Genomic DNA, 144,179 nt, shown 5'->3' with positions numbered 1-144,179 from the left:
GAGAAGGCGCAGAGACGCGACGACGTTTTGACACGGAGCCCCGAACGAACCCCGCAGTGAGTGGAAGGGTGGGCAAGGTGCAAGTCGGAGTGGCGCTCACGCGGGCACGGCCTTGACTGCGCCCAATCTTTGCGCGACTTTACGTAAACATATCTGGACTTATCTTTTTGGTTCTTTCCGTAAAGTAACGTAGAAGGGAAATAATAAAATAATAAAAATAAAACATTAAATAATTCTCACGACGTTTCGGCCACAACGCAAGCAGCCGTCCTCAGGTGAAGAACAGGTCTGTCAGAAAGACAGCGTCTGAATGAGCACCACCAAGCTTGGCAGCGTATATTTAAGCTGGGTTAGAGGGGGAAGGGCGCCTTGACAATGGAATTTGCATATCAATAGGAATTTAGCATATTCATTGAAAATGCAGATATATCCCATATAGGTCACTAATCCCATATCTGACGCTGTCTTTTCGACAGACCTGTTCTTCACATGAGGACGGCTGCTTGCTTGCGTTGTGGCCGAAACGTCGTGAGAATTATTTAATGTTTTATTTTAATTATTTTATTACTTCCCTTCTACGTGACTTTACCGAAATAACCAAGAAGATGAATCCCTGCAGTCACGAAAGCTTTAAATCGAAACATATCTGGATTTGTTAGAAAAAAAAACTCAGTGGACACGTACCGTGTCTAAAGGTTGTAGATTCGACAGCACTGTTTGTGCCCGTCTGTCGAATTTCTTTCGCACCGTACGTAGCCAACCGTACTAATCGGGGGCGCGGGGGACGGGCAATACACTAAACAGAAAAAAAAAACACTTCTATAGAAATTCGTTTTCAATCTCCTGTAGATTTAAAAGTGCATGGCTCCATTGGCTTCCTAATAGGCATCTCCGCCTCGTGCGGTTTCGCTTTGTGCGCACCCCCCCCCCCGCCCCCCCCCCCCCTTTTTTTTAATGGAATGCATCTGCCTCGTGAAAAGCGCGAGCGGGAGAAACCTGCATTTTGTACTCGCGGTCATTACGTGATCGCCGCCCTTGGACACTCAGATACGTCCCACCCATCTCGAGGGATTTGCCAGTTTTATAAAGGAAAAAAATAATATATATATGAGTCAAAAAATTTGACATTTGTGACAAAAGCCACGCGCGCAAAAGCTTCATCCGTGCGAATTCACGAGCGCGCGGCTGGACCCTCGCATTCATTTAAAGCCGCTTTTGCGATTCCGTGAGACTTATGAAGAAAGGGGGTCTTGCCCGGTGTCACAACATCCTTCACAATCCCATGGCATTTAGCGCGTGTTCTCTCGTGGCGCTTAATAGCGGGGGACGGGGGGGGGGGACCTCCTGTGACTGAACCAGCCGAAACGAGCGTGACGAGCTCGGGGAGTTGCGTGAACATTGAGCCCTGGCGTTGATTATGAGCCGCGGGAGGCCGCTATGCGATAGATATAAGGCGCGGTGGAGTATAATTTGTATGGCGTACTCTACCATTGTCTACTCTGCTGCCAGCCTTCACCAAGCCGTGCTGACCCAGCGTGGTGAAGTATGTCCAAACTCCACCACCCCGCCCCACACGGAGAAGATGGCTTGTTATAAGTGCACACAAGTGTGTTGATAACACTGATTAATTATACATAGCGTTCTCTCTGCTGCGAAGTAGGGCCAGTGCTCGGATCGTTGCCAATTGTAAGTTGTATATGTTTCGCGTTATATTGTTGTTCCGCTAACATCAACGGGTACACGTTGTAGCTACGGCAGATCTTTCGAAATTGCATAATGAAACATAACAGTGGGGGTGGGAGGGCGGTGAGATTTGTTGGTAGGTCCGTTTCCAAGATTGGTTTGAATAAAATGTCACGTTAAGTGTTCGTAGGACATGCTGCAATAATGCTACATGCCAAATCCCAACTTATTTTGACACGGACACTTTTTGTTGAAATAAAAACCACTCGCGTTGCATTACTTACTCTTGACTGAGATTCCATTAATGCAATGCAGACTGTGCCTCCTTAGTTCTGGGCGTTTAAATAACGAGTATTGGTGGGTTGGTGGTGGTGGGGGGGCGATTAGGGTTATATTTGGATGCGTAAATGGGAGCGTCATGGAAAATGTAATTCAGCAGTGTGTACCCAACGAAAAAAAAGAGGTTAATAGCTTGTAATGGTTGCATTGCGGAACGGGCTTTGCTGAAATGCATTCTTGTTCATTAGTGTGAATAGCTTTTAATTATTTCCCTTGGACACGCCGTGCTGACTGCCGTTTCTGTCGCGTTTAAGATTTTTTTTTAACAAAAATAAAAAAAAAGGTTTGCGTACGCGCAAAACAAAACTTAAAGGCGACGCAACAAATTCGACGCGGCCCAAGTAGTCTCGATGATATTCTTGGGTCTTTCAGTAAATAAAATAACAACAAAAAACTACGACGTTTCGATCGCAACACAAGCGGTCGTTTTTTTTCTCCGGATGACGATCGCTTGTGTTGCGGTCGAAACGTCGTAGTTTTTGTTATTTTCTTTCAACCTATCTACGTGACTTTACCGAAAGACCCAAGAATATGAATTCCTGCAGTCACGAAAGCTTTAAGAACAATCTTGAGTCTCGACGAGTCAGAGACTGCTGAGTCCGTGGGTTCAACTCCAACTTCTCTGCCATCCAATTGCGATGAGGCTGGGGGAGTGAGATTCTCTGAGTGCAGGGGATCAGGCAACCGGCGACTGCGAAGCCGTGGCATGTGACTCTTTAAAGAAAGCTTCACGACGTTACGTCCGCGTGTGTTCACGTGCATTGCGGCTCATGAAATATTGCGTTTTGTCCCAAATCTTCTTTGTTATTTTGATTTGCTGACTCCTCTATCTTAGTGCATGGAGCTTGGTCAGCAGGCTGAGACACAACACATCACTACCGTATGCATCGGATTGTAAGACCCCTCATTTCAACACAACGCAAACGTCACGGGGTGTGCGTCGTATGATCTGGCAGGCTGTCCATGAACAAGAAAACATCTTAAAGTGACTATGCGCAAACAGAAAAATTCAGGAAAAAACTGCAAAATCTTCAAAAAAAAGCACCGTGTACACCAACGCTGTGTGCAAAAATCCCAGTGGGATGCAAGTCAAACAACAACAACAACAACAGTCATAAGACAACTTATATTAAATCCATCATTCTTACTCCGTACTACAACAAACAAACATGGCCAAACCAAAAAACTTTTCGAAATCACCAAAATAAAGCCATAAGCAATGTAACAGTGTACATCTGCCAGTCACCTCAGTCAGCCAACCCATGGCACCTGCTGGGGTCTGTCCCGTGATCCTCCTGTCAGCAGCGAGCCTTCGACACTTCACGTGGCAGCCTCAAAGTGCACCTAGCCTGGCACAGGCGCCGCCGTGGTGACGTCACCGTCACTTCGTGGCGAATGGCGGACTATTGGTTATTATTGGAACGGAGATCGGTGTAACTTCTATTGACAGTCCAGAGCGTCTTTCGACATCTGTAGAATACGTTCTAACAACAATGTGGGTCTTCTTGGTTCTTTCGGTAAAGTCACGTAGAAGGGAAGTAATAAAATAATAAAAATAAAATATAATAAAATAAAATTATTTAATTTTGTGTTTTATTTTAAAATAAAATTATTTTATTATGTTTTATTTTTATTATTTTATTACTTCCCTTCTACGTGACTTTACCGAAAGAACCAAGAAGACCCACATTGTTGTTAGAACGTATTCTAAAATAAAATTATTTTATTATGTTTAATTTTTATTATTTTATTACTTCCCTTCTACGTGACTTTACCGAAAGAACCAAGAAGATGAATCCCTGCAGTCACGAAAGCTTTAAATCTAAACAATGTGGGTATTTATTTATTTATTTTACTAAATTCCAACTCTGAGAATTCGAGCCTATTGATTCGAATGCATCGTGCAGGCTCGGATTAAGGTTCTTGGAGGCCCGAATCACTTCTGTTTCGTGCGCCTTCAGTGATCACTTTCTACAAGTTGCTAGTGGTTTGTTGGTTATGATTGCTTCATGTTACTGCGATGCACAACAACGTTTCGTCTTCTCTCGCACTGCTCTCTGTTGAGAATGAGCATGTGCGAAAAACACCATTTGAAGATATTATTTAGCAAATTTTTGCAACGAACAAAAATCTCCAAACGTTCAACTCCGGTGTTAATTTATCTTCACCTTGTGAAAAAAATTGGCGTTCACATGACTCTTCCCATTCTTGTCTTTCGGTAAAGTCACATAGATAGGTTCAAAGATTTTACCAGAAGACCCAATAATATGAATTCCTGCAGTCACGAAAGCTTTAAGTCATGACTCTTCATCTTTGTATATAAACTGTGCCTATCCTTGCTATAGAAATATATTTATTCAGGAAAATATCTTTTAATTTTTTTCTCATCATACAAACAATACAAAACATGGTCCACATCTTTTTTTTTCGTAGGCCCTTTATTTTCCTGGACGCAGTGCCTATCGTAGCCTGTTAGACAATATCGCCTTGATTCTAGATTAGAAGTTTTCATGACTGCAAGGATTCATACTCTTTGGTTTTTTCGGTAAAGTCACGAAGATAAAAAATTAAAATAAATTAAATCACGACGTTTCAGTAATTTTGCTGTGACGGTTCCACCTTAAGACGGAAGATTGTGTTGCCTCCGAAACGTCGTGATTGAATTTATATAATTTTTTTACCTACGTGACTTTACCGAAAAAACTCATGAGTATAATATCGCCTTGGCATTGTGACAAACAGTATCGTAGCGCAGTGTGCGGGGATAGTGCTGCCCTCTGATGTGTAAATAAGTTTTTTTTAAGTACCACTTCAGTCCACTTTGGTTCTTTCGGTAAGTCACTTAGGTATAAAATAAAATAAACCAAAGAGTATGGATTACTGCAGTCACGAAAGCTTCAAATCAAGATTGCCACTTGAATATTGTTTTTTTCGGGAGAAGTCCCGTGAACAGAATATCTCGCACGTGCAGCAAATCGTCGTGCAAGCACAGAGTTGCACTCCTCGGCATAGAGGAGTTCGCAATCGATTCGTCACGTCACGATGCAGATAGCAGCAGCAGCAGAAGAAGAAGTTTTTGTTTTAGAACCATCCATCTTTTTCAAAGTCTCCAGATGCCGTCTTATTGTTCCCGTGTTTGTACACCACTTGTAGATGTAGTCGCCATTACAAGGCTCCTCGATTTAAAGCTTTCGTGACTGCAGGGATTCATCTTCTTGGTTCTTTCGGTAAAGTCACGTAGAAGGGAAATAGACGCTCCAAGCCTGGGGTGTGTCATTCAGACTGTCTTCTCGACAGACCTGTTCTTCACCTGAGGACGGCTGCTTGCGTTGTGGCCGAAACGTCGTGAGAATTATGTTATTATGTTTTATTTTTATTATTTTATTATTTCCATTCTACGTGACTTTACCGAAAGAACCAAGAAGAAGGCTCCTCTAGTTATCCAAATTGTCTTGTGAAGAGGAACAATTGAACGTAGCAAAGCGAAGTGATATATCACTGAACAATAAGAAAAAATATCACGTTAAAACTTTATAGTGGCTTGCCGTTCCCGTTCATTTTTATTGCCTTGTTAATCGTATGATCGTAAACTTTTCGATTCTTTTTTGTTATTCGCATCTTAACGGCAATTATCTTACATTGAACATTCCCTTTAAAGTAGTTTTGTTACCATATCATTGCTCCCATGTGTGTGTATATTTATTTCTTTTAATTAATTTTCTCTGTGATTATCATTTTCTTGTCATGTCAATTTTTTTCACATTACTTATATATTATTATTATTTTCTAAGTAAGTGGGGTTTTTTGTTTTGTTTTATCCGTGTAAGGGACTGGCTAATTGACGTGCAGCATTGTGGGACGCAATTGTAAAATGGAAAATGACGCAAAAAATTATTACCCGTTTCCCTCCCCACCATTATTTTCCTGTGCCGACCACTTCGGTGCGATTCCGTTTCCCCATGAAGGCGATGTCCGAAATTTCGCACGGTTGATGGCAACCTCTGGCGCAAGATCCCTGCCCCACGATTTGCAAATCGATAAAATTATCGCGGTGCCATAGCCCGTGGCGAGACGGCCACCGGCGCCGTTTGCTTGCCTGACGAGCGGGGCCACTGTGAGTCTCGGCCAGGCCGCGTGGAAGGGGACGCCGCTGGAACCCAACGGTTCTCCATCGGGGCCCCTGCCAGCACCACCAAGTTGCTGGGAGTTTGTCGGGCGGCCAACATGAACCACAGCTCCCGTTCGGCGCGGTTGGCGGCGTACGGTGTCGAAAGAGGTTGCACGCGTACATTACGACTGGATTTGTTGTTGTTGTTGTTAGGCTTTGTTTACCCAGGATAAAGCTTCACTCACCGAGGCTCAACGTTATTTTGCAGAGGAGGAGGGTTCTGCCAGTGTTCGCAGTATGGGGAGGCAAAGTTGCTGCTTTGCGTTATCCCAAATGAATAATTTGTGAGTAATTTTTCGCAGCGAAATATTTGACCAATATTAAGGTACATTTCAGAATCAGAATAAGAAAGGGTTTTAATCGCCATGAAAGTTCGCACAGACAAGGAATTTACTATGGCAGGAAGGTGCATACATTCAACATGTAGGAATCTTAAAACTTAAATAAGTGGTATACAGTCTAACTATACTAAACTTACAAAGTCTAACTAATACTAAGGGGCTAAAGAATCTAAAATTGATGGGGGGTGGGGAGGGGCGGGGTGGGAGAGCTATTTTTGCTATGGGAGAAAACTAGAGGAGCCAGAGGAAACCTATTCAGAACAGGGGGAGAACATACAAACATAGAATGGCGCCCAAGTCGGGAATCAAACCCAGGTCCTTACGCTGCACATCTCCTCACAGGCTGGAAGAAGTCTCGTCCCACCAGCCGTGCCTTGGCGAAAATTATATCTTGAGCGTTTAATTCGATTATCAGACAAGCGGCGGCTGCGCTAAGCGCACGCAAGCTCAGCAAAAAGTGTCGGCCCCCAACCAATTCGATGGGTGGTCCTGGGTGTATAAATGAGGTAGGAGTGAACCCAATATCAGCTCGAGTTCAAATCCCAACAAACGTAAAACGTGCATAACAGCGCTTTGTCGAACTTTCTCATCGCGATATTTTGTGTTTCTCGCTTTGCTCATCTCGCTTCATCCGTGTCCTTTATCTCCCATCTCTCTCTCGTGTCGCCAAAACCCTCGGACCTGAGTGCATCTCTCCTCTCTCATCACATTGCGTCGAGAACTCTCTGTCTTGTTGTCTACATTTCAACTCATCTCGCCGGGTCTCCATCCTCGTGCCTCCCATCTCCTCTGTCGTCTCGCTAGGAGTTCATGAATCAAAAGAAGCGGGGGGGGGAGGCTAAATTAATTTCTGTGAAGTCCCCCAAGGGTTAAACAAAACACCACCGCAATAGCAGACGATGGTTCCTCCAAGATCACTCCCCGCATGAAATGCCCTCTGATGCACTTGGCACACCACTGCCGAACACAATGAGCACCACACCATCCCCAATTATGAGGCTCTTGAGGATTCAAACGTTCACGATTCTGGCACGCAACGCGCGGTGATTTCATGGAAATAACGGAGTCATCACGGCGCGCCGATGGGCCATGAGTTGTTCTCTGGGTGGGGGGGGGGGGGGTGGAAGCCTCCCCCCCCCCCCCCCCACTGCTGGCCTCTCATTGGGGCCTCTGAGTGTTTGTGAGCCCTTGGGTGTCAGGGCCAGGCGGTCAGCACAAATGAAAACAGAATGTAAAAGTGCAGCCTTGGGTTTGAATTGCATTGAAGACTCGTAATAATGTTCAAGAAAAGAAGAAAAAACCCACGTGTCTACTTGCAAAGAAAAAATCACGGCAATTTTTGTTTTGTAGTTTTTCCTTTTTCTCAAATGACCAATTAACGCAGTGACAAATTCTCAGCCCGGAGCCGGCGGTGGAAATTCCGCAGTCCTATGGCAGGGCTTTGTCTAGAGAGGACAATCAATGTTGATTTCTCCACAAAGTGGTGCTCTATATAACGTATATAATTGTGAAGTATTTTTTTTTTTACCATTCACTTGAAAGGGTGTTCGTAATTCCCATCTTAATTGACATCGTTATGACACATGCAGCGCCTGTGTTTGAGATTTTAAAGGACTTATTGATAATCCAACTTTGAAGTCATGGTACTGTAATGCAGCCGCCCCAGCCCCTCTCTGTATGCCTGGTCATTCATCAGCAGTGAATAACTTTGGAGAAATAGAACAAGCCATCTGAGATGTAGCTCTGTGAGGTCTGCTTCCGTGTGCCTGTTGTCCAACGCGACAGGTCCGCACCGCCGTGCGAGAGATCCAAATTGTATTCTTCGTTTCGGGACGCGACGTCAATGGCTCGACAATCTGAATAACCTTGGGGGGGGGGGTGGCTGGCACGCTCCAAGACAAAATATACACAATTGTTAAATGTGACCAACCCGATAAAATCCCAACAACGGGCTCTGTAAGTAAGGATGAAGAATGCATACGATCTGTAGCAATGAGCAGTAACCGCCTCTACGGGGAGGGATTCCACATAACTTTGAGATCCTTCAACAAGCTCCGTGATAAGAAGGCTCAGCTAATCGAGTCTCTCACCTTTCTGAAGAGATGCCGCGACTCTAAGGTAATACATTATTTTGTCAAGGCGCTCTTCTTCCACCTCCAACTCAGCTTATATATAAGCTCCAAGCTTGGCAGTGTCTCATTCTTCACCTGAGGACGGCTGCTTGCGTTGTAGCCGAAACGTCGTGAGAATTATTTTATTATGTTTTATTTTTATTATTTTATTACTTCCCTTCTACGTGACTTTACCGAAAAAACCAAGAAGAAAAATGAGCAGTGTGTTTATTAACGGTGGGGAAGTGGGGGAGGGTTGGCTATGCACGTGGCCTGTAATCCAGCACTGTGGAGGCAACAAGAATTGGTGGATCACACAAGAGTTGTACATCTCCCTTCCCATGGAGGAGGTGGCATACCCTGACTCGCCAGGAGGATGCATTACAGTCTGTTTGGCATCGAGTGTTTCCCCCTCGCATGCATGGGTATTCACAAGATGCTCTGGCTTTCTCCCACAATACTCGTTCAATTGCATGCATGGGTATTCACAAGATGCTCTGGCTTTCTCCCACAATACTCGTTCAATTGGCCGATCAGACCTTAATATATAGAGGAGCGCAGAGCTTGGGCACTTGTTGGTGCCGGCTCAACCGTGCGGGCTGCCTCGCTGCTTGTCTGTGGATCTTCCCGCCTCCGAGTCGTTCGCTCTCCCGACGACAGTGAGCGGATACTTTTGCGTTGTTGTTGTTATTATTGCTGGAATGTTCCATGCGTTGGGAATGTGACGGGGCGTCACGGTGGCGAGATGTTCTTTACCTCACCTGGTATACAGGAGGTTCGATCCTGACCCTGTGTCTCTCTCCCCGTGGTCGCGTGGATTTTTCTGCGGGTCATCCGGGTTTTTCCCTCCACATTTAGAGTCAACGTCACGCGTTTAGGGTATTTGGCTGTCATAAATCTCCACGTGATAAGCCCACTTCGTTGAGTTATCCTTTGTGATGGCCACGTGTCTTACGAAAAAGAGCCACGTAGCTGAGTCGGGCCTTATCTGGTAGAAAAAAAAAGCGTCAACATATTTTTTTTTCTTAAATAAAACATTCGTCCGTGCAGCGGGGTGCACGTGGCGAACGAACAAAGGGGACCCCGCTTTGTGCGAAATTGTTCGTGCCTCCTCTTAGACTACCCCCGCGGCGCGCCCGTGGCGAAGTGATTCAGGAAAGTGGCACCGGTCCACCGTGCAACAGCCCAGCTCCGTGCCGCGTGCGAACCGATGGCGGGGGAGCGGCCCCCACCCCCACCGCCCCCCGATGTGGCCATTTCCCTGTGTCCGTGCCAGCGGGATGGTGCCCCCCACCATCCCCCCACCCTCCCCCCACCCTCCCCCCACCGCACTCCCAACTGGGCGGTAATTTTCTGCTCGGCTGGAGCTGGCCGTCGACACCGATTGTGCGACTGTCTAACGAGGATGGAGAGAGCTTTCGGGCTTCGTCGATTCCACTTGCTCGCTTGGCTTCTGAGGACCTTTTCGCTTGGCCCAGCCAGTTTGTATTTGTTGGCATTGCAGATGAGAAGCCCACACTTGCAATTGCCGTTGTCCTGCTCTCGTGGCTTTACGAATTTTACGAGGGAGCACTTGTTACATTGGCTTAGCCAATTCGTTTGGGGGGTTATTTTTTTTAACAACAATAGATAGATTTCGATTTAAAGCTTTCGTGACTGCAGGGATTCATCTTCTTGGTTCTGTCGGTAAAGTCACGTAGAATGGAAATAATAAAATAATAAAAATAAAACATAATAAAATAATAAAAATTAAACATAATAAAATAATAAAAATAAAACATTATAAAAAAGTTTTATTTTATTATGTTTTATTTTTATTATTTTATTATGTTTTATTTTATTATTTTATTATTTCCATTCTACGTGACTTTACCGAAAGAACCAAGAAGGACAATAGATAGTTAATCTATTTCACGCGTGCGTTGCGTGTTTGTTTAAGTCCGGGTTTCGTAGCCGTTGGAGTTGGAGCTCGTAAAATTGGGGTCACCGCTCGATGAATCATGGATCGTTAGCTTCCCAGGAGGGAGGTGGGGGACTGATGATAACAATGGATAGTTCCACTCGTCAGGGTCAATGATTTACCTTTGTCAAGCTCAAGATCATTTCATCGGGGACCATTGAATCGAGTCCATATCCCGGTACAATGCAATTCATTGTGCATTTACACAGCGTCCAAATGTCCACTGCATCTCAAGACAACTGTACAGCACAACGCTATGCGGATTAACGGATCCCCTATAAATGTGATCGTATCGCTCGCAAAAAATGTTGTTGAATAAAAATGGGTGTATTTGTATTGTACGGAGAAGCGTTCGGTCATAACCAGGGTGTGCAATAAGTATAACCCGTAAAAACAAAGTTTTTCACTATAAATCCTTTATATGAGTGGCGGCTAGAGTCCTCTCGTCCTCTGGCTTGAGATGGCTGCCACCTATGGGTCAGATGATTGTCTGCCAGTATTAAGCAATTGGTAATTAAATATTTAATTTGTTTTCCCTAAACAGTGTAAAATTTTGGAAAAAAATTTTCACGAACATTAATTGTCTCGCACAACGAGTCTGTGTGCAAAATGTCAGCTCGATTGGATCACGGGAAGTGGGTTAAAAAACGACCGAAAGATTTGCACGGTCCTAAGCAAGCAAGCAAGCAAGCGAACTTAATATAAAGGATTTAAAAATGGTATTCCTGGAGCCTAGACTTGAGCAGCAGCAGACAGCCATCAGCACAGATGGCTGGGCAAAGGGCGTTTGAGACCACGGGGGCAGCAGAGGACAATGCGCCATGGTGGCACGTTTCCCCACGTGCTTCGAATCTACATTTCATCGAATTCCTGCGCTTCGTCGACGTCAAGAATCTCCTCTTATGCGCGCACCGCCATCGTGTCCAGACACCGGCGTCGTCGTCTGTGTAACAGCGCACTTTTGGATCGAGATTGAAGCACTCGTTTTGTGAGAACTGCTTTCATGTGTTTCAGTGTTAGACGAGGACCTGTCGCTGACTTAGCGGTGGTGCGGGGACCACACTCTGAGAACCACTGCTCGAGGTGTTACGAACATGGGGTCGTCCTCGCAGCAGCAGCAGCCGCATTTTGGCTAAACCATCGAACAAAGACGGTCGCCGCATCGCGCGCTTTCCGATGCGCTTCTGCAGGCCGTCTGGAACGCTCTCCCTAACCGATATTCGTAAGCCACTGGGAGCCGTGCATTTTATCTAAATTTTTAAAACTCGTTTCTTGAGAACTGCTTTTTGTGTTGAGTTTCTTGTCCTTCCCACCGCACCTCCGATTAGCGCGTTTGGCTACGTACGGAGCGAAAGAAGTTCAACATACGTACATGCATACGAAGTCAACAACTGTTGGAATGCGAACAACCCCACCGTTGTAATGTTTCCAGAAGTTAAGATTGAGGGCAGTGGTTGCCAAGGAAGACGAGTAAATTCACACCATAAGCAAGATAGACGCAGGATACCCGAGGGACCATAAGACTTGTAACCCAATCCTGCAGACGGTCAGCAAACGGCGGCGTTGTGAATACACGCGGTTTTACGTTTTTAGCAACGGAGAGCTCTTGCCAATAACAGCGGGTAATCCAGAGGCATTTGCTTAACGGAGCTGTCCCTGCTGATTCGACCCAGAAGGCCGAAACCGGTCCGGAGTTCGCTTGCTAGACCAATTGCTGCTTGATCGTTTTGGCCTCGCAAGCCACTCAGCTGATTGCGCGAAGCGCACTTTCATTTATATTCGGAAAGACAGCGCGGAGTTTCTGCGTTCGAGGTATTCACTTGCACTTGAGAGGTAAGGCAGACAAGTCTCTGCGGCCAGAGCTGTAGACGTTTCTTCGAGAGGCAGTGAGAGGACCCGCGCAGCTCTGCCGTGCGAGGTTTTCTCCTCTTTTTTTCTTCTTGGTTCTTTCGGTAAAGTCACGTAGAAGGGAAATAATAAAATAATAAAAATTTAACATAATAAAATAATTCTCACGACGGTTCGGCCACAACGCAAGCATCCGTCCTCAAGTGAAGAACAGGTCTGTTGAAAAGACAGCGTCTGAAATTCAGACAGCGTCTGTCTTTCCGACAGACCTGTTTTTCACCTGAGGACGGCTGCTTGCGTTGTGGCCGAAACGTCGTGAGAATTATTTTATTATGTTCAATTTTTTTTATTTTATTATTTCCCTTCTACGTGACTTTACCGAAAGAACCAAGAAGATGAATCCTTGCAGTCACGAAAGCTTTAAATCGAAGTTTTCTCCTTTATTCGCGTTTGTCCGCCACGGCGCAGCGTGCTTTGCTGCTGCCTCAGTGTCCGCAAGGTAATGGGGCTAGCCTGATGAAACCACGCCAGCCTCCGCTGCGCGAAATGGTCACGATCATTGGCTGACTTACTCCGAGGTGACCTCACGTGCCACCTGGTAAGGTCACCTAGCCCCACTGACCTGGGAAGGCCCCACGTTCCATTGCGTCTCGTGAGACGCGTGCGGTGTACACCTGAGAGACACGTCGGAGGAACGATCGTTTAATACTGATAGGAACCTCCTGGTTCCACCAGCCTACAGGGGATTATTGTGTCCGTCCGTCCGTCGTGCATCCAAAAATGGGAGGGGTGGGGCTTGGTGGAGAGGGGAGGGTAGGGATGGCCTGGGTGGGGAGGGTAGGGCTGGGTGGGGGGTGGGAGGGGTGGGGCTGCGTGGGGAGGGGCTGGTCACCCCGTGGTGCCCTTATAAAACTCAACGTTTCACCTGCTCACGTCGGCTTGTGCCCGCCCTCACAGTCGGCCATATTTGCGGAATACACCACGCCGCCGTTGACCCTGGCCATTGACCGAGCAACCCAACGTTCCTACCAGCTTCCTCCGCAGGAATGTGTTTATCTCAACAATGCCCTGCGTTGTTAGAGGGTTATATGAATGCGGCTTTTGAATACGGTATTAATAGCAGATTATTAATGAAGGGTTATTAACAGATAAGTAGTATTCATAATCAAGGATGTTAGATCGCGTAATTATAAACGCGTCGTAACACTCCACCACCAGACACAGCCAATTAGTGAGGGATTTGTCACGTAAACAAAACGCCAATTAGTGACTACTTCAGCCCACCGGTGTGTTGGAAAGCAAATTGTAAATGTTGTAGATTTTGTAATTGGCTGTGTCGGGTGGTGGAGGGTTACAACACATTTATACTTACGCGATCTCAACCTTTATTATAAATTATATTTTTCTTCTTGGTTCTTTCGGTAAAGTCACGTAGAAGGAAAATAATACAATAAAAATAAAACATAATAAAATATTTTATTATTTAATTATATTATTATATTTTTTTCTTATTTTTATTTTTATATTATTATTTTCCTTCTACGTGACTTTACCGAAAGAACCAAGAAGATGAATCCCTGCAGTCACGAAAGCTTTAAATCGAAAATGAATTATATTGGTCGCGAAAGCCTATGTGTTAAACAGATACGTATTACTAGAAGTAGGGGAAAATGGGGGGGGGGGGGGGGGAGTGGTGGCACACTGGTTAGCGTATGACTCCTCGAACCCGGAGACCTCGCTTAGCTTCCCAGCCGCGGCTGACATCAGTGGCGAGTGACGCCTGAGCAAGTTCTGTGCTCCCGTTACACCGAGCCCGCATTCGTGACTGCGGTGACGTGTGGTCAAACAACTCCGCCGACTGACACGTGCTTCGATAGCACTCACCCTGGTGTGTAATCGATGTATTTATTTATAATTGTCTTCAATAGTGGGGTATGAGCAAAGGGTTGCACTGAGTGTCTGTTTCCAATCGCCTCCTGACCCCGCCGGCACCCACGCGGATTGCTAATGCTGCACTTCTCAACTGTCGACCGGCCCTGGGCTGTTCTGATGTCGGCAGAAAGGTCACGGATCCTTTGTTGTCACCCTCAATGAGCTCCCGCTGCTGCCTATAGGCTCATCGCCCCCCACCCTTACACCTCCCCACCCTCGTTTCGGTTCGGGTGAAGCTGCGCCAGGCTACGCCAAGATCTGTTCGTGCTGAATTTTTTTCCCGTACGTGGTTTTGGAACGGTATGGAAGTGGGATGTAAGCATGGGTGGAGTTTGCGTGGGGGGCACGGGGGGGGGGGCAACGCCTCCCCCCCTAAACTGGACGCCTGCTATGGTTTTACATCAAACCCGTTTCTTGCAGGGAGGGTCCTCGCCTATGACTATCAGGATATTCACCAGCACTGATTCAAGCGAGGCCGACTCTGCTGATGGGACAGAGATCGCAAAACCAGTCCAGAGTTAGGCTCGTGTTGAACCCAACGCTGCCAATAAGATGACCTCCTAGAATACTTTCATTGTGCGCGTCGAGGCAAATATGACAAGGGGAGGGGCGGGGTGGTTATTTATTTCTGATTTGTCAACCCAGTCCGGTTCGCTTCCCAGCGGTCCTGGAAACGACTGCCGCAAAAGACCCATGTCAACAGGTGAGGCCCACGGAGCTTTATAGATATTTTTTTCAAAAGCGAACTGGCCGCGAAATATAACTTATCACAAAGTGGCGCATCACGTGGAAATGTAAAGTTAAGTAGCCAAATACTGGGAATGCATGTTTCTAAATGTGGAGGGGGGGGGGATTGATTGCGTGAACTCCAAATATACAGCAGGCGTCAGGGTCGGGATCGAACCCACGACCTCCTGTATACCAGGCGAGGTGTTTAACATCTCCTAGCCACCGTGATGATGATGAGAGAGAGACACACACACACAAACTCCAAATATACAGCAGGCGTCAGTGTCAGGATCAAACCCACGACTTCCTGTATACCAGGTGAGGTAGTTAACATTTCCTAGCCACCGTGATGATGATGATGATGAGAGAGAGAGACACGCCAACTCCAAATATACAGCAGGCGTCAGGGTTGGGATCGAACCCACGACCTCCTGTATACCAGGCGAGGTGTTTAACATCTCCTAGCCACCGTGATGATGATGAGAGAGAGAGACACACACACGCCAACTCCAAATCTACAACAGCCGTCAGTGTCGGGATAGAACCCACGACCTCTTGTATACCAGGCGAGATGGTCATTATCTCTTATCCACCGTGGTGACCCCTGGCTGCCTCCACGCACCCAGCAGCTCTGAGCTGCGCGCCTCTCGTCCTGCCGGATGGGGGTGAAGGGGGGGGGGGGGGCGACCGCGTGGCTGCGGCGACTGTCGATGCGTCGGCAGGTGACGGCGCGCGCCGCTCGGTGGTGGGGAGCCGTTCGAGATCGATGGATCCGGCGCGCTCCCTCGCAGGAGGAGTCGATGGCGCGGCGCGGCGGTTTTGAGTTCGTACCAAACGCCCTGCGCCGGATTAAGCTGCGGGTTCTCAAGCGCGCTGTCCGTTTTAACAACAACAACAACAACAACAACCAAACAAACAGTAACAAAACAAAGGTCAACGGTTGCGGACAAATACGAGCGCACTGCATGCAGAGCCGCGTCTCGCGTTTGCCCACGCGCGGTCGCCATTAACGGGAGGCCGTGACCTGACGGGCGGGAGAGACGAGTGTTCGTCAAAGGGCTTGAGGCCGCCAAACCTCTTCGTCGTCACCTCGTCGGTCACGTCGTCACCGAAGGGGCAGGGCTGCCCCCAAAAGGGTGGGGGGGGGGAGATGGGAGAGAGAGATGGGGGGTGGGGTGGGGGGTGCAATTTGCCCCGGACCTCACACAATGTTGTTGTCGCAAATGAATAATGAGGACCTCGCCTGGCAATTTGGCACGGCATCCAGGAACCTCTGGGCAGCCCTGCAATGGGAGGGAGGGGGGGGAGGGGAGGGGCGCATTTAGGTGGCAGAAAGCAACGCAGCAGAATTGATACTCCGGCAATGGCTCGCTCACGTAAACCACTGCTTTCTTAATAGCTGATCAACAGTCGACGCCACTCGGTTGGAACTTGCTCCGTCATTTAAATCGGCCGTGCCGGATGATGTGCGGGGGGGTGGAGGGGGGGAGGGAAATGGTTTCGAACCGGCTAATTCGAGACCGCGAGTGGAGCGCGCTGACAATTACCACCGCCAGCGGTTTAGCGCGCGGCAGCGAAACAGATTTGACCGTTTTGCAACTCGAGCAGCTTGCGACGCAAACTAACGCAGGCGTCTCGCGCGTGACACCGGCGGCGCATTAGGAGGCTGCATTCGTCTGTTTTGACAGCAGCACGAGCTGGTTTGTGCCGTAACGCAAACGAACCCATCCCCCCATCCCACCCCCTCCAACGAGGAAGCCGCATTATTGAACTGACACTTTGAAGGGCCAATTACACACACGCACACAGGCCGCGCCGACTCGTTCTCGTGCAATTTCAGCCACGACAGCTTTTTCGGTAGTTTAAAACATAATAATAGTAGTAGTAATAAGGGGGCGATAATGGCGTTTTAAAAATGCACGTTAAACGTGCGAAATTGTTGTTTGCGAATCGCGGGACGCGTGGAGTTACGTAAATTGCCGTTTAAATTTCGATTTAAGCTTTCGTGGCAGCAGAGATTCATCTTCTTTCTAGATTTGAAGCTTTCGTGACTGCAAGGATTCATATTCTTGGTTCTTTCGGTAAAGTCACGTACACGTAGAAGGGAAGTAATAAAATAATAAAAATAAAACATAATAAAATTATTTTATTATGTTTTTATTTTATTTTATTACTTCCCTTCTACGTGACTTTACCGAAAGAACCAAGCAGATAAATTGCCGTTTGTTTACGCATCAAGTTACGAGTCCAGTGAGCGAGTCAGTCGGTCGACGTTTCCCCCCACCCCCCCCCTCTCCTCTCTCTTCTCTCATCCGTCAGTCGTCGCACGAAAATGATGAGACGGAGTGAACCCGCTACCACTCCCGGCCTTCATCCGGTCTTTTGTTTGGTCACGACGGTTGCTTCCTCGATGCCAGCGGTTCTCGAAGTGTCGTCCCCGGAACCACCAGCGAGGTCTGCGACGGTTCTCCAGTGACCGTCTTTGTCCGATGGTTGGCAGAGTTCGTAGCATCGATATCAGCGGTTCTGAAACCTTTTTTTTAGCCCACGGGCCACTCAGCCGGTGGGAACATTTCTGCGGAACCACACAGACCCCCCATCGCTGTGACAAAACGCATTCACTTCTCTGCCTTTATCTCTAAATACCAGCAATTCACAATGATTCATATTACGCAGTTGTAAGGTTAATTTTGTTTTAGAGGGGGGCATTTAGATGTTCAGGGTAAGTTTAATCGCGGTTGTTTACCTAGCTTCATTTTTTAAATGAAATCTCACCAGTAAAATATTGACGAATGTCCGAAACAAAATGGTCTAAAGGTTTCATATTCTTGGTTCTTTCGGTAAAGTCACGTAGAAGGGAAACAATAAAATAATTTAAAATAATTTATAAAATAATTTTAAATAATTAATTGTTTCCCTTGTACGCCACTTTACCGACATAATCAATATATGAATCCCTGCAGTCACGAAAGCTTTAAATAAAAATGTAGGTCTAAAGATGTTGGTTATGGTGCGGATCAACCCGCGCTTACATCACATCCCACAGACTACGTGGAGGACCGCAGATGACCACTGGTGGTGCGGGAACCACGACTTGAGAACCGCTGCTCTAGAAGCTACGAACTCCGGTCGTCCTTGCAGCGGCTATCGAACAAACGAGGTGGTCACTGCATCGCGCGCTTTCAGACGCGCTTCCGCGGTCGTTTAGAAAGCTCTTCCTTCCGATATTAGGAAGACACTGGCAAGCTATGCACTTTGATCTCATTTTGAGAACTTTTTCTTTAAAACTGATTTTTGTGTTTAATTTGCTGACCTTCCCCCGCACCTCCAATTATCACGGTGTGAAATAAATTCAACATACACCTCTCTTTTTGATTTAAAGCTTTCGTGACTGCAGGGATTCATATTCTTGGTTCTTTCGGTAAAGTCACGTAGAAGGGAAATAATAAAATAATATAATATAATATATATATTACTTTATTATTAAACAATATAAATATAAAATATATTATTGTATTATTTCCCTTCTACGTGACTTTACCGAAAGAACCAAGAATATACATCTCTCTCTCTCTAAATTCTTCTCTTTTTACACCATCAAATCTCTCTCGTGTGTAGACAGGACCCTACTTCTTACTACTTCCAACCACGTGGCATTGCAATGCCACTCATGATCATTTGTTGGTCTGCTTATTTTTACTTGCCCAAATCAAACGAGTCTCTGTCTCTCTCGTGCACCAAAGTCTCCCGCTGACCTATACCTTTTCAGCGTCTTATTTCTTGATTTGTTTTTTTCGTGGTCTCAATACTCCTACGGATGCTTCTCAGCCAGTTGGTATCTGCCCCCAGTCACTCACTCGAAGGGGGGGAAGCGTAAAGGTGCAGCCCTGCAATTGCTTGCTCACACAACTGCCACCGGAAGAGACTCCGCTAGAAGGAGCCTCTTGGTCAGGGGTAGGGAACCTTTTTCTGCCAAGGGCCATTTGGATATTTACAGCATCATTCGCGGGTCATACAAAATTATCAACTTAAAAATTAGCCTGTTATATGTGGTCACACGTTTAATTAACTCACCCCTAATGCGATGGCTGGAGCTGCTTCTCTTTGGCGAGGCGTGTGATGTTAGCTGGTGTTGATGATGTTGTTGCAACTCGCAACTGCTTTGCCAGGTTTGCTCCTAGATTTGTTGAATTTCGAGTCTCGCCTGCGGTTGCCTTGGCAGGGCCACACCAAATGATTTCGCGGGCCTCATACGGCCCGCGGGTCGGACGTTCCCCACCCCCTGCTCTAGGCGGTTATGTTCGGCCTACTCTTCCACGCTGGCCAAATGTCTCGGAAGAGGTGGGCATACCCACACTCTACTCCAACGCACGCGGCCTTCCGGTCAACTTGGCCGTGGCGAACCCCGTCATAGTGTACAGATGACCGGAGGAGGATTTAAGAAACTTGCACCATTCGCTCAGTGGTGAGAGCCACACGGGATTCAGAAGGGAGTCTCTTCCTATGCAGACCTGGTTGGTGTGTGTTTGGAGGGGTTGAGCGGGTGGGGGCTCCAAAGATCGCCCCGTATAGCCTTAACAGACTGTAGGGGCAAGTGCTGTTAGCGAGCACCTATGAAGGCCGGAACGGTGCACGAGGGGGTGGGTGGCCAGCACCACGCCCGACCGCCTTTGTCTCCCCAGTGGCGATGTTTACACACCGCACCAGGTACTCATTTGAGGCTGAGTCGACCTAGGGGGAGGCCCAGGACCGCTTCAGATAATCGTCACTGGTGTTGGCCGTGAGCGGGAATCGAACTCGGATCGCCGGGTTCATGGCGTAGCGTAGCGCAGCGTAGCGCTACCCGCAACACTGCACACCCACAAGCAGTCACAGCGGACGCTGGACTGAATTTCGATGCCGAGGGCCAGCCCAGCTACCTTCTTACACCCTCCCGGATCCACGCGGGCCTGCCCTCTGACCCCTCCCCCACCCCCCCCAAAAACAAAAAAATGTGCGCCCGGCAAAGAGGAGGATGCACCTGCCGTGAGTCCGGAGATCGATCGATCAATCGATCGTCGTTAGTAAGTCACGGTGCTGCCGTTTACCGCTCATCGCCCGCCCCGGCCGTCGTATTTCACCGCGCGGACACCGTTTTCGTTCCGTGTGCTTACGGGGGTGGCGGATTGGGGGGGTGGCTGGAGGGGGGTGGGGTGGGTGGGTTTCTTTGCTCGAGTGGCGCTGAGCGGAGTGTGTGTGGGGAGTAAGGCCGCAGGGATGGGGGAGTGGCAGGCCGGAGTGTGTGTGTGTGTGGGGGGGGGACGGTCTATGTGCTTTGGACTCTGGGATTTACGCTGACAGCTGGCGCACACACTCCGGAAATATGATTATTTTAGGGCCCCCTCTCCAGACGAACGATCGTGAACTCGTGCAGAGAGTGTCGGGGGTTATTGGCTAAAGCTGTGGCAAGAATGGTTTTGTTTATTTCGCTGTTTTGTCGTGCCGTAGAAATTTAGGGAGGGTACAGAGAGAGGGGGAGAGGAGAAGCTGGTGGAAAGGCTACGGTCTTATAAGCACAGCTTGTTGAAATCTGTGCAGAGACGCAAATGCCTCATCTTGCAATGATTATGTTTTTGTGGGTCATTGGAGTTTTGGTTGGGGGGGGTTATGAAGAAAACAAATCTGCGTTGTCGACCACTTCCAAGAAAATAATTTTTTAAATTATCAATTTACACAAAGAAAAAAAAACAAATTGAACATTCGTGAACCAACACTGCCCTGAACGGAAATATATATACGGTGCGTATACTGCAATAGGTGACATTTCGGGCAATGTCTCTCCATCATAGCACGCGTAAATTATCTCTGTCCCTGTACCAACGCGGTAGTCCAAAAAAAAACCCAACGCACTAAATAAATACATAATGTGGAGAAAGAATCCACATTTTGCCATTGGCACTGCCTGATAACGTTGTTTGGGGCAGTGGCTTGTATTCAGAGCAAGAGAGAGGGGCAGAGCGACTGACTGGCCCACCATCGACTGCCTTATCACACCCGGAGGTTCACACTTTACGGTGCAAGTACCTTGAATGGCTTTACTGGGAGCCCAATAATTTGTTATGGCTTCATTTGATTTTACAACCAATATGTAACACACCCCCCGTCGTTTTGATGCCCGTATTTTTATCCCCCCGCAGTCTTCCTCGCCAGTGAGATTCGTCATCTCGTCGTGAATGGCTCGCTGCGACAAAACAAAGCCCGTCTCAAATAGATGCTCGCTAACAACTCTTTATAAAAAAAAATACATAAGAGTCAAAGGGCTATCGTTGTTTTTGTAACAAACAAAAACACTCGCTTTGAGCATTTTTTTTATATCAAACAGAGCGGCAATGAACAAACGAGCATCAACACTGCCCAATCCTCGGGGTTATGTGAACCACAGAGATTTAGATTCGAGCCCCGATGAAGACAAGGAACCTCCCCCCCCCCCCGTGAATCTCACCAAGCCACGGCACTCGCGCCTGCGTTCAAGGCAGCCACCGATCGTGGCCCAAAGCCACTCGCGAGCCCACAACTGCAGACGTTCTGCCGAATGACAAAGACAAAGATCCCCCCCACCCCGTATAGCCTGGAACAGACGGTAGGGGCAAGTGCTGTTAGCGAGTAGCACCTATGAAGGCCGGGACGGCACACGAGGGGTTGGGTGGCCAACACCACGCCCGGCCGCCTTTGTCTCCCTCGTGGTGATGTTTACACATCGCACCAGGTACTCGTTTGAGGCTGAGTCGACCTAGGGGAGGCGCAGGACCGGTTCAGATATTCGCCACCTTCATTGGGTGGTCGTGAGCACACACACGCGAACGCGCGTGCACAACAAAGACAAATATTCCACCCCCCCCCCCCCGTGTAGCCTTAAGAGACTGTTGGGGCAAGTGCTGTTAGCGAGTAGCACCTACGAAGGCCGGCACGGCACACCGAGGAGGTGGGTGGCCAGCACCACGCCCGGCCGCCTTTGTCTCCCCAGCGGCGCAGTTGTTACACATCCCAGCAGGTACTCATTGTAGTTTGTTGTCCTTCCCCACACCTCCGATTAGGGCTGTTGGCTGCTACGGTGGACCTAGAGGAGACCCAGGGCCGATTCACACACACAGCAGGCTGACAGGCACACACGTGCACGCGTACGCTCCCTCTCACACGAACACGTAAGCCCTCTTAAATAGCCCTTCGCACCTTCCTCGAGCGAAATAGTTGCCCTGGATGTATTTACACAGCGCGGCGTGAATTGTTGGCACGACTGAGTCTGAAGCTGGTGTGTTGGGTTGGGTGGATAAGAGAAGCGGTTGATGGAGGGGGACCGCTGCTGCGTCGATGCGTGGGGGAAGGGAACCGGTGGGGGGGAGGGAGTGGTCACATGAGCCATCACCAGCTGCATAATTGATGCGCGATTTTCCCACTGCCTCTTTGTACCCTTTGTTTGTTTGAGCCTCGCCCCCCCCCCTCCCGGCTCAGCGGCATAAGCGGGGCTCAAACCGAAGGAACGAAGCGGCCACACGGACGGCAAAGTCGGCTCGCGAGGGCACGCGCGCCTTCTCGCGCAAGCTCCCCGCAAAGTTCGAGCAATTACCGAGTGCTCGAGTTCATTGCCTCCGGTCGCTCATTAAGGTTTCGGTTTTTTTTTTGCAGAGGGTATTTGGCTGGTGTACGTTGCCACGTGATAAGCCACTTCGTTGAGCCGTCATTTGTGGTCATGTCGCTTCTGAAAACAACAAGCTCAGTGGGCCTTACCTGGTAAAATAATAAAAAAAAGAGCTTTATTTTATCGTTATCGGTATTACCTTTTTTGTTCTCGCTGTTGTGAATTTTTTTTTCCGGATGTCCCAACCTGGCCTGGCCCTCCAACCCGAGCCGCTCTGCCCGTGGATTTAAACGCGACGCCAATCCAATCATTGGGGGGGGGGGGGGGTGGAGTGCACGAGTAAACAATGCCACCCATTGGAGCTGACGCTGGACTTTAGACCTGGCAGGGGGACAGAGCAGAGTCGAAGCCACGCGTAACGGCCAGCGGGCGATTCCTTCAGCGCCAGCGCTCGGGGACCCTGCCCGGCGAACGCGACGCTGGGACATCGGTTCACGCCACGTCAGCCTCTGGCAAGGGGGGTGGTGGTGGGAGAAACGAAGTTGTGGCGAGGTGCAGCCCGGGTGGGATGGTGGTGGAGGGTGGAAAACAAACGCCGCAAACATTTTAGCTCGCAAGTGACTCGGGCAAATTCGGAGGTGCCGCGGTTTCGGGACTGATGCGGCTGTTTGTGAGAAACGACGGGGCCTGGCTGCTGCCCGACGTGGCCACCCCCTCGCCTTGATCGCTTCGGACGCCCGTCGACTCTTCGTCGGAAGCGAGCTCGGTTTTGTTTTTTTTGTGCCACCGCGAAAACGCGGCGGAGCAGTGGGCACGTGGGATTTGTACCGTGCTGAGCCGGGAGAGAGCCCTTGTCGACTGGCAACTCACCATGTTCAACCTGAAGGCGTTCTGCCTGGACTACTGGCACTTCTTCTGCCCGCAGCCCAAGGGGGGCACGTACAAGAGGTATTCCCAGCGCGAATCTCTCCCTGCTCGACTCTGTGTGTGTATGTGTGTGGGGGGGGGGGGGGGGGAGAGACAAAGGCGGCCGGGCATCGTGCTGGTTACCCACCCCCCCCCCCCACCTTTGTGTGCTGTGCCGAAATTCACAGGTGCTCGCTAACAAGCACTTGCCCCAGCAGTTTGTTAAGGCTCTACGGGGGAACTTTATCTTTGTGCGTGTGAGTATGTGGGGAGTGGGCATGAGTTTGATTGCCGCTCACGGTCAACATCAGTGGCAGATATCAGAATCAGCACTGGGGAGACAAAGGCGGCCGGGCGTGGTTCTCCCGGTCACACCACCCTCTCGTGTGCCGCGTATGGTCAATATGTGCTACTCACTAACAGCGCAGCCCTTGCCCCAACAGCCTGAGTCGGCTACATGGGGGGGAGGGGGGGTCTTTGTCTTTTAGTGATTCTTGTTGTTGTATCTTACCAGGTAATGCCCACTGAGCGTCCTGGCCACAAATGATAGCTCAACGAAGTGGCTTATCACGTGGAAATGTAGAGCAGCTAAACACTCTAAATGCACGAGCACGGGGTGAGAGAACATCCTGACTGCAAATATACAGTAGGCGTTAGGGTCGAGATCGAACCCACGACCTCCTGTATAGCAGGCGTGGTAGTTAACATTTCGCCACCGCGACGCACCAACACGTGTATTAAGCACGGTGCATATCGGGATATCTGCTCTGTGGCCAGTTTGCATGCTTATTGATTTGGCTGTCAGCGGTATCTTCTGTGGAGAATCACCAAGGTCCCACTAGCTGCTGATACAAAGTGTCCCATTGCCGACCCCGCCAGCTGACCTCACCCTCGCTGTGGCTAGTAACGCCTCCCTCGCTCGTTAAATCAAGAGGCTGCTGTGCCCTCATTTGTTTTGTCAACGGGTGCTGAGACTCTGCGTGGCAGGTTTTGTGCGGTAGCTTTTTATTTTGTATGCATTTATAACGATAGTAACTGCGTTAATTCAGGTTTATAGTTCGACACCGGCAAAGCAACGCCATTGCCTCTAGATTATACACTGGTCAACACAATTTTTCTGGCATAAGGTATTCCAACGGTTTTAAAGGTAATTTTGGGGTGCTGATTCCAAATCTGGCATCAGTTCTTTGTCTATCACATCAGGTTTTTGAAATATCAAATATTGCATTTTCAATAAAAACTGCAGAATAAAAATATTAAATAAATGTGGATATCTACATACAATGATATTATAAACACACTATCCTAAAAATACAGCACCATATTTTAACACTAAAGCAGTCACTGACTCGCAACAACTTGCAATCATAAGTGACAGAGTTAATTTCGGGTAAAATCAATGAAAATGGGGTACGCCGATAGCATAAAAATGAGATGTGATAGAGCAAATCTGAGATCAGATTTGGAATCAGCACCCTGAAATTAGTCTAAAACAGCTATAAAAGTCCAGGCCAGAATTAATTTTTTATTTTTTGTTGACCAGTGTTACAGAAGTGTTCTTCGCTAATTTTCACAGGGGCGAGGTTAGGGGGGGGGGGGGGCACTTTCGCTGATAAGACATCACCAGTGTGAGCAGGGCCGCCGCACGTGTGAAACCATTAGGGGTTTGACAGCAGAACGATGATGATGATGGGGGAGGAGGTGGGGTGATTTCACTCTTTGTGTATTGTCGGGGGGGGGGGACGCACTAAAGACCACCCGTGGTCAGCAGTGGCCCGCGGGGCCTTGCATTGAAGAACACTGGTTTGGACGAATTCAAGCGCTTTAATGAATTTCTTGTGCAGTTTTAGGAAACACCGTGGTAGAGGATTGTAGGAGCGCTGGTAATTCTCCCACTCAGGCACATGGCCTCTCTGTAGAACGCCTAATAGACAGCTTCCTTATGATGATGATGATGGGGGATGTTTTGACATTCGTGTATTGTCGGAGGCCGTACGTTCAAGGGCCGCACTAAAGGCTGCCAGGGGCCGCTAGTGGCTGCATCACAAGGTGGCCGGGTGGCTCTGAGGTCAGAGTGTTCATTTGGCACTGCTGAGATTCGTGGGTTCGAATCCAGGCAGCCGCCTCTGATTAAGCCAGGCTCCCAAGTCTAGCAAGTTGATGGTCTCAGCCCGGTCGCTTATGACTCACACACAGACCCAAAGAGATACCCATAGATTAGATACCCATAGATACCCATAATAGATACCCATAAGATACCCATAGATTTTCACAAAGACTTCTAGACTCACATATACGGGGTTGTGATTCAACTGGGTTCTCTAGTGCAGTGAGTTGATGATCTCATCCTGGTCATTAATGACTAATAGAGACCCATAGACTCTCACAGGGACCCGTAGACTCTCACAGGGACCCGTAGACTCTCACAGGGACCCATATACTCTCACAGAGACCCGTACACTCACACAGAGACACATATACTTACATAGACTTACATGATTACCCGGGTTCTCTAGTCTAATGAGTGTATCGTCTCAGCCCGACCACCAATGACTGAACGACAACATCCTTCTCATTAAATTTGGTTCTGCACCTAATTAATTTCCATGTTCTGAGAATTAAAAATATTGTTTTTGATTGTCACGTGATAAACATGACTCTCCTGTGTGGCAGGGTGTGGAAGTGGTGCCCCCTCCTACGTAGACTAGAGGTCACTTGAGGTCAACTCTGAATTAGTTCTGTGAAATCCGCTTCTGTGGGCCATTATAAACTAAACTTTACTTTTTATTTTACCAGGTAAGGCGAACACTGAGCAAGCTATATAGTTATTTTGCAGAAGCGACCTGGCCACAAATTACATCTCAACGAAGTGGCTTGTCACGTGTCAATTTATAGCAGCCGAATACTCGAAACGCGCGAAGAAGTTGATTCTAAATGTGGAGGGGGGGGGGGGGGGAACCGGAGGACCAGGAGATAAATCCAAGCGACCACAGTGAGAACATTGAGAAAATGCAAACCCCAAATATACAGGCATCGTCAGGTGTTGGGATCGAACCCATGACCTCTTCTGTATCAGGACGAGGCAGTTAACATCTCGTCACCGTATTGCACCGTTCTGCGATGACGCCACATGAATATATTGTGCATGACAAGATAGCCAATAGCACAATTGGGATCAAATCGAGGGCAAATACGTGGATCCAGAATGCAATAAAAAGGCATTAATTAGATCGTGCTAAAAAAAACTGTTGGCTATTTTTGTTTAGTAAAATGTACGTTTTGTTTTTGCTGACAGATTTTCTGTCTTGAACAAGGTCCATCGGTTTCAACATCGACTGCTCATTTTGATCCAGATGTCCTCGTTAAATGACGCCTCTCATCGACACAACCATTCCACTCCCTTATTTCGTAATCTGTTTTCTTTTTGCGCGGGAGTTTTTGTGTGTGTGTGCGTATTTGTGTTGCCTTGTATGTGACAAAGCCCATAAGGGGGGCGGGGGGGGAGGAAATTGGCTTCTTGTAAACAACTACCAGGGCAAATTAAAACAATTATGTAAATTGGGGACACTTCCATTTTGCCGCGATGAAGTTTATATGTATGTCAATGATGCATCGGGTGTGACTGAAGCCGCAAACTGTTAATGAGGATATACCGAATTATCTGAGCTCGTTGTATCTGTCAGTGTCAGACTGACACAATTCCACTGCCCATGAATCGAACTCCGCGATGGTGAGACGTTATCTCCCTCGCCTTTTATGCGGGACGTTGTGAGTTCGGTCCTGACCCCGACGCCTGCTGTGTAGTTGGGGTTTGCGTGTTCTCCCCGTGGTCGCGTGGATTTTTCTCGGGGTCGTCAGGCATTTCCCTCCACGTTTCGAATCAACGTGCGTTTACATTGGCTGCTACTATACATTTCCCAAATGATATGTCACTTCGTTGATACGCCAATTCGTCGCTTCTGTAATAGAGCTGCATGGCTCAGTGAGCCTTAGCTGGTAAAATAAAATAAATCACACAAAGACAAAGACCTCCTCCCCCGTGTAGCCTACTCAGGCTGTTGCGGCAAGGGCTGTGCGATTAGTGGGTAGCACCTATGACGGCCGACGCGGCACACGAGAGGGTGGTGTGGCCGGAAAAACCACGCCGGCCCGCCTTTGTCTCCTCGGTGCTGATTCAGATATGTGCCACTGATGTTGGCCGTGAGCGGCAATCAATGCTCAGTCCCGCTGTCCGCGATGAGCATTCTCTAAATTCGATGTTGGTTGTGGAAGAGGGTTTAGGTACTGAGCGCCTCCTCGCCACACTATTATTTGTGTTGTTGTTGTTACCAGAAACGTGGCCGATGTCTTCATCACCGCTAACGGTGGGGGGGGGCGGAGGTAGGGGGGGTGGGGGGCATTTTGCCACGGTGGTGGCTGGCGGCGGTCGTTTTGCTTGTCTCGTTGAGGCGTCAATTTCGGACCCATTCGTCTCTGAAATTCGCTGAGCATTCAGTGACCTCCCCGTTGCCACGAACACAGGTTTTTTTTTATTGTATCCGCTACGGATTGGCAACGTGCGGCTGACCCACGGTGACATTTCATAAGCGCCGAGGTATTGCATAATCGTGTTTATGCTGATGCACGTGATTCAATTTCAACGCGTGCGTTCGCGCGACGTGTACGTTTGCGTTGATTGTACTCGCGCACGAACGTCTTTGTGTGTGTGTGCATGGGGTATACGGCGTATGAATGTGTCTTTGTGTGAATGAGCATGCACACACGCGCGTGTGGGTTTTGCGCCTTTGTGTGCATTAATGTGCTTGGCATTGCTTGCGTGCATGCGCGGAAAACTCCGCCACCCCGAGTTCAATTCCCACTGCAGACCCAACACCAGCGGCGAATACCTTGAACCTGTCACGGCTCTCGCCCTGAATGAGTACAACGGGGTGCGTCGCGTAAACGTCGACAAAACGGGAAGACAAAGGCGGACCCGGGGTGCGCTTCTGGCGACGCCGCCTGCTCGGTCTCAGCTACCGCTCAGCTGAACGGCACTTGCCTCCCACCCCCCCCCCCCCCCCATCATCCTACGTAGGCGCACACGTGTGATCTTTGTCTCGTGTGTACACGTGGTGGCTGCCCACGTGACCGCCGGGTCGCACCAGCGTGCGGCCGCGTGCTGCATCGTCAAGCGAGCGAGCTCGGCAGGAGAAGAAGAGGAGGAATGGTCTCTGCCCCATCTCTCGGTTGACGCCACGCGCCACCGTTTAACATGTTAATCGCGTGCCCCCCGCCGCCGCTCCCCCACCATCGTGGTCTATCACTCGAACCCGCGCGCGCACTCGCGCCCCCGGCAACTCCGCGGGCTCGGCTCGCGCAGCCCACGACCGAATTCGTGACCCCTCCCCCCCCCTCCCCGCTGTGGTAATTGCGTTCGTAGACAGAATTCCAAAAAGGCCTCGCGGCGGGGTTTTGTCGGCCGGCCGAGCGAGGGGGCGTGCGGCAGGGCTGAGCCCGCGAGTGCGCGCAGCGCCCAGCCCTTTTGTAGCGAGTGTTTGTTTGTTCTTATTCCAAACGCGCGCGCGCGCGAAAAAATAATAATGATAAAATAAAAATCACGGCAGAGAGCGGGCCACCCCTTTGTCCAGCGTTGCCACACGCGCCTGCGCCATCAAACTGCACGCGTAATGGCTTTGTAAAAAAATAAAAAAATAAAAGTGGTCTGCATTGTTCCCTGCGTGCTGTTGTGGGGGATAATATGTAATTTTTTTAGAGTGGAGTGGGGGGATGGGGGTGGTCAGGCCACCATAGGCTACGGGACCGCAATTCTTCTCGACGAGATTAACCGTGGGAATGAAATAGAAAGAAACAAATAATAACAAAATGAGCATAACCGGTGTTCCGTGTTCAATTTATATCCGAGCTGTAAAATGCTCGTCCGCCACCGTCGCCCATAAAGTGTTCGCGTAATTAGGGAATTTTTTTTTTGCAATTGTCTCAAATTGCTTTGCCATTCCCTGTCAGGTTTAGAATGTTGGATTTATTTGTAAGCGTGTGTTACCGTGAAATGTTTTTTTTCTTCTTCTCTTCAGCCGTTCCCTTCTTCCTGGCCTTAGTACAACATTTTACACGGACCCTATTAGTGGTTTGTAAATCACGCTGTCTGGACAGAAGAAAAAAACACATTAATATTTACTACGCTTACACACGTGGCGCCACGGTGGTTAGCGGCACTATGCCGACATGCAAATCCAGTGAGAGGTTTGATTCCGGATCATGGCTACCATCAGTCGTGAATGATATGCGAACCGGTTCTGGGCTTCCTCTAGGTTGGCTAAGCCTTAAATGAGCAGCTGGTATGGTGTCTCTCCAGTGCAGATGTTTGTACATCTGGAGAGACAAAGGCGGCCGGGCGTGATTCTGGTCACCCACCCGATTGTGTGCTGTTTTCACCTTAACCGGAGCTCGCGAACAGCACTTGCCCCAATATTCTGTGAAGGCTATATGGGGGATATTTGACTTTGTGTGTGTATCATTCTGTGCGTCTGTGCAGTCGTGCATGGTGCTAACCACACCAGCCTTTACCCAAATATTCTCTAAGGCCGTACGGGGAATATTTATCTTCGTATATGCACATGCTGAACATTTGCTTCGATTTTCACTGCGACAGACCATCATTTTGAGCCCCATGGAGTTCAAAGATGACTTCTGCCAATAGCGTCCGGGGGAGTCTAGCGGCACTGATTTAAAAGTCTGCACCTTGCTGATGAGAATCGATGAGGGTGGAGATGATAAATCGGTATTGCTCTGTTTAATCAAATGCCACTGGAAACCGTGAGCTGTAAGGAGGCTGGTCAGCTGTGAAGTCCGGAGGATTAAACGCTATTGACTTTTAGATATTTATCAACTCGTTCCTTGTTAATAAATCTCCTTCCAACAAAATGGCTCGGCTACACACCTTTGATGAGACATCATCGTTTTCAAGGTGAGCCGAGACGTGGAATGCGTTCTTAATTGCCCGTAGATATTATTTTCACGTGATCAGTATTCGTGGTGAACAAAATGATGAGATCCATTATTACGTAATGCCCTCTGTGAATCCACTTCTGGACGACGGTCCCATCCTCGTCACGCCGGTCATGGGAATTGACCATACTTTACCACCTTCTTGGTTCTTTCGGTAAAGTCACGTAGAAGGGAAATAATAAAATAATGAAATAAAACATAATAAAATAATTCTCACGACGTTTCGGCCACAACGCAAGCAGCCGTCCTCAGGTGAAGAACAGGTCTGTGTCTGAATGTCTTCTCGACAGACCTCTTCTTCACCTGAGGACGGCTGCTTGCGTTGTGGCCGAAGCGTCGTGAGAATAATTTTATTATGTTTTATTTTTATTATTTTATTATTTCCCTTCTACGTGACTTTACCGAAAGAACCAAGAAGATGAATCCCTGCAGTCACGAAAGCTTTAAATCGAAATATACTTTACCACGTTGATCAGTGCAGATTTGGTTAATGAAACGGGGGAGTGAGGTTGGGAGGATCCCAGGACCAATTCACATATCGCTTAGCACTGACATTAACCTTAATCGGGATTCGAACTCAGGACAACCGAGTTTCACGGCGCATCGTGTTAACCGCAGTGCCCACCGCGCCACCCTGCGCCCAGTATTACGTCGTATCTCATCGTCACACACTGTCCACTGCTGGATGGAAGGCCTCCCTCTGAGCCGTCGCCATCAACTCATAGTCTCACAATGTACCCGGTTACACGTGTCTCACGATGGCGAGATGTTAACTACCTCGCCAGGTATGCAGGACGTCGTGGGTTCGAACCCGACCCTGACACCTGCTGTATATTTGGAGTTTGCGTGTCTCTCACTATCATCATCATCATCACGGTGGCTAGGAGATGTTAACTACCTCCCCAGGTATGCAGGACGTCGTGGGTTCGAACCCGACCCTGACACCTGCTGTATATGTGGAGTTTGCGTGTCTCTCACTATCAACAGCATCACGATGGCGAGATGTTAACTACCTCGCCAGGTATGCAGGACGTCGTGGGTTCGAACCCGACCCTGACACTGTTGTATATGTGGAGTTTGCGTGTCTCTCACTATCAACAGCATCACGATGGCGAGATGTTAACTACCTCGCCAGGTATGCAGGACGTCGTGGGTTCGAACCGGAACCCGACCCTGACACTGCTGTATATTTTGAGCTTGCGTGTCTCTCACTATCATCAGCATCACGATGGCGAGATGTTAACTACCTCGCCAGGCATGCAGGACGTCGTGGGTTCGAACCCGACCCTGACACCTGCTGTATATTTTGAGTTTGCGTATCTCTCACTATCATCATCATCACGATGGCTAGGAGATGTTCACTACCTCGCCAGGTATGCAGGACGTCGTGGGTTCGAACCCGACTCTGACACCTGCTGTATCTTTGGAGTTTGCGGTGTCTCTCTTCCAGTGGTCGCGTGGATTTTTCTCAGGTGCCTCCGGTTTTTCCCTCCACATTTAGCAACGCGCCACTTAGACTGTTTGCCTGCAATACATTTCCACATTATAAGCCACTTCTTTGTGGCCGGGTCGCTTCCCAAAAAGAGCTAAACAGCTCAGTGGGACTAACCTGGTAAAACATTTTTCTTTTTAATACTTTTATAGATTAATACCTTTGCATAGCACGATTGTCTACGTACGGTGCGAAAGAAGTTCAACATACGCGTACCGTAACAATCCACGCAGCTGCAAGCACACGAGTTGATCTCAGTCGCAGCAGTGGACACGTAAACAACAACTGAATTGACATTCATACGACGGCGTCTAATTACAAACCCAATCGCATCTCCGGACCCAAAAAAAATGTCGTTCGATAGAAAAACCGTGAAAAAAAATGGTGCTCGTAAGTGTTGACTTGAAGAGCATTCCAGACGGCACGAGCGGCAGCCGAGAAATGGGGTGACCTCCCGTGGAACGAAGGTTGACTGGATGATGACGACGACGACGATGATGAGAGATGCTTAATTGTGACACCGTGATTGAGCATAGTATGAGCGGGGTTTAACGCGAGCCATTACGATTTCTCAGTCGCGCTAGTAGCTGCTTAATGCACTCGCGCGCACGCGTTCGCTCACTCTACGCGAACACACACGCGCGCGCTCGCTCCCATCTGTACCACCGGCCTATTTTTATGGGTCAAGTGGGGACATGCATAATGTACTCTTTAGACCCAGGGAGGGAGGGGGGGACACGGTCTGGAATTCTGCCGTAGAGAGCCGGCGCCGAGGCTTAAAGCCTCTCTCTCTCACTCTTCTGTTTTTCGTTGCTCGCCCCCGTCCATACTGCGCCTCCAGTGGCCGTAGCGAGGAACACGAGTCGCCTTGGCATTCACCACGACCTCAACAACGTTCATCGCCGCGTACTGTCGTCGCGTGAAGTCACGCCAACGCCCTCTGGAGTTCAAAAGAACTCGCAAATAAAACTCCTCGCGAAAAGACCCAAAGCAAGAGATACCCTGGGTTTGATCTTCCACGACGCTCACGGTCCACGTCCTGAACCGCATCAACTGTGCTTAGCGTGGAAGATGCGGATACCCGATGCACAAATGGTAAAAAATTCTAATCTCTCCATTGGTGTGCGACTGTGGTCATCCAGAACGGACAACGTCGTGTAACGTGTAATGACGCAAAGCCCCGATTCACAAACTACGGAAACGGAGGCATCACAGCAACAAGCACTGCTCCACTGCTCGTGACGAGGTTGTCTGGCTTGCCCACCTGGAATGTGAAATTGTCCTTGTTGCTCTGCATCGACATCAGCCGTATGATGAAGAAGAGGAAGAAGCAGAATCTATTTTTTACGCTATGATCCACCATCGAAAGCGGCTACTCGTAAACTAATGGCGAGGCCTCTGAGTAATTACCCAACGCCAGGTAGCGATTTCTCTTCGCAGAGCGTCCGCGCCGCCGCTCTTTGTTGCTTTGCCAGGTCCTGAACGTGACGCCAGCTCCTCCTGAGCCTCCGCTCCCACTGTGTGCCGTCCATCGTTAGTGCTGTCACGCACAAAGCTGCCCCCGTGTGGAGCAAGTGCCGTTAGCGAGTGGCACGCGATGGGGGTAAGTGGCCGAGACCGCACCCGGCCGCCTTTGTCTCCCGAGTGACGATGTTTACGCACCGTGCCAGGTGCTCGTTTGAAGGCTGAGTTGACCTCAGGGAAGGCCCAGAACCGGTTCAGATAAATATAATCGCCACCGATGTTGGCCGTGAACGGGAATCAAACCCGGGTCGCCAGGTTGTGTAGCGCAGCGCGCTAGCCGTTGTGCTACCACTTGTTTTTCAGTTGTTGTTTTTTTCAGTTTCATGTATTAGGTATAACCCTGTGAGCCATGCGGCTCTTGACTCGGGTGCAACCGCCGCAACAAAACAAAAACAAGAAACATCTTAAAGTGACTACACGCAACAGTGCTCGTTAGTTTGGGTGGCTGGCATCACGGTGCCGCAATGCATAACTCCACGAAAACGCCAGCCTACACACAAAGATCCCCCATATAGCCTTTAACAGACTGTCGGGGCAAGTGCAATTAGTGAGCACCGGCACGGCACACGAGGGGGTGGACGGGCATTACACCCGGCCACCTTTGTCTCCCCACTGCTGACACCCGATTCCCGCAGCACAGACGCATGTTGCATCTCACGTGAGCACCACGAGTCTCTCGCGAGTGTGAGAGTCTCGTGTTACGCGCGTGTGCGCGTCGCACACAAATAAAGACAAAGATCCCCCATATAATTCTAGATTTGAAGCTTTCGTGACTGCAAGGATTCATATTCTTAGGTTTTTTCGGTAAAGTCACGTAGGTAAAACATCAAAATTAATGAAAATAGAATAAAACAAAAATCACGACGTTTCGGAGGCAACACAAGTCTCCGTCACACGGTCCCACCTGATGACGGAGACTTGTGTTGCCTCCGAAACGTCGTGATTTTTGTTTTATTTTATTTTCATTAATTTTGATGTTTTACCTACGTGACTTTACCGAAAAAACCTAAGAATATCCCCCATATAGCCTCTAAAAGACTGTTGGACCACGTGCTGTTAGGGTGCAAACAAAAAAAAAGATCCCCCGTGTAGCCTGTAAGAGACTGTAGGGGTAAGTGCTGTTAGCGAGCACCTATGAAGGCCAGCACGACACACGAGGGGGTGGGTGGCCAACACCACGCCCGGCCGCCTTTGTCTCCCTCGTGGCGATGTGTATGCACCGCACCAGGTACTCATTTGAGGCTGAGCAAGAATGGGGTCGCGGGGTTCGTGGCGCAGCGCGCTAACCACTACACTACCGCTCCCAACAGGGAAAACACGCGCACAGACGCGCACACAAACAAAGACAAAGATCCCCCCGTATAGCACCCAATAGACCGGTGGGGCAGGTGCCGTTAGCGAGCACACAAGCACACGCACACACGCGCGCGCGGTTCATTTCGCAACAAACAAAACCCGCGCCACCGTCGCACGGCAGAGGTCGCAACCGGGTACCCGATACCCGTACCCTACCCGATACCCGGCTACCCGTACCCGGCTACGGGTACGGGTACCCGTTTGCGACCCTGGTGCGGCCGGGTACGGGTACGGGTAGGCCGTGAGTCACTGGTGAGTAACCGTGTGTCACTCACTTCCCAACGTCTTGTCTCTTCTCACAATTCAAGTTCCTAAAATCAACCCACCCGCGCCTGCAACATGGCTTCGTCCCAGAGGTCGCAATCAGGTACCCGATACCCGTACCATACCCGTACCCGGCCGGGTACCCGTTTGCGACCCTGGTGCGGCCGGGTACGGGTACGGGTAAGGAATCAAAACCCGTTTGCCACCTCTGCAGCACGGTAACTCGAGCCCCGAACCACGCTTCCACCCCCCACCCCCCACCCCCGGCACGGCGAGCGGTCGCACGCGTCGTGGATGCGGCTCTCGGGTTCACGACGCCGCTCGGGGAGTGTGGGTCATACGCAGTAGGCGGTCTTCTCGTGCCAGGCTTCTTCGCTCGTGCAATCGGCGTTTGTTGCCCCCCCCCCTCCTTCCTCCTCCATCCTTCTCCTCCCCCTTCCTTGCGATCGCGACGCTGCGAATCGATCTCGCGGCGTGCCAGTCGAAACGAAGGGCGCTGGCGGCTGCGTGTGTCTTCAAGCGGCGTTTCCCCGAACCCGCCGTCCGAACCTGTGCGTCAAATCGTCGCGACGCAGTTCGCCCTTTTGCGAACGGCGGCGTGGTGTGGTGTGTGGGGGGGGCTAAAGCGTCTGTAGCTCCCCCGCCGAGTCCGAGACGACGTTACCAGCACAGCGATGGAAGATCGGACCGATTCATTAGCGCCCGGCTCGGACTCAGTTGACCTCTCGCGAGTTCGAAGCCCTTCCGCCAACATTGGCAAGCAAGATGCGCGTCTCATACTCTGATGGTGCATTGTCTTTGAGTTGTGCGCCTTTTGGCGTCATCTGGTCCAACCCATGTGAGACTAGGCTCTAAGGAAAGCTGTCTCGGGTGTGGACCAATCAACTTCAAGGACAGTGCACATTATCAGAGTTATGTTCTTTTGTTTGTATTATGACTGCAGGTATTTCGGTCTATGCAAACATGACTCCTTGTAAAAAGGTGTCAGTTTTGTTGCCAGATAGAAGGGTAAAAAACCAATTATCAAGATGCGCGTCCTTAACTTGGTTAGAGGGCCCCAGGGTTGCCCGTTAACGGTCTCAAAGCCCAGGGATTAGTCACCCCCCCCCCCACGCTCTGGACTCGGTCAATTTCAGCGGCAGTGCATTGAGCCTCGCCTAAGACGGCCGCGCGGTTCTCTCATACCCGGGACACTAGACGGGGCTTTAAGTAACTGCCACGCATTTGCCGCGCGCAACAAAAAAAAAGTAATGCAAGAAGATTTATTAAGATGTATCCGTGAGCTCGCCGCGTCTTTTGGAGATGCTCGTTGTTACACACGGCTTCTCTCCAGCGGCGCGAACGCCACTGACAATTTTAGATTTTAGTTTTTATTATTTCTTATTCTTCTCACTCACTCACTCTCGGATTAAGACGGGATCGATCCCACTGGCCTATGGGATGGGATCGTTGTATAAATGTCACTAAAGTTCTGGGTCACGGTGGTGGTCCCTTGAGTGCCGACGATACTGCCCCTCCATCATCCCCCTCCCTGTTACAGCTCCTCGCAGCTAACGACACATTGAGATGCATCGGCATGCGCCGCAGCACGAACCAGACACTCGAAACCAACGGAGGGGGCATGAGAAACGCGGAGCGTGGTGTTTAACATTAATACCGTATTCGCTGGATTATAAAGATGCTCTGGGCAAATGAGACTCGCCGTAAACTTGTGGCCGGGCGTCTATAAGGTTGCACAAATCTGGTCACATGAATACAAAGATCTCTCGTTTCGCCTGAACAGACTGTAGGGGCAAGTGCTGTTAGCGAGTATCTATGAAGGCCGGCACGGTACACGAGGGGGTGGGGGGCCAGCACCACATCAGAGCGCCTTTGTCTCCGCGAGTGGCGATGTTGTTTACACACTGCACCAGGTACACATTCGAGGCTGAGTCGATCTAGGGGAGGCCCAGGACCGGTTCAGATAATCGTCACTGGTGTTGGCCGTGAAGTGGGTCTCTAACTCGTGTTGCCAGGTCCGTAGCGCAGTGCAGTAACCACTACGCCACCGGTCCACACGCATGCACACACCTAACGACGCACCCACAAATGTCCCTTTGAAATACTAGGGGTAGAACGTGTCTCGTAATGTGGAGAACACGGATATCATAATTGCACGTGAAATACATTTGCAAAGAGAAACGAAAAATCGTATCTAATGCATACATGGATAACCCTGATTTGTCATCATCGTCAGCATCAGCAGCAATGATCTATCCACTGCTCGATGGAGGCCTCCCCAAGCCGTCGGTATAACAGCGAACTACCGTCACGGCCGAGTGGACCGACACGAATTCTAACGACGCTCTTAAAAGTGGGCAGAAAGGCGAAATTCGTTTTAAAGATGCAGTCCAGGGCACGTGGAGTCAGAAAGTTGTAGGATGGGTTTTTTTTGTACCAATCTCTGAAGACCCCCCCCCCCCCCCTTCCTCCGCCTCGGCATCCCGCTACAACAATCTTTAAACCGCGACGGCCGGCAATGCTCATTAGGAGAGGCCAATTTGCACAACTTTGGCGGAGGCGGAGATATTATCTGCAGAGCCTCACGTTGTCAGTTCCTCGCGCGGGGTGCGGCGACGGGAGGCGATTTCAGAGTGGCAGTTTGTTACCTTGTTACCGCATTCGCAATGCCATGATTTCCTCTCCGCGTGCGATTAATTTGCAAGCCAACATTGTGCTCGCTGCTTTTTTTCATTTCAAGAATTATGCCTCATTCCGGCACTGAATTATTAACGCCGTCCTTGTGGGGGAATTAGAGAAGAAAAAAGTGGAGGGAAATTATCCAACAAAATAACATCCTACATTTTGGCTAGTGGTGGGTGGTCTTTATACATCGAAAATAATATTAGTTAAGGGATTTTTCCTTTTAGTCTGAATTTTAAGGAATGAGTAAGAGAGCGCTTTGGTATTGCCCTGCAAAGGTCAACAGACAATTCTATTTTTCCCCTTTCTATTATCAGCAGATGCCTCCCTGGCGCGTTGACGGCCAGCGCCACTAGACTCGCAATCCAGAGGGCATCAGGTTCGATTCCATCTGAAACAACGGGGTCTGAGCTTCTTAACCCATCCTAAATAGGTGGGATATCGATCTCTGGAGCTCCTTCTGTTCGATATTTAGAGGCCATTCCGCCAGCAGTAGTGCGAGCGAGCAGTTGCATGGCTGCGCCTTCACCTTTTCACCTGCTGTAAGTAATACTGTCTTAACGCGTACGCTTACGCGACCAATATTTATTCATAATAATGTTTGTTGGGTTAGATCACGTACGTATAGATGGGTCATGTCCCTCCACCACCCGACACAGCCCGATGATGCTCGCAAACTCGCCTGATGGTACTGGTTGATGTAATTGCCGGCGAGAAGTCGTACTCCTCAAATTGAACCTCATGGCGGTATACCCCGGGGTACTATAATGTTGTGATGCGGTCATTTTGAGTCGGTTGATGGTCGGCGATGCGGCAATCGATCTCGACGAGCTGTGCAGATAGCGGCGTTTGCACCAAATTCTGAACCGCGTTCATGAGGAGTAGCCGAATCGTTTCGATCGATTGAGAACAAACAGCGACGAGGACAAAACGAAGAATAATAATAATCCCCCAGCCGGCCATCACCGCCACCTCGTCTCGGAACTCCCGGGGATTTCCGCTGGCTCCAGGCATGGCTCAGCTGGGACGCACACACACACGCACACACACAGACACACACACACACAGACACACAGACACGCACGCGCAGACACACACAGACACACACACAGACACACACACAGACACACACACACGCGCAGACACACACACAGACACGCACGCACGCGCAGACACACACGCACGCGCAGACACACACACACAGACCACACACACACGCGCAGACACACACACAGACACACACGCACGCGCAGACACACACACAGACACACACGCACGCGCAGACACACACACAGACACACACGCACGCGCAGACACACACACAGACACACACGCACGCGCAGACACACACAGAGACACACGCACGCGCAGACACACACACAGACACACACACAGACACACACGCACGCGCAGACACACAGACACACACGCACGCGCAGACACACACAGAGACACACGCACGCGCAGACACACACACAGACACACACACAGACACACACGCACGCGCAGACATACACAGACACACACGCACGCGCAGACACACACACAGACACACACGCACGCGCAGACACACACACAGACACACACGCACGCGCAGACACACACGCATACAAACACACGCAGACACACACACACACGCACGCGCAGACACACACGCATACAAACAAACACAGACACACACACAGACACACACGCAGACACACACACGCGCAGACACACACGCATACAAGCACACGCAGACACACACACGCGCAGACACACACGCATACAAGCACACAAGCAGACACACACCGACACACGCGCAGACACACACGCATACAAACAAACACAGACACACACGCAGACACACACACGCGCAGACAGACACGCATACAAACACACGCAGACACGCGCACAGACACACGCGCAGACACGCACACAGACGCACACAAGCAGACACACACGCAGAGACACACGCGCGCAGACACACGCAGACACACGCGCAGCCACACACAAGCAGACACACACGCAGACGCACACGAGCAGACACACACGCAGACACACACGCGCGCAGACACACACGCAAACACACACGCATACACACACGCAGACACACGCGCACAGACACACGCGCAGACACACGCAGACACACACGCGTAAGCTTGGCAGAGCCACACACTCGGGTGCAAATCCCGCGATAAGGGGGCATCTTTATTGTGATGGAAATTCTCCGCCCGTTCTCGCTGCTGATGGGGCCACTCGTGGCTGGCTCTCTCTCGCATGCTCACAACTCTCCGTCTATCAGGTTTCGACACAGGGTCCTCTCGGCCGATAAGATAGACTGTGTTTGCTTCCTTGGGATATTTTTGTTGTCGTTGCTGTAGAGACTGAAGCATGGTCGGTTTTAATGAGTCCACCTGCGTTTGACTCACTGAAACGTTTCAAGTTGCATTGCCGGATTTTAATCTTAAGATGCTAATGTGTATCCCCTGCTTTTTTTTAATAGGTCCAGCTGTTTGAAATGTGCCTTGTTAACTGATTCGCAAGCGCTAATGGGGGAAACATTTGGGAAGTAAATTGATGTCTCGCTGAGGTGAAGTTAACTGCTCAGTTTAAAGGGTGAAAGAAGTAAACAAAATATTCTCCGTTTGGTTTAGCGAAACGATCGGGCAGCTTTATAAAAAAATAAAGAATGTACGTCCGCGTTAAGATTAAACTGTTCATTTCAAAAGGAAAAGTCAAATGTAATTGATGGTTTACCGAAATCTTGTCATCATAGCAAAATGTATTTTTTTTCACATCACTTGGCTGAGCTGCTAATGTCAGTGAGCGTTGATCAATCAGGGTTGAGGTTTAGTTAAAGACCTCTGCTAAAAACAAACAGCTCACATCGCAACTGAAGGGAAGATAAAAATGATAATGATAGCCTTTATCCAGCAATGCCTCACTGGATCTCAGGAACGAATTTTCCAGAGGGTGCTACTGTATTGGGATGTTTTGTTGTGAATGTCATCAATGAGATTTCGGCTTTGTGTTGGAGGAGGGAGCAGCATTCAACGAATAAACTTGCTCCGTTGTTCCAACTGGCGAGCCGGGATATAGAATTCAACTTGCTGCCTCTGGATTGAAAGTCCAGTGTTCGAGATGAAATAATTTACAACATTTTTAGCCCGCTGCCTTGATCAGGGATCAAACACAGCCGATCCGATATCTGCCGTGAAGAGGTGGCAGGTTCCAGGTAATCTCGGCGCGTGTTTCAGAGCCCATCTCTTGCGAAGTGGAAATCTTAGTTTGCGTGCGTGCCGTTCATATTTAGCTTTTATGTTACCCACATTTTTTTAAATTGGACATTTCAAACATTTGCATTCCTAATTGGCATGCAGATCAACCCACATGAGCAAATTGGTCCGAAATTATTTTCCCTGATACAAAAATCTAAAATTATCAAACGCATTATTATTTCTCCCCGCCCCCCCCCCTTTTCTGTTGTTTACAATTTTTATTTTATTCCATATTTGCTTGACAGAGGTGGAGGGGAGGAGGGGGTGGGTGGGGGTGGATTTGTTGCGGGATGAAAAAGAGTTAAGCCAATGAAAGCGAAGCGAGATTTCTTCGCTCGGGGCCCAGCTGGCTGGCAGGCTGCTCCATAATTACCAGCGAGTCCGCGGACATCAGCCATGGGGGGGGAGGTAAGCACGGGGTGAGGGGTGATGGCGCGACGAGACGGAGAAGCGACGTGGCGTGCGGCGATTACCGGCGTCCCGAATTTCGCCTCCCACCATCCCCCCGTGCAAGGATTGACCTATCGTGGCTCCTCGCATGCCGAGTTCTGAAAATTGCCCCGTCCCACCCGCGATTCCAGCCCCCTCCTCCCCCTTCCTCATTATGGGGACCCATCTGTAAGTCCCTGGACCTCATTAGCTTTCGGGAGAACAGCAAGGGGGCCCCTTTCATGAGCCGCATTAATCAAAACGCTCTTTTCGTGTGTGTGTGTGTGTAGCAGTGAGCGCTACGCTGCGCTACGAAACTGGCGACCCGCGTTCGATTCCCGCTCACGGCCAATCACCGGTGACGATTATCCGAACCGGTCCTGGGCCTCCGCTAGGTCGACTCAGCCTCAAAATGAGTACCTGGTGCGGTGTGTAAACGTCACCACTTGGGGGACAAAGGCGGCCGGGCGTGGTGTTACCCACCCACCACGTGTGCCGTGCCGGCCTTTATAGGCGCTACTCGCTAACAGCACTTGCCCCAACAGTTTGTTAAGGCTATACGGGGAATATGTATCTTTGGTGTCTCACGCCCTCTGCTAATCGGGCGGGCTTGGAGAGTCGGGGGGGGGTGACATATCTCGTTCAGCATGGGGGAGCTTTCAAAGAGCTGAACGAGCCGCTCCCTCCACCCTACCCTACCCCTCGAAGCACGTGAGCAGAGGCAGTGCGGCAGTCGAGCAAGTAGGTCGGTGACACTATTCGCGTGGCAATCCGGTGTAGATTGTTTATATACGGCGGGTGGCGTGGCAGTGCTGTGGTTCGCGTGCTGTTGCAGGTGGGCTCGGTGACCTGAGTTCTGACCCCTTGCCACGGCTATCAGCAGTTTTTTCAGTTTTCAGTTTCATTTAATTGGTATGGCCCTGTGAGCCATTCGGCTCTTGAATCGGGTGCAACCGCAACAAACAAAAAACTAAAACATGAACAAGAAAACATCTTAAAGTGACTATGCGCAAACAGAAAAATCCAGGAAAAAACTGCAAAGTCTTCGAGAAAAAAAGCACCGTACACCAACGCTGTGCAAAAATCCCAATGGGATGCAAGTCAAACAGCAACAACAACCACAAGACTTCTTAGATTAAAGCCATCATTCTAACTCCGTACTACAACAAACAAACATGACCAAACCAAAAAACTTTTCGAAATCACCTAAATAAAGCCATAAGCAATGTAACAGTGATCATAGGAATCATACATCGGAGCTGTGCATACAGTCATTGAAGTCGGAGGAGTTTCATGTCAGTTTCGGGACAATCTCATTAATTTTTCGATTTAAAGCTTTCGTGACTGCAGGGATTCATCTTCTTGGTTCTTTCAGTAAAGTCACGTAGAATTGAAATAATAAAATAATAAAAATAAAACATAATAAAATAACTCTCACGACGTTTTGGCCACAGAGTCTACTCGACAGACCTGCTCTCGACCTGAGGACGGCTGCTTGCGTTGTGGCCGAAACGTCATGAGAATTATTTTATGATGTTTTGTTTTTATTATTTTATTATTTCCATTCTACGTGACTTTACCGAAAGAACCAAGAAGATGAATCTCATTCATTTGCGGAGTTTTCGCTCTAATGGGTGCAAGCCGTAGCGCAGAGGGTTCACACGCTGCACTCTGAATCTTGCCGCCTCTGACTTTGATTCTTGGCCATGAGTGACATCAGTGGGCAAGTGACATCTAAACTGGCATCGCCCCCCCCCCCCCTCTCTTTTATCAACTTGCACTCAATCGTAACGGTGATGTGTGGTCGGAAAACCTCAAAGATCAACGCAGCATGGGGGAGCTTTCAACAAAGAGCTGTATATTATTATTTTAATCATCATTATTATTATTATCTTTGGGGCCGTCCATAAATGACGTCACGCGATTTTGGACGTTTTTTGACCCCCCCCCCCTCCCCCCCCATCGTCACACGGCGTCACAAAAAGTCAGACCCCCCCCCCTCAAATATGACGTCACAAAGCTCTGCCCCCCCTCCCAAAAAAATAACATGCTTCAAATCTCTTTTAACTATTGTCATTGTAGTGCATATTTAATGTGGCGCTGCACTCTGATGTTGTAGGAAAAAACATTTATTAAAAAGTCTAGTTAATTAAGTAGAACGTGTTGTCTATATTTATTTAAAGTTGCGCATTTTGATGTGACGTCACATTTCTCAACCACCCCCCCCTCGTCACATGACGTCACAAATGACCGACCCCCTCCCCCCCAGGTGCGTGACGTCATTTATGGACGGCCCCTTAAACAGGCACTACTTATTCAGTAACCGGCCACATGGTTCAGCGCTAGAGCGAGTGGCTCACAATATGGAGGTTGCGACTTCAAATCCTTGTTGGGAATTGACTCAGCCCATCATACCTCCGGGGTCGATACAATAGGTACCACTTTATCGTTGCCTACGTACGGTTGGCGACGTACGGTGCGAAAAAAATCCAACATACGCACATCCACATAGGAGTCCACAGTGGTTGTCCATTGGATAAAATCGCCCCCCGCCATGGGAATGTGGAATTTCCCACCATCTTGTGTACACATGAAACAATGGCTTCTTCCAGTAGTAGGTTCACCTCGGAAAGCCACTTGTTTCAGGAGGGTCCCGCTACATTGCAGTGTTCCGCCACCACCAATTACGATCTTGCCTATGGCAGGACACCGTGGAACTCCGTGCGAAACCCACGCAGATCCACCAGGAGAAGCGTCACAACCTCCACGAGAGGATTGCGCCCGAGTCAGGAGTCAAACCCAGCGACCGTCTCGCCGCGGCGCGAGCGTCACCAGCGCGCTGCACCAGAGAGCGCAAACCCCCGCGCGGAGATGATGCAACTGCAGCACGGAGCGGCGTTGTCTCCCCCGATCGAGGGCCTTTCGGCGGTGTTTGAACACAAATGCGCATCAGGCCCCCCCCCCACCATCCCAGCAATTACACAATCGAAAGCCCCCCCCCTCCACCCACCCACCTCTGCCAGGCTGCACTTTGCATCTCTCTCCATTCGTCTTGCAGCCCCCCGCTGCCGCCCCCCCCCCCCCCCCCCACACGCTGCGCATTAACGGGTTGTGCTTTGGGATGCTTCCCTGCTCCGTACATTTCTTCCGTTAGCCGCACGGCGATCCGTGATTGCTCCGGGGTGCGATGATGCGTGCGCGACAGCGTGCCGATCCCAAAGGGGTTTACAACAAAAACGAACCAAAAAAAATTCGCAAAAACGCGAAAACTCACGGAGCGCGCCGGTTAAGCTGGTGCTTGCGTAAACAACAACAACTGCACGTCAGAGACACCAGAAATAAAAGCACAACTGCTGACTTTATTTCTTGTTACATATATAAAAATTATTTTTTTTCCCCCGTCCCCTATAAGACGCGAGCTAGCTCCTGAACTTTCCACGCACCCATCAGCCTCTCAGGGCAAACAAACCCTAAGCACAATTTTTTTGCTTTGAGCAAAGACTGCCGGGTGGAGGAGTATCGTTTTGGTCGCAGGGGACTGGTGGCGTTTGTTTGGAAACGCACACAGGAGGGGCGGCAAGACCAATCGGTGCCATGGAGTGCAGAGTTGGACATCGCTCACAAGCGCCGAGGTTATTTGTCTTAACCCACTCCAGAGGCAAGGTTGAGTCTCATTCGCAAAGAGTGACGTGGGGCATTGCTCTGTCAGTCGCGGGCAATGATTGCTGCTGCTGCTGCGTGTGTGTGTATAATCCCATATTCTTTGGTTCTTTCGGTAAAGTCACGTCGGTATAAAATAAAACACTTCCGCTCCCCGTGATAACATACACTCATGGGCATTCATCATACGCGCACGCACACACGTGCACATCACGCAGTGAATTCGGGGCCGTCCATAAATGAAGTCAGGCAACTTGGGGGGGTGGGGTCAGACATTTGTGACGATGTGTGACGAGGGGAGGGGGGGGGTTTGGAAAATATGACGTCACATCAAAATGCGCAACTTTAAATAAATATAGACAACACCTTCTACTTAATTAAATAGACTTTTTAATAAATGTTTTCTCCTACAACATCAGAGTGCAGCGCCACATTAAATACGCACTACAATGACAATAGTTTAAAGCGATTTGAAGCATGTTTTATTTTGGGCGGGGGGGGGGCATAGCTTTGTGACGTCATATTTGAGGGGGGGGGGTCTGACTTTTTGTGACGCCGTGTGACGAAGGGGGGGGGGTAAAAAATCGTCCTAAATCGCGTGACGTCATTTATGGACGGCCCCTTAGTCGCTAGAGCCTGCTCCGTGTGAAGGGTCATATCAGTGAGCCGACAGGTTGCTCTCTCTACGGGCCAGGGAGAGGTTGCGTATGCATGTTGAAATATTAGAATTTCTTCGAGGGGGGCGGGTGGCCGGTGGAATATCTGAACGTCTGGCACAGCAGATGTACAGACCGCGGGCTCGTTCATTTGTGCACGGCGTGTCGAACAGAAGTTCGGTGTGAAAGTTCAAACTCGGTTACAAATTCGTGTTTTTTCTCTCTCTCTCTCGCTCGCTCCTATTCGCGTCAGCTGGTGCTACATTGGCAAACGACGAAAAACACAGGAACCCCCCCGCCCACCTCCCCCATTAATCCCCCCCTCCCTTCCCCCTTCGCACTTGACGGGCTCACAAGTGACGTCATCACATCTACCCCCTCTATTTAAGGAACGAAACAGGAGGACTTCTCCACAAATCTGGTTGCTGCCCCGCCTGATGATGCCGGTTGCAATTACGGGCGAAACGTCGTACACTCAGATTGTAAACGTTGTGGATTTGCTCTCCAACACACCGCTGTTGCTGATCTTGTCACGAATTGGCACGTTTTGTTTACGTGACAAACCATACGATTTAACGGCGTATATTTACGTGATCTAAGCCAAAAACAAACCTCTATTTTGGGAAACACAGAAGTTGGGTTCAACGGAGCCTGCTCCACGCTCGGTGTTGTTGAGTTCACCACTGAGACCGCTCTATATTATTCGAAGCATGACACATTTATTGGTACTAGAAAATTGACCGATACTCGTCGGTTGATATTTCTTGGAAAAAAAAGTCTTCGTTTTTCGTCCACTCTCCTTGTGTGCTGTTGTCAGCGGATAAACTGGGGAAAAAGGCGTCTTAATCTTAATCTCGTCACCTGCGCGCCCCAGTATAGGGGAAGGAATTAAAATAATGACAGGTAAAGCATTGTCATTTTCCTCTGCTCAAGCTGCGCACAAATTGGCAGCTTTCCTGGACAAGCGCCGTAAGATTCATGCCTTAAGTAAGATTGCCTTTAAATTGGAAGCTCCTTGCGTGTGGCAGGATTACTCCAGAAGAGTTGATTGAGTGGCCGCTGGCAGGGTAATGATGTCTAAAGTGGCCACTGGTCATGCAATAGCAATTTCTTAAGGAGCCGCGGAAGCTTTTGAAGAACGGCAAGTGCACAAAGGATCAGTGCGCACTCACTCGCAGTTCATCTTCATACTGAAATGTTTTCGCAGCCCCCTTTTGTCTCGATCCTCTGCTGGACGAAGGCCTCCTCCCTGTGGCGTGCAGGTTTGACCGTCCTTCGCCACGCTGGTCAGAGTTTGGTGGAAGGGCCCGTGACCAATTAGTCTGTTTCGTTCGGCCGATGTTAGCCGTGGCTGAGGATCGTACTCCGGTGGCCGAGTTCATGACCCGGCGCGATAACCGCTGCTCCACCGTGCCATTGGTGGAGGTGGTGGCGGGGTGTGGGGGTCTCGTAGTGGAATGATTTCTCTGTAATTCACTGTGCAGGGGTGAGGAGCTTCCGGCAGCAGTGATTGCAGGGAGGGAGGCCCGGTGCGTCACTGCTCTGTCACTTCGGCCGTGTCGGTGCGTAACGTTGGGGAGGGGGGGGGGTGGCGGGGGGGGCGGGGGGGGATGTCCATTAACCTCACACAGACAGCATGTGTGTGTGTTCTCCACCTCACCCTTTACAACCCCCACCGTGTGTTGCCATAATTAGTCTATCAATGCATCGCGCTCACCGTCACTTTAAAAAAAAATCAGTATTTTCCCCAAATACGTTCACATTGCGCGACCACCGGTGGCACGTTAAGAGGTCAAGTTTCCAGTCGGATTTCTCGCACAGCAGCATAACAACCTCTTCTTGGGAGAGAACAGGTCCACGGAAGGAAGTGGATATCGCAAAGATACCTCCAGGGTTGCTTTAAAGCAGGGGTGGGGAACGTTCGGCCCGCGGGCCTTATAAGGCCCGCGAAATAATTTGGTCTGGCCCTGCCAAGGCAACCGCAGGCGGGACTCGAAATTCAACAAATCTAGAAGCAAACCTGGAAAAGCAGTTGCGAGTAGCAGCAACATCATCAACACCAGCAGCTGACATCACACGCCTCGCCAAAGAGAAGCAGTTCCAGCCATCGCATTAGGGGTGAGTTAATTAAACGTTTGGCCAAAAATAACAGGCTAATTTTTAAGTTTATCATTTTGTATGGCCCGCGAATGATGTTAGAAATATCCAAATGGCCCTTGGCATAAAAGGTTCCCCCCCCCGGCTTTAAAGAAACCTCTGGTCCACACACACACACAGGGGACAGGAGAGGGCAGCACTTTCCCACCCGCTTTGCATATAAGAGCAATGCTCGTCGCATGACGGTCACACAGATGTCTGTCATTCTCGAAGCCGCGATTCTTAATTCTCAGAGCCAAATTGCTGCGAAAACAAAACCGAAGGCGATGCGCTTTTCTTGCGCGGTCCATCAGCTCCACTACACTTGAGGACACGGTTTAGTGGCAGGCGGCTGCCACGATTTGAACCCAGGATCTCACTGATGCCAGCTAAGCTCTCTGACCTCTGACCTCTTAGCCACCTGACCACCACCCCTCACCACCACTGTAACATCGTGCTGTCAGTGCTCACCTCTCTGGTGAGGAGGACAGCGAGCAGACCACTGGGGAGTCCCAGTGGTGAGATAAAATAATAGCTATAGATGTAGCTAGATAAGAGGGGAGATGCAGATGAGAGAGACACAGACGTAGTGAAACGAGAGAGATGTAAACCAGAGGAAAAGATGGAGTTAGATGTCAGCAGGGAGACACGGACAAGATCGGAATGAGCGAGGATTATTCGCTGTTTAATGTTAATTACACTCGTTAATGTTCCTTCGGATTTGAATTCGACCTGTTATCATCGTCCCACCCCCATCACAGTACTGTACTCCGAATCCAACCCTGAGCTGCTTGGGGCCACTAAACCCTTCGCTTGGTGTGCCTATGCATAGGCACCGCAGGTCAGTAGTGAGCGAGCCCACGGCAGCATGCTATGAACCTCTGGTCTCGCGCGCTTTCAACGCGGCGCTCATCATTGCAAGGCCCGCGCGATACTGGCGGCCCCTGGTGGCCTTTAGCGCAGCCCCTGACAATAAACAAATGTGAAAACACCCTTCCACCATCATCGTCGTGCTGTCAAACACCCAGAGGCTTCAAATGTGCGGTGGCCCTCACACTGATTATGTCTTATCGGCGCAGGGGGCCCTTTTCCTCTTAAAAAGAAACGGTGAAGAACGCCGCTTTAACGTTTCGGACAACTGGTAACGTAACAGACTGCTCTAAAACACAAACCCACGGCAGAAGCCGCGGCCAGTACCATCGTCTGGTGCCGGCGGACAGCGGTGGTAAATATTCCTGCAATGTAATCGGCGTACACCTTGTGATAAAATACTGTGCCGAGGAAATATTTTTTTTTCAAGCAACCGGGTTATTTATCGGATGCAAATGTATTTTTTTTTACCCAGCAGCAACAGCAGACGCTGTTTCGCACGCGTGCGTGAGTTTTCACCGTGACGAGCTTCCCCCCCCCCCCACCGCCGCCGAGCGATTCGGTGAGGTTATCGAGAAGCGTTTTGGTTTCGCGTGTCTTGCCGTCGGTGGTCCTCGCGCGAGAGGTTTGCGGGGCAAGATATTGATGCCAGCCGCAAACCCGCTTCAAGCGAATTGACATCACGTGGTTTGGGGGAGTGCGTGCCAGCAGAACCTGCCCTAGACCTTTGGGGGCCCTAAGCAAAATTTGGTTGGAGGCCCCTTTGATGTTTGATTTTTTTCACCCACTCGCTAGCAGTGACTCTAGGGGGGCCCTCTGCTGGCCACGGGGCCCTTTGCAATTGCAAGGGTCGCTTAGTGGCTGGGCCGGCTCTGCGTGCCAGACACGTGAAGGACGCCGCTACTGGGCAGTTGGAGGCAGTCGCCCTCAAAACAACGACGCTCACAGCAACGAGCGGAGCGCCGGGCGGTCAAAATGCAGCAAGTTGGCACAGTAGGGGGGCACAGCTGGTGCATCTGCCAGTCATCTCAGTCAGTCAACCCATGGTACCTGGGTCTGTCCCGTGACCTTCTGGATGACACTGTTAAATGTATGGTGAACTTCTTTCGCACCGTACGTAGTCAACCATGCTCATCCTGAGGTGCAGAGGAAGGACAACAAAGTAAACACACCGACAGGAGGAGAGGAGAAGCACCGAGCTGACATCAGAATCTTTATTGAGACTGCAGGAGGAATCCGATTAACTCTAAAGCTCTTTTCCACAGATGTCCAGTAGGGGGCGGATCAGAAAGTTACAACAAATATTTTGAAAAACACGATAGGAGTGCGAAGTATAGGAAAGGTAAACAAAATAAAAAACACGAACATTTTAAAACTAAAACTTAACAGTTTTTTTTATATTATTGGTTCTTTCGGTACAGTCACGTAGAAGGGAAATAATAAAATAATTAAAATATAAAAAATGTAAGTCTCACGACGTTTCGACTGCAATACAAGCAATCATCATCAGGTGATGATGATTGCTTTACCGAAAGAACCAAGAATATGAATCCCTGCAGTCACGAAAGCTTTAAATCGAATTTATTTATTTTTTAACAGGTAAAAATCTCACTGAGCTATTAGCGTCTTCTTCAGAAGCGACCTGGCCACAAATAGTCGCTCAACTTGAAGTGCCTTTATTGTGCAGTAATGTAATATAGCAGTAATGTAATATAGCAGTAATGTGGAAATGTATATGTATAGCAGTGTGGACATTTAAAGGAGCCGGGTGTTTTTTTTTCTCCTAAATCTGCGTAAGAATTTATTGAAGCCCTAGAATTCGTTCAAGCCAGCGTTCCTGGCGGTCCCTGGTGGCCTTTAGTGCGGCCCCTTACGTACGACCCTTGACAATGCACAAATGTGAAAACAGCACCCCATCATCATCATCATCGTGCTGTCAAAACCCAATGGTTTCAAACGTGTGGCGGCCCTCACACTGACAATGTTTTATCGGCGAAAGTGCCCCTCCCCCTCTGAAAATGAGTGAAGAACACTGGTTTAAACCATGAGCCAAAAGTTTTGGTCGATATCACTTGGGGTGGTCACTGCTAACATTGTCAACCATTGGCAGTGCCCACACCATGAGCACAAACACCCTACCTATTGTCATATTGTATCGATGGTTCATGTCCCATTAGTTTTTCTTTTTATAATGACATTCTCTGTTAAAGCATATTTCAGTGCCCTACTTTAACACAAATTTTTATCGTAAAAAAAGCTATTACGCTAAACTTGCTATCGTAAAAATGTGTAATCTAGATATGCAATTTTTTTCCAGAAAATCATTGGTAGCATCTGCCACCCTTGGTGGTACTGATAAGCCATTATTCCGTTCAATTGCTCAAGGGCCAATGGGTTTTGTGAGACTGACGTTCTTCGGCTGTTGCTGCAAGAAGATGGCACACGCGTTGACTTCACGGGGCATTGGTGTTTACACTACACACACACCACGCACTGATTCAAGGATAAGTAGACCTAGGGGAGACCCAAAACAAGGTCGCTTTTGTTCGCCATGGCCAGGAATCGAACTCGTTTTTCCGGCTTCGTGGCGTGCGCCACATGTCCACTATTCACTGTGCCCAGTGGTTATCAAAAGTCGATTACGAGCGGAAAGGGAAACCAAAAGAGGGTGCATTATGGCTTTGGTTATTACGCGCGAGGGTACATATTCATTTTTTTTTTTGGTTTATTTTCATCTCAGTTGTTTATTTCCAAAATCCAGTTGAGGTGACCGAAAGGGACGGGTCAAAGCAAGATGAGTCACCCACCAAAGGCAAAGGTGCCCCCGTGTAGCCTTCACAGACTGTTGGGGCAAGTGCTTTTAGCGAGTGCCTACAAAGGGCGGCACGGAACTCGAGTGAGTGGGTGGACAACACCACGCCCGGCCGCATTTTGACGTTTACACAGCGCACCAGGCGCTCATTTAAGGCTGAGTCGACGTCGGGGAGGACCCAGGACCGGTTCAAATGTCCGCCACTGTTATCGGTCGTGAGCGGGGATCGAACGACCGGTTGCTGGGTTTGTCGCGCTGTGGGCCGACGGACTCCGGGCACGGATACACTCGAGGGAGTTGGGGGGGGGCTGGCTCAGTGGGGGCCCTAAGAAAAAATATTTTTTGGGAACCCCCCCCCCCACCGACCCCAATCAAATTATAAACGATGACGACGTCTCGATGACGACGATGTATTGTAGGTAACAGAACCGTGGGGGGGGGGGGAAGAGAGATGTAGCGAGATGAGAAATGCAGAGAGAGAGATGTGGATTGTGTTTCATGTTAATTATCTACTTGCGTTGATTGGCCTTTGCGCTTGAGATAATATTTGGTTCGACCGTGTGGTTTTTTTTTCGTTCTCACGAATCCGTGTCCACTTCAGCCCTCTGGGGTCCCTTACTCGTTCGCTTTGCTCGCTTGAGCCTAGCGCAGCCCGTGAACTGCGAGGCCCGGGACAGGTGTGCCCTCTGCCACTGCACGCGCCTGGCCGACACGTTCAATGCGCCTGCGGTGTGCGGGACATAAGCGTGGCACGTCAGTAGAGAAGACACAACACAAATTGGACTCGTCTAGCGTTGTGTAAGTGCATCTAAATGCAGCTGCTGCTCAAGACGCCTTGCAGACAAATGGGATGTCTGTTTTCACGGTGAACTACCAACAACAATAATAATAATAAAATCCAGATGCAATCGGGGCTTATTCTGTCATGGAATAATTTCTGGAGCCATCAATCCCCCAGACTCTGCCCACCCCCCCCCCCCCCCCTTAATCCCCTCCCCCTCCCCCACCGCACCGCTGACTCACTGAATCAGATGCGCGCGAGGGCACATTTGCCTCGTCAGCGTTCGCCAAACTGGTGAACCTTGAAGATAAACTTGCCGCTGGTGTCAAAATATTATTACCGACGTTTTCGACCCGGCTATAGAAGTGTTGAAGGGCGGTTGAGCCTTCAGAAAAGTTTGTGGGGGGTGGGGGTCATTCGCCCCCCCCCCCCCCCCACAACGACCCAACGACGCTTCAGGTAGCATGTCCCGAGGCTGTGTTATGGAACGCAATTTAGTTTTGCGTCTTTCTCGGCTTTGAGCTCAATCTTCATATCTCGATCGACAAACGGGAACAGCACGCGTACCCGCCTGCATAAGTAAACGTCCACAGAGCTCGGGCAGCAGTCTTGAACGCCCATATCCGCGGGGCTATTGAGACGTTGCATTCTATTAACGTTCCCAGCGAATGCGTATCGTCCCGCACGTACTTACACACACTCGGGGCACGGCTGAGTGTGTAGCAATTGCACATTTATCATAATAGAGAGGGGGGGGATGGTTGGGTGAGATCGTGTAAATATGTAAATGTGTCATTAAACCCACCACCACCCGCCACCACCCGACACGGCTAACTAGTAAGGGTTGTCACGTAAACAGAAGGTGGCCAATTCAGTCACTAGCACAGCACTAACCGGTGTGTTGGAGAGCCAAGCCACAACATTTACAATCTGAGTACGACGTTTCGCCAGTAATTACAACCCAGCTTCATCAGGCGACAGCCAGATTTGTGGAGAAGTCCACCTGTTTCGGGTTTAACGACACGTTTATATATTTACGCGATCTAACCCCAACACAAAAAAACCCTCTATTATGGGTGATATTGGTCGCGAAAGCCCGACTACGTGTTAAACTGCCCATTTCTCCATCCATTTGCTTAGTGGTGCATGCACACGATTTGAATTTGCAGCGTTAAGTTCTTTTTTTTAAAACGTACTCTAAAGCATAATCTCGCCGAGTGGCTTCGATACTTTTTTTTTTTGCCTCGGTAAGCTTTAAGGTCGCAGTGGAACACTTAACGGCGAAATGTCCACGACGTTCGTCCCGTAAAGTAAAATAAAAGGAAGCACAGCTCTAGGAGGACACCCTGCCTCCGGCTAGCCGCCACGAGCAGCTGCGATGGGGGATCCCCGTCTCCGTGGGGTGACGTGAGGTCGGCAAGGGTCAGGTAGGCATCTCAGGTCTCACGGTCATTCGCTTCGTGTTGGAATCCCAAGTGGCGAGTTACACTACTGCTGCTGTTGTTGCGCGTGGGCCCGCCCATCGTCCAGCGCCCGTGGCGACGGCAGAAGCGAGGGTTTGTGGAATCCCGCACGCAGATGTTGCGAAGAGGCCCCTTTCCCCGTGGGCGTCGAGGTGCCTCTCACCCTGGCTGGGCACGAGAAGGCAGTACAACGAATGCGGATCGAGCGTTGCACCCTCACGCACGTGGGGTTTTCACGGGGTGCTCCGTTTGCCTCTCATTAACGATCGTTAATTGGCTGACAACACCGATATGTATTGTGGAGGACCGAGAAACTTGGCCAGTTATTGGCGCCTTTCCAGCTGGTCTGTGGTTTCTCGTGCCTGTGAGTCGCTCGCTCTCTCGCTCTCTTCTAGTTGATTGTCCTCAGGCCGGCCACCAATGACAGGACAAAAAAAAACCATCATTATATTTGGTTCCGCAATTACTTGCACTAAATTCGAGCTCTGGTAATTAACATTTCTCTGCAGCAGCAGCAGCAGCAGGGCAGTTGGGAAAGTGCTGCCCTCTCTGCGTTGATCAGAGGTCACTTTTGAAGGATTTTAGAAGCAGTTCTGCATCATCCGATTGCAATCAGGAGGCGGGTAGCCGCCGCATTGTGGGACGTCCCAATGAGTTTTTTTCGCCACGTAGCATGACTCTGATTGCACAATCAGGATACAATTGGGGGAGATATATTTTTTTATGAGAAAGCCAGCCACTGGAGCTATGCACTTTTAAATCCAGATTGAAAACTCATTTCTTTAGAACTGTTTTTTTGTGTTTCGATTTAAAGCTTTCGTGACTGCAGGGATTCATCTTCTTGGTTCTTTCGGTAAAGTCACGTAGAAAAAATAAAATGAAATGTAATTGTTTATTATATAATTTATTTAATTTTATGATTTCCCTTCTACGTGACTTTACCGAAAGAACCAAGAAGATGTTTTTTTGTGCTTAGTTTATTGTCCTTCCACCCCCACATCCGATGAGCACGGTTGGCTACGTACAGCGGAGAAATAAATTCAGCACACATATACGTGACCTCAGTTTCAGCTAATTACACATCCCAGACGGGGATGGACACATGCGAATTGTCCTATATTTATTAAGTAAAACCTTTGATTTAAAGCTTTCGTGACTGCAGGGATTCATATTCTTGGTTCTTTCGGTATTGTCACGTAGAAGGGAAATCATAAAATTAAATAAATTATATAATAAACAATTACATTTCATTATTTTATATTTTTATTATTTCCCTTCTACGTGACTTTACCGAAAGAACCAAGAGTAAGTAGAACCTCATCAAATGTGCCACATAGACACAGTCCTGCTTCCTGTGATTTAACCAATCAATGGTTGTCATCTTGCGTGTGACTGGCAAAGCCCTCTTGCCTATCGTTTTTTTACACAAACATATATCTTGAGATGTTGACTGCCTCACCTGGTATACATGAGGTCTGGTGCTCGATCGCGACCCTGACGCCTGTATATTGTTTGCATGTTCTCCACGTTGTCGTGTGGATTTTTCTCCCCACATTTAGAATCAACACGTGTTTGGATTATTTGGCTGCCTTAAATGTCCACGTGACGGTAAGCCACTTGGTTACGTGATCATTTGTGATAGCTAGGTAGCTTCTGAAAAAATATCGACATAACTCAGTGGGCCCTTACCTGGTAAAAATTAAAAATAATTTTAGTTTTTAGTAAATAGTTGCACTGGTTTTGAACACGTTTCCTCTGTTTTGTTTTCCACCGCTACCTACCACAGTATCACGTGAGGGTTATTCGTTTCATCGGGCCCTAACAAAAATCATGCAAACGATAAAAAAATAAAAAATAAAGTTTTTGTTGCGTCGCGTAAACAAGCCCACGCCGCCGTGATTCACTGAAAATTCCAAACCCACTTTAAAACTTCCCCAACTTTCAAGGAATTTGGATAGGATGCTTACCACTGGTAACAAACAGGGATAATGGGGCTATTGGCAGGTATTTAAGATGCAGCAAGGGTGGCACTTAGCGAGGCACTTAGGCGCAGATTGCAGGTTTGAAAGACGCTTGCCATCACGGAGCAAGCTGTTTGCAGCGAGCGGAGAAGTCACTTGAAGGACGGACCCGGTGCTTTGCCCGTCACTGATTTACGCTTCATTAAACGAGGCATTCGTTCATCCTTTTTTTTTTACACCCCTCTCTGTAAAAATAAAACCGCTGCGATTTTTTTTTCTTACAGGAAGATCTGAAAGGCTGTTAAATGACCCATTTATATTGACCCCCTCCCACCACACACCCAACCCCAGCGTGACCCCCATTTAAACAGATATTTGGATTAAATTTTTTTTTTAAAAACCCCAGCAAAAAACGTTCATGTATTTTTTTTCTTTGCGAAGTTTGCACCGTGGGGGGGGGGGGGGAGGGGGGGATGATACATTCGGCGACAAACGCCTTCCCGGCTATAAAGCCCCCTCCGTTGACATCTTCTGATTCGCAACCCCTTCAGCCGAGCAGAGCCGCTGGTGACTGCTGTAGGCTCGCGGGGTGATCTCGGCGCCGCTTTCGTCGCCTGTCCCCCCACCACCACCACCACCACATCCGCGGCGCAGGGAGACGTTTGCCCGGCGCAAGTCCCGTGGGCAACGGAGGGCCGCGACAGTCGCTTGACAGTTGCTGCTGTCACTGCTGGCGAGAACTGATAAAGATGAAACCGGTAAACAGTTTCGCCCTTCGATGCCGAAATTAAAATGCTGCCGACTCAGCCCCCTTCTGAGTTGGAGATGGTATCTGGGCACGCAACGAATGCTGTGATTCCGGTTATGTGTTGCTACTGAAGACACATTTTTTGTGTGCAAATATGTAATCAGTGCACATGGAGACGAACGCTTGCAGACGCAGTTAAGTACAAAGGTCCCCTGTTTAGCCCGTATCGCCTTATCGACTGCATAGACTGTTGGAGCATATCAAGGCCGTAGCCGATGGAGTCAACTTTGGGGGGAGACCAAATCTTCCAGGGGGTCTGGGGGTCGTCCCCCCCCCCCCCCAGAAAAAAAAATCTAAAGTTGAAAACGAATTTCCTGCCATTTCCTGCCTAAAATCTTTTAAAAAATCACTAACACATGGGATGGACTTTTTATTTATTTTTAACAATAATGTTTAATAGTGTATTGTATTGCTCTGATTTTTTTTCCTTTTTTGACCTTCTTGTTTCATCGTATATAATGGCAGAGATTAGGGATTCATAAAGTACAACCATAACCACAATCATATTAACAGAAATCTATTTTATAGCAATATATTGGGGGGGGGGGGCATTTTGAGAATATTTTAATAATTACGGCCTTGGAGAATATGTTGTTAGCGAGCACCTATAAAGGACGACGCGACACGCGCGGGTGTGAGTGGTCAGCACCACACCCACCCGCCCTTGTCTCCCCAAATGCAGACGCTTTCACGCACGTGCCAGGAGCTCATTTAGGGCTGAATCGACCTAGGTGAGGCCCAAGACCAATTCAAGTTTCCATCACCTCTGTTGGCTGTGAGCAAGACTCGAACCCGGGTCCGTAGCGCAGTGCGCTGACCACTGCCGCCACTGCTCCCCATTACGCCACTGACACAAAGACAAAGACCCCCCGTGTAGCCTTAACAGACCGTTGAGGCAAGTGCTATTAGCCAATAGCAGCTGTGAATACACACGCACTGCCAATGGGAGAATGCTTGGACCGACACACAGGCAATGTGGGGGACTGGTGGCTAGAGGGTACTTGCAACACTGGGTGAGGGGTCGTGCATGTGACTCGAGCGAGCGGGTCACGTCATTGTGAAACCAGTGTCGGACCTCCGATGTTCTGCGGCAGCACCTTGCGAGCCGGGGTCGAGTGAATGTGTTTGCTTTGCTCGGAGAAGCAACGCGTCTCTGATGGTTTCGTTCGAAATTATTTTCGCTGTCTTCATTGCCGTTGTCATCGGGCGACATCAGTTTGCTGCCGATTGATGGTCTCCCCAAGGCTGTTGCCATCCTTCGTGGTATTTGCGATGTAATTATAGCAGTGTGGCAACAAAAAAATTTGTTCATGGGTAGTAAGTGTTATTTTCTAATTGCTTATTCATCAAAAGTGCAGAAAATGGCTATTATTCCCGACAAATTTTGCTTTTGTGACCAGGACAGTGATATATTGAAATGTACATATTGTCAATGAGAAAACGTGGTGTGCATTTGTGTCATTCCTTCACGTAAAGTCCTGGTCACAAAAGCCACGTTTGCGGGGAATAATAACCGTTTTCTATACTTTTGAGGTATAAGTAATTAGAAAATAGCACTTACTACCCAGGAACAAACATCGTGTTACATATAATCCGCCTAGCACCCGCACCTCCGATGAGCAAGGTTGGCTAGGTACGGCGCGAAAGAAGTTCAACATACAGTACGTGAATAATAAAATAAGAAAAATTTTACGTAACAAAATAATTCTCACGACGTTTCGGCCACAACGCAAGCAGCCGTCCTCAGGTGGAGAACATGTCTGTCGAGAAGACAGAGTCTGAATGACACACCCCAGACTCTGTCTTCTCGACAGACCTGTTCTCCACCTGAGGACAGCTGCTTGCGTTGTGGCCGAAACGTCGTGAGAATTATTTTATTATGTTTCACTTTTATTATTTTATTATTTCCATTCTACGTGACTTTACCGAAAGCACCAAGAAGATGAATCTCTGCAGTCACGAAAGCTTTAAATCGAAAAATACAGTACGTACATCGCCACCACCACCACCACCACGCCAGCTGACCATACCTCTCCACTACCTCTCACCTCCCAGCCCCAGAGTCCCCCACCACCACCACCTTCCACTGCACTGCACCCACGGCCCACTGAGGGCAAGGCTTCTAATTATAGCTGCGATGCCGTTGCCTGGAAGCGGGACAAGGGGGGGGGGGGAGCTTTGTCGTCGCCTGTCACCGCTGGTGGCGCGGTCGTCATCGCCGTGACTTTGGCCGCGATGTGCACACTCGAACGGGTCTTCTCGGAATTCGTTCGCTCATTCGTTCGCTCGTTTGAGCCGCTTGCTTCCCGTGCCGTTTTTGGTGCGACCAGAGAGGGTTTGGAGGCTGTGGAGTGACGGGGTAAGGGGGGGTTGGGTCGCTTTTTGCGGCGCTGACCGGGTTACACCGGAACTCGGTCAGCGGCACAGAGAATTCACAGAATCCACCACCACGACGGGTCGAAGGTGCAGCCCTGCAATTGCATGTGGACGTCGCAGCTGGCGGAAGGACCCTTCGCTGCGGGGAGTTCTCGAGAAATTATTCCGGTGGAACGCGTTATGTCTATGGGACCTGTTGTTGTTGTTGTTGTTGCCAGTGTCAACATGCTCAAGAAATATAATAGGTAGAAATTTTACCCTTTCTGACAATACAACACGATGGTGTTTAAGATGTTCAGACAACAAATAGATGCCCTTTGCAAGGCGTCAAGACTGCATTAACCATTCTTTATCGCCAACTCGCTCCACGCTGGCCACGATGGTCTTGGAAGAGGTGATTCGATCACTATAAATATTGACAATCGCATTGACCACGCTGACTGCGGTGGGCATGGCGATGACTGCGGCGATTGTGATCGTCACCACTGCAATGATTTACTACGTCACGATCGCGGGTACATAGATAGTAAAATCACAACATAGATCGTGATCGCGGGCTCATTGATAGTACAATCATCACGTGGGTCGTGATCGCGGGTACGGCAACATAGACACGAGTGGCAGCGTTCCGCACTTGAGCCAATAATCGCATTTCGTTTCCGCCAGAGAGAGTCAAACATGCGCAGACCCCTGTATTTATTCGAGTTGTTAATTACGGCGGTAATCATGCTAATGTTATTGTCGCCTAGACCCATGCCGCTGATTAGGTAATGATTGATACCCCCGCCCGCCCACCCGCGCTGTTACATTTCGCCTGCCCCGATGGTCGTGGTGCGATGCTGAAGCACAGTCGGCTACGTACGCGCGAAAGAAGTCCAACGTGCGTGATGCACAAGTCGGCTGGATTTGCCCGTGCATTCCAGCCGATCACAAAGCTCGATTTAAAGCTTTCGTGAGTGCAGGGATTCATCTTGTTGGTTCTTTCGGTAAAGTCACGTAGAAGGAAAATAATCAAATAATAATAATATAACGTAATAAATAATATTTTTATTATTTTATTATTTTCCTTCTACGTGACTTTACCGAAAGAACCAAGAAGATAAAAGATCACAAAGTTGTCAATGACGTCAAGCACCTGGGGGGAGGGGGGGTCAGATATTTGTGACGATGTGTGACGAGGGGAGGGGGGCGTTTGAGAAACGTGACGTCACATCAAAATGCGCAACTTTAAATAAATATAGACAACACGTTTGACTTAATTAAATCGACTTTTTAACAAATGTTTTCTCCTACAACATCAGAGTGCAGCGCCACATTAAATACGCACTACAATGACAATAGTTTAAAGCGATTTGAAGCATGTTTTATTTTTTTTGGGGGGGGGGGGGGCAGAGCTTTGTGACGTCATATTTTGAGGGGGGTCTGACTTTTTGTGACGCCGTGTGACGAAGGGGGGGGGGGGTAAAAAATCGTCCAAAATCGCGTGACGTCATTTATGGACGGCCCCTTACCCCGTAGTCCTGTACAGGGACATTGAGTTTTCAGGTCCATACTGCGTACAGCCGTTTCTATACGGGCAAAACATTAAATATCTCTATTTTTTGTGTTTCTCCCGTCTGAAAGGAACGTTGTAGGATGAACGTTGAGATTTATACGGGCCACGGCGTGACCCAATAAGGTCTGAATCGGTCTGTAACAAGGTCGGGCACTGATAAGGGGTTGACGGGTACGCGATCCCGTAACATCCGGGTGATCAGAAATCCTCGGATTCATAACACGTGCACGGCTTGCATATGTATACAGTGCTGGTTTTCTAAATGATTTTAAAAGTATACAGTAGATGTGTGCCACCGCAGTAGTGCGTGGCAAAAGCTTAGAGAGAGAGATAGAAAAAGTTTCCAACGCGCAATCCTGATCCGGCATACCACACGAGGATTCAAGGCGGTTAAGAAAAAAATTCGTGTTACCACAGCAGAATTTGAGAAATATGTCTTCGTTTAGTTTTGTGTGCCCAGTAGTGCAGTGAGTGGTTCGTGGAGTTGGCACAGTAGAAGGTACAGCTTGGTGTGCATCGACCGGTCATCTCAGTCAGCTGACCCATGGCACCTGATGGGTCTGTCCCGATACCTCCTGCACCTAGCCTGACACAGTAGGGGGGTACAGCTGGTGGTGCATCTACCGGTCATCTCAGTCAGCAGACCCATGGCACCTGCTGGGTCTGTCCCGTGAACTCCTGCACCTCGCCTGGCACAGTAGGGGGTACAGCTGGTGGTGCATCTACTGGTAATCTCAGTCAGCCGACCCACGGCACCTGCTCGGTCTGTCCCGTGAACTCCTGCACATAGCATGGCACAGTAGGGGGTACAGCTGGTGGTGCCTCTACCGGTCATCTCAGTCAGCAGACCCATGGCACCTGCTGGGTCTGTCCAGGGACCTCCCTGTCAGCAGCGAGCCTTCAACACTTCACGTGGCAGCCTCAAAGTGCACCTAGCCTGGCACAGGCGTCGTGGTGGATGACGTCGCCGTCACCTAGTGGCGAATGGCGGTTGTATTCGTAGTGGTTTTTGCACTGCGCTATGAAACCCAGCCACCCGAGTTCGATTCCCGCTCATGGCCAACACCAGTGACGATTATTTGAACCGGTCCTGGGCCTCCCCTAGGTCGACTCAGCCTCGAATGAGTACCTGGTGCGGTGTAAACAACATCGCCACTAGGGAGACAAAGGCGGTCGGGCGTGGTGCTGGCCACCCACCCCGTCGTGTGCCGTGCCGGCCTTCATAGGCGGTGCTACTCGCTAACAGCACTTGCCCCAACGTCTGTTACAGGCTATACGGGGGGCGGGGATCTTTGCCTTGTGGCCATGGGTGACCGGATTGAGAGCATCAACCCGCCACACCTGAAAAACCGGTTTTCATCGCGGGCTGGCGAAACCCGGACGCGAACCCAAAGCGTCGGTCTAGTGGCGCCGACTCAAGGAATCTGACCTCGAATTAGCTCCCAGAAACCCACGCGATCACCTCCCAGGCGACTTGGGTTCCACGTTTCGGATTTATCCAAGGCTACTTTCCCCCTCCCCGAAACACCTCTTTTTTTTCTGGATATTCTTGAGCGTCGTAGAAGTTTATAAGTTTCGATTTAAAGCTTTCGTGACTGCAGGGAATCATCTTCTTGGTTCTTTCGGTAAAGTCACGTAGAAGGGAAGTAATCAAATAATAAAAATAAAACATAATAAAATAATTCTCACGACGTTTCGGCCACAACGCAAGCAGCCGTCCTCAGGTGAAAAACGAATTAGCACTATTCGCATTCCTGCATTTCCCATAAATATGCTAAATTCCTCTTCAAATGCAAATTCTTTTGTCAAGGCTCTCTTCCTCCTCCCTCACAGCTTAAATAGACACTCCAAGCCTAAGACGTGTCATTTAGACTCTGTCTTATCGACAGACATGTTCTTCACCTGAGGACGGCTGCTTGCGTTGTGGCCGAAACGTCGTGAGAATTATTTTAATATGTTTTATTTTTATTATTTTATTACTTCCCTTCTACGTGACTTTACCGAAAGAACCAAGAAGAAGTTTATAAGTGTGTCGTTTGTCCTTTCCACACGCGAGAGATAAACGCGTGCTGTTACACGCATTATCTGGCTGCGTGTTCGTCGGCTCGGCCTCAAACGGGTACCTGGTGCGGTGTTGCAGAGTAATTATCACCACGCAGGAGACAAAGGCGACCGGGCGAGGTGTTGGCCACCCACCCACCCCCTCGTGTGCCGTGCCGGCCTTCATAGGTGCTCGCTAACAGCACTTGCCCCAAGTTCGTTCAGGCTTATACGGTGGGGGTGGGGGGGATGTGTCACAGTGGGGAATTTTATCCGCTTTGCGTATCTCATTCCGGGGGATAGAGAGAAAAAAAGGTAAACATGAGTTCTTATAAGGAAGTTGCTGCTTCTACATATTTCTGTTGGCTGCCACGTTCAGAGTAACGACGTAACAATGAAGCGTATCGCTCGAGAGAGGGAAGGGGAGTCCATCCCGACAACGTCGACTGCTAGAAACTTTGTTTTGAGACTCGGGCGGCTTCGGGGGGTCCTCTTATTCAAATATTTGTGGCTCCATTTGGCCCTAATTCTACAACGCGAACCCGCTGAACGTGTTTACTCGTCCGCTCGTCGTTGCTGTGTGTGTGCCCGACGTCGAACACAAAATAGAAGAAGACAAAAAAAATAACCGGTAAAAACAAAGTTTTTAACTATAAATCCTTTATATGCGTGGCGGCTAGAGTCCTCTCGTCCTCTGGCTTGAGATGGCTGCCACCTATGGGTCAGATGATTGTCTGCCACCATTAAGCAATTGGTAAATAAATATTTTTAAAAAATTTCCCTAAAAAGTGAACATTTTTGGAAAAAATTTTCACGAAAATAAATTGTCACACACAACGAGTCTGTGTGCAAAATGTCAGCTCGATTGGATCACTGGAAGTGGGTTAAAAAAAACGACCGAAAGATTTGCACGGTCGTAAGCGCGCAAGCACGCAAGCAAGCAAGTGAACTTAATATAAAGGATTTGATAAAAAGCTATCCCTCGTAGAATATCGCTTTGTGGTTGTTGTTTTTAAAATATTTATTACGAACAAAAAAAGCGTTGCACCGCGGGCGACGGGTGGCAGGAACGCAATCCCCAACAAGTGTTTTCGCTTTGCTTCGTGGTTTCAATTCGTTTTTTGTTTGCATATTTTGGTTGGGGGGGGTGGAATTCTTCAAAACCTCATGAGGGTCACAGATTTGGCTGGGTCTGAATGTCTCTCTACCCACCAACGATCCACAACCCCCACCCCCGTAGCATGAACAGCCCAGCAAGCGCTCATTAAAGAGCACCTATCTACGAAGGCCGGAACGACACACGAAGCGGGGTGAGTGGGTGGCCAGGACTACGCCCGGCCGCCTTTGTCTCCCTCGTGCCGATGTCTACACAGCGTACCAGTGGGGGGGGGGGGAGTCCCAGGACCGGTTCAAAATTAACGTCACCGGTGCTGCCAGCGAGCGGGAATCGAACTCGTGTAGGCGGCAGCGCGCTGACCGCTACACCCCCCACCCCTACCCACCACCCTACCCACCACCCCTACCCGCCACCCCTACCGACCACCCCTACCCACCACCCTACCCACCACCCCTACCCACCACCCCTACCCCCCTAGTAGGGGGGTAGGGGTGGTGGATAGGGGTAGGGGGCCCCTAACCCTACCCACCATCCTACCCACCACCCTACCCACCACCCCTACCCGCCACCCCTACCCACCACCCTACCCGCCACCCCTACCCACCACCCCTACCCGCCACCCCTACCCACCACCCCTACCCACCTACCCCTACTCGCCACCCCTACCCGCCACCCCTACCCGCCACCCCTATCCACCACCCCTACTCGCCACCCCTACCCACCACCCCTACCCACCACCCCTACCCACCCACCATCATGCGCCACAATCCCCTCCGTGCCAGGGACACAAGACGTGCCCGCGTCTCGAGTACAGTGCAGCTGGCGACCCCGGGCGCGTTTGGTGGAACGCAGCCCGCAACCCCGACGCCGCCGACAGCCGCCGCTCGTTCACGTGATTGTGCATCGCCCATTGCCCATTGCGTGCCCTCAAAGGAGCAGCCCCAACGGCCCTTGGCCACGCTTCCTCATTTCCACCACTCCCCCCCCCCCACCACCATCATCACCACCCCCATACGCACGCAACGGGCTGTCGGCCAGCAGCCACCCGCGCTCATAGCACGACGACGAGGAACGGAGTCCTTCGCTTCTCGCGCGCGCGCGCGCGACGTGTTTCGCGTGGGGCGTCAGTGACGACCCCGGCGTTCCACAGCTCCGCGGGTTGTGCCGTCGTGGTGAAGGGCGGCTCTGTAACGAAGTCAATCGCCGAGCAGCTCGCTGCTTGCCCTGGTTGGGCGCGATCGGCGACGACGGGAGCGAAGGTGGCGCACGGGCTGTGTTTCATCTTGCCGCGTGCGTCGGCGATGCTATGGCAGGAGCCCGGAGCATGCTGCTCGACTGGACGTGCGACTGTCAGTGGATATTGGGTCTTATCCGCAAGACGCTATCGCCCAGGTAAAACAAAAAAGTGGTTATTGGAGCCGTTGCTCCCCCCTACCTCCTCCCTCCCTCCTTCCCTAAAGATTGCTTATCGGCGACCACCTTGGGTGGAAAATGCTAACAGAGTTTTTCTTGGACAATTTTATCGTCGGTTCACGAATGTGCGTGGTAGCAAAGTGAGTTGCGGTCGCTATGTATGAGAGAGGCGTTGTGAAATGTTGGTGTTTAATAGAGAAATAGATTTTTTTTGGAACTCTAAACGAAAACATGAATTGATTACGAAACGTTTATGGAATATGAAAATAAATAGGACATGTTTACGTGAAACAAAGCTTCGTCTTAAGGTGGACACAGCCGAGGGGTATATCCTCCGATTAGCACGGTTGGCTACGTACCGTGCGAAAGAAATTCAGCACACGTACTGGTGGAATTTACCATCCCAGGTGGTACAGACCAACCCTGTTGCCTCATGGGATAAAGGTGCTGGCAGCAGCTGCAAGACACATAAGAACCTCCTGCTGTGTTCGTGTCTTCAGTTACAAGTTAGCTCGTGACCTAGGCAGAACCTAGACCTGTAAGGTGGCTACCCGGTCAAAGATAAATTCATTCCATTTTCACCTTTGTTGTAAATAAGTGCAGTTTTCGTGTGTTCAGTCGTTAAACTCGGGGGCCATTTATGTCAGCGTAGAATTGTCTTATTTTCCTTATGTATATTTATATATGTATTCGGCCTGTGGCCACAGCATCTGTAATGCGCCGGTCTTCTCAAAACCTCCACTTCCATGCCTCTGCTCCCCAACTTGACCGAAGTGCACAGACCAACGTGAAATATGATCAGACAATCCTCGTGTTTGGCTTGGTGTGTGGGGAAAGCTTCGTCCAGCAGTGGATTGGCAAAATGCTGTAAAATATTTGTGATTTGTTCACTCTCTTTTAACAAAAACATGTTAATGCCCATGGCCTTGCGGAACCGCGGCGTTTGCCGCTCATTCGCAGATGGTTCACAGTTAACTACTGTGGGTGTGTAATTTAGCCAGAAATAAGTATAACCAGTAAAAACAAAGTTTTTCACTATAAATCCTTTATATGCGTGGCGGCTAGAGTCCTCTCGTCCTCTGGCTTGAGATGGCTGCCACCTATGGGTCAGATGATTTCATGGCAGCATTAACCAATTGGTAATTAAATATAATATTTTTGTCCTAAAAAGTGTAAAATTTTTGGAAAAAAAATTCACGAACATTAATTGACACGCAGAACGAGTCTGCGTGCAAAATGTCAGCTCGATTGGATCACGGGAAGTGGGTTAAAAAACGACCGAAAGATTTGCACGGTCCTAAGCAAGCAAGCGAACTTAATATAAAGGATTTTAAAAAAGGATACGCGATGTTTGCTTCGCAGTGGATGTTAAAGATGCCGCGAGATTATTCGCAAGAGTAGAGTGGGGCCATCGCGTGCCCACGTCGTGGTCCAAATGTACCAATGTAACTTAAATAAAATGTGCTGAATTTGAAACATAGCGAGCAAATCAGCGTTCTCAGCACATTGTGAAACCTTGGCAGGATCCTCCTGAAAAAAACGCAGGGTCAAGAGACTCAGTGAGGACTTTCATGGGTAAACAATCATGATTACTTTAAAATGAATGATAACACAAACGATGTCACCGTTTCGATTTAAGGCTTTCGTGACTGCAGGGATTCATCTTATTGGTTCTTTCGGTAAAGTCACGTAGAATGGAAATAATAAAATAATAAAAATTAAACATAATAAAATTATTCTCACGACGTTTCGGCCACAACACAAGCAGCCGTCCTCAGGTGAAGAACAGGTCTGTCAGAAAGACAGCGCCTGGTGGTGTTCATTCAGACGCTGTCTTTCTGACAGACCTGTTCTTCACCTGAGGACGGCTGCTTGCGTTGTGGCCGAAACATCATGAGAATTATTTTATGTTTTATTTTTATTATTTTATTATTTCCATTCTACGTGACTTTACCGAAAGAACCAAGAAGATGTCACCGTTTTGAATTCATTTGGGAAGGGTGGGGAGGGAGGTCGTGGGTGCGGGCCAGGGATTATTTGGTTGCTCATGGAAAGAACCGGGGGGGAGGGGGGGTGGGTTGTGAATGTTGATGTAATCCAGGAAGCTGTTTATTAGGCGTTCTACAGAGAGGCCATGTGAGTGAGTGGGAACATCACCAGCGCTCCTACAATTCTCTACTACGGCGTTTTCCTAAACCTTGCATAGGAATTAATAAAACCCCTAGAATTCGTTCAAAGCAGTGTTCTTCAATGTCCTTTAGTGCGTCTATAATACACAAATAGTGAAAACAACTCCCCCCCCCCCCCCCCATCATCATGCTGTCAAACCCCCAATGGTTTCAAACGTGTAGCGGCCCTTCTCACACTGACGATGTTTTATCGGCAAATGTGCCCCCCCCCACCTCGCCTCTGAAAATTAGTGAAGAACACTTCTCTAGCAAGTCAAGTCAGCTTTATTGATCACATATCCGTGCATACACATGTGGTACATGGCAGTGAGATGCTTTGCTCCCGTATCGCTCTCTCAGCTTGTGCAAATTAACAACAGCAATGTAAACAGCAGCAGTAATATTTAAAAATATATTAAAATGTAATAAAAAAAAAGCTAAGTAAAATCGCTGTGCAGATGATAAAAGTGACATGTGCATAGCAGAAGTGGGGTCCCCTGCGGGTGAGCTTTATAAATGATCTTGTTATGCAAAATGTTGCTATTTGGTTAATGTCTAGTGCAGTCGGTGATGGGGTGGGGTGGGATGTGAATGGGGGGTAGGGGGGAGCAAAATCTGGGGTTGGTGTGGTTTGGGCAAATATTGTGCGGGGCTCAGCTCAGCATCCTGGGGATAGAAGCTGTCTTTGAGGCGGTTGGTGGTAGCCGCAATGCTGATGTAGCCGGAGCTTTCTCTTGGATTGTTTCCTGATGAAAAGTTCGTGGCCCGGGTGGCTGGAATCGGCGATGATCTTTTGGACCTTAGCTATGCGCCTCTTGGTGTCGCGATCTCTCAGGGTGAGCTGCACGCCGCCTGTGAGCCGCTGGGTGGGGCAGCGTCACCCTCTGAAGCCTCTGCCGGTCTCGTTCGGTGCAGTTAACGTACCAGGTGGCGAAACCAACTCCACAGAGGTCTGTACAGGGAGGTCCAGATGTCTTGTGACCACCATGTAATGCTCTAAAACTTTATTTTTTTTGTAAGTAAGCTTTATTTCAAACAGAAATGAATGTGCAAAGTGGAAAAAAAATGGTCATTCGACATCTGGACCACTCTGTACAGTATTCCCTCAATATTCGCGAGGGGTACGTTCCGAAACTCGTGAATAGCAAATTTTGCGGATTAATGATCGGGTATTGAACTACTAAAAAACGATCTTTTTCACGAATTACCTGAATTAAATACGTAAATAAACGATTAAATACGTGAAAATTATCCCATCACTTTACTTCTCTGTCGGTGTGGCTGTGTGGAGTTCCAGATGCCATTCACGGATAGCCGCCGTCGCGGTCAGCAAGTTCGTGAATAACGAGGGCATACCGAGCCTCCTGCCACGTTCCTCCCATCACACACCGGGACCCCACTTCCCTTTGTGGCTCTAATTAGGCCCGCTAATTTGCATAATGCCCAGCCAGGTGGCCTGGCGGAAGAGCAGGCGACTCACAGTCGAAAGGCTGCCAATTCAAATCCTTGCTTGGGGGAGGGCGGGAGGGGTTGAGTCAACTCGGCACCATCATCATCATCATCCCTTCCCTCCGAGGTCGATAAAATCAGCAACACTTTTGTGGAGAAGTCCACGGCTGCTTGTGCTATGTCGAGATGCACCCGCCGCCACCGTAGGAATGTGGAATTTTCACGGCTGACTCGGGGCTGTGAACAGGGTGATGAGAACTGCCTCAATGTGCATTTTATACTTTGAACGTTTATTTGATTTTTGAAGAAAAGTTGTTTGGGAAATTTATAGGATGAAACTCAACTTTAATTTGCCCTCCCGTTCACTGACCCCCCCCCCCTCTCTGTCCACCCACAAGTATACATTGGGCAGACCACAGCCGTTTGGCATGTGATGTGTGGTGGGGTAAAGTGTGGGTTCTCCCACCTCTGTCTGGCCAATGTGGAAGAGGTCAGTGAAATGCCCTCCAGAGAGGGCTGCCTGAAGCCCCCTCTGGTGGCAGCTGTTCTGCAGGCAAGCAATTGCAGGGCTGCACCTTTATCTTTTTTTTCTTGCTTGTGTTTTTTTTATTACCTTTTTTAATTGTGAACAGGCCGGGGACTTTGCATGTCCTTTATATTTCGTCGTAAATAGATTGTGCATTTAGGACACCGTGAACATGAAACAAGGCGTTCGTTCGAAACAAAGCCACGCGTGGCTGGTTCTGTCCAATCAACAGTTACAATCGGAACGCCGCGTATATGAACGGCACGCGTTCGTTCATCAAGGGTACGCAGCATCAGCAATCTCCGTTCAAGAGATACACAATTTGGGGTTTGTTTTTTTGCTGTTGTTGTTGTTGAGAAAGAGTAAGGTACTCAACTTGTTCAAGGAAGAAAAAACTTCCACGCGGACATTTCGAGTCGAATAAGTGGATAGTGTTCCTCAGTGCGCAGCGTTTCTTTGATGTTACCCGCGGTTTGATTTTTTTTTTTGCTCGCGCTGAGGGTCAAAGCAATATAACGCTCCCTCGGTCTATTGAGTCTGAGTGCGGGTACGGTGTGTGTTACAGATGGTTGAGTTAGTGCGTAGATGTGCAGACAGAATGATAACACAGCAAAGTAAGAGCGGTGGAAGCTTAACCGTGTATTTGGACGTGCACCGAGACAGAGAGAGAGATTTAACAACACGCTGCATTATTGAGAGCCTGGCAAGACCCACTGCAAAGTGTAATCTTCCCACCAAACTGATGTTGTGACATGCCCATCCGTCCGTGTCAGCGGTGGGTGGCAGGGAGGAGGTCGTACGGATTATTGTTTATCGTGATTATCATCCTCACGCTTGCTTACCCTGAAAAGGCTTTTTTTCAGGAAGATCCTGCCAATTTCGTTTTTCAGTTGAGGGCGATTTTGATCACCGCAATCATTTGGAGAAGAAATACATTCCCAGCATTGGGATGTTTTGGTCAATAGCAGTTTTATTGCCCGATTTTTTTTGTTCAGCTATACGATGAAACCGTAGAGTTTAGAAGGATAACTAATTTTTATTTAACCAGGTAAAGCCAACTAAGCTATATAGTTCTTTTACAGAAGTGACTTGGCCCCAAATGATAGCTCAACGAAGTGGCTTATCGTGTGGACATTTAAAGCAGCCGAACACTCTACGTCGATTCTAAATGTGGAGGGAAACCCCGCGAGGAGAGAGAGAGAGAGACGCCGCAAACTCCAAATATACAGCAGCAGGCGTCAGGGTCGCGATCTAACCCACGACCTCCTGCGTACCAGGGCGAGCCAGTTGACATCTCCTAGCCACCGTGGCGCCCAAACTCTCACGCGTAAAGGTGTCCCCCGGGACCCCAGCGGTTCTAGCTGCGAGGCAACCACTGAGCGTCGCGGGGGGCTCAATGACGCATTGTGCGAGCGACGGAAGAGAAGGGGGGGGGGGCAGAGCGTGCGAGTAGCCTGCCGTGGAGGAGAGCGGCAGTCTCGAGCACTCTCCATTCGCCCCCCCCCCCTCACTCCCCGCTCACCGCTGCCGCCCGGCCGCCCCCCTTTCACTCGTTACTCGAGACGGGGTAACATTTTTGTAGACAAGCTTCCATAAACTAGAAGTCGATTGCAATCGGTGGATTGCTGTCCACCCCCTGCCCCCACCTCCCTCCTCTTTCCTTGCTGTGACAAGTTGGGCTGTGGTAGGAGGATGGGGGTCGCTGCGTATTTGCATTTATTGACACGTTTTGATTTTCTGGGAGCAGGAAATGAGCTGAGCATGCCTCCGTCAAATCGATCGGGCAGCCAAAGCCGCGGTTATTATTAGAATTAGGCCGTGGATTGCTGGCGTCCTTACCCCCCCCCCCCCCCCCGCCGACCTGACATTTGCTTAACCTCGTCACCGCGCGCTAAGCGATGGTTTAGCGTGACCGGTCACGTTTCGCCCAGCACCACCAGCGAGCAGGAGTGCTTATTAGGCGCCCGGTTTCTTCCGCCGTGAGCTTCAAGTGCGAGACTGATGAACAGATGCGTCAACACGGCTTAAGTGTGGCGTGCGCGCGCGTCTGCATTGAGTGGCATCGCAAGTGGGTTAGCGCGCCGCTCGAACGAACCCGCCGACCGGAGTTCGATTCGCCGCTCACGGCCAAGGGCCTTGCCGAGCTCGATTCAGCCTCAAACGAGGGTCCGCCGTGGCGTGTGGACATCGGCACTGGTGAGACAAAGCGACCGGGGCGTGGCGTTGTCCGCACTCGCCCTCTCGTGAGACCATCACAGTCAGCAGACCTATAGACCATGACAGTCAGCAGACCTGTAGACAACCACCAATCAGCAGACCTATAGACCATGACAGCCAGCAGACCTATAGACACCGGCCTTCACAGGTGCAACTCGCTAACGGCACTTGCCCCAACAGTTTGTTGCAGGCTAAACGGTCGGTGGGGGGGGGGAGGAGGATCTTTGTCTTTGTATCAAGCTGATCAACCTGCGCTCGGCTGCAGACAAAACTCTGGACCCTGAGTCGTACAGCGCTCAATGCAGATCGCTGAGTGTGATTCAGATGTCTGGTGACCCCCACAATGAATTGACCCCTAACATTTTTGTAAAACCTTTGCATATTTATTTCTGTTTAAATAAACCTTCCTTTTCAAAAAAATTACGTATAAAGTTTTTAGAGAATTAAATGGGGAGGCGGTCACAAGACATCTGGACCACCGCTGCACATTAGCCACGCGGCTCTCTATCTCCGCGATCGTCGCTCGCATCAGAGACAATCCGCGGTGGTCTCTCCGTGAGACGCCTCGCTCCGCGTGCGTTCGTCCAACTGCCCACGCGGACTCGACGTACGCGGTGTCAATTCGCGCCGCAGCAGCGGATACCCAAGCGGGGGGAGGGAAGGTGGAACCGAGGGGGAGTGAAAGGGAAGGGGGAGGCGGTGGACGCCATCAAGAACGCCGCGTCCACCCGGGGAAACGCACGGCCGCTCGCTGGGCCTCGCACCGACGGGGGCCGCCACCGACCAGAGCGATCACCGAAACCCACCGCGTCTCTCTCCAACCGAGCGTCCGTGTCGTTGCCGCCGCGGGTCGGGGCAACGGCTCACGCCGGCCCCGATCGGACCCCGATCGGACCCCGATCGTTGACTGCGTGCGTTGTTTGACCGCGCTCGGAGGTGATTGAGACACGCGCGTTTGCCCCAACAGCATTGTTTAAGGCTGCGGCTTCCATGCTTTTAATATATGAACCAACAAGATCTCCCCAGATCCTCTGGTACTGGTCTTTTAATCGTCCCAAAGGCCAGGACGAAAACCTACGGAGCAGCAGGCTGTTCCTTGCCTGTGGGACAGCCTGCCAGGGGATCTGAGGGCTTGAGAATCATTAAGCACTTTTAAAATAAATCTAAAAACTAACTTTTTTTTAATTGATTTTAATTAGGATTTTCTGAATGTGTTATTTTTATATGTCTTTGCTCGAAATGTGTTACAACTTCATTTAATTTAGCCTACAATTACACTTTATGCCTGTAAAGCACCATGTATTGCATTTTTTTGCACGAATAGTGCTATATAATAAAAGTTTGATTAATATATGGGGGGGGATATTTGCCTTTGGAGCGGTGGTGCAGCGGTTAGCGCGCTGTGCTATGAACCCGGCAACCCGAGTGCGAATCGGTTCTGGGTCTCCCCGAGGTCGACTCAGCCTCAAATGAGTACCTGGTGGAATGTGTAAACATCCCCACTGGGGAGCCAAAGGCGGCCAGGTATGGCGCTGGCCACCCACCCCCTCGTGTGCCGTGACGGCCTTCATAGGTGCTCGCTAACAGCACTTGCCCCAACAGTCTGGTAAGGCTACACGGGGGATCTTTGTCTGAAAGCAAGTACCAGGAGTTGGTACTCGGCCTGTACCTCTCTCAACGATAGCAGCGACTTCCCAACTCGTACCCGTCTTAGATTCATAGATAAAGAGATAGATGATAAGTCCAAGAAGCAAAATGTGAGTGCGCTCTGCTACATGGGAGCAAAAAATGCCCAGAGGCTTTATCTCATTTTCAGGCGAAGCTGTTAGCACTGACCCTAATCTGAAACACATGCTTTCAATAGGAAAGTGGGGGGGGGGGGGGGAGCGAGCGGTGGGGTGAGGAGAGAGGGGGGGGGCACGCGGCGGAGATTGAAATGCTTCGTCCGATGCGCACATTACTCATTCAGTCCGGGAGTCCATTCTCCTAATGCCCTATGTTACGCGTGCGTGCCCTCCTGTGTGTGTGTGAGTGAGGTTATGCGGGGAGCTGTCTTGTAGCGGCCAGCACACGTTGCTACGAAGCCGGCGACCTGAGTTCAATTCCCGCTCGCGGCCAACACCAGTGACGATTATTTGAACCGGTCCTGGGTCTCCCTTAGATCGACCCATCCTTAATTGAGTGCAGCATTGGGGACGCAAACGCGACCGGGCGTTGTGCTGGCCACCCACCCCCTCGTGTGCCGTGTCGGCCTTCGTAGGTGCTCGCTAACAGCGCTTGCCCCAACAACCTGTTGAGGCTACACGGGGGATGTTTGTCTTTGTGCTTGGGTGCTCCCTTTTACACCGTCCTCTTCCGCGGCTCCATTCCGTCTGAGCATTTACGCGTTGAAATTTACATCTGGAGGAGGAGGGGGGGGGCACATTACAAGCTCCACTCGGATGCGATAGTGACGGAGAGGGCAGCTTGGCAGTGGCGCTGGCACGGCGGTGTTCACGCGCTTAAAGCAACGTCAGCTTTCTGGATCGCGTCAGAATTTCGCGGCGTCACCGCTCAGATTACGTGGCTTCCTCGCCCCGCGCTCGTAACGCGCGTGCACACAGTTTCCCCCCGGCTGTCTCTACGGGGAGCGAGAGGGGGGGAAGAGTGCAAAGCATAGCGCGCCACTGAGATTAACATCGCGTAAACAAATCTTCGGGCCGAAAATGCATTTTTAGCCACATTTTTCGGAGGGCGCTCATCTTGACCCTCTTCTTCCATCTTCGTCGTCGTCTTAGAGCCGCGTGATTACCGCGGTGGTCAACGCAAGCGATTTACACCCCTTTTGCCGACCCACCCGCTGGATGAGTAACGCAATAATTAATTATTTCGACTTGTAATGCGGCGAACAGTGTTCGCTCGGAGGCACGGGCCATTAGTGGCGTGAAGAACCAAGCAGGAAGGCAGCAGCAGCCACGCGATGAGCCGGCACCAACAATTGCCCAAGATCTGCAGTCCTATACTGTATATATATTAAGGTGTTATCGACCAATACATGAGTGGTTACATATTGGGAGGAAACTGGAGCACCTGAAGAATGGTCCAGTATGGGCAGGGCCAGAAAGTTACAACAGCAATCGATACAAAAAACACGGCATGAGTGCAAAATAGAGCAAATGGAGAGAGCAAGTCAAGAAATGGAAAAAATATATATCTAAGTCCGGTTTCTAAAATAGAACTGCACGCTTGGGCAAGGCAGAAAAAAACAACAACAACATCAACAAAAACAGTCCAAGACCACATCAAGACAACAACAACAACAACACAGACCCACAATAAAATGGGCACATTGAATAAAAAAAGTAGATAGTTTATTTGAACCTATTTCTTTGAACCTATCTACCGAAAGACCCAAAGGATATGAATTCCTGCAGTCACGAAAGCTTTAAGTCAAGATGTGTCATGTAAACTTTCATGTAAATCCAAGTTCACCCTCTTGGTTACGAGAATATGAAGCAAAGTAATCGATCCCAGCACCGCCGACATGCATAATTCCGTTTGATTGTGAAGCAGCCAAACAAGCAACTCATTGGGTAGGTGGAGCAGCGGTCAGCCGCGCGCTGCGTTTAGACCATGTAGATTATTTCGCTGCTATAAATGTTGAAATGTTAAGCCACTTTGTTGAGCTGTCATTTTTGGCTTTTGAAAAAACACATTGTCCTGCGGAGGGAGCTGGTAGGAACGTTGGGTTGCTCGGTCAATGGCCAGGGTCAACGGCGGCGTGGTGTATTCCGCAAATACGCCCGACTGTGAGGGCGGGCACAAGCCGGCGTGAGTAGGTTAAACGTTGAGTTTTATAAGGGCACCACGGGGTGACCAGCCACTCCCCACCCAGCCCCACCCCTCCCACCCCCACCCAGCCCCACCCTCCCCACCTAGCCCCTCCTTGCTGTGGATGATTGCTTGTGTTTCAGTCGAAACGTCGTGAGAATTTTTATTGTTCAATATTTGTATTATTTTATTATTTCCCTTCTAGGTGACTTTACCGAAAGAACCATGAATACGAACCATATTTGTTCACCTTTTTAGTTACCCACAAGTAAAGTGTGGTTATGCAGAGAATGGCGTCTTGTAATAGGTGCCTGTTTGGTTTTTTTACATCTTACCACCCGTATTTTCAAGCCAGAGAGGGTAAACCCTTTTTTATCATTCAATATCGTGATTCTAGCTGAAAGCGTACCCAATAAGCCTCCTTGATTTTCTTCGTAGGCCGCCCGTGTTCGTTTGCGTAAGCGTGCTCGATGTCCTCGCGGAGAGTGCTGAGCCCATCGTATGTGATGCAATTACCCGGTTCTTCATGGAAACAAAACCTTGGGTTTAGCGACAGCGGCTGAGGAGTCAATGAAGTCCTAAAGCTCACTTCATTATCACACTCTCATCTCCCAACACACACACACAGATAATACTGGTAGGAACATCCTGGTTACACCAGCCCACAGGGGATTATTGTGTCCGTCCGTCGTGCATAAAAAAATGGGAGAGGTGGGGCTGGGTGGAGAGGGGAGGGTGGAGAGGGGCTAGGTGGGGAGGGTGGGAAGGGGAGGGGCCGGATGGGGAGGGGTTGGGTGGGGAGGGTGGGGCTGGGTGGGGGGTGGGAGGGGAGGGGCTGGGTGGGGAGGGGCTGGTCACCCCGTGGTGCCCTTATAAAACTCAATGTTTAACCTACTCACGCCGGCTTGTGCCTGCCCTCACAGACGGGCATATTTATGGAATACACCACGCCGCCGTTGACCCTGGCCATTGACCGAGCAACCCAACGTTCCTACCAGCTCCCTTCGCAGGAATGTGTTCGTGACAGGCAGAGTGAGCGAGTCGTGTGAAATTCTGAAGATTCTAGGATGACCATGAGAGACAGAGTTTTTGGGCACAGTCACATTCGAGTCTATCCCCATAACTCAAATAGAAATCTAGACACCTAAAATTTCTAATTAGGGCAACCCAAAACTACAAGCCTGGAGGGTTAATTAGTTTCAGTCGGAGGGCAGGGGTCATCCTAAAGTTTTAAATTGGACTAAAGTCTCGTGCTAAACACTTACCAATGCGCAATCCAAATCGTCGGTCGACCAAGTAATTTGCCTCCCGTGGGGTGTGACACCACGCGCTGGATAGAAAGCAGTTGAAGCTCCGGACCGTCTCTCTACCGGTCCGCACGTACCTCATTGTACGTGCGAATTATGGCACGGTTGGTTACGTGCGGTGCGAAAGAAGTTCAACTTACCTGCTCACATCGTTCGCGTACGATTTGCCCGGGAGCGAGGTTTTCATTCATCCTCCGTCCACACGCGCCCGCGTTCCACTCCGCGAGTCCTGGCCTCAGCGGACGAACACGGGGGGGGGGGGGGGGGCTCTGCTTTGCCTGCAGAGCAGTAAGAGCAACCACGCGCCACGGAAGAGCTCGTAGCTACGGCACATGAATACATTATGAGGTCGCACTCATTAAACACAAAGTGCTTGCCACAAATGAACCACAATACCTCGGTGATCTCGTCAAGGAACATAAACCATCACGCGGCTTTTGGCTGGCCATCGGACAAAGACGGTGATCACCGCGACGCACGCTTTCAGATGCGCTTCCGCGGCCGTCTGGAACGCTCTCCCTTCCGACATTAGGAAGCCACTGGAGCCATGCACTTTAAAATCCAGATTCAATTCTTTACAACTGATTTTACTGTTTAGTTTGTGGTCCTTTCCCCGCACCTCCGATTAGCACGGTTGGCTACGTACGGTGCGAAAGAAGTTCAACATACATACACGTGGCCATACAAAGCACTCAAAGCTGTCGCACATAGCCGGCCCAGGGTGTGTCGTTTTCGTACACAACCGGCTCAGGTTCATAAGCAACAGCACGCGTGACCAGACCTAGGCTCACAGCGACAGCACGCAGCCATCCCACACACAGTGTGTAGCTGTTGTAATGGGCAACACAGCAACTCATAGCCACTACGGGGGCTCAGAGATCGGCCGCGCGTGATGGACGCCCTCCTTAATCTCAGCCGCGCGTCTTTCGCCCGCGCGCGCGCGCATCTCTCAGAGCCCGGGTGCGGGCGGGCGAGCGGAGCGCGGAGATTAAATTTATTATTTCTCCCTTTTTCGTAGAGCCGTGTATATTTTTTTGCCGAGCAGTCATCCGGCGAGCCGCGCTGACCAAGGCCGTCGCGGTGAACTGCACGGAAGAGCACCGTGCGAGAGCAACGTTCATTTTCCGCCCCTCTGCCTCGGGGGGGGGGGGGGTTGAGCCCAGGACCCCTCCCGGTGGCCGTACATCGCCTTCGGCAGCTCCCCTCGGGCCACGTGGGCAGGTCCCCTGCAGTGATATTTCAAAGTGTCAGTCGCAGGCGTCTCTGCCGCGATGTTGACGAAGCACATCGCGAGCGCGCGACAAATGGTGAACGCCGGACGCTACCTCTCTACCGCACGGCATCTTGTCCCCATCCCTGTGGTCAGCGCCGAAGCTTTCTTGGGGAAGGAGAGGGGGGGGTGAGGTGAGGTGGGGGGCACAGGCTGAGGCGTGGATACCGTGCAGCAGAAGAATGCCGCGCCGGGAATGTCGGCGTTGCGTTTCGGCGGACGAAACGTGCTAAGTGCATAACGTGGAATAATTTCCTTGCGTCCCGATTACACAACATGAAACAGATGGGTTACGAGCGCGATGTTCACTCGAGGCGTGGACGTGTGATCTCACTCTCTCTGTCTCTCTGTATTGGGGCCTGGATCTTAGCATGCCAGTCAACGTGTTGTTGGGCCAATGTTGACATCTGCTTGTGGGGGGGGGGGGGGGGCAGGGGGGGGGAAGGGTGGTCTTGATTGGGGGGGGGCTTTACCAATGTGTTGAGAAGCACTGGTTTACCGTGCTGGAAATGAGTTTTAAAAAACGAAACAAACAAAACACCTGCGCTTGAAAGTGGTCGTTATGATCCTGGGTAGCGTCAGGGAGCAGGCGAATTCATATTGACAGCGTGTTTATTATGAGACTCCGTGCATAAGCACTTTAGGCTTAATCGATATCACGAATTTGCAAATGTTGTAAGACGTCTGGAAGCGAGTGGTTTGCATGACAGTTTGCATCAGGCTGTTTATTAACGCCTCCGTAGCCGGGAAAAGTGGCTCAGTGGTCAAGCGAGCGACTCGCAATCGGAAGGTCACGAGTTCAACTCCTGGTTGGCGGTTGACTCAACCCATTCACACATCTGGTCGATAACGTGAGCGCCACTTTTTGGGGACGTCAACAGTGGATGTTCTTTGGATAGACTCGTCCCTGTCATAGCAACGAGGAATTTCCACCACTGGCTCAAGGCTGTAAATAGAAGACGAGCGCCAATGCCTCGATGCTGACTTGGTCATGAAAAGTCGCTTTTGACTTTAATGAAGAAGAAAAAATAACGACCAACAAATGGAGACAACACCTTTTTTTATATTTATCAAACACGGCAATGTTTTTCAGCACGCTGTACAATTGACTTTCCAATCCAGCCATCGCCGGTAAAACAATTGGAATCTGGCCCAGAATGTATGAATCATTTAAATTATGCGCGCACCTTCATCCATTTAATTTACACGGGTCAAGGTGCGGGGCACTGATTAATCAGGAGCTGGAATTCTCTTAGCCAGAGTCGTCGTACTCCCCCTTCCCCCCAAAGAGATCTGTGCAGCCTCGGCGCTGTGATAAATAATGCATTCGTTGTGTCCGTTGCTGCCCGGTCTCGCCGAGGTCGTAGGGTCGGGCATAATCTCAGATAATCACGAGACGTACCGCTCGCTCGCTCGCTCGCTGCTGCTCGCTGCTGCTGCTATCCGCCGCCTTCTACCCCTAGTCTCGGCGATGCCTGCCACCAGCTTCGTGAGTAAACCGATTGCATTTCGATTTAAAGCTTTCGTGACTGCAGGGATTCATCTTCTTGGTTCTTTCGGTAAAGTCACGTAGAATTGAAATAATAAAAAATAAAACATAATAATATAATTCTCACGACGATTCGACTCCAGCCGTCCTCAGGTGAAGAACAGGTCTGTCGAGAAGACAGACCTATTATTTTATTATTTCCATTCTACGTGACTTTACTGAAAGAACCAAGAAGATGAACCGATTGTTTTAATTCAGTGTAGCGCGCACGCAAGCGTCGCCGCACATTGTTTTTGACTGATTAGCCGTCGCTCCTTGTCCGAGCGAGCGAGCGAGCGTGCCCCGTGTCCGCTTGTCCGAGCGTCATGGACAGGTGCGTGCGCGCGGCGGTGTTGGGGAGCGGTGGCGCAGCGGTTGACGCGCTTGCGAGTTCGATCCCCGCCCATGGCCAATAATAGTGGCGGATATCTGAACCGGTGTTGGGCCTCTCCTAGGTCAGCTCAGCCTTAACGGAGTGTCTGGTGTGGTGGGTAAACATCAGGACTGTGGAGACAAAGGTGGTTGGACATGGTGCTGGCTAGACCACCCCCGTAATTACGTGCTGTGCTGGCTTTAACAGGTGCTCGCTAACAGCACTTGGCGCGTCAGTCTGTAAGGCTATACGGGTGATGTACGTGCATATCGACTCTGGACTCGTGTGTGTCTGCTGAAACGATCACTCTCGAACCCAGGATAGCTTTCGTCTACCATTGACTCTCTCATAAATTGTGTTTCTGTTCGTGTCCGTGTGCATGATAAGAGTCAAAATAATACATCTGTTCAATAGATATAACGATTGGAAGCGCGTGCAAAGACACAATCACACATAGTGCCTCAGTGTACAACAATGCATGAGGCCAAATCGAGAATTACCGTGGGTTACATTTTGGCGCTATACACACCTGCATACGATAAGATTTTTCACTCGCATATAAATACATGGAAACATTAAATCATTGGGGTTGGTTTTTTTTCGAGATTCAATTTAACACGCACCAACAAAGACACACGCACACACACGCGTGTATTTAAATTGTACGACCAAGCGTTAGAAGTGTACGAACACTCGAGGCAAGAGCTAACATTTGTCAGCGTACGATAGGAAAAACCTTTGCCTGGCATTACATAACCCTCGCCGTAACCTTGAGTGGGTTTATCTCTGCACAGAGCGGGCGTGTAATTAATGCACATTAGCACATCTCTCCGTCCCAAATGCGGCTCCCTTGGAGTTCACTCCGTGAGCAGGAGGGGCTCTCTGCACGTTTTAAGGGACCGTGCATGGCTCCGCATTATTAGCACTCCAGTAATTTTCCCTCGGTCTCCCGCACTCGGCAGGCATCACTTAGAGGCTGAAGGCATAGGACGTCCCTAAACACCCCCACCCCACCGCACTCTCCCTCGCTCGCCTCCCCCCCCCCTTCCAACCCCCTCTCTCATCGTTCTCTCTCCATCTCGTTTTCCAACCACGGCGGAACACCACCTTGCATCTCGCGCCGCAGCTCCGCACGCGCGCGCACGCACGCGCCGATCCAGCGCGTCTCGCAAGCTTCTTGTCAATTTCCCCTCCGTAACAAGATTCTGAATCCTCCGTCCGGTGTCACCTTCGCGATTTCCACAACCAAACGTGGACCGATTTGAGCCTCTTGTCATTTCACGTTCGCATCCTCCCTTTATTATTTTTCTTTTCGTGCGCAGTGTTATTATTTTTTCTTCTCTTCATCTTTAAATATTCTCTCCTCTCCGATCGGCGCGTTTGTCGGTCGCGGTGTCACTGGAGGCTGCGCTACACCGGGGAAAGAGGGAGGAGGGGAGGGCTAGAGGGAGCAGTTAGGGGTGGCGGCGGCGGCTGCGGTGGCGGTGGCGGTGCGGGAGGGGTGGTGACACGGGGCGGTCGGGATGGATGTGACAACAAGGGACTACTTGAGATGGCGAACGGGGCCTGCGGAGCGGCGCGGCCGATGCTGAGCGGGCCCAGGGCGCGGGACGGGCGCGCAATCGATCTGCACGGCGGAGCCATGTGATGAGAGAGAGAGCGCGCCACTTGCGGAGCGGCGCTCGCTTTGGCCATGTGGTGCATCAGCTGTCGCTCTGAGAGGTCCTCTCTGGTTGAGAATGAGCCGTCCGACAGGTAGGCAGACGCTCGGCACACCTGACGGAGATACCCCCCCGCCGCCCCCGCCGCCGTCCCGCGCGCGCTTCGTGTTGATCGTCCACGCGCGTGGCCTCTGCTAGCTCATCGGATTCCTCCAGTATAAATATTCTGACTTGTGTGCGTTTGTTTTTTTATTCATGTGGCGGTGCAGTTCTTGTTTGTGGTTTGATTTTTTTTTTGTTAGGAGCAACCACACAGCTCGTAGCTTTCCCCCCAAGCTCAATGTTATGCTCCTTGGGTATAATTTGTTGTCTCTGGTTTTTGAGCCGCTGCTGGAAACGCCGTGTTTCTATGACGGTGGCGGGGGTCGGGGTGGGGTGGACACCAGTCGATTGCTGTAATCAGTTGCTTGCCGATGCTTCTGCTGCGTTCGCACAAGTAACGACCTGAACACGACCGTGATTATTTATGAACTATCGTTTTGTGTGCTCTACGAAGAAGGGTCATTACCCGAAACGTCGCCTGTTGTGTATATATTTATTACTGTGCATCATCATACATCGTCACTATCAGCCATGGTCAATCCTCTGCTGGATTAAGCCTACACACCGTCCCTCATTAACCTGTTTACATGCTATACAGTATATATTAAATTACTCCGTTACATTAGTTTCGTGCGTTATGTATGTATGCACACGAATGTATTTTAGCATGCGGCTTGCACATTCTATTTTATATTCATCTATTTTTCTGTTGTTCAGCATTTCTCACTGCTGTCTGCGGACACACAGACAGACTCACGTGTAAACACATTGAGTGAATGAAACTTCAGCTTGCATTTTGCGCTGCATAATATAGCGCGCGTGTGCGTGTGTCGGATGTGCAGCGCACCAGGTCAACTCATCTCAAATGAGTACCCGGTGCGGTGTGTAAATATCGCAACTAGGCAGAGAGGTCGTGGTGTTGGTCACCCACCCCCTCGTGTGCCTTGCCGGCCTTCATAGGTGCTCGCTAAGAGCCCTTGCTCTTACGGAATGTTCAGGCTATACGGGGGATCTTTGATTGTGCAATGCATGTGCCTCATTTTTTATGTTGAGTGTGCACAAGACACGCGTGTGTTAAATTGAGAGTGCAAATGCAGTGGGGAGGGGTGGTGTAGCGGTTAGCGCGACGCTGCTCTACGAACCCGGCGACCCGAGTTCGATTGCCCGCTCACGGCCAACATCAGTGACGATTATCTGAACCGGCCCTGGGCCTCCCCAAGGTCGACTCAGTCTCAAATGAGTACCTGGTGCGGTGTATAAACATCGTCACTGGGAAGAGAAAGGCTGCCAGGCGTGGTGTTGGTCACCCACCCGCTCGTGTGCCGAACCAGCCTTCCAAAGGTGCTCGCTAACAGCACTTGCCCCAACAGTCTGTTCAAGCTATACGGGGGATCTTTGTTGCGCTAAAACGCACGCGATTCGTGCTTAATGTTGAGTGTGCGCAAGACATGCCGTGCGTTAAATTGAGTGTGCAAATGCAGAAGCCCGTCATGTGTGTGATGAAGTCTAGGAAGGGCATTAACCCCGAGTATATACCTCAGCTGAGCCCAGCAATGCCCACGGGACCCTGCGTGCATACGTTTGGGCGTGCACGCATTTCGCTGCATGGCCCCGGATGTCGCGTTCAACCGCCCCCCTCCCCCTTCCTCGCGTTCAGAGGTCACCAGGTCACGTCCAGGCCTCATCTCGGCGTTTTGTGACCCGTAAAAGATCCCGTGTGTGAGGTTGCTTGCAAACAGCAGGTCGTGCGTCGCCTTGTTAGCGGCAGGAGCCATATATTTTAAAAGCTTATGATAATAATTAGTATTATTTTGTAAATATACTGTATTCCGTCACCAATGCAAATTGCATCTCGAAGCGCTTTAGAATCGCACGGAGACGCGAGGAACCACAGACAAGAGCCAGAACCGGCGCCAACAGTTGCCCAAGTTCTGCCATCCTATATTGTGATGTTTGGCCAACGCCATTAATGAGTGTTTAATATGTGTGCGAGAACACCAGGATTACCCCCAGAAAGTACCCACGAGTGTGTGAGGTGGGGTAGGGGGCAGTGGTGAGCGGGGGTTAAACGGCGATCGAAGTTTCCCTCCGTGAAATATCGCTGGCAGCGAATGCCCCGGACCCAAGTACAAAACGAGCGACGCTGCTGGGAAAACACGGCGCGGAGCAATGTTGGGAGCCGACGGCAAACCGTCTTCTTTTCTCGACGGCGAAGCTTCGAGGAGGCTGCGGTTGTGGCGGTGGCAGGCACCGTGTTTGTTTCGCGGGGGAGCGGTGAACCCCTCCCGGTCGCAAACTCCTCGCAGCGAGTGCCCCTTGCCTGGCCACGAACGTCCTCCTCCGCTTTCACTCGGGCTCCCATCTCTCTTTTCGCTCGTCCTGAAAAAGGACCTCCGCGTGGCATTTTTTGTCGTGTTCGCCCTCGAAAAAAAAAATCTGACGTGTTCTTAAATAACAAAAGACAAGACGAGAAACGGCTGCGGTGTGTCTGATCTAACACGAAACATTTTTAAATGCGCGACGGGGGAGGGGGCGAGAGAGAGAGAGAGAAACAGAAAAAATAAATACAACAAAGCGTCGAATAATAATCTCATCTCAATCTCAACAGAATACCCCCTCGGTCGCTCGCACCACCGCGGCCGCTCGTCCGATTATTTACAGGAACGCCGTGAGGCTCGCCGAGCCGCACAGCAGCCGAGGTCGCGGCCTTCGCCGCAGTCGACAGACGTTCGAATCGCGTGACCGTCCGCCCTTTAAACGGACGCGCGGGCCCGCGACCGCTCAAAGAGGAATGGACCGGCCGCCCGATCTTCCTCGGCCCCTGCCTCGCTCGCGACTGTCGCCTGGCACGGCCGCTGCATCTTAAGTAACCGCCGCTAGCGAGCCTTTTGTTTTTGAAGACGGCGTCGCCGCGAGGAGAGAGAGAGAGAGAAATAAAGTAGATGCACGCAAGCGTCCCGGCGGCGATGGCTCCAGTGAGACTTCGCACGTACACGCACGCGCACGGCCCCCCCCCCTCTCTCCCCCCCTTTGTCGATCCAATGCCGGATGAGGGTCCCCCCCCACCCAATGCCAGTCGTAGGGGTTGTTTTGACCATATTTCACCGCTGTGTGTTGGTGAAGTGTAGGGGGGGGCAGCCTAGACGTGGCATTAGACAAACACAGTGCAACGATGTATTTTCAGAACCAGAATATTTTATCACAATTTTTTTTTTATTCAGACTGGAGGAATCCGAAGAGCTATGAAGCTCTTTTTTTCACAGATGTCCAGTAGACGGCCGTGACCATTTTGCTCCACCGCTCGCTGCTGCCCGATAACGGAGGGCCGACGGCGTCGCATGGCAGTTCGGCCCTGATGAGATCAGGTGCATTGTGGGTTATTTGGCGCTTTCGTGATCCCTCCTCGATCGTGTTCGCATTAAACGCACGTGTCGCCTTTGCAGAAACGCCCTTTTACTCGAATTGCGGACGCACGTATTGCCCCTCAGAACAATGAGCCATTAGTCCGTAAAAGTAAATCAAAGCTGTCTGAGGTGACGAGAGTTGGTACTTGCTCACAAGCGTCTTTCATCTCCCCCCCTCCCCCCCGCCTCAAGCAAGGCATCGCTGCATTGATGCTCACACACGGCTGTGAACAAAAACAAAATGTTGTTGTTGATGCTTCTCCTTCGTTTCATCGAGCAGCCACCCACCCACAGGACCCACAGCGACGCCCAGTCCTGGCAGGCAACGGCCGTCGAGTTCCACCCCCTCGCTCGCGCTCGTGATCCGCGCTGATGCAGACAAAGCGGCGAAGCGTCACGGCGTAGATTTCCGCCGGCAGTCCTGGCCGCCCCGAGCTGGGCAGCGTGAGATACGGCTTCTTGAGCGCAAATGCACATTTAAGGACACCCCGCGGTGGCGAGACTGTTATCTCCCTCGCCCTTCTATGCAGGAGGCCGTGGGTTGTTCGGTGCCGACCCTGACGGCTGTAGATTTCGACTTTGCATGTTCACTCTTGCCGTGGTCGCGCTGGAGTTTTCTCCGGGTCCTGTGGTTTTTCCCTTCACATTTAGAATCAACGTGCGCCTTCAGAGTATCTGTCTGCTATAAATGTCCACGTGATGATAGGCCACTTCGTTGAGCATATCATTTGTGTGGCCAGGTCGCTTCTGAAAAAGATGCTCTCTAGCTCAGTGGGCCTTACCTGCTGGTAAAATAAAATGCAAAATTGTCCAGCTTAAATAGTTTAGTTTACATTGCAAGTACGCATCTTCAGCAAAGTCCACTCACCACCCGAGGCACTCCGATATTTGGGTGCGGACGTAGCGCTGGAGTGAAGCGGGCGGCACGGGCGGGTGAGGGCTCCGGTGCACGTGTGAGCTGTTACGTTGCGACGCTCACAGAAAAAAACCAACGAGATGATCCGAACGATGCAACCTCTTACGCCTGTCCCATGAGCAACAGCGAGCGCATCTGCCAGTCTTCTCGGCCAGCTTTACCCAAGGTGCAAGCGAGCCTGCGGCACTTGACGTGGCCTCGAACTTGCACTTGGTCTTGGCACGAGCTGTTGCGGTGACGTCACAGTCGTTCAGTGGAAAATGGCGGCCGCTGTTGTTGTCGTTGTGAGCATGGGGGCGAGGGGGCGAGCGGGCGGGCGGGCGAGTGAGTGCGGGTACAGCTCAGGCGACGGTGGACGAGTGAACCGAAGGAACAAGACAGAGGGGCTGGACTGCAATCGTAAATTCCCACCACTTCGCCTCCCACAAGCGTATTAATGCATCCGTCTTGCCCTGAGAGGATAAACCAATTGCTCTTGCCCTTCACTTTCAATTTAGAGGTCTGGACAGTTAGAAAATAGTTCAGGCAGCAAGAGATAGGCGGCTCACTCACACTCGCTCTAGCCTTTTCTTTTTTTTTCATCTGGAGAAATCCAATTACGGCTATTTTTAGCCAGTGGGTGTCAAAAATAAAATATAAACAAGCAAAGAACAACAACACCAACAACAATCTATTTTTTCCTGGACGGACGAATCACGTCCGTGTGCCGCACAAATCTCAGCCTGCTCCCCCCCCCCCCCATCTCCGAGGTACTTGTGTTTGAGAGAGGCGGTCATTCAAAATAACGCAGCGAGAGGGCAAACGTGTTTCCAAAGTCTGAACGAGCGGCAACGTTTCTCCCTGAAGACTGTTGGGGCAGTGGCGGCTCCTGCAAAATCTCTCAGGGGGGGGCAAATGTCTGGATGATTGATAAAGATAAGGTCCACCCATGCAATGGATAAATTAACAGCTTAAGCATGTAAAGGCAACTTCACTTCTTTAATATTAATGAAAAATAAAGTGACTCTTACAATACATCTTGTTTGTTTCTATACTCACTATTAATACAATCCACTCAAGTTTCTTTTATTAAAGATTCCACTAGGTGGCGACAAATTATAATGTTGGATGAAACGTGCTTACGTATGATGACGTAAGCACGTTAGGGGGAGCCCTCCCGGAAGCCATAGAGAATGCATTGCAGCGCCCCCCGGTCCGAAAAAAAAACATCTTTGAATGTAAGTCTATGGGGCCACTCGGGGCGATTCTCAGCCGGAGTGAAATCGCCCAAAAAGAGGCGGTACTCCACAGAACGTGACATGACGCTGATTGGACTATATCCAGAGGCACAGTGACGGCTAGCGTGACTCTGTGGTTGAATGACATTGGTGGTGCGTCGCCCAATCGCCCTAATGAAGAAACCGCCCCTGCTGTTGGGGCCAACGCTTGTTCATCGTGAGAGGCGATTCAATGTGGTGTGGCCAACGATGGGTCTTGTGTTTGTAGCCAACACCACGTAGATCGATGCGAATGCACCACACCAAGGATGCAGAGGCCAGTTTCGGACACCAAATGGCCACTGACGTTGTGCATCGTGGCACTACAACATGCACGACATATCAAAAGCTAAGACAAAGATCCTCCTATGACCATACAGACTTTTGGAGCAAGTGCTGTTAGTGAGCACAGTTAAACACATGTCACATCTCACAAACAAAGACACATACAAATTTCGATTTAAAGCTTTCGTGACTGCAGGGATTCATCTTCTTGGTTCTTTCGGTAAAGTCACGTGACTTTACCGAAAGAACCAAGAAGATGAAAGACACATACATTAACCCCCCCCCCTGCCGCTCCCTCTGGTCTTCGTACCTGATTGGTCGGCCTCGGCAAGGAAAGGTACAAGGTAAAAACAACGAGCCTACCTTGACCCTACCTTTTACCCTTCTCCCATACAAATTACCCAATTACAAGGTAATTAATGGGGTACTACTACACATGAACAAGGTTTATGACAGGTAAATGCTAGGCAGAGCGCTTCATTCACATAGAATACTCTCGATGATTCCAATTTTAATTGAAGGCCACGGACTGCGCCACGGAGCTTTTAGCGAGCGGTAAACAAGGTATTTACCGGGTAATATTTCCGCGCTACCTTTACCCTACCCTTTACCTTACCCCTTGGCATGTCGACACTTTACCATTTTACCCTTTAACCCGGTTAAAAGGGTAAATTACCTTACCTTGCCGAGGGCTACTGATTGGCTCACAAGTAAGGACATCACGTGTATCCCTCTGTTTTAGACCGAAACAAGGAGGAATACTCCACAACTCTGGCTGTCCGCCTGATGAGGATGGTTGTAATTGCCAGCGAAACGTCCGACTCAAATTGTAAATGCTGTGGGTTTGCTCTTCAGTACACCGTTGTGCTGTGCTCATGATGTTCCATTTACGTGACGCAACCTTGCAAGTTGGCCGTGTCGGGCGGTGGTGTGGATTTTACGACACATTTATATTCACGCGAACTAACCCGAAAACTTCGAGTGGATGATATTGCTCGCCAAAGCCTACGTGTTCAAAAGACACACACTCCACACGTACAGCTCGTGCTCGAAAAACTACGGGAATGATTATTTTGCATCAATCCATATTTTTTAGAGAGGGCCCCTTGCCTTGAAACATCTGGCAGTTCACCAGCATTTCTTCAAGCAGGACTGACTGCTGATGAGACACCGCGTGTCGAAACCGGTCCAGAGTTTGCTTGTGCCGAATCTGATTAGCACGGTTGGCTACGTGTGGTGCGAAAGAGTTTCAACATTGATACAAATCGATGCTGCTGAAATTATGCGCTCCCAGTAGGCCGCCATAAAATAATTTCATAGGCGGAGAGACATGGGTTGTGCAAATAATGATTTTACATGCGGAGAGACAGACATGCGAGGGAGACATTGTCTACTGGTCTACTTCGTCATCTGAAAAAATGAGACCATTTCAAATCGCCGAGCCGTCATCCGGGCACCGTCCGGCGTGCTCTTTGGAAGCAGACGAGCAGCGACTGCCGGCCTTGGCGTGGCCGCCCGAAACGTGTGTGGCTCCGCATGCTTAAAATCGCCTTGTGTCTTGGATGAGGAGTCGAGGCCTTTTACTGATTACCGATGCTGCTGCAGTCCACAGGCGCAGTGTAACGTGTCGCGTAATGAATTGCGAAGACGCCTAACAGTAAACGGAGCTTCGGCGCCACGACAGATGGGTTTCCTGGAATGCGGCGATGCAGCATCGCGTGGGTCTGAGTGCCGCGCGAGCGGTTTTGGGTATTTTGTGCATTATTTATCGCGTTGTCGTATTTTTACGAGCGTTGCGACTCCCCCCCCACCCCCCACCATCCCCGCATCTTCCACTGCGCTGACCTTAAATCAGACGCGAGGCTTCGGCTCCCGGCCGTGCGTTATCGTTCGTGACCGCGGTTCGCACTGGCTGCGTCCGCTGGCCGGACATTCCCGGCCAGTTGCACGACCCCCCCCCCCCCCCCGTCCTGGAAGGAAGAAAGAAAGAAAAACGTGATTCACACTCGGCGAGGTTTCCTCCACTTGTAAATCTACGGCTTTGCTCGTTGAGGCCGCGTCAGTTGCGGGATGCATCCATGATCCGGCCGGGTGGCTCAGCGGTGGAGCGAGCAGCTTATAAGTCAGAAGGTTGCGAGTTCAAATCCTGGTTGGGCATTGACTCCCGCATTGACTCCGGCTGGGGGTCAATAAAATAAGTACCACTTTATGGGGAAGCCAACAGCGGTTGTCTTATGGATAGACTCGGCCCTGCCATAGGAATGTGGAATCTTCGCCGGTGGCACAGGACTGTAAACTTGGAGATGAGCACCGCCTCCTCTCATATTTCGAGCATCAGATGACTTTGACTTGTTTTAGTTGCACACAAAGACAAACAAGACCAACATCCCCCGTGCAGCCTTAACAGACGGTTGGGAGCAAGCTCCGGCACACGAGGTGGTCGGTGTCCAGCACCACGCCCGGCCGCCTTTGTCTCCCCTGTGGCGATGTTTACACATACTGCACCAGCTACTCATTTTGAGGCTGAGTCGACCTCGGGGAGGCCCAGCTCCCGCTCAGATAATCGTCACTGGTGTTAGCCTCGAGCGGGATTCGAACTCGGGCCGCCAGATTCGTAGCGCAGCACGCCAACCGCTGCTCTGCCTTTTGTTTGCGCACTCAAGCGCACGCACAAACATCGAAAGTGCGATGCTGCATTTCCCCCCCTCTCCTCCTCCCCCCTCGCTCACGGAGCGTCCGGATATGATTGTGTGTCAAGACGCTGTACGCCTGGGGAGGAGGGTCATCCAGATGGGTGCCAGGGGGGTGTCGGGAATATGAACTAAATGTGGCGTAAAATTCGTTCCCATCATGGGCGGGAGGCGAGGGAGAGGAACGACCGCTCACAGGGAGAGGCAGCTGCCTTCTGTCTGGTCTCTGGCGCACGTGCACCGCGCCTGCTCCTACCTTGTACTCGCTGATGATGCGTGATGCCACTGCTGATAGAAATGGTCCCAGGAAAGCGCAACTCAATTGTAATTTGCCGGACGCTGCGATTCACCCGGCTGTGCCCTCCGGCACCGCTCTCTGAACCCTCGCTCCGGTGCGGTGCTCTCGGCGCCTCGGCGCTCATCGTGCCACGGTGGCGAGATGTTAACTACCTCGCCTGGTATACAGGAGGTTCGTGGGTTCGATCCCAACACCGACCCTGACGCCTGTATATGTGGAGTTTGCATTTTATGCCCCCCCATGATGGCACGGAATTTTCGTCGGGTCCCCAGTATTTCCCTCCACATTTAGAATGACCATGGGTTTCGGGTATCTGGCCGCGACTATAAACGTCCACATGACAAGCCACTGCGTGCGAGCTACAATTTGTGATGGCCGGGGCGGCTTCTTGAAAAAAATTGCCGTAGAGCTCAGTGGGGCCTTGCCTGGTAAAAAAAAAAAAAAATAGTCAAATAGCGCCACGGGTCGCGGCCGCCCTCCTGGAGGTTTAATGCCGACTTTCAAGGTCGTCTGGGGCGCCCGTCTGTCGCTCTCTCGCGCACACACGGAGTCACCCGTGGTCGCTTTCTTTTAATTTGGAGGACCAAAACAATCTCGTCTTTTTTTTTACTGCAGAAGACACGGCGTAGAATTCAGAAATAGCCACTGCAATTGACAGACCCCTTTTTGTTGTTGTCGTCCCGCGGTTCAAAACCAAACCTGTGCCGCGCGGGCGGCAAAAATGAACAAGCTGGTCAACTGGCCTCGTGTCTGCAATCTTCGGCGGGGTATGAAAACCTTGCCGATCACACTCAGCGGTCGTGGTTCAACTCCTCCTTACTCCACTCGCAGTTCGCTAAAGCACTGTGCGGAGGTGATCACGTGGCTCAGCGTCCATGGCGCCGAGCTAGCACTGACAGGGTACCTGAAGGTTGGATGCCGAGGTGGTGAGAATCAGACGCGGCGGCTTTGGTCATGCTGGAAGAATCCGATGAGCCGTGAAGCTCTTTTATCACAGATGTCCAGTAGGGGAACGGGTCAGGAAGTTTTGATTTAAAGCTTTCATGACTGCAGGGATTCATATTATTGGTTCTTTAGGTAAAGACACGTAGAAGGGAAACAATAAAATAATAAAAATATTAAACAATAAAATTCTCACGACGTTTCGACTGCAACATAAGCAATCATCATCATCAGGTGTGAAAAACACAGCAAGAAAATTTGAAAAAAGTGGCGTTTTTTTCTTAACGTCAGCACCACGGACAGCGGTTTGGCAGTTGTTCAGATGGACGAGTCCATCTATGTTCGCAAAAGAGGAGGGGGGAGAGGAAGAGAATGGAATGCGGTCTGAAAGTCACCGTCAGCGTGAACACAATCAATTAAGACCCGAAAGTTACAACACACAATACAAAAACACGATAGGAGTGCAAAGTATAAGAAAGTAAACAAATCACGAAACTAAAACTATTTTTTATTTTACCAGGTAAAGCACACTGAGCTATTAGCTTCTTTTCCCGAAGCGACCTGGCCACAACGAAGTGGCTTATGACGTGAAAAATGTATAGCAGCCAAATCATAGTCACCTGTAATTGAGACCGAGTTCTCAAGTGGCGACTGCATAACCTCTCTATCATTTGTTTTCTACGCTTAATTCGGCGAGCCCGGAGAATTTAAACTATCGATTGAATTGACACGTGACAAACATCCCATAGCAGAATAAATACGCAGCCGATACGCGTCTCACATCAGCGTCTCCACGTACAAATTAAAACTATTTCTTACACAACCCATTAACCGCACAGCCTTCTGGGGGATGTGCATCATTTCCCAAATCGTTGATTCCAGACAAGCAAACCTTCTGGCCCAGTTTCATCGGGTGGCTTCCTCGGGGTCTGGCAGATGTTAAGACAATGGGTTCTTAGTTGGATACAAAACTACATCATACATGTAGTCCACTTATTTATTTTTCTCGATATATTTTATTCCAGATGCCCCCCCCTCCCCCCTCTGCCGATGATGATTATGTTGAGTTATGTATCTCATAGCAGAGTGTGCGAGGGTTTAAACGGAGAAGTTTCACAAACAGATTTCAACTTTCACAGCCTCACGCGAAGCAAACGCAACGTCTGTCTTGGGATTTCCCGTTGGATTCTTTGCCTGGTGGCAGTAGTAGTGGTATAACAGTAACACCTCGATATACTCAGTTGATGCGTCCCTGGAGTTTCATTCGTACATATTGCAACTTCGTATAGTATAAATCACTTGTAACTTTAGTACGATTAGGGGGCGTTCCCAGCCTTAGGAACTTCCCGTTTCATACTGTTAACACTTCATAACTTACCATTCATATTGCAAACAACAAAGACAATTTATGTTGAAAATAATATGATATTTTACACTGTACCGTATTAAAAACTCACGTAAATAAAATAAACGCAGTGAAGAAACGTAACTTTCATTCTTATTAATATAGTACTGGAGATTGACAAGTATTATTTTGTAATGTCAGTGTTTATTTGTTGTATTTTTCTATTTTTTACATTAAAATAATGGCATTAAATCCAACGCTCATGAGACTAGAAGTCCGTCTATCAAGGGATCACTGTTCAATTACATGACGGCACATCGTGGGAGTTGGGAATGATAACTGTTGTACATTTAAAAACCACTCTGAAGCGCTCTTCCGATGATTCATTTACAACGGTGGAGTTGAATGGCTCTGCGACATAGATCATTGTACGGTTCTTTCCTAAATCTTGGTGGACTACACTTCTTTGTCGCTGATAAGCATGCATCACAATGTTTTTCTGGGGTTTTACCTCCAACCCTCTCCTCCCAAGGGACTGCTCAGAAACCATAAGGGCAGGGCTGGCATCCCTCCCACAGCAACCCCCCCCCCCCCCCACTTTCCACCACCCACTCACCGCCCCCCCCCCCCCCACTCTCAAATGAAATGTCCGATATTCAGCTGTAAATGAGGTGCTAAATCAAGTGGCTGTCAGCCACGCAAGCCCCATTATGCTCCCGATTATAGAGGACATCATCAGTCTGCTGCCTTCTGGCACAACAACAACAGCAACTACGACGACAACAACGACAACAACAACAACACCAACAACAAACAGCAATGTTGGCTCGCCGCGTTAAAATGCCAATGCAGCCGCAAATGCCACTCGCGCGCTTGATGGAAGAAAATTGGTCCCGAATTTTGATTTATGAATGCGTGCGTTTATTGAATGGTGTTTTGACCGATTAGCTTATTATTTGCCTCTAACCTTATCGGCTGACGCACGCCCGGTCTCGTTGAACTTCTTTCGCGCCGTACGTAGCCAACCATGCTCATCGGAGTCTCGTGAGCTGAGCAGGTTAGAGCCTAGATGGTCAGTCCTTGTATTTGGCAACCGCCACGCCACGTACAAGGCCTGTCGTGCCAACATGTGTTCGTCACTATTCACAATATTATCATCATTACAATTTACATCAGGCGCTCAGTCACTCGCTCGCGGGCTAAAGAAAAATAGTGGGAAGCAGTAGATAGAAATTTTACGACGCGTATATGACATACGTATTGCTCATATTTAACTCGTTTTTTTTTGTAGCGGACACGCTCATGAGTGCGTTGCTCCCGTCTGTTTGGGGGTTGTATTTATTATTGAACGTAATCTTCTTCCCCCCCCCCCCCCCCGGGACCAATGTAAATCCCGAGCGGAATCTAAAAATCCCGCGCGTCCGACGAAGTAATTAAGACGGAAAAAAAATGTGCCGATGCACAGTGTGTTGAGCGCACGGTGCAAATACTTTGTCCTGGGCAATTAATGCTCACTTCTGCGAGCCGCAGTGCAGCTGTTGGTTTTAATTATTTTTAAAAAATTGATGAATAAATTCGTCGAAATGAAATGTTCTATTTTTTACGGAAGCATTTAAAAGCAAGCGTGTATGTATGTTGAACTTGTTTCATACCGTACGCAGCCAACCACATGAATCAGAGGTGCGGGGGGAAGGACAACAAACTTAACACAAAAAGCAGTTCGAAAGAAATGCGTCTTCAGTCTAGTTTTATAAGTGCGTAGCTCCCAGCGGATCCCTAATATCGTAAGGAAGAGCATTCCAGACGGCCGCAGAAGCGCACCGACGGCCAGCCAGAAGCCGCTGCTACTAAGAGGGCGACCGGAGGTCACGTGATGAACCGTTGTGTGTGCGCGAGCGGTCCTTCGCGAACGTTGAAGCGTGGATGCACCGGGGAAAGGGAGTTCCAGACTGTGGGGGCAGCGGAGGAGAGTAACCGACTTCCCACTGAGCAAAGGTCGATTCGGGCGGCTTCAACGGAAGGTCCCGCCTGCCAGAGCGAAGTGTGAGATGAGAGATGTTGGCAAGCGGCGAGTCCACGGAGGACCTTGAAGGTGGTGAGAGGGTTCTTGAAATTAATCCAGGATTGAACCGTTTGGAGCCAGCGGTGGTGGGGGGGGGGGGGGGGGAATTGGAATTTTTCGGTGACTTGGTCTCATGTCGAGGGTGTAGAGCAGCAACCAATTGAAATCCCGGGTATGGGTTTGACAGGTGCAGGGAACAAGGACCCATGCCACGGCATAAGTGTCGTACAGGATAACAAAAATTAACAAGCGCTCATAACACACTCGTGCTGTCTCTGCTGTCTGTCCGTCCTCCTGTCCATGGTCTGTACGCAGCTGTTGCCGCTCTTGTCAGTTGAAACACGCGGTTGTTTTTGTCCACATCCTACCGTTCGGCAAAAACAAAAACCCGCAGCCCTTTAACCATCCGCACATATCGGCACGCGTGAAACCGGCAGCGCCGAGGGCTCGCGATGCCTCGGCTGGCGGCAACAACGCCGACGACTCTGGCCGGCGGCGGCGACGGCGACGATCGTGACCGGTGACCGTCGTTCCGCCCCCTCCCCCACCTCCCCACGTGCAGCGTGGAGGGCGAGACGGGAGCCTCCGTGGGCGTCGACCGGCAGGCCTCCGCTCACGGGCCCTCCGTCCCCGGGGCGCCGGCGCCGCAGGCCCACCACGCTCCTCCTCCTCACCCCCACCAGGCGCACGGCCCGCGGTCTGGCCAGGCCGAGGGGCCCGCGGGGCCGGAGCGGCACCCACCCCAGCTGCGGTCGTCGCCGCCGTCCTTCCACCACCCGTCGGCGGCGGCGGCGGCGTCGTCGCGGCGCCTCCGCCTGCAGCACGGCTGCTCCGTCAACTCGTCGTCGGCGTCGTCGTCGTCCGCCTCTGCGTCGTCCGCCTTCGCCAAGAAGCACGTGGAGGAGGAGGCGATCAAGCGCTCGCGCTCGCTGTCAGGCACCTACGAGCTCTCGGCCGACCTCCAGGACAAGCAGGTGAGCCGTCGCGGGCTCTGTCACCATCGCCGTCGTCGTCATCATTGTCGTTATCATCATTGTCACCATCGTTATCATCGCCATCATCATCGTCATCGCCATCATCATTGTTGTCATCATCGCCATCATCGTCGCCGTCATCATCATCGTCGCCGTCATCATCATCGACATCGTCGTCATTGCCATCGTCATCATTATCACCGTTGTAATCATCATCGTCATTGCCATCGCCATCATCATCACCGTCGTAATTATCGCCATCGTCATCATCGTCTTCATCATCGCTGTCGTCGTCATCGCCGTCGTCATCATGACCGTCGTCGTCATCGCCGTCATTATCATCGACATCATCGCCACCGTCATATTTATTAGGAAGCCACTAGAGCTATGGACTCTTAAATCCAGATTGAAAACTCATTTCTTCAGAGCCGCCTTTTGTGATTAGTTTGTTGTCCTTTCCCCCGCGCCTCCAATTAGCACGGTCGGCTACGTACGGTGCAAAAGATGCTGCTGAGCAGTGCCTTCTTGAAATTGATCTGCGATTGAGATTGGGAGCCGGTGGAGCCATCCGGGTGAATGGGGTGACGCGGTCTGGTTTGCGGACACGGGCGACAAATTTGTCGGCGGCATTTGCGATTGTCCCGAGTCTGGAGGGGTGAGTTGTCGCCGTCGAGGAGGCGTGGGTCATGGTCTCAGCAGCAGAAGCACGGAAGAGATGTTGTGCAGATGGTGTTGACGACGTCCTGCAGAGTTGAGGTTTGTGGGACTAGAAAGGAAGTTCGGGATGAATGGCACTACCAATTCTAGATTTGAAGCTTTCGTGACTGCAAGGATTCATACTCTTTGGTTCTTTCGTTAAAGTCACGTAGGTAAAAAAATGTAATAAAATAAATGTAGTTGTTTTCATTTATTTCATGATTTTTTTTACCGACGTGACTTTACCGACACTACCAATGTTTCAATTGCTCCCTGCCAGTGTAATGCCACGGCTTCAGAGCTAAACACTCGAATGGATTCTTTTATTGAAGGCGGACGTTTTTTTTTCGTCGGGCCGACGTGGAGCGCTTCAGTTTTTTTTGTTTTGTCGACACTCATCCAGAGGAAGTTGAAATCAATCCCCGAGATCGGGGCAGCATGCGGGGAGGGCCGTGGGTCGCCGCCGAGTTCATTGTGGCCGACCGGCGATGCAGAATACCCAGCCAGCAGGACGCAAACGGAGGTCCGCACGAACGCGTGCGGACCTCCGATCGTTCTTCCGCGTTGCCGCTGTGGGGGGGGGGAGGCCGTGCGCCCCCTCCCCCCCCATGCTCCCCCCCCCATCTCTATGATCCCCACGCTCTCACTCACTCTCTCTCACTCTCTCACTCTCTCACTCGCTCACTCACTCTCTCACTCTCTCTATCTCTCTCACACTCCTCTCACTCACTCTCTCACTCACTTTCTCACTCTCTCACTCACTCTCTCTCTCTCACTCTCTCTCTCTCTCTCACACTCCTCTCACTCACTCTCTCACTCACTTTCTCACTCACTCTCTCACTCACTCTCTCTCTCTCTCACTCTCTCTCACTCACACTCACTCTCACTCACTCTCTCACTCATTTTCTCACTCACTCTCTCACTCTCTCACTCATTCACTCTCTCTCACTCACTCTCTCACTCACTCACTCTCTCTCACTCACACTCTCTCACTCACTCTCTCACTCTCTCACTCACTCACTCTCACTCACTCTCTCTCTCTCAAACTCTCACTCTCTCACTCACTCACTCTCTCTCTCACTCTCTCTCTCTCTCTCACACTCACTCTCTCACTCATTCTCTCTCTCTCACTCTGTCCCCCGCACGTGGCAGGTGGAGATGCTCGAGAGGAAGTACGGCGGCCACTTCCTGACCAGCAGGGCGGCGTCCACCATCCAGTCGGCCTTCCGCCAGTACCAAATGAACAAGAACTTTGAGCGACTCCGCTGCTGCCTCTCCGAGAGCCGCCTGCCGCGCCGCCTCGCGCTCGCCTCCATGCGCTCGCAGCTCTCGCTCGAGGGGGCCGACGCGGGCGCCGGCGCCTCCCGCTCCTCCTTCGGCGAGGGCGAGCCGGCCTCGGCGTCGAAGGGGTCACCGCCCGGGCGGACGCGGCACGGCGGAGAGCCGGCGCCGCGCGACGGCGCAGGCATCGGCGCCGCGAGCGAGCAGCCGCCCCGGCTGCCCCCGACCGACTCGCGGGACGACGGCGACGCGGCGGCGGCGGGGGGGATGCACGGCGGCTTCGGGCTGGCGTCGGCGCTCGGCATGGACCTCTCGGCGCTGTCGGCGCTGTCGGCGCCGGACGACTTCGCCGACACCATCACGGAGCTGGAGGACGCCTTCTCGCGCCAGGTTAAGTCGCTCGCCGAGTCCATCGACGACGCGCTGGTGAGCCGCGGCTGCCTGCGGCTGGGCAACAACGCCCGCCGGTCGGAGACGCCTATCGCCCGGAGCCCGAGCGCCGCCGCCGCCGCCTGCCGGGCCGGTGCGGCGGACGACGGCGGCGGCGCCGCCCCGGGGTGCTCGGGGTCGAGGGGCGACGCCGCGCGCGAGGAGGCAGGTGCCGTCGCCGTTCCGCCCGCTCCGCCCGCTCCGTACGACGACGACGACGCCGACCCCGTGGCGTTCACGGCGGGGGACTTCCCGCTGCCGCCACCGCCGCCGCAGTTTTCTCCGCAGCAGAGCACGCAGGCGGAGGGTGACGAACCCATCACGGTCCCCCCAGAGGGGGGCCCGGACTCGACCCCGGCGCCGATCATCGTCGCGGCGGCGGACGCGAATGAAGCGGCGGCCTCTATCGGCAACACCGTGGTGACGGTGGTGGTCACCGATCAGCACGGTGGGCAGCTGCGGCAGCAGCAGCAGCAGGCGAGGGATGCTCGGAAGCATGACGCACGAGGGGGGGACGCGGGCGAACGGGGGCGCGCGCCGCGCGGAGCCCTGCGACCTGGTGCGCTGCTCGTCGGAGAGCCGCGAGGGCCCTTCGGCGGCGCGGCTCGGCGTCGGCCGGGGCCAGCAGAGGCGCGTCTCCTGCCCTGAGTGCGGCGGCGCCGGCGGACCGCCGGCGACGGGGCCGGGCTGCGCGCGGCTCCCCCTGCTGACGGTGGAGCCGGCGAGCGACAGCTCCCTGGACGCCGGGAGCGAGCGGGCGGAGAGGGTGGCGCTGAAGCGGCAGGACGCGCGTGACGACCAGGAGGGCAGCCCCACGCACGGTGGAGCGGCGAGGTCCCAGCAGCAGCGACGGCAGCAGCAGCAGCAGCAGCACCGGCAGGCGGCCGCGGATGACGTAGCGCCCATAGTCATCGTGAAGCGACGCACAGGTACCGCGAAGTCGGCTGTTTTGTCAACGAGTTGCCATTGCATGGTGAGGATGGTGGTGGTGGTGGTAGTGACAGTGATGATGAGAGTGATGATGATGACAATAATGGTCAGAATGATGATGGTGATGATGATGATGATGGTGGTGACAATGACGGCCAGGATGTTGATGCTGAAGATGACGATAACGATGGCAACGGCGATGATGATGTCACCACGTAGGCCGGCACACCGATGGGGGCCACCTGGGCGTGAACGGAGGCGGCGCGGTGAAGCCGACGGCTGCCCCCTGCGTGCCGTCGTCCTCCTCCGCCGCCGCCGGCAACGCCGCCGGCAACACCGGCACGCACCGCCGCGCCAGCCGCTCCGAGTCGGACTTCTCCGACGGCGAGGACGGCGAGAACGAGAGCGTCAACTCGGTGAACTCCAACTCAAACGAGACGGCCAACTGCAGCTCGGGCTCGTCGTCGCGCGACAGCCTCCGCGGGGAAGCCGCCGCGGCCGCCGCCGCGCTCAGCCGCCCCTCGTACCACCGGGAGACCCGGCACAGCTGGGACTCGCCCGCCTTCAGCAACGACACCCTGCGCAAGCGCCACTACCGCATCGGCCTCAACCTCTTCAACAAGTGCGTGACGGCGGCGGCGGTGGCGGCGTTAAGGGTCGCCAGGTCGAGCGTGCCGTGTTGCGCGCCGGTTAGGGTCGGGGGCCTGGGCGGGTGGGGCGGGGCTGTAACTTAGCGGCTTCGTGCGACGTGGGTTGTTCAGGACCGCCGTCTCGTGATTCACGTGCACTGCCGGCTCTTGGAATACCGAATTCGGAAGAAATTGCACTTCTTGTCGCTGTGGTTTGCCGACCCCCCTGGGTTAGTGTCAGGAGGGTGCAGCGTGTGAGGTGCCGGTTTACGGGGGTTAAGGGTCGGAGGTTGGCTATTTGGGGTTGGATCAGGGTGGGCGGTTCGGGCGTGAGCCTAAAGTCAGTGCCGTACTGAATGCGATGAGGCCGATGGCATCAACGGGGAGACAAAATGCTGCTGGCCCCACAACCTCGACCCACTGTGTGCTATGGTGGAATCAATCGGTGTTCACTAACTCTAGGTGCTCGGTTTGCAATAGCACGGTTGCCACAATGCGCAAGGAATCCAGTGACCCGAGTTCGATTCCCGCTCATGGCCAACACCAGTGAAGATTATCTGAACCGGTCCTGGGTCTCCCCGAGGTCGACTCAGCCTGAAATGATTACCTGGTGTGGTGTAAACATCGACACTGAGACAACGGCGGATGGGTGTGGTGCTGGCTACTCACCATCCTCCGTGTGCCGTGCCGGCCTTCATCGGTGCTCGCTAACAGCACTTTCCCCAAAAGTCTGTTAAAGGCTATACAGGGATATTTGTCTGTGTGCAGATCCGTTTCAGTGACTTCTGGCCCACAACAGTAAGAGGGTAGCGCTTTCTCAGCCACTCCATTGATGTCCAGAAGCATACGAGAGCAATGTTCGTCACATACCGGTCAAACTCATTCTTAATTGTCAGAGCTGAAAGTTAGCCAATATTGAGTGAAAAATAAATGCCTTTAGATTATTGTGCGTGTGTGTGTGTGGGGAGCGGTAGGGAGACAAAGGCAGCCAGGCGTTGTGCTGGCCACCCACCCCCTCGTGTGCTGTTCCGGCTTTCATAGGTGCTCGCTAACAGCACTTTCCCCAAAAGTCTGTTGAAGGCTATACGGGGTGGGGGGGGGGGTCTTTGTCTTTGCATGTTTGCGCAAGAACACACCAGACGAGCATAATTGTGGTTTGATGTTCACGCACGTGTGAAGCTTTATCGATATTAATCCAGATTGCACGCAAAGCGCTCGCCACAAATCAACCAAAAACCTTGCTGATCTCGTCAAGGATAAACTATCGCGTAACGGCTTTTGGATAACCATTGAAGAAAGACAGTCACCACGTCGTACGCTTTCAGGTGAGCTTCTGCGGCCATCTGCAATGCTCTTGGGAAGCCACTGGAGCTATGCACTTAAAAATCATATTCTTAGGTTTTTTTCGGTAAAGTCACGTAGGTAAAAAATTAAAATTAATAAAAGTTAAATTTAAATTAAATAAAAATCACGACGTTTCGGAGGCAACACAAGCTTCCGTCTTCAGGTGGAACACAAGCTTCCGTCTTCCACCTGAAGACAGAAGCTTGTGTTGCCTCCGAAACGTCGTGATTTTTATTTTATTTTTATTTTACTTTTATTAATTAAAACATTTTTTACCTACGTGACTTTACCGTAAAAAACCTAAGAATATGAATCCTTGCAGTCACGAAAGCTTCAAATCTAGAATCACTTTTAAATCATCAAGTTTGAAAACTCATTTCTTGATAACTGCTTTTAGCGTTTAGTTTGTTGTCCTTCCCCCGCACCTCAAATTAGCACGGTTGGCTACGTACGGTGCGAAAGAAGTTCAATATACATCCATGCACTACGACACTACTATACACTATATTCTACACTACTATACACTACACTAGTATAAACTACACTATGCACTACACTACTATACACTCCACTACTAAACAATACACTACACCTCAATACTACAATGAGACCACATTTTTTTCTACTGCTTTTTACGTTTAGTTTGTGCTTCCCCTGCACCTCCAATGAGCACGTCTGTCCACGTGCTGCGCGAAAGAGGTTCAATGTACGTACAAACATTCTGTGTACGAGCCGAGTGACCTTTGCCCACTGACCTCTGACCTCCCCCTCCCCCCTCCCCCCGGCGGGCGCAGGAAACCGGAGCGCGGGATCCAGTTTTTGATCGAGCGCGGCTTCGTGCCGGACATGCCGGTCGGGGTGGCGCACTTCCTCCTGCAGCGCAAGGGGCTGAGCCGCCAGATGATCGGGGAGTACCTAGGCAACCGGCAGAAGCAGTTCAATCACGACGTCCTCGAGTGAGCTTCCACACGGACGCACACACACGCATGCGCACGCGCGCGCGAAGCCTCATCTTTGCTTTGGCCTCCCGCCGTGCGTGTGATGTCGGGAGCGCATGTTGATGAAACGGATCGATTTGTTTGGGCGTCTGAAACGAGGCCAGGATGTTCCTATTCCACACTCCGGGGCCACAGTTCTGCCCATGGAAACGGGGTGGAGTGTTCCAGGTGTGTGGTGACACACGGTGGGGGGGGAGAGAGAAGCGCAGCGGAGTAAAGTTTTGGGCTCAAAAGGCCAGCAGTGTCAATTGTCGGCAACTGATGCCGGAGTCGTCTGACGTTAAAACGTTTTGTTTCGTCGCGTAAGTAAAAACAAACGAACGCGTATCTTTAGAAGACGTCAACCGTGAAACTCTCCCGATCCATGTGACCCCATTTTCTACCAATTGGAGCGCTGAAAATTCCCGTGTGACCTCGGTTCAGCCAATCAGCGATGCCAGTTCCAGAGATGTGAAGTTTAATGGTGAAGATGCTGCCATGGTTGCTATTTGTGAGCATTACCGTTCCAGAGGTCATAAATTTGATCTTAATTTCTCATAATGTTTTTACCAGGTAAGGCCCATTGAGCTGTATAGCTGTTTTTTTCAAAAGCGACTGGCCACAAATGATTGCTCATCAAAGTGGCCTGTCATCACGTGGAAATGTATAGCAGCCAAATACTCTGAACCGGAGGGGAAAACCTGTGCACCCGGAGAAAAATACATGCAATCATGGGGACGGAGAAAACGCAAACTCCAAATACACAGCAGGCGTCAGGGTCTGGATCGAACCCACGACCTCCTGTATACCAGGCGAGGTAGTTAATATACAGCAGGCGTCAGGGTCTGGATCGAACCCACGATCTCCTGTATACCAGGCGAGGTAGTTAATATACAGCAGGCGTCAGGGTCTGGATCGAACCCACGATCTCCTGTATACCAGGCGAGGTGGTTAATACACAGCAGGCGTCAGGGTCTGGATCAAACCCACGATCTCCTGTATACCAGGCGAGGTAGTTAATATACAGCAGGCGTCAGGGTCTGGATCGAACCCACGATCTCCTGTATACCAGGCGAGGTGGTTAATACACAGCAGGCGTCAGGGTCTGGATCAAACCCACGATCTCCTGTATACCAGGTGAGGTGGTTAACATCCCAGAGAAAAATCACTCAACAACGGTGCGAGTTTTTTAAATCTCCCCCCGCCCTTCCACGCCACCGCCTCTGTCCACCCAGCACAGTCGCTGCATCGCATTTAGTCCATGGTCGGCAGGTCACGTGTGGTGGGGTAAAGTGTGGGCACCCCTACCCCTTCCGAGCGACGTGAAAGAGTAGGCCAAAGCGCCCTCTTGAAGGGGCGCACTCTCGCAGGGCTGCACTTTCACCCCCTCCTCACGATTGGAACCTCAATTGCCAGTAGAAAATTATGATAATTGTTTTTTTACCCTTTTATCTGGCAACAAAACTGACACCTTTTTTACGAGGAGTCATGTTTGCATAGGCCACAATACCTGCAGTCATAATGCAAACAAAATAAAACATAACTCTGATAATGTATGAGTTGTGCGCCTTTTGGCGTCATCTGGTCCAACACCATGTGAGACTAGGCTCTAAGGAAAGCTGTCTCGAGTGTGGACCAATCAACTTCAAGGACAGTGCATACATTATCAGAGTTATGTTTTTTGTTTGCATTATGACTGCAGGTATTGTGGTCTATGCAAACATGACTAAAAAAGGTGCCAGTTTTGTTGCCAGATAAAAGGGTAAAAAAACAATTATCATACCTCCTCACGTTCCCATTAAACGCCCGTCCGTGCGCGTGCGCCCGTGCGTTTGTCCTGCCCAGCTGCGTGGTGGACGAGATGGACTTCTCCGCGATGGAGCTGGACGAGGCCCTGCGAAAGTTCCAGGCTCACATCCGTGTGCAGGGCGAGGCGCAGAAGGTGGAGCGGCTCATCGAGGCGTTCAGGTGACGACGGCGGAGCGCGCGGCCTGGGACGGGTTTGGGTTGCGAGGGTTTGGGTTGCGAGGGTTTGGGTTGCGAGCGTTTGGGTTGCGAGGGTTACGAGGGTTTGGGTTGCGAGGGTTTGGGTTGCGAGGGTTTGCGTTGCGAGCGTTTGGGTTGCGAGGGTTTGGGTTGCGAGGGTTTGGGTTGCGAGGGTTTGGGTTGCGAGGGTTTGGGTTGCGAGGGTTTGGGTTGCGAGGGTTTGGGTTGCGAGGGTTTGGGTTGCGAGGGTTTGGGTAGCGAAGGAAGGGGTTGCGAGGTTTTGGGTTGCGAGCGTTTGGAGTGCGAGGGTTGCGAGGGTTTTGGTTGCGAGGGGCCTCAGGGCTAACAGGAGGTGGAGTCGACAGTAACACCCAGATTTACGTGTCGCCCTTTTACGTTGTTTGGCAAATACATCGTCACTTTATGATTGACACCGCCAGCTGATTTGTGTCACATCACACCCCACACTTACATCTCTGACGGCATCGTCCGTCCTTTCTCGTGAGCCGTCCCCTCCACCACCTACCCCTGTAAATGGCTTTGATTTGCGTCGTTTCGATATCCGCCGTCGCACCCTTCAGGAACGCGTCCCCGGCGTGAACTGGGGTTGCGTAGTTTCAGGATTTTGTGTGTTGAGTTTGTTGTCCTTCCCCTGTGCACCTCCGACTAGCATGGTCGGCTATGTACGGTGCGAAAGAGGCTCAACACACACGTACATTGGAACACCTTCGACGTTTATTAATTGCTGTACGAATCCCCGCGTCGTCGCGCGCTTGTGACCGTCTGCCGTGTGCGTGTGTGTGTGCGTGTGTATGTGTGTGCATGTGTGTGCGCGTGCGCTATGAACCTGGCGACCCGGGTTCGATTCCCGCTCACGGCTAACACCAGTGACGATTATCTGAACCGGTCCTGGGCCTCCCCTAGGTCGACTCAGCCTTAAATGAGTACCTGGTGCGGTGTGTAAACATCGCCACTGGGGAGACAAAGGCGGTCGGGCGTGGTGCTGGCCACCCACCCCCTCGTGTACCGTTCCGGCCTTCATAGGTGCTCGCTAACAGCACTTGCCCCTACAGTCTGTTAAGGCTATACGGGGGATCTTTGTCTTTATCTTTGTGTGCGTGCGCCGCTCTCGCGATTGCAGCCAGCGCTACTGCCTGTGCAACCCGGACGTCGTGCAGCAGTACCACAACCCGGACACCATCTTCATCCTCGCCTTCGCCATCATCCTGCTCAACACCGACATGTACAGCCCCAACGTAAAGCCCGAGCGCAAGATGCGGCTCGACGACTTCGTGAAGAACCTGCGAGGTACGGCGGCGGCGGTGGCAACGGTGGTGGCGGCAGAGGAGGCCACGAGCTCAGGGTCACGTGGCTCCCCCCCCCCCTCCCCGTTGTTCAGTCGGGTCGCCCAGGACGATCAGGAGCACCACGGCCAAATTGTGCGGTCACGTAGCGATGGAATGCTTGAGCAACCGGTTGCACAGACAGCCACAAAGGTGATTCAGTTGCGTGCAACTGGTTGCTCAGGTGTGTAGCCGGTTTAGCGAGCCGGTTGCGCAACCGCTCACGACCGGGTTGCGGAGATGTCCACATACAAGCAACTCGGTTCGCGTTCCACCAAGTTGCACGCAACTGATCACCCCGGTGGCCCGGCGTTCGCATGGCCTCCGCAAAACTCTGCGTTGGGTGGGGCGTTGGGTAGCACGTGCTAAACCGTGCCGTTTTGTCCCACGCCACCCGGCACCGGGCCCAGGCGTGGACGATGGCGCCGACATCCCACGGGAGATCCTGGTCGGGATCTACGAGCGGATCCAGAAGCAGGAGCTGAGGACCAACGACGACCACGTCACGCAGGTCACCAAGGTGGAGAAGTCCATCGTCGGCAAGAAACCGGTAATGCCAGCGACGAGCCGTCCCTCCGTCCGGGGACATGGGGACGAAAACCATTAGACAATTTTTTTTATTTTCCCAGGTAAGGCCCACTGAGCTATATAATAATTAACTTTTTTCATAAGCGACCTGGCCACAAATGATAGCCGAACGAAGTGGCCGCTTATCATCACGTGAAAATGTATATCAGCTAAATACTCTGAACGCGCGGTGGTTCTAAATGTGGAGAGAAAAACCGGAGGGCCCGGAGAAAAATCCACACGGCCGCAGGGAGAACATGCAAACTCCAAGTGTACACGCGTCAGGGTTTGGTTCGAATCCACGACCTCCTGCATACCGGGCGAGGAAATTAACACCTTGCTACCGTGGCACCGGATCCCGCGACCCACGAGAAACGAGGGGGGACGCGGGGATACGTCGGTGCAGGAATGCACGGTGCAGAGGAACTTGCACACGAGGGCATGAGTACGGGGGAACCTGAGCACCAGGGAACACAAGGGTATGGCGATAGGCACGGGTATACAAGGATCTAGAGAAACAGGTACACGTGGGCATCAAGACGCAGGTACGGGCTGAGTCGACCAGGGACATACCTCGTATACTGGTTATGGTTCAGATGTGAAACGACAACTACCGTCGCCATTCGCCACTAAGTGATGGGGACACCAGCACATTGTTCCTTGTGCCAGACTAGGTGCACTTTGAGGCCACGTGAAGTGGCATAGGCCCGCTGGCAGGAGGTCACAGGACCTGTCCCAGGTATTATGGGTTAACTGACTGGGACGACGGGCAGATGGACCGCCTGCTCTCTCCACCGTGCCAACTCTTTGGCACGCACAATAAAAACAAATATCCCCCATGTAGCCTTAACAGGCTGTTGGGGCAAGTGCTGTTAGCGAGCAGCATCGATGAAGGCCAGCACGGCACACGAGGCGGTTGGTGGCCAGCACCACGCCAGAGCGAATCACGCGCGTGGCACGCACACACACGCGCGGGCACATACGCACACACACACACGCACACATTTATTGCAGAATTTCCTCTGGCATTTAATGGCCGAGTTTCCAGGGTCACCGCGCTTGCCTCTTTCGCAGCTCCAAGTGGGCGGAGATTATTTGGGAGGACGGTGGGGGGGGGTGGTGGCAATGCAATTCAGAGGGCTTGGCCCGAGACAAACGACCCTGGGCACCTACTCCACAATTTTGTGTGCACCAAGTTTGGCATTTAACGTAATCGTGTTCTCTTGGCTCCGGGCGAAAGATATTTGCAGCTCGGGGTGGTGGAGGGGGGGGGGGTTGCGCAAGGCTTGCGATGTTATTTTACTCACCTTTTTTCGCCCACGGCTTTTGTTCGTCTTCACGTGACAAGGCGATGAAAATGTAGATTCGAAACAATGTTGCAAACGTTTGCAAAGGAGTTCTAAACAGAACACGGCGATGTGCATTGGCACATGGTCGTGTCATGGCGTAAATATAAAACGATAATGATGATGATGATTTGTTGTTGAGAGACTGATTAGAAGATTATGAATTGCTGATGAGGCATTTAAATGAGAATACGTATCGCCTCCTGTAGCCACGAATCATCGATGAAATGTATACGCTGTCAGGACGAAAAGGAATCAATAAGAAGGAAATGTTTGCGTATTTTGGTTTGTTTTTAAGATCCAGGTAAATATTTTGTAGAACACTCCCTCTTCTTCAGACATCCCTCGTGGTCTCAACTAAGACGAAACGACGTTAACTTTCATAACTCTTACGAGTGAGGTCACGGGATAGTTAACGTCCACCGTGAATCAGACGAGCGCGCAGTGGTCGTGTTTTGACGGTTAAAATACCCGCAGTACTAAACCATTAAACTAAACTTTATATATTTTTATTTGACCAGGTAAGGCTCACTGTCGTCATACAGCTCCTTTGTCAGAAGCGACCTGGCCACACATGACCGCTCAACAAAGTGGCGGCCTGTCACCACGTGGAAATTTATAGCGGTCGCCAAATACTCTCTAAACGTCCCCCGCCACCCCTCGCTGCTGCGAAAAACGTGACACGACCTGAACAAGAAAGATGCTTCAGACTCAATGAGGCCTTTCCTGGGTACACAAGCGTAATATTATAATAGGGTTTTTCCCATTTTTTTCTGGAAACAAAACTAAAACCTTTTTTTACAAGGAATCATGTGTGCATTAACCACAATACTTGTGGTCAAAATGCAAAAAAAACACACTCTGATAATATATGCATTGTCCTTGAAACTGATTGGTCCACACCAGGGACGGCTTTCTTTTGAGCCTCATCTCAATTGGTGCTCAACCAGAGGACGCCAAAAAGCGTACAGCTCAAAGACAATGCACTATCAAAATACTGGCAAAGGAGGTCTAGTGATGTAGAAGCGTAATATTGCTTCGACGATTATCTCCCGTATTCGAGGACTCTACTCTTCCTGGGTTAATAAGTAAGTGCAGTAACGGCGATGACAAGGATGATGATTGTGCGGTGATGGTGCGGGTGACCGGCACTGTGCAGGCCCTGTCGCTGCCCCACCGCCGTCTCGTCTGCTACTGCCGTCTCTTCGAGGTTCCCGACCCAACCAAGCCGCAGAAGCTGGGGCTCCACCAGAGGGAGATCTTCCTCTTCAACGACCTCCTCGTGGTGCGCACGCGCGTGTGTGCGTCTGTCTGCGTGTGTGTGTGTGGGGAGCGGTAGTGTAGCAGTTAGCGCGCTGTGCTTCGAACCTGGCGACCTGGGTTCGATTCGCGCTCACGGCGAACACCCAGTGACGATTATCTGAACCGGTCCTGGGCCTCCCCTAGGTCGACTAAGCCTCAAATGAGTACCTGATGTGGTGTGTGTAAAATATCGCCACCTACCCCCTCGTGTTCGCAGCTGCAGGTGGTTTGATGGGGGGGGGGGGGGCGGAGGAGGGGGTCATCTCACACAGATCGTGCCGCCTTGTAAATCAGCATTTTCACGTCAGCCATCCGAGCTTAGCTCTCAGGAATAACATTAAAAACTCAATGGATGATCGATGCATGCCGTACCGAGGGCGAAAGAGCGCATTCTGGTGCTGAGGCCTATGGAAGTCATTTCAGAAGCAGCTCCCGCGAGGCTCTGCTGACCTGCGGGAGGTATGTCGGCGCATGTATCATCGGCTCGGGACTCGACTCTGCGAGTAGCAAAATTCATATATAGTTAGCGACAGTTCCATCTGTACAGGGATCGAGTATCATCCCTCCCCCCCACCCCACACGTGGTTTTCTCCGGGTACTCGTGAATGGCATTGGCCAAATCTACAAATATAGGATCACAGAGCTTGGGAAATTATTGGCGTCGGTTCTGGCTGCCCTCCCACTCGTGTGTGAATTCCCGCTCCTCCGAATAATTCCGTCTCACTCTGCGTCTTTGTCTGAGAGTGAGCGACAGCTCTGCACGTTCACCTATATTTAAAAAAATCGCGATTGTCTTGATCGATTGAAGCCGAACCCGAGTGCAATCATACAAAGGCGGTCTCAGTGACGCCTCGGTTTAGTTTCTTCCCGTGGGATTTCTCCTGCAGGTGACCAAGATTTTCCAGCGCAAGAAGAACGCGGTGATGTACAGCTTCCGCCAGTCCTTCTCGCTCTACGGGATGCAGGTCCACCTCTTCGAGAACCAGTGTGAGTGTGCGAGTGAGCGTGAGCAGGCCCCCCGCGTGAATGATTGACGCCCTGGCATATTCCACCACTTCGTGTTACATCTCCATCTATATTTATTGATTTAAACAGACATCAGTCCCACGACCTTCTGGGGGTGCATAACTTTAAGGGTACAGTAGAACCCCTCTTAACGACCACCCCTGTGACCGACTAATCGCTTAACGACGGACCTCCATAGAGCCCAATGTGTAGTGTATAGTGTAGTGTATAGTAGTGTAGTATGTAGTGTAGTGTATAGTAGTGTAGTGTATAGTAGTGTAGTGTATAGTGTAGTGTATAGTGTAGTGTATAGTAGTGCATAGTGTAGTGTATAGTTGTGTAGTATATAGTAGTGTAGAGTAGTGTAGTGTATAGTAGTGTATAGTAGTGTATAGTTTAGTGTATAGTAGTGCAGTGTATAGGAGGGTATAGTGTATAGTAGTGGAGTGTATAGTGTATAGTAGTGTATAGTAGTGTAGTGTATAGTAGTGTAGTATATGGTAGTGTAGTGTGTAGTAGTGTATAGTAGTGTAGTTTATAGTAGTGTAGTATATAGTAGTGCATAGTGTAGTGTATAGTGGGATAGTGTATAGTAGTGTATAGTGTAGTGTATAGTAGTGTAGTGTATAGTAGTGTATAGTAGTGCATAGTGTAGTGTATAGTGTAGTGTATAGTAGTGCATAGTGTAGTGTATAGTAGTGTAGTGCCTCCAAAGAGCCCAATGTGTTCGCTTACCGAACATTCCCCTGTTAAAAATGATCTGTTGTAGGTACAGTAAATATAAATTAATGGATTGATTAACCATGTTTTATCGTAATAGTGTGGATTTATAATGGTGTTAGTATTTTATGTATTAATATTCATTGTTTAAAATATTATAAAGTACGTTTTTTGTGTAACATTCCATGCTGTCGGAATGAATTAAGCTTTTAACAGGTATTCCCTATACTCGTTTAACGAACAATCACTTAACGACCTGTTTCACGGAACCAATAACTGTCGTTAAGAGGGCTTCTACTGTGTTGATAGTTCAACCTCTGTGTCATCCCCTGGGCACGCACCACCACTGGCTGAGCTTGCGTCCTGGTTGCAAATACAGAATCGTTGTCACTTTTCTGTATCGTACGGCCGATGGAGATGGAAAGTGACAGCTCTGGCATTGAGGTGGTTGAGCCAGGTAATTACGTCATGAAGAGTGGCGCAATTGCATCGCTCTGATGATTCCTCCTTCGTATTTGTGAATAGGCATTGTACTCTGCCAGAGAATTTTTTTTTGTTTATTTTTTTTTTTGCAACCAAGTTATCGCCACGGTTATTGTACGGGCGCGGTTTTTCACGGAACGACCGACCGCTTAGATTTTCTCAACCCTGTACTTTTACCGACCGACGCGTGCCGATATATCAAACGTGTGCCCTCTCGCGGGGTCGTCTCTTGCCGCCCAGTCTACCCCCACGGCATCAAGATCATGTCGGCGGTGCCGGGCGCCGAGACCAAGGTGCTGGCGCTGTTCAACGCCCCGAACCCGCAGGACCGCAAGAAGTTCGTGGACGACCTGAAGGAGTCGATCGCCGAGGTCCAGGAGATGGAGAAGCACCGCATCGAGAGTAAGTTGTCTGCGACGGGGGGACGCCCGTACACGCGTGCCCCCCTTGCACCCCCCCACCCACCCCCGGGGCCTTAGAGAGAGAGAGAGAACTCCCTGGGGGGTAGCGCAGATGTCGCACCGGCAGCTGTCTAGAATGGCTAAACACAAAAAAACTTCAAACTAAACTATTAAACTATTTTATTTTATATTCCCAGGTAAGGCCCACTGGTGCTATAAAGCTCTTTTTCAGAAGCGACCTGGCCACGCATGATAGCTCAACGAAGCGGCTTACCACGTGGAAATTTATAGCAGCCAAATACTCTCAATGTGGAGGGGAAAACAGGAGGACCCGGAGAAAAATCCACGCCACCACGGGGAGAGAGACGCCGCAAACTCCAAATATACAGGGACAAGGGTCGGGAACGAACCCACGATTGCCTACATACCAGGTGAGGGAGTCAAAATCTTTCCACTGTGGCGTATCGAACGCACGTTGGTTCTAAATGTTGGAGGGGGAAAAACGGAGGACGCGGAGAAAAATCCATCGCTTCCTTCTGCAAGATGCCCTAGTTGACACCAGACCAACAAAAGCTCTTGCAGAGTCTCATGAAGTGGCTCTCGGTCATACCTTGTTCAAGCTCATCCCCTTACTCTAGGTCAACCCCTTTAGGTCAAATATTCATCACCGATGTCGGCAGTGAGCGGGAATCGAACCCAGTTTACCAGGTTCGTAGCCCAGCGTGCCAAACTATTCCCCCGTGGCTCCCCACACACGCGCACACACACGCACACAAACGCACGCATGCACGAGTCTGTAAATCCAATTTTCTCAATTAGAAAAGTGCAACTAATAGTGAATTAGGGGAACCATCCATTAGCAGGCTTGGCATGCGACAGTGGCTGATCAATGCACCAACCGGCCTAAGCAGTCCTCCGCAGCTCCGTCTTTAAGGTCCCATCACGATTCATAAATGATTACCGCGCGTGCGTGCCAATAGATTTACCAACGACGGGAAGATGCGTGCGTTGCCTGTACAGAGGCTCCCGCCCGGCCTTGCACAGACCACCAGCACGGAAAAACTGCACGTGTGATCCACGTTCAGAAATCAGGAGTCACCTGGGCTGGGTGGTCCAGATGTCTTGTGACCCCCATTTCATTCTTTAAAACTCGTTATATTTCGAAAGTAAGGTTTATGTTTGAAACAGAAATGAATATGCAAAGGAAAACAAATGTTTGGGGTCAATTAATTAGGGCGGGGGGGGGGGGGGTCACAAGACATCTGGACCACCCTGTACAGTACAGTCATCATTGTTCACTGACAAGTGTGCGTATGTTATCGGAACGGAATCGGAACAGCGCTAAAGTAAAATAGCTTTACCGGTACGTCTTGGGCTACTGAAGTCATACCGAGGCTCCCGCAAAGCCACGAGGCCAGCGATCGCAGAGTGAGGTCGTGTCGCTAGCGGTTCTTCGCGGCGAATGCAGATGTCTTTAAGAGGCGCTCGCTAAATGGCGACTGTCAACGACGCTTCGTCAGACGGATGTTTTCCAAAAGCGACTCGCAGAAATATTTCACCCAGAGGAAACCACGCTAAGGCGGCTCGCGTGTGGATGTCACGGTGTTACTCATGCGTTTTCGTTTTTGTGTGCGCGTGCTGTGGAACAATTAGAAGCGTGTGTCATGCATGTCTCGTGTGTACCACGTGTGCGTGCGCGTGTTTTATGCACATATTGTGGACGTATGATACGCATGTATCATATACATGTCGTGTGTGCATCGTGTTGCGTGTGTGGGTTATATGCATGGATTGTCCGTACACACCACGCGCGTGCATTGTCGTAAATCGCGTGCGTACATCACACGCGTGAATCATCCTCGTGTATTGCGCATATACATCACACGCGCGCGCTAACCTCGTGTCTTGTGTGCGCATGTGTCGTGCGGCCTCATTACCACCCTCCCACCACCACCACCGCCGCCACAGCCGAGCTGGAGAAGCAGAAGGGCGTCGTGCGTGGGGGCGGCCAGGGCCAGGGCCGCTCGGGCAGCAAGAAGGAGAGCGGCGCTCGGTGCCGGGCCCGCGGCGCCAGCAACAACGGCGCGCTGGGGGGGCGGGCGAGCATGGACGACGGCTACGGCTACGCGGCCGGCGAGGGCCTCAAGCGCAGCACGCTCAGCAGCTCGCTGAGGGACCTCTCCGACGTGGGTACGTACCCTCGCCCGCCCGCACGTACCGCGGACTCGCGGGCTCACGTAAGGCGACATATCGCAGAGTAGCAGGGTCACCTGGGGACGTACCGCAGACTCGCAGGCTCACCTGGAGAAGTACCGAGGACTAATAGGCTCACCTGGGGACATACCGCAGGCTCGCACGGTCACCTGGAGAAGTAACGCGGACTAGTAGGCTCATCTGGGGACGTACCGTGGACTCGCAGGGTCACCTGGGGACGTACCGCAGACTCGCACGGTCACCTGGAGAAGTATCACAGACTCGCAGGTTACCTGGAGAAGTGTGACAGACTAGTAGGCTAACCTAGGAACGTACAGCAGACTCTTACGGTCACCTGGAGAAGTATCGCAGACTCGCAGGGTCACCTGGGGGACGTACCATGGACTCCCAGGGTCACGTGGGGACGTACCGTGGACTCGCAGGCTCACAGAGATCACGCAGGAAAGTTTCAAAACCAGCCTCGAGAAGTAGCCGCAATGTGGCTCCGACACACCTCCCAGAATTGTAACGAGGTAAATGACCAAAGTGTTGCACACGGCGAAGTGATGCAGCATCCTTCGTGCACACCTGGAATATTGTAGCGAGACAATTCACCAAGTGTTACACGCGTCGAACTGATCCTGCAACGCGTTCCTCAAATAATGCTGCGTGTGTGTGTGGCCTTAAATGACAAAAAAACAAAATAATCAGCGACGTTTCGGGCAATGGCCCTTCTCCGCAGCTCGTGTCCCCACTTGCCAACGTCACGTCGCCAAACAAATTCGATGCAGCAGCCCCCCTAATTGGTAATCGTGCGACGACGATGACGCCGTCGTACGATCGCAGCGGCCTGCCGAGGCAGGCTCGGCGAGCCGCGTCGCGTGAAGCGGCGAGTGCGCCCACGTGCGAGGTGAGGCAGGCCCGCTTGCAGGGCAATGGGACGGGTACCTGTGGGATAAGGGAGTCAGCGCAGCTAGCAGGATTGCCACCGGATCTACGCAGCTGAGTATTCTGCTCTCGAAAACTCGGCGAGTCTCTCCTTCGTGAATAGCCGGTGTCTCCCGCTGAATTATTGCCGCGGTTGTCAGGGCCTTTGATTTCCGTGTCGATTATTATTAAACGCTTATTGATCAGTGTCTGAAGCAATCGTGCTCAGTTCAATGTTTTTTTGAGCGGTCGATTAAATTGTTACTCTTTAAATGCGCCGCGTGTTCAGTGCAGCCTTGAGCCGGGTCCACCGCCTGGGCCATCAGTTGCGCACGTGGTTGCTTGCAACTGAATCGCTCGTGCCTCCGCAACTGGTTGCGAACGGCAGAGAGACCGACTCCGCTCTCGTGGCATCGGTCTGCTCGGCAGTTTGTGGCGATGTCCTCCTTCGCCGCGTGACAAAAATTTGCAAAGCTGCGATTGGTTGTTGCAATCCTGGTGTGAGTGGTGGAGCTAACCAGAAGTAGCAAAAAAACACTTCCTCGATGCGCAACTCTGCGCTAAGACACGGACAAAGCGGTTGTGGGGGCGATGATTGAGTTGCTTTGGGTTGGTCACAAGAAAATAACAAATGTGGCCACGAAACTTATTCGGCTCGGCCCTTGACTCGGCATGATTGAATTAAATCCCTCGACTGGGATTACACTCAGGGCAGAAACCATCGCCCATGTACTGACAAGCCAGTGGCCGTTTGCAGGGCCAGGTGCGAGTTACCCTGTGCCGCACAGGGACAGCTGCCACGGGGGGGGGGGCGGGTTCTCTTATTTTAACGAAGAGGTGTGACGATTCGATGGTGCTCCAAGAAACCCCCGGCGTATTAGGAGGGGCGACTCTGTCAAACGCAAAATCTGCAGGAAGGCCGATTTTTTGTTATTGTACCTCTGCAAAATATATGTATGTCTATCATCGTGTTGAAATTTATAGTAGCAGCAAAATACTCTTAAATTCACGTTGATTCTAAAGTGGAGGAAAAAACCAGAGGGCCCGGAGAAATCTCCACGCGATCACGGGGAGAGAGACACGCAAACTCCAAGTATACAGGTGTCAGGGTTGGGATCGAACCCATGACCTTCCGCATACCAGGCGAGGGAGATAACATCCAGCCTCCGCGCCATCCCCCTCTGTATCTGACTAAGAGCGACGGCGAGTAACAGCGTAAAGTTATTTTCAGCAACATTAATTCGGAAAGCATGTTGACATTGCGTCGAGTAAATCGACAAAACAACTCTTTGGGAATACTGTGGCTGTGACCGTGGCGGCTTATCGTAGGCGTGGGGTTCCATATCAGCAGTCGGAAAAGCAATTCCAAGTGGCCTTGTCAGCACTGAACGTCGTCGGCACGTCCGTGAAATTGCGTGTGAAATTATTCACTTCTGCCGCATTTAATGCAATCCCCGTCGCTGTCAAAACCTCTTTGCAGCTCCTGGATGTATAACGTGCTAATCTTACCGCAGGCGATATTTACATTAAACAAGAGCAGAGTCCCTTGCGTACTAATTCTGCACACACGCCCGTACTTAAGAAAGGGCACTTAAATTAATGTATTGTAATGTCTTATCGCTGTGATTAGATTAAAGGTGCATCATTCCCCCAAGTTAACATCTCATCACGTGGTTACATTTACATTTTTTATGCATTTTTGGGGTAAAAACAAACTTGCCTCTAAATTGAATCCTCTCGGTATCACGAGGTGGACAGTAATGAGCAAGGGGCCTTCAGTACGAATGGCCAGCGATTGGCTCGGGGTGTAATGACTGCTGCGGATCTGCGCACTCTGCAGTGTCTCTCTCCCCTTGGTGGCGTGGATTTTTTTCTGGGTCCTTCGGTTTTTTCCTCCACGTTAGAAACACGCGTTGAGAGTATTTGGCTGGTAGACAAGATAAGACGACACTTCGTTGAGCCATCACTTGTGGCCGGGTCGCTTATGACAAAGAGCTATACAGTGCTCAGTGGGCCTTACCTGGTAAAATAAACACATTGCTGCGGAGGGAGCTGGTAGGAACGTTGGGTTGCTCGGTCAATGGCCAGGGTCAACGGCGGCGTGGTGTATTACGCAAATATGCCCGACTGTGAGGGCGGGCACAAGCCGGCGTGAGTTGGTTAAACGTTGAGTTTTATAAGGGCACCACGGAGTGACCAGCCCCTCCCCACCCAGCCCCACCCTCCCCACCCAGCCCCTCCCCACCCTCCCCACCCAGCCCCTCCCCACCCTCTCCACCCAGCTCCACCCTCCCCTCCACACCCAGCCCCTCCCTGCACGACGGACGGACGGACACAATAATCCCCTGTGGGCTAGTGGAACCAGTGGGTTCCTACCAGTATAATAGTTTATAAGTACATTCGCACATTGCCGTAGCATTGGCTAAGGCCGCGGGCCAAGTGCTTTCAGGTGCGCTTCTGTGGCCGTCTGGAAAGCTCTTCCTTCCAAAATTAGGAAGCCACTGGAGCTATGCACTTCTACATCTAGATTGAAAACGAATTTCTTGAGAATCGATTTTTGTGTTTAGTTTGTTGTCCTACCCCCACCCGCACCTCCGATTAGCACGGTTGGCTACGTACGGTGCGAAAGAAGTCCCAACATACACACGTACAAGTGAGACTCATCGCGCCCTCTTGAGTTCTCGCTCGGTTATAGAAAAAATAAATTCGGCCTCTGTGGAGCTTCCTCATCGTTGCAAACGCAGAACCCCCCCCCCTACCCTTCGCTCTGCCGACAAGCGCCGTCAGCAACGCGCCAGCAACCGACAGACCACGCTGCTCCCCCGCTTTGAACGTGCCGTGCGTTTTACCCCCACGGTGCACGTGGGGCTATCGCGGGATGTGGCGAGGGCAACAGGTAACAAGCAGTGTTTCATTTTCCGTGACATCTCCCGAAAAAACCAGACGCCCAACCAACTTGTCAGCCGATCGAGAAAAATAACAAAAAAAAGCGCGTGGCAGTCCACGTGAAGGCCGCCGGAGTTTCCACTGATGTCGTCAAAATGATCTCCGAGCAAGCGAGTGGATTGTCGGTTCCATCGGCGGTGTCGCCGTTGGGTGGGCGTCCGGCCTCCGAGCGGTGCAGACCCCCGGCTCGTGCTCGTTTAATTCCGCCCCGTAATATTCCCGATTTAGAAAACGCGAAGCGCGCGCGGGTCAGGGGTCGGTGATGACTCTTTTCAAATAAGGGTTCGATTGAGATTTCAGGAGAAAAATCCAGCGATCCATTCGGGAAAGCCATTAAAGTTAATAAATAGATAGGAGTCGCTGAGCAATCCAATTTAGTGAGCGGGTCCCAGGATTAATTTATATTTTAATTTGGCTTATGCCGCCGCCGCTGTGGCCCTTAAACCCCATGCCAACCGGGTCTCTGACCCCCTCCAGACCTTCCCGTGTTCAACGTTTTTAATTTACGAGAGCTGGGACGGTGGGGCGTGGAAAAACGTCACGCCGTATTGTTGGAAGGCCAAGAACTTCGAGGCTAGAAACTGTGAAATTCATCGCGGGTCGTCTTTGCAGCTGTCCCTGTGAGTTCGTCAGCTAAATCGCACGGTGTCCATTCATTCACAAATATCCAAGAGAATTATTCACAATGAGAGGGTTTTTGAGTCGGTGCGACAGCCAAATTGACTGCTGTGTGCAAAGTGTGTGCATTACATGAAATTACTGAAAGTTTGCTCTTCCCATTAGCAGCCTGGTGAGACTGCCACATTTACATAATGCACCAGTGTTGAAAATGAATCAATTAGTAATAGCACAGATGTGTTAATTATTCAGCACATGACTCATGAATGAATTAATGGATAACCATGTCTGTTCGTTTATGGTCTTACATCTTTGCCGTTTAAGTATTTTACATTTAAACATTATTCATTAAGAGCAGAGCTGCACCGAGGAGCACCATTTAATATTTAGTCGACGCCGGATACATTATCGAGGTATTCTTCAATCTGGATTTGAAGCTGATCTGTATTTTTTTGCATTAAACTGCCGACTTTCTCTGTTCCTCTCCATCTCTCTGTCCCTCTCCTTGTTATTGTCTATTTCTCTCTGTCTCTTTGTCTTCCTATCCGTGTCTCTGTCTCAATCTCACGCTTTATATTCCTGCCAGCCTGTCTGTCTCCTCTGTAGTTTGCCACGTGTCTTCTCTGCCTGTCCACTCTGTCTCCCTCTCTCTCTCTCTGTCATCCTGTCTCTCTGTCCCTCTCCTTGTTACCTATCTCTCTCTGTCTCTTTGTCTTCACTTCTATGTCTGTATCAACCTCACCCTGTGTCCCTCGCTATATTCCTGTCTGCCTCCTTAGTTTGCCACGTGTCTTCTCCGCCTGTCCCTCTGTCTCCCTCTCACTTCATCTCTCTGCCTCTGTGCCTCTTCCCGTAGCTCTGAGCCATGACTTCTTCAGGTGGCAATAGCCAATCGTGTTGTCGGGCTCTTTGTCCCGGACTCAAATGTGAAAATGCCTACCAGAGTCTTTCCTTATACCCACCAGGTACTCCATCAAAGGCTCAGTCGATCCAGGAAAGGCACAGCACCGTTTAGATATTCATCACTGATGTTGGCCGTGAGTGGGAATTGAACTCGGGTCACCGGGTCCGTGATGCAATGCACTAACCACTGCACCACCGCTCCTCACTACAAAGACAAAGATAAAGATCCCCCGTATAGCCTTAACAGACTGTAGGGGCAAGTGCTGTTAGCGAGCACCTATGAAGGCCGCAACGGTACACGAGGGGGTGGGTGGCCAGCACCACGCCCGACCGCCTTTGTCTCCCTAGTGGTGATGTTTACACACCGCAGCAGGTACTCATTTGAGGCTGAGTCGACCTAGGAGAGGCCCAGGACCGGTTCAGATAATCGTCACTGGTGTTGGCCGTGAGCAGGAATTGAACTCGGGTCGCCAGGTTCATAGCGCAGCGCGCTAACCGCTACACTATCGCTCCCCACTACACAGACACACACACACGTGCACGTTGACACACACACACACTTGTCCGGGTACATACACACACGCACTATTGAAGGATTCCTCCTGTACGACCACGTCAGTTGTGTTCAGTGCTGTGGGTGCATCGCTTGAGTGTGTGTCGCCTACACGGAGCTGCAGAAGCTCTTTGCTTGTCGCGCTGCCATCCACTGAACAAAACAGGGAGGGAATTGCCCACAAAATACCGGACGCTTCGTGCCCAGGCAGCAAGCCTGCCTCGTACTCCTCCGCACCTTCTTTGCCACAACTCCCTTTGGTTTGTTTTTTGCTCAGGGGTTGCATTTTTTTCTCTGTGATGTTTCGGCTCCTTTGATTTCTTGCACTGTTATCACGGGGTCCATTGCTCGAAATGCAAGATCGTGGTTATGAATAATTCAACGGGTATTCTATTTTTTTTTATCGCTCTTTCTCAAAAAGCGGCTCCGAGCATCGATTTGTTTTTTATCGTGTAAAACAGTTGCCGCCGTCATTTGTCTCCGAAGTGGCGATGTCTACGCACCGCACCAGGTAAGTACTCATTTGAGGCCTAGTCGACCTAGGGGAGGCCCAGGACTGGTTCATATAAGCGTCACTGGTGTCGGCGGCCGTGAGCGGGATTCAGACTCTGGCCGCCGGGTTGTATGTATGTCTGTTGAACTTCTAGATTTGAAGTTTTCGTGACTGCAAGGATCTATACTCTTTGATTCTTTCAGTAAAGTCACGTAGGTGAAAATAAAAATAACTAAATTAAATCACGACGTTTCGGAGGCAACACAAGCTTCCGTCATCAGGTGGGACAACCACAGCAAAAACAAAAAAAATGACAGTAAAATTTTTTTTTGCTATGGTTGTCCCACCTGATGACGGAAGCTTGTGTTGAACTTCTTTGCCAATCGGAGGTGCGGAGGTTCAGAGCCCAGCGCGCTGACCACTACGCTGCCGCTGCTGCGCTACGAACGCGCTCACCGCGCACAGCATGAAACCTTCTGAAAGATGTTCCCTTCCTGAATAAGACGTCGCCGTGTCATCCAAAAGTGTTGAAGTTCCCAATCTCCCAGGATCCCGTTTCCTCTACGGCGTACGGTCTCGATTTGTGCGTGTTTATTTTTTGGTATCGGTGTATTGCCGCCTGGACGCTTGCGTCTCTGTGTCCCCTCGCGTGCGTGCGCGCTGTGTGCGTATGTACCGGGCCAGGCAAGCGTGGTCGCAGGGGGAGTGCCGGTTCCCTAGACAGCAACATCGAAGTAAGTAAGCGGCGGGATCGCTCGGCGACGTTTGGCCCTGCTTGGTGTGCCGCCTGCTGCTCGTGTTTGACTCGCGCGTGCACGCAGTCTCGGCCGTAAAGGGACGGGCTCCACCTTCCAGGGCGTCGGGCGAGAACAAATCTCGCGCTTAAAACCAGGACGGTCGCGCGATATAATTGAGTGACGTTTAATAAAGAAAAAAAGAAAAATTCAAAACGCACACCACATCAGTTAGTTTGCCCTTCAACCGCACCACCGATTAGGGCAGTTGGCTACGTACGGTGCGAACGAAGTTCAGCGTACGTGCGTGCATGCATGTAACTCGGCGCCCTTCACAATGGAATTGTCACGGAGCGCTTCACGAGTAAACTTAACGAATGCATCCGTAAAAATTTGAGTTACGCAAAAGGATAAAAGGTGTACGCAGTTCAAAATGTCGCAACTCCTTTCAACCTGCCATAATTTCTTCGTAATCTTAGTGTCACGATGTGAGGGGAGAGAATCACAGGCAAATAGACGCACAGTATTGTCTTCTACACCGTTTCAAGAAATACAATTCAAAATACAGAAAATATCTATCGGTCATCAATGATGGGTATGCACATAAGAACACTCAAACGTTATCAATTAAAGGGCTTTAAAAAAAATACCTCAGCATGCAGTAGCGGCATGCGTACAAGTTGAACATTTGATGTCTCGCGCCATATTTCTAACAACAACAACAACAAAATCCCCATCCATGTATCTGTGCTACTGAAAGCAGTTTCCTCTTCCGTACAACAACAATGCTCACGTCTCTTTCTTTAATTAAAGGTGCTCGAAGAATTCGATTTTGATGAACAGCGCCAGAGTCATGATCAGCCCCGCCGCCGAAATCCTTACAGCCGTGACTGTGTGGGCGCCTCGCGTGCGTGTGTGTGTGTCGTGTTTTATTTTACTTCTTGCCGTGGTGATGGTGTTGTGGCGTTGCTGTGGTCGTGATGGTTTGGTTATTTGCCATGGCTTGTGGACTGTGTGGCTTGTTGCTGCATGTCTGTGGCCCTCTGCATCGTAACACCGTGTGTCTTGGCTGCCTCCGCTCCCACCTGCCACAAGTGCCCACCTCTGCCCGGTTGCGTCGATCGGAGTGTCTCAGTTGTCGGGACGAAAAGATGATCCTCGTAGCCATCGTGATGTTTCGCGCCGATGGTCTTTTTGTACGTTTTATCCATTCGGTTTCTCGGTTACGTGAAGCAAATACTGCAACTTCATATTCTTGGTTCTTACGGTAAAGTCACTTAGAAGGGAAATAATAAAATAATACAAATTTTACAATTTTCTTGCTGTGGTTTTCACACCTGATGATGATTGATTGTGCAATCGAAACGTCGTGATATTTTTTATTGTTGTATTTTTATTAATGTATTATTTCCCTTCTACGTGACTTTACCGAAAGAACCAAGAATATGAATCCTTGCACTCACGAAAGCTTCAAATCTACCACACGAGTGCCGTCCGACCGCTGCTGGCTCACGTGGCGCGGCACGACCTCAGCAGTCGTGGCCGAGTCGTCGCTAGGAGCCAGTCTCTCAACGCAAAGTTGCTCTGCCGCCACGAGCGGAGAGTCCCGATTACGAATTCCTCCACTGCTCCTCCCCCAGTGGGAGTTTGTTTCAGCGCTGAAACCGGCCTGGGCAAAGTGTCCACGCTCGATCTGCCACGGCGAGCGGCGCAGATGTCGCTTCTTTTTCGCGAATCACGTCAAGTGGGTAAAGCTCTCGGCGCTGCCACCTGCCCGTATGCTCCGTCCTGTTTTCAGGCGGAGTGGATAATTTATGCCGGGGACTCCATTGTGTTGTTAATTTGCGTAGCCATGGGCAAGAGCTTGGGAGAAGTGTGTATCCCGTAATGTGCCGCTGGTCGGCCTCGCAAGGTCTAAACGGGGCCATGCCGCCCCTGATAATGAATTTCAGAATGAGTCACTCATGCGCTCGCACAACATTTTAAGTTGTGGGAGGGCTTGCAATGCCTCTTTTGTTCAAACGTCCCTGGACACTCCTTTGATATAAGTGAGGGCTTGTCAGTTCTAAATTAACATGAACTTTTTTTCTTGAGCACGAAAAATTCGTTTATTTTTGCTCTTAGGGAGAATGTTTAAATAGCGCCGCCTTGTATTTCATGAAACATAAAGGCAAGACAATGTTCACATAGACGTTCAATTTCTAAGTTGACTTTTCGATTTCTACAGCGATCGTAACTGATCGCAAAATTTAACAATGGCAGAACTCAATTGTGTCTGTGCACATATAAATAACAATATATTTCAGTTCATGGGTCGATTCACTTTTCAAAACCAGTCTGAGTTCTTATCTAAACATATTCACAAATACGAAAAGACAATCCACATATGATAATTATATACATGCACGTGTATATAATATAATGTGATCTATACACTGAGATAAACACAATACATATGCTAGGAGTGCGTGGAATATTCATATTTCCTCTGCATTTGGACAAATACCAGCCATATTTTTTGCATTTCGAGTCAGACAAATACTTAAAATGTAAGAAGTATATCTTTGTTATTGTTGATATTGCCATCCACTGAATGCGCATTATGTAGAATACCTTTTGAAAATTCCCATTCGTTTAAGAGCTCGTAGCCTGCTGATGATGCCCAGTGAAGAGGAAACTTGCAGTGGGCGGCCTCGTTTGAACAAACACTTCTGGGGAAGATTCACTGGGAAGGTGCTGGCGGATTGCGCATTATTTCCCATCGTGCAATTCAACGACACTTTTCACAAACTTTCAAACTTCCAGTGCATCGCGTTTGTGGTGGAAGCGTTTCACAAAATGTATAGATTGTGGTCAACATTCGGCCCTCTTTGCAAATCATTTTGACAAATCCTTTAAACCGACTTTGCACATGAAACGGACCGGATTGTCTAAACCATCACTCCGGCAAACCCAAGTCGGATGGGCAAACTGTGGTCAGGTGACCTCTACATTTCCGCAGTCCACGAGTCCGAACTCCCGGCCTGAGGCGAAGCTTCACCCTGGCAACTGCATTTGGAATAAATTCATTCAAGGGAGGGACAGCAGAGGCTTGCGAGAAAAGCATTTTTATTTCAATTTAATGACCAGCCGAGGCTGCACATCCGACTCATATCGCCGGCTGATTTACGCGCCACTTGCGTACAAACTTTATTGATTCATTCCCCCCCTCCCATGCCTCCTTGTTGAGAATGTAAATATGAGCGTACCATCGCGGCTCGCTGTGCAAACCCATAAACCGGTGGGAATTTCGGGGACGTTTTCTGGCAGTCTTTCAAAATGTAATAATTTTTTTTGTTTGGGATAAGAATGAGATCTGGGAGGGGGTGGGGGTGTTTTATTCTGCATGCGCCTTGTTTATCGATCGGTTAGCAATAACGTCACGTGCGACAAGCCGCCCGTTTTTGTGCCCCTAATTTGTGAGTGGCCCTAACACCTGTCCCACTCGACCCTGAGCTCGTTTGCACACTCCAGCGGTTCGATTCCCCACTGCGGCATCTGGCAATTCCGTTTCACTATTAAACACCTGACATTCCACACCAGCTCGGGTCACTGCGTTGACGTAACAGCCCAACTCCTAAAATGTTATGTTTAAATGTGAACAAAAAAATCCTGTTGTTTTTTTTCTTACTTATCATTCTGGTGTAATCTACAATGCATTCTAAATTTCCTGGCTATAACAACATTGAGGCAATTGAATAAGTGTTGCTTATTTGCAACAAAAAATCCCAAAATCAAGCTCCTAATTTTACAATGCTACCATTTTTAGTAAAACGATCATTAGGTGACATTTTACGCTTTCAATAAAGGCGGGATTATTTGAGAACAGTAATGAGATTTTTTTTTCTCGATAACGAGACGCAATTTGACAAACGCAGACCGCATCTCGCAAGCCGCTGTTTACAATTCGCCGAGACATCCCTCTCGTCGTGAGCGGAGGAGAGGGGAGCGCAACTCCATTTTGCAGACATGCCAGCACGGTCTGCTGAAGATGGTTTATGGAGCATGAGTTGTGGCTCGTGCTGCTGATACGTGCTTGCTACTGTCCTTGTGATGTATTTTTAATTCGCTGGCGCTCCCAGCCTCTCTCTGCTTGCTCTCTCTATTTGCCTGTTCACGTTCGTTTACTCATTCGCTCCGGCCTCATTGCCTCGTCTGGTTTTGGTGGTGGTTTGCTCCATTGTCTTGGACCTCCCGTTAACTGACCCCCCCATAACGGACCCCATAGTGAGCGCCTCACGCACCGCGTCTAACGGGCGTTACACGCATGCTGTAAAATTCAAGGCCTCGTTTTGAGCCGGGTCTAGCGGCAAACAGTTTCCGCAACCCGACGGCTGCACCCAGTGCACCACATCCAGTATGCCTCTCGCTGTGGGCTCTGACTACTACGTCACGTGCCGCTTACTCCGGTCTACCAACGACCCGGAAAATATCGAGTTAAGTGCCAAATAGATTGCTAAAACATAAGGATTGCATTGTCAGGGAATCTACAATGTACGTTGAACTTCTTTCGCACCGTACGTAGCCAACCGTGCTAATTGGAGGTGATTCACACTCTTCGTGTACCCTGCCTGCAGCCTGCCTGTTGTCCCAGCACAAACTCACCGTGTTGCCGTGGTGCGTTTTGGGTAAAAGCAAACATAAGCAGAGCTCCGTTCTGTGTCTCCACACGAACTAAAATGTGTGTTTGGTCCAGCGGCCTTCCGTTGGCTTTCCAGACGAAATTATCAAGCAGCATTTGCTTAAGGGAGCAAACTCTAGAACAGCGGTTTCGACTTTCTTGGCCTCATCAGCAGACTCAGGCTTGTTTAGTGCATGCTGCTGGATTACCAGATGTCATTGGCAAGAGCGTTCCATTTTACAAATACGGGACCCTATTCGATTCTAAAATGCCATATTACACACCAACTCGCTATGCGTTGCTGTGGAAAATTATAGGTAAAAGGAAATATAAACTGCTCTTCATTATTAATATAAACTGTTTTTTTTATATAAGGCAATAGGCCGATGGACTTAAACATAATTGCGTGATACGTGGAGACACACAGCGGAGTCTACTTGTGTTTGCTTTTATTCCCACCGTCATCTGCATGACAAGCCTCGGCTTCAAACCCTAAACACCTTGTCAACCGCACCGCCCCCTCCCCCCAACGTTGCGAGGAATCGGCTTTGCGACCAACCCGCTCGTCGCCCTTCTCCTCGCCGGCACCCGCTGCGCCCCGCACGACGGCTTGCGGCAGCGCGTTGCGGCGCTCCTGAGACGACATCTGTTGTGTCCCCCCTCGTCCCTCGTCCCTCGGCCCCCCACCCCTGACCCCTGAACCCCCCCCCCCCACACCTGTGGTCAGTTGCATAAAAATAATATCTGATGCGATGTAATTTTTTTTTCCGCCCGAGTTTACGATGTAAAAGAAGCGTGAAGCAAGGAGTAAATTTCGCTCGAGGAATTCGATGCAATTGGCTCATCGTTTTATTCCCAATCAGCATTCGCTGTCTGGTCGTGTGAGAATAACAATAACAATTTAGATTTTTAAAAAACTTATCCGCGTGTAAAAAAAAATCTAATTTCATTCATCATCAAGGTGTGGCCGCATGCTGTGCTAATTAAAAGCGGAAAGATTATTTCTCCTCTGGCTACCCTCTCGGCGAGTAACGCAGAACCCATTTAATGGGCATCGCTTTTTTTATTTTAAAGCCGCAGCTTTCGAAATCAAAACGCACGCGCGAGACCGCTGGGGCAAGGATCTGGTGCGATCTTCAACGAAAATCAACTTTTCCGTTGTGGTTCTTATCATCGTTGCCACGGCCGTGCGTTAACCCGATCGCTCGTAGAATCTCGAGCAGAATTACACAATGAGATACCTGCCTCAAATGTCGGCAGCTGTGCCCTGCTTTCTCAAACAGACCCTCCTCCTACCAACATGAGAATTCAGTTCTGGTCGCTCAGAGATGGCCAAAGAATCGCCATTATTTAAATAGGATCCACACCAAATTTCCAAACCCGTGTAAGACTCCTTGACTCATAACTTACGAGTCTTACTATCCCAACGTGTAAGGGGGCCTTATGCGGACGGGTGAAAGCCTTCAAATGCGCCCACAGAGTTGGCAGGCCCGGGGCTCCGTAGCGATGATGCTTCGGCGAGTCGCGAGGATTTGGACAGCGATGCCGAGGGCTGCGTCGGTGCCGTGACGGCTGTGCGTTGGTGTGCGTGCGCGCGCGTCTGTGCGTGCAACAGCAGGGCTCCATGCTGGGCAGTCCGCACATGGCTCGACGGGCCTACTCGGGCAGTGAAGGTGGCGGGCGGACTTCAATACGAGCTCAGCGGCCTTCCAGCCTGCAAATACAACCACTGCCGCAGCAGCAGATGCAGCCGCCGCAGCAGCAGCCGCAACAGCAGCAGCAGCAGCCGCAACAGCAGCAGCAGCCGCAACAGCAGCTGCAAGAGGTTCAGCAGCAGCAGCCACCGCCACTGCCGGTTGCCGTGCAGGTGGCACAAACATCGTCGAGCGGAACTACGACTCCCGTGCCAGGCTCCGCGTCGATCCTCGGCTCGCTGTTCAGCGGCAAGCGCGCCAAGACGCCCGTGCCGCAGGGCAATGTGCCGTCGTCATCGTCCTCTGCCAGGCACCACCATCACCACCACGGAGGAGGAGGACACCACCACCATCACCACCACCAGCAGGCGCAACAGCAGACGGTCCCAGCCTCGGTCTCGGCAGCGGTGACCACCGTGACGGTGGAGGTGACGCAGCAGCAACAGCAGCTGCAGCAGCAGCAGCAAATTCTGCAGCAGCAGCAGCAGCTGCAGCTGCACAAGTGCGACGTGGCGGTTGGTGCGGCCCAGGTGGCCGCGGGTCCCGGGGTGCTGGTGCCCATGGGCTCGGCTCCACCACCTCCGCCGCCACCGCCGCCTCCACCGCCGCTGCCGTTACCCCTGTCCCTGCCCGCTCCTCCTCCCACTCTTCCCTCGCAGCACCTGGTGCAGTACCACGGGCCGCCGCCTTCCCAAGCGCAGCTATCGACGTCGCCGCAGCCTGCGGTGCAGCAGCAGCAACAGCATCTGTGTCACCACCACCAGCACGCGCACGCGCACCACCACCGCCACCACCACCACCATCCGCCTCCGCCGCCACCTCCGCAACAGCAGCAGCACCACCACCACCACCACCCGCACCACCACGCCCACCACCACGCCCACCACCAGCAGCTGCAGCTGCAGCACGCGCTGCACCACCACCACGGACGGCACCACGCGATGCACGTGCACGCCGCCCACGCCGCTCACCCGGCGCTGCCGCAGCCGCAGCCGCCGCCGCTGCCCGTCGCGCCCAAACCAAAGGCCTCCTCTTCCAGCATCAGCACCACCGTGTAGGGGCCCCGCGCGTGGGCCCACGCCGCACGGCGCGGTCCGCCCGGAGCACCGGCGACGACTGGACGGAGCCCGTAGGGCCCTGTCCCCCATCCCTCCCCCACCAATCTCTCTCTTTAACCCTTTCCATCGCCTCAATGGCCTTCAAGCGATCGATGAGTGGTGGTAGTGGTGGTGCTGATGGTGGTTGGCAGAGGAAATTAGAGGTTTCGAGCGAGATGGTGATTAATGGGTTTATGTTGACAGCGGGTATTTTTTTTTGAGTGTGCGCGTGATGCCTGCTAAATGCTCTTCACCCGTTATGATTTTTTTGGGACCCGTTATATCATAGCGTACGCCACGGAATAATGAACTTTTCAAGCTCAGCACAGATGCCTGCAACAGCTTTTGCCGTTCTCAAACCTCGCAGGACTAAACAACAACAACAACAACAAAAAGACATCTGAAAAAAAACTATTTTAGTTTTAATGAATGGTAAAAAAAAACTGAACTAACGTACAATAATGGGAGATGCGTGGGTACACATCACAGGTACTTCTTCCCTGAATGTGTTCGTATGTTTCTGTTGCACTGTAACGCTTTTCGTTGCTCGCAGTAAATCTGCGTTCACTTTTTTTTTCTGTTGCACTATATTTGTTTCCGAAAGGGCCTGAAATTGATCTTGCAAACCCCTCCATCTCCGTGTAAGAAATTTTTAAACGATGTTAAACGTAGAGGACAAATTCACTCATCTGTGCGTAGCATACAAACGCTCAACAACATAACATGAACATATTCCGGTTTTAATTGAGCAAACGAGCCTGCGGACGGACGTGACGGAGACATTTAAGCCACGCGATATTTATTAAAAGCAAGTTGCTTTTTTGGTTTGTTGTAAAAATGGTACTACCGTTCGACGCGCGAGGTTTTTTTCTTTTGTTTGGGCCGAGAAGTGACGTCGGCAAAGAGCTAACTACAACGTCCTCTGAAAGCGAGGTTCAGCTTAGCGCCAGGGGATGGGGAAACCTGACGCTACAGATGCCGCGTGCGGCCCTCAAAGCGACCGCTTCGCGAGACGTTATTTATTAAGGGCCAGTCGTCTCGCGATTAACGCTGCTGCATTGGCGCCTCTTGGGATGTCGAGGTCTGTTTCTTGTCGTTGTTTTACCGAGCTCGAACAAAAACGTCTCTTCTCGTTACATTGGGTTGCCGACCTCCTGAGCGAGCGTGACCGTGAACATCCGCGTGCTGTGTACACGTCCGATGTGCACGCCAAGTGTAGGCGCACAACGGGCAACGCCGCGTGTGATTTCACCTCGTTTACGTACGTACGTTGAACTTCTTTCGCACCGCGCGTAGCTAACCGTGCTAATCGGAGGTGCGGGGTGAGGTGGACGCGAGCGGGGATTCGTTTCACGGGATGCCTCGTCGTGTCTGTCTTGATGCAAGGCCACGACGTCACGGCTACAGTTAAGTTTGACTTCATTTCCACCTCCGAGACGTTGGGACTGCCACGCGTCAAGCAGAGTGCGTGGGAGAATGCACCCCCCCCCCCCCCCACTAACACGAGCACCCCCCCCCCCCCCACCCCCTGACTCACTGCGTAAAGGATTTAAAAGAATGCCTTTGGGAAAAAAATTAAATGGAGAAATGCTGTGAAAAATATCTTCCATGTCCGTTCTTGGACACGCGGTGCTATGCACCGCTCTGTGAGATTTCCCAATGGATTCGTTTCATGGCGCGATACTGGTGGTACAATTGGAATTCATTTGGGGGAAAATGACCGACAAAGCAGCCTGCGATAGAAGGCGACCGACCTTAAATGTAAACTTCTAAACCTAAGTTTAAAGGTTCTTAAACAAATGAACAAACGTATTTAATTAATTTGAATCAATACATCAATAAGCGTTGGTCTGCTCGCCAAACATTTCTCGTTTCTGTACGTGGTGCAAACTCCACATTTCCTTGACGAGGACCAGTTTATCCATAGGATAAGGACCCTTGGCTTCCACACCCAGTGGTGCTCATTTGATGTCAATCCACCACTGAATGAAGGACACCCCCAACTCCGTGTTGATCATGGAGTTAAATTTCGATTTAAAGCTTTCGTGACTGCAGGGATTCATCTTCTTGGTTCTTTCGGTAAAGTCACGTAGAATGGAAATAATAAAATAATAATAAAAATAAAACATAATAAAATAATTCTCACGACGTTTCGGCCACAACGCAAGCAGCCGTCCTCAGGTGAAGAACAGGTCTGTGTGGCCGAAACGTCGTGAGAATTATTTTATTATGTTTAATTTTTATTATTTTATTATTTCCATTCTACGTGACTTTACCGAAAGAACCGAGAAGATCATGGAGTTGTCTGACCATACTTCACCACGCTGGTCAGTGCGGCTTGGTGAAGGAAAAGGCCCCAGTGCCGGTTCTGAACATCGTTCGCTATTGTTGGCAGCCGTGGAAGGGAATTCGAACTCGGGTCGCCGGGTTCATGGTGCGATGCGCAAACCACTGCGCCCCACCTCGCCACCCGCGAGTGGCAGTGGTGATCTCTTCAATGCCCCTTTTGCCATAACACCACATTTAGATGCCATCATATTGCGTTGCAATAGCTCAGGCTTTACTTTGTCAAAGACCTAAACAAGCGATTGTTTTTTTTTTGGTGGGGATTTCTCGATAGTGATTTTAAGCAAACGATTTTTTTTGCGAAATAAAATAACATGCAGTCCATCTGATAACGTGAGTACTTACGGCGCCATAGCATTGCCACGCCCGCGCGCACGCCAGCCACTGTTATGTTAAGGGATGGTTTGACTGAATTTGGGATCGCAGACTGCAGTGTGAGACATGGGTTGCAGCGTCGAGCGTGATGAGGATAGGGCATCAACCGCACGCTCAGCTGAGCCACCCACGTGGTTCATGAAGACGCCCGTCATTTGAAAGTCACGATGAGCCCCGTGCTCTTGAATGTAAACATAATCATCCACCAAGGGTGGAGCGGTCGCTCCCCCCCCCCTTTTTTTGTTGCTGATTAGTGGCCGTGGGGTCTGCCCCCTCTGGAGGGATTTCTCCCACGAGCAGTCTCGTTAATTTCCCTGGGGCGCCATCGATTGGTCCAAGTTGCCGGCAAAGTTCTGTTTAATCTTTGAGCAGCGAGGCATCTCTTCCCCCCCTCCCGCACGCAATCGCTCCGCACCCGCAAAAACCGCCGACTCTCCGCCCCCCCCACCCCGCCCGCCCGCACCATCCCATCGTTTAGTGCGGCTGCGGCGGAGATCGATAGGAAATTAAGCTGTCGCTACACATTTCCCTGCTTTAGAATGCAGCCCAAAGCAAGCCCGAGGGTAATGCGCCAGGACTCGTTCCCACCCCCCGACGAAACTAATGGACATATGTAAAAAAAAAGAGCTTCATAGCTTATCGGATTTCTCCAGGACAAGTAAATATTCTGAGACGTGGCCACGTTGGGCGTCGCTTCGCTGCGGCAGCACGTGTCGCCGTGCGGGGGCTCGCAACCCGGGCAAAGTGTGAGGAATGGCTCGAATTCAGATATCCGTGATGAAGTGCTTCATAGATCATCGGATTTTTTTTCCTCCAGGATTAACAAAGGTTCTGCATCGTAACGATTTAAGGAAGCCACGGGGCAGAGCGACATTGTGGACTCGGAGAGGAAGGATGCTGAAAAGTTGCTCCATTTTTTATCTTTAAATTAAAAAGAATTTGATCATCAATTGTTTCCATTTTTTTTATAAAGACTTAGCTCGCAGTGTAGGATATCTGTGGGTGTATCCGTTATACATGAGCGTCCACCGCAAAGGCAGATAACTACATCAGGCAACCTTAACTCACTGGTGGATTGAACATCACCTCTGAAGGTCCCACGTTGGGTTTATTCGATTTCACATTTGCCATCTCAAATACCGTGACTTAAGGACAACGGTTCTTTTGCAGATAACAGCGCCCCTAGTATAGTACCAGCGTCGATTGTTATCTTAATTGGAATTGAAATAAATAACTAAACGACCGGTCAGTGAATAGTTTTCGGGGTGAAGTGATTGAGAAAATCAGTAAGTCACCCTGCCTGTTGGTCTTCTTGTTTCGTTCCAAATTTGAGTAGCCATCGCACAGTCAATCGCGGGAGCCCTCTAGAGCCGAGCCAAATGCTGTACCATCGGCGAAGAGTTTTGGTGGAAGGAAGCGCATGCAGAATTATGTTCTGCCAGGCTGGCCGTGGGGGCTGGGATCCATCACCGGACAGATTTGACCTTGACCTTGACCAAGCCGCATGATGAAGGGAGGGAGGGGCAGGTTTCCTTTGCTCGCCGGCTCTGGTGGTTAAACGCGCCCCAAAACCCTGGCCAATTAAAGTGACTGCGGACTAATTGGAGTGCCCACTTTGAACAACAACGCAATGACAAAAAGGCACGCCTTTAAAAAAAAAATAACTGCACGGGAATTGACGGTGACGTTAATTAAACGTTTGAACGCATTTCGAGAAAGACCACTCACTTGCCTCCAGCAATCAGCCACGCGCAGTGCTATTAATCGTTTCCAGAGGCCGCTTGACACGGTGAGTATATAAAGTTTGGACGTGACTCGCGGGTTGTCTATATACAGTCCATGTATAATAAGGCATATGCACACATAATGTACAATTTATGGATATATACCATGCTTTATTTGCTATATATTACTGTACGGTGCTTTTCCATAAGCCGGCCCTATTATTTGTGATTATCTGTCAAAGAGGCTTACGAATGGACACGTTGGTTGGCACTTTTCAGGAGGTTACAAAACGACCGATCAAGACGAGCCGACGACGCGTACAGTCATTGGGTTTGTTTTTCAATAATGCAGGTTTTTGTTGGGTTAGATCGCGTAGATTAAAAAAATAAAAATGTGTCGTTAAAACCGCCACCACCCGACAAAGCCAATTAGTAAGGTTTGTAGCGTAAACAAAACGTGCCAATTCGTTACTAGTACAGCACACCGGTGTGTTTGAGAGTAAACACACACCATTTACGCGATCTAACCCACCAAAAAAAAACTCTCATTATGGACTATTTTTGTCGCGAAAGCCCACGTTTGTGATCAACTGCTTTTCGTTTGTTGCACCGACGCGAACAAATCGCCGCCAACTGCATGACAACGGAAATCGACCTGGCGATGCTTTGCGGCGTCGAAGCTGATTGCCGGCGGGCGGAGGAGAGGCTTAGGAGAGGTTTAGTTGAATAGTACGGAGGGAGTGGCGGATGAGTGCTCGGCATCGCCGCTCTCTCTGTGTGTTCACCTGTAAGGGCGGTGAAACGCAGCCCAGCGGTAGTTCGTTCGCGATGGCGAAATGGCAACTACCTCGCCTGGTATACAAGAAGGGTCGTGGGTTCGATCCCGATCCCGACCCCTGACGCCTGCTGCTGTATATTTCGAGTTTGCATGACTCTCTCTCTCTCTCCTCCCCGTGGTCGCGTATGATTTTTCTCCGGGTCCTACGGGGTTTCCTTCCACGTTTGGAAACGTGCAATTTAGAGTGGTCTGGCTGCTATAAATGTCCACGTGATAAGCCACTTCGTTGAGCTATCATTTGTGGCCCCAGTCGCTTCTGGAGAAGAGCTGTATAGCTCAGTGAGCCTTACCGAGTAAAATAAATTAAAGTATCTACATCATGGGACCTCCTTTTGTTGCCAGAAAAAAAGGGGAAAACCTATTTTCATAAATTCAAGCAGTCGGAATAGTATAGTTGAATAGTTTAATACTGCGGGTTTATGAGACTTCTAAACTCGACGACTTCCTAACTGCCCACTTCACGGCGCCCATTAACAATCCCGTGGCGCCATTCGTAAGAGTTTGGCCACTGTGTGCCGGCGACGTGGTCTAAAATTCGAAAATTGCACCGCAAATTTCTCAAAAATTATCGCCAACGGGGAAAACTTTATCACTCGGTGAGGTTTTCTTGGGTCGGCAAGCATAGTCATAACAATTATAACAAATATGATAATCATACAGAACCTCCTTGTGACCCGTCTGCTGAAATTGGCCAGGGTACTTTTATTTCATTGTCCAAGTGCCTCCGTGAATTGTAAGCGGGGGTCGGGGGGGGGGGAAAGTCTGCGGATTTGTGCGCGATGAGCATGCGGCATATATACATGCGTGCCCCATGGGTGCAATATATATATGCGGTTTAGGCATGTTGGTTCTTATTGACCTCGTCCAAAGTCATTCTGGTGCCTCATCGCCGACTCTGCGTTACGATGGACCCCGTACACGCTGTCACGTCTCTCTGCTGCCAGAATTACATTGGGAAGGCTGCCCGTGGAGGGAGAGAGAGGCTCTACGCCCAAGTCGCTGCCCTCTTCAAATACAATCGCGGGACAATGAGCACGGCTTAGTTTCTCACTTTATATTTTGTTGAAAAAGCTGCCGCCAAGGCTGGCTTTGAGTGGCGATTATCAGCGCAAGCGAGAGAGGCACGAGCTATGGCTGATATTATTGTGCACCGTATATTCCCGTAATCCCGAGAACAACACAAGTGTCACGAGGACACAACACAGCGAGATGGATGTGGAGTGCCAGCATTATTACACCCACCCCCACCCACCCCCATGGAACAGCATTTCCGGGACTGACCCAGGTTGATGAAAGAAGGGACGTGACCGCGTGAATTGGCGACAGACAAAGCCTTGAGTGACGTTTGTATACTGGAGGGACGCCGTCGTTGCTGCTGAGTAGGGCAGGCGAACGATCAGCGTCGTTTACATCTTTAACCCTCGCCTTTAAGAGGATGTTGTCACTTGCGGGCAGCTCACAAGCTGGACGTATTTTACGACTACCTTTTACAAAAGAGCTTCATAGCCCATCGGATTCCCACAGTATGAATACATACTTTGAATCTGATTGAACGAACGAAATTCCTAACCGCTGAACAGAATTAGTGATACAGTACTATGACCCGCGGTTGTCTGTCATGCATTCTGCGCCAACTCTCACGCTCCATGAATATGGAGAACTATTGTACCGCATTTGTTGTTATTTATAATTTGGCTCCCAATAATTTTAGAGGAGTTGAGCCTTCAGCAGGGGTGGGGGTACCCCCCCCCCCCTATGCTACGGAGCTGCAGGTGGGTCTCACCAGTGCATTGTGCTCGTATGGTTATGGATGTCTGTGTCCAACATCAGGACTATTTAACTATTTTTTCGCTAGACATCGAACAAAAGCGGCCACTGCATCGCGCCCTTTCAGGTGCGCTTCTGCGGCCGTCTGGAACGCTCTCCCTTCCGTTATTCGGAAGCCACCTGGGGCCATGCACTTTTAAATCATCCAGATTGAAAACTCATCTCTTTCGAACTGATTTTTTTGTGTTTAGTTTGTTCGTCCTTCCCCCGCACCTCCGATGAGCACGGTTGGCTACGTACGGTGTGAAATAAGTTCACCATACCGTATACAGGTACATACGACTCGGTTTTTTTTAATCCAATACAGGAGATTCGAGATTTTTCTATCAATTGTCGCCCCCTGCTGACCAGCGCGTGCATTCAACGTGCGCGCGACACGTGGCACGGAATCCGTGTTACAGGACCATGAATCTGGTGATGGTGTGCACCGCTGTCAAATTATTATCAGTGATGCACAAGAAAGGTAGCACGTTCGTCAATGTAAAATATAAATATAATGAGAGAAGTTTTGGGGCAATGGCCCTCCTTCATAGCACACACACAAAAAAAAAACAATTTGATGATTGATTGGTTGGAAAAAAAGTGACTTTGCGAAGATTATATGTATCTTGTTCGGTCACTTTATTTCGGGCAAGGCTCTTTGGGGCGTCATGTTAGTGAGGTGTTAAATACCTCGCCTGGTATACATGAGGTCGTGGGTCCATTCCCAACCCCTGACGCTTGTATATTTGGAGTTTGAATGTTCTCCCCGTGGTCTCGTGGATTTTGCTCCGCTCTTCCGGTTTTCCTTCCACATTCAGAATCAACATGCGTTTAGAAGTGTTTGCTGCTATAAATGTCCACGTGATAAGCTACTTCCTTGAGCTATCATTTGTGATCAGGTTACTTTGAAAAAGAGAGCTTTACCTGGGAAAATAAAAAATAGCTTAAATCAAAATAGTTTAATAGTTAAGAAGTTATTTGTCAGTGGTGACTCATTCGCCAATAACACGTAAATCATGTTTGTGCTATGAAGAAGGCGATCGTCTAAAACGTTGACTATTACTATGAATATCGCCCCCCCCCCCCCTCCACTTAAGGCCAAGGTAGTATTAACGAATGTTTTTTTTTTATGAACGGTACGTGTGGTACAATTCAGTTTATGTTTCCAGTTCTAAACTTGAGTTTGCAAAACCAAATCTTCGAATTATTTTTTACAACGTCTGGTTAGTCCTCTTTTTTATAAAGACCTTCCCCATGCCACTTGAGTCATGGGGGTTGTTTGGCCATACTTCGCCATTCTGGTCAGTGCGGTTTCGTGAAGGTTGGAGGAGGGGTGGGGATGGTGTTTTAAGGATCACTTCAGATATTACTCGCCACTGATGTTAGCCGTGACTCAAAAGTTCACCAGCAAAGTGGCGCGTTGCATTAATCCTGGGGGTGCGAGAGATAGCCGGATTGATTTTATAAAGTAAATCGAAACACAAATTAGGCACGTGCAACTGCTTGTTTCATCAAACCTATGTATTTTTTTTTTACGATTGACAACCAAAAGGGGCGCAAGGCTGCAGCAAATGTTAAGAACGTTTGCGCTAACAACTATGCCACTGATACTCTCATAGTTGCTACAATTGCAATTGTTCCAATTTTTTTTCATCTCGAAGCCGCGCACATCAACAGATATATCGGCCCCGTCTCTCCTTTCTTGAATAATAAGATCGGGTGCTTGAAACCGCACACCTACCCGGCATTTCGTTTCTGTGAAGAAGACGTCGTTAATGACAAGCGTGGTGAGACGTTTTCTTTCATTCGTGCCACTTGCTGGAAGGCTGGCCCTGGTACACCCAAGTGAACACAGAGTCCGTGCAGGTACCGTATTCTCTGGATTATAAGACGCACTCGAAAATAAGACGCGTTCCCTCCCCCCCTCCGCCTCCCCCCGACCAAAACGTGTGCCCGGTGTCAATAAACGTATACAAATCACGTCGTATAAACACACACACACAACTCTTCAATCATCATTCACAGCCTGTGCAACTTTTATTTTCAACTACAGAGGGGGGAGTAGTGCGCCTTAACATTGGTGAATACGGTCATTCACACTCGTAGCGTACTCGTATGGTGGTGGTGAGGATGATAGATGAAGCACACACATATTTTTGACATTTGCTTTTGGAGTTGAAAGACTGAAAAGCGTTCCTGGTTAGCCAACTTTGCATTTCATTATTATCATTACCAGCAAGTCCGTTTTCGAGTGGCACACATTCACCGCAAGCGCATAAACACCGTTGTCTTTTTATTGCAGGGACTGGACGGGTAATTCATCGGCTGAAAGATAAAATAATATTCTATTCGTATCCTACAACACGTGCATTATATAGCCTTCGTGTGTCGGGCCCTTTGTAGTGGTGGTTGGTGGTGTAGAAATTGTGGTAAATGTTTGCACCCCCCCTCTTCGAGACGATTAATAACCGTGACGTTACGTACGCGCAGTTGTGTCGATTTCCCCACGAAACGCAACTTAGTGTGTGCTGGCTGTCCATTGGTGAATATGTAAAACAATGTGAATTATCTCTCGAATAATAATAATACGAATAACAGCTCCTATCCACGGGATATTAAAAAAAAAACCTGCATTGCTTTAGTGCGATGCAATGATGTACATGTGTATGAGACTCACACGTGAATATGTACATGTGCATTTGTGTATACAATGTGTCTATATGGTGTACGTGAATATACCTACGTGTCGTTGCGACGATGCACACACACACACAAACGTCGTGTGTGCGTGTGTACAAATGCATGCGCATACATATACAGTTTGGACACATGTATCCACACCTCGCGTTGTACATATTTCCAGGATGCCTTTACGAACAACAACAAAAACCACTCCAGTAGAGAGATCTTGCGAGAGCTGACAATTTACAAACAAACACAAGGGCAGTGATTTTGACCGCACGCAACTTATTCGTACATCGCGAGCCAGTGTCCTTAAGAAGTTCAACGCGCATTTGTCATCCGTCAGTGTTTCTCTCTCACTCGCCAGACACCTTGAAAACCCAACTGAGCCGAAAGAAATTCCAGCCCTACCCCCACGACCCGCCTCCCTTGTCGAGTTGTCAGTGTCTCCTTGCCAGCGTGGGTCTCTCGTGCATGTAAGTGCTGTGTGTATAAGGGGGGGGGGGGGTGTTGTGTAAGGGGGGTCGTTCAATACACGTGGAATGTGAGTGCGAGTTGTATGTACATTTACCCGTAGGCTATAAATATATTTTTATGCAACGATAATGTCATCCGAATGCCAACCCTTGCCCACCATCACAACAAACAAACCCACTTGTGCGCGAGTTCGAAACGGTAGTCTAGCGGTTAGCACCCTTCGCTACGAACCCGGCGACCTGAGTTCGATTCTCGCTCACGGCCAACACCAGTGACGATTATCTGAACCGGTCCTGGGCTTCCCCTAGGTCGACTCAGCCTCAAATGACTACCTGGTGCGGGCCTCTCCACCCCTCGTGCGCCGTGCCGGCCTTCATAGGTGCTCGCGAACAGCACTTGCCCCTACAGTCTGTTAAAGGCTATACGGGGGATCTTTGTCTTTGAAGCCCTCCACGTGCCGTCCGTTGACACGTCACAAACGGAAGGGGCACGTGAGGACCGCGTGGCCACTCGTTTTAATCGACGACAATAAGTTAACCGGTGAAGTATATAACTCGTTATTTGTAAGGTGTGCCCGGCGTCATGAGACCAGTCCTCTTGTATCAACTATAAAGTGCTCAAACAAACCTGTGGGTTATAATATGCGTTATCTATTATATATGTGAGCGTGTGTAAATTGATAAACAGTAAATATATCTGCATGTGCATATATAAAGTTATACATGCATATACCAATATATGCATATATACTGGAAGTCTGTATATGACCAATGCTCGATATGCATATTTGCATATGAATACATGCATATATCAATATATGTATATATAAGTGGACCCTTGTACATAAAGCATATATGCACACACAGGATGAGACCAAGTTTTGTTTTGTCGTCGAGTTTTGGTGATGGGACAAGTGATGAACACGTGCTTTGTTACGTGAGTCGAATGTTCAACTTGTATATCGTATATACACCATAACCAACACCTCGGAAAAAATGTGTTCATAGACACTGCAATAGCGACAATACTCCGTATCCTATTCGTGTTGTCTCAAGTACAATTAACATGGCGCATTCCGAATTCATTATCTTGGTATTTAAACCTCAAACACGAGCGACTGATACCTTATTTTTCCCGCACGCAGTGTACAGTATAAGTATTATTATGATTATGGTTATTAATTATGATTTGTTTGTCTGTATATAAAGTACATAAATATACATACAAATATATGCCGAGTTAATTTAATAAATAATACAAAAGCAAAAAAACACACAAAACATAGGAATGAAACGGTGGCACGGATACAAAACAACGGCGAACATCGTCAGGAATGCGCAGGACATCGGCGCCGGTGTGGGCTGAACGATTATTGGAACCGAATTCGAGCCCGTCAGTTCCCAACTTTTGGCCCGTGTGTGCCCAGGGGTTGGGCCCTCCTCGTGCTGGGTCAGTGGGGGTGGTTAAAGCCTCGTGCGCGCGCGGGTTGCTGCGTTTCCTACCGGTCAGTAGAAACCCGAGCCGTGCCGTGCCCAAGACGTTGTTGGAACGGCCCCCAGCCACGTGCTCGTTTCTTATCCCAACGATGGGACTTGGGGGGGAGGGGAGTGGAAGACGTTGGGCTTTAAAGGGGCGACATGTTAAGCGTGAAACCAATAATAAACCATGCTACCAATTGAGGGTGTCTAAACAGTGTGTCCTTGTAAGTTGTACTGTAGTGAATTTACACGCCACACTCGCGCGCGCACACAGACACAATTTATGGCTCACCCTGGGTAATTATATCACAATTTGAAAAAATAAGAATAGGTTTTCATAGCTGTCAGCCCATACAATTTACCCGTAAACCTTGTACAGGCAAATTGAGTTTTCAGGGCCATACGGCGTACAATCCGGGGAAACATTTTTATTTTGTCTATTTGTTTGTGTTTCTCCCTTGTGATGAGACTTTGTAGGATGAACGTTGAGATTTTGAAGGGTGTCACACAAGGTCTGAATTGGTCTGTAATAAGGTAGGGCACTGCTCAGAGGTTGACAGGTATGGGTTTTACCCTTTCTGGCAATCAAACAGGTGTTACGATGTTCAAACACCAGATTTTTCATTTTGCAAGGAATCAAGTCTGCATTAACCACACGTACTCGTGGTGAACATGCAAACGAACATGCTCTGATAACATATGCATTGTCTTTGAAACTGATTGGCCTAGACCAGAGACAGCTTTCTTTATGGCCTAGTCTAACCAGTGTCAGGCCAGAGAACGCCAAAAGGCGAATAATAAAAAGACATGTCACGATTGTTAAACGACAACGGGCAAAACCGCTCCCAGCGGAACATAGAAGGGAAACAATAAAATAATAAAAATATAAAAAAAAATTATCACGACGTTTCGACTGCAACACAAGCAATCATCATCAGGTGTGAAATCCACAGCAAGAAAATTTGTGACTTTACCGAAAGAAGCAAGAATATAAATCCTTGCAGTCACGAAAGCTTTAAATCAGAAGGAATGAATGTTAGGCACGATTGGTACGTGACGAACGGACAAACGGCACGGGGCGTGCGACTCTTTGATTGACCAGCGGCAGCGGTCTCAAAGCGCCTCCGCCTAATGAAGTGACCACGTGGTTCGTTCCTTTCGACGGTAACAATGTAAAGGTGCAGCCCTGCAATTGCTCACGCAACTGGCGGTGGAAGGGCTTTCCACTAGAGAGAGCTCTAGAGCCGTATCTTCTACACATTCACGCTTAGCAGACGCGTTGGTGACGTTGGTAGCGTTCTGATGTTCTGACCCGCCCCTACTGGACATATTTGAAAAAGCGCTTTGAATCTCATAGGATTCCTCCGGTTTAAATAAATATTCGGATGCGGAGGTGGTCGTACCCACACTTGACCCCAGCACATGCAACCTGAAAAGAAACTGGGTATTTTTTTGGCCTACTCTTCCACGCTGGCCAAATGTTTCGCAAAAGGTGGGGGATACCCACACTTTACCCCCACCACATTCAACCTGCCCATCAACCAACTGATTATACTGGTAGGAACACACTGGTTCCACCAGCCCACAGGGGATTATTGTGTCCGTCCGTCGTGCAGGGAGGGGCTGGGTGTGGAGGGGCGGGGTGGGGTGGGGAGGAGAGGGTGGGAAGGGGCTGGGTAGGGAGGGTGGGGCTGGGTGGGGAGGAGTGGGGCTGGGTGGGGAGGGGCTGGTCACCCCGTGGTGCCCTTATAAAACTCAACGTTTAACCTACTCACGCCAGCTTGTGCCCGCCCTCACAGTCGGGCATATTTGCGGAATACACCACGCCGCCGTTGACCCTGGCCATTGACCGAGTAGCCCAACGTTCCTACCAGCTCCCTCCGCAGGAATGTGTTACTGCTGGGTGGACCGAGACTGAAGGGATTTCATCAGCTGTTTCAGCTCCGCGTCGCGAGATGGCAATCGTACCTGGCGACCTCTGAACTCTCGGTCCAATGGGCTCGCTATTTACTTCACAGCAGCTCCCTTCGGTTCTCAGTTAAAAACGGTTACAAATGTCGCACGCTTATTGCTCGACATTCCTAAACGTGCGCCAAACCGGTAACCGTTTTTTTTTACCGGTTTGTTTTATTCGGTTAACAGTTACGCAAAAGCGATTTCAACATACCTGGTTTATGTAGCCTAATGCAATGCGGTATCAATTGATGTTTTAGAATGATGTATTATCGTCAGGATGTTGCAATTTGCATTAACATTTCAGATATCGATACATCATCGCCGGCCATGATCTACCCACTGCTGGATGAAAGCCTCCCTCAACTTGTCACCATGCCCCATCGCAATGCGAGGATCCATCTCTCCCCAGACTGACGTGAGCTGAAACCTTCGCTCCATCTCCGTGGCGGTACTATTCTTGCAGGTTAAATTTCGATTTAAAGCTTTCGTGACTGCAGGGATTCATCTTCTTGGTTCTTTCGGTAAAGTCACGTAGAAGGGAAATAATAAAATAAAAAAATAAAACATAATAAAATAATTTTCACGACGTTTCATTCTTCACGTGAGGACGGCTGCTTGCGTTGTGGCCGAAACGTCGTGAGAATTATTTTATTATGTTTTATTTTTATTATTTTATTATTTCCCTTCTACGTGACTTTACCGAAAGAACCAAGAAGATTCTTGCAGGTTTTTGCTTTTCTTTCGTCAAAATACGAGCGAAGTAGTGACTTTGGACTGAATGAAATTACAACAAAAATTGGGGGGGGGGAAATACATTATTTTTGACCCCAGAATGAATCAATTTTGATGTGCTGGATGGCCTCTTACTGGGTAAGTGCGGGAAGAGCCTTGGTTGCGTAGGCAACCTTGCGCAAAACACATCGCATAATGGCAAGTTGGAAAATTACCTGATAAATATGCCACAGAATAAACGCGCTGGCTACATGTCTCATTCCTTCTCTGCACGTAAAAAAAAACAAGTACTGTATATTTTACACAACACATCAGCCGCACTGTCTGTCTTACCCTATGAGGCCCAATTTCTACGGAAAATTATGGAAGACGTCAACATAATCGTAATAAAATGAATATGTACCACCCCACAATAAAGTTAGAACAAATGTGTCTCCGTGTCTGTGTTTTGTCTCTCTCTCTCAAATTTTGCAATCTTTGGAAGAACGTAATCAACCAGGTAGGGTGTTGACTGTTGTGTTAGCCGACTCTCTGTGTTGTATTGCATTATATTTCTAAGTTTACTAGGTTTGTTTTCTCATGCATTCTTACCTGATGACGATTGCTTGTGTTGCAATCGAAACGTCGTATTATATTATTACATTTATTTTCTTTCTACGTGACTTTACCGAAAGAACCAAAGAGTAAAACTGGTGAAACTATCGCATTTTTAGACGCCACCTCCAACGGTTGCTTTAAAATCAGGCGGAAATGGATGTCTTATAATGCCGAGAATATAATTGCCTAATGTTTTGGACAATTACTGTTGAACAAACTCTGTTAAAGGGTCTTTATCCGGAATATCAGCTCATTGTGCATTGTATATATGTGTAACGAACTCTTTGGGTTTTTGAATGGCGACCTGGTAAGGAACTGTAATTTACGTCCAAGCTATTGCATGGGACATCAGCACAAATTAAACAAACTATAGGAGACCTTTCGGATAATGACCCTTCATTGGACAGGATAGACATTGTATGAGAAGGGCGCTCAGAAGAAGCTCCGATCGCACACAGTTGCTCATTAACCCCAACATGTGCTTTGGAGTTAAGGTTCAAGACGTCCCATTTAAATGTGTTCTGTTACAAGTCAAGCCTTCCTATGAAGCAACCCTGTAGCGTGACCTTGTTTAAAGGGGGGGGGCATACAAAAAACTAAGTGGAGGGGGGGGGGTTAGAGGCGGGGGGGGGGGTGGTGGTGGATACAGTGAATGTTAACCAAACGTTTATCAAATGTCAAACGCTAAATACACGCGAGCCTATTCTTGCTGATTCATCTAACCGAAGCAGACGGGCAGGTCTCTTTTTTATGATTTTGATGTTTGGAGAGCCACAAAAAATAACACCATCGCTTGCCAGTGTAAAAATGTTATCCCAACAATGTTTTGACTGTCTATAGACTCCGCTTTCAGATGAGCTTCTACGGCCTTCTGGAACGCTCTTCCTTCCGATATTAAGAAGCCACTGGTGCTGTGCACTTTTAAATCATCATCTAGATTGAAAACTATTTTTTTTAACTTATTTGTGTTTAGTTGTCTGCCCTTGCCCCGCACCTCCAATTAGCACGGTTGGCTACGTACGGTGCGAAAGAA

General features: G+C 50.2%; 1 protein-coding gene across 1 annotated transcript; it reads left to right on the top strand.

Annotated features, from left to right (window-relative positions):
• Nucleotides 1–64,924: 64,924 nt before the first annotated feature.
• On the top strand, nt 64,925–140,057 carry LOC133356785 (IQ motif and SEC7 domain-containing protein 1-like). Its single transcript, XM_061574464.1, is given in 15 exon segments — nt 64,925–65,271; nt 95,464–95,875; nt 97,724–98,809; nt 98,811–99,210; nt 99,431–99,833; nt 101,979–102,140; nt 104,007–104,129; nt 105,289–105,455; nt 105,901–106,040; nt 108,563–108,688; nt 109,593–109,692; nt 111,154–111,315; nt 113,283–113,504; nt 120,632–120,681; nt 126,957–140,057. Coding segments are annotated over 15 exon segments (4,758 nt in total). The 5' UTR covers nt 64,925–65,203; the 3' UTR covers nt 128,094–140,057.
• Nucleotides 140,058–144,179: the final 4,122 nt, after the last annotated feature.

Source organism: Lethenteron reissneri, chromosome 55, assembly GCF_015708825.2.
Source record: "Lethenteron reissneri isolate LAM-NWPU_2019-01 chromosome 55, ASM1570882v1, whole genome shotgun sequence".
NCBI lineage: Eukaryota > Metazoa > Chordata > Hyperoartia > Petromyzontiformes > Petromyzontidae > Lethenteron > Lethenteron reissneri.
This window is presented reverse-complemented; position numbering and strand designations above follow the sequence as displayed.